The sequence below is a fragment of the Trachemys scripta genome, chromosome 2 (genome assembly GCF_013100865.1).
Source record: "Trachemys scripta elegans isolate TJP31775 chromosome 2, CAS_Tse_1.0, whole genome shotgun sequence".
Classification (NCBI taxonomy): domain Eukaryota; kingdom Metazoa; phylum Chordata; order Testudines; family Emydidae; genus Trachemys; species Trachemys scripta.
This window is the reverse complement of record NC_048299.1, coordinates 17,405,188-17,549,366: the sequence shown is the minus strand read 5'-3', so window position 1 is coordinate 17,549,366 and position 144,179 is coordinate 17,405,188. Positions and strand designations below refer to the sequence as shown.

Genomic DNA, 144,179 nt, shown 5'->3' with positions numbered 1-144,179 from the left:
TACCCTGACAGGAAGTTTTTCCTAATGGCCAACCTAAACCTCCCTTACTGTATTTTAAGCCCATTATTTCTTGTCCTGTCTTCAGTGGACAAGGAGAACACTTTATCACCCTCCTCTTTATTAACAGTTTACATACCTGAAGACTCTTATGTCCCCACCTCAGTCTTTTCTTCTCCAGACTAAGCAAACCCATTTTTTCAATCTTTCCTCGTAAGTCATATTAACAGAAGTATTGGGAGCATAAGCTTTCGTGCTCCCAATACTTCTGTTAGTCTTAAAGGTGCCACAGGACCCTCTGTTGCTTTTTACAGATTCAGACTAACACGGCTACCCCTCTGATACCTGAATTTTGTAGAAAAGCTACCATTTTCTATTATACTTTACAAAGGACTAGTCAGCGTGCATGAACACATACCAGCCAGAGTTTTGTCCTATGTGCACAATGGAATAGACAAATGAGTGAACGCAGACATAGGTGGTCTTCAAAAATTTATTGTTTACCTGCTAAAGCCACTCCAAATAAATAAGCAAACTCTACAATGTGCCTAAATGTACACAGGAAAATATATTTTTTGTGGGCACAATGATCAGCCCACACATTTAGAAAAATGTCACCACTCTAGATGGGTAATTTTCCTACAATATATACATTATATAATTAGGGTTGCCAGGTGTTCAGATTTCAACCAGAACACCTGGTTAAAAAGGTTTCCCATGCGGCTCTGGTCAGCACTGCTGACTGGGCTTTTAAAAGTCTGGTTGATGGCGTGCGGGGCTAAGGCAGACTCCCTGTCTGTCCTGGCCCCGTGTGGCTCCCATGAAGTGGCGACACATTCTTGTGGCCCCTAGACACAGAGGCGGCCAGAGAGGCTCCACATGCTGCCCCTGCCCTGAGCGCTGGCTCCGCCACGCCCATTGGCTGGGAACTGCAGCCAATGAGAGCTGTGGGGGCAGTGCCTGCAGGCAAGAGCAGCATGCAAAACTCCCGGGCCGCCCCTGTGCCTAGGGGCCAGAGGACATGTCGCTGCTTCTGGGAGCTGCCTCAGGTAAGCGCTGCCCAGAGCCCGCCCCACACCCTGAAGCCCCTCCCACACCCCAACTCCCTCACAGAGTCTGCACGCCACACCCTCTCCCATACCCCAACCCTCTGCCTCAGTCCTGAGCCCCGCCCTGCACTCCGAACTCCTCAGCCCCACCCCAGAGCCTGCACGCCTGCCGGAGCCCTCACCCCCTCCTGCACCCCAACGCCCTGCCCCAGCCATGGGAAAATGAGCAAGTGAGCAATGGTGGGGGAGAGCAAGCGATGGAGGAAGGGGGGAAGGAATGAGCGGAGACGGGGCCTTGGGGAAGGGGCAGGACAGTGGGTGGGGCAAAGGTATTCGGTTTTCTGCAATCAGAAAGTTGGCAACCCTATATATAATATACACCCACACCCACCTTCCTTTTCACACTGTGTCAACCATTTTAGCCTCTTCTGCCTGTAGACTACCTGTATTTTTTATGTGTGTGTGCAAAGAATGAAAATCTATTTAAATAAAAACTTAATTACAAAAGACTGCTTATAAAAAGAAAAACAAAACAAAACAAAAAAAACAAAGTTAAGGGGTTGCAAGTTCTTTGGAGCACAGGGTGAGAATTCAAAATGATCTTGACAAACTGGAGATAAATCATCTGAAATAAAGAGGATGAAATTCAGTAAGGCCAAATGCAAAGTACTATACTTAGGATGGAACAATCAATTGTACAAATACAAAATGGGAAATGGCTGCGTAAGAAGGAGTCCTGCAGAGGGGTTATAGTCGATCACAAGCTAAATATGAGACAACAATGTAAACAATGTACTGTGGGAAAAAAAAAAAAGCAAACGTCATTCTGGGATGTTGTGACCGGATATACCAGGCCTTTTATGTCCCCCTGCTGGAGGCCCATATGGTCCCACTACACTCTGCCCCAGCGAATGTGGGCCCTCCAGGCCTGCCAAGAGAAGCTGCACAGAAGCAGTCAGTCAGAGCTATAGGAGCCTGAGGGACAACTAGCGTTTGATTCTGGCTATAGTTGCATAAGCTCGGAGAGAGAGGCACTAAGAACTTTAACCCTAAGGTAAGGGGTGAAGATAAAGGGGCCAGGTAGGAAGAGCCCCAGGAAAATAGCAGCAATGAATTGAAGTGAGTGGTACTTGGCTGCTGTTTATAGGAGCCCTGAGTTGGAACCTGGCATAGTGGGTGAGCCTGGGTTCCCCCACTGGCCACTGTTGATGTGGCCTAAGCCCCGAGAAGGGGACAAGGCTCATTTAGAAGCCTGAGCAAAAAGGCTGAATTTAAAGGGCCCGGAGCTGGGGCTGAAGACCCTGGTGAACTCTTTGCTAGCCTGTAAGGGGTTCATTTTTGACTGTGTGACCTGGCAGGAGGAAGCTGACAACCTACTGGGAGTGTAGGAGCAGGAAAAGGACAGCAGTACCACATGCAACAGCAGGAAGTGCTCAAGAGCTCAGTGCCTCCTTGTTACAGAGGTATTAGCGGGAGTGTTGTAAGCAAGACATAAGTCATTCTTCCACTGCACTCAGCACTGAGAAGGCCTCAACTGGAGTACTGGGTCCAGTTCTGGGTACCACACTTCAGGAAAGATGTGGAGAAAGTCCAGAGAAGAGTAACAAAATGAGTAAAGGTCTAGAAAGGTCTTAAAAGTGCCACAGGACCCTCTGTTGCTTTTTACAAAATTCAGAGAATTATATCCCTGCCATAGAGCTTTATAAGATGGTTCAAAAATTCTTTTGAAAGGATACTGCCCTCTATTAAATTCTGTAGGGTTTTAAAATAATTTCTATAGGACCCTACTTTTCATACCTATTAAATGCTGTAGAACTTCCCCTCAGCCTTTCAGCTGAGCCCCATTGAATGGCTCTGTAGGGGACCTCATCTTTGTCCAAACTAGTCCTGGTTTAAGCATGGGAATGGGAGCCAGGAACTCTTGAGTTCTAATCCAAGTTTGGCCCCTCCCAAAATGTAGAGCACCCACAGGGAAAGCAGTAGGAGGAGAATCAAGGATCTGACCACCTGTTTCAGGCTCCCCCATCATCTGTGAAGTAAGGAATAATGCTGCTTGCTTGCCCACCGCGTAGGTGTTATTGTAGCTGTATAGGGCCATAGGTGCTTTACATCTTCAGAGTGCTGTGCAAACATGAGCACTTCTGAACACATGAATACAAAGTGTTAAGTGATCATTATTTTTCACTGTACCTTGAGATCTCACCTACTGAAATGTAATTATTAAACCCATGGAGTGTTTTGCTTCCTCTGCTTACATCATGAGCTATAAGTGCCTGGTTGCCTGTCAAGGCCGCAGCTAGAACAGGAAATAGATATTGTCCCCTCTTTCTAGCTCACGCTTAGGGTTGCCAACTTTCTACTCACACAAAACTAAACACCCTTTCCCCACCCTGGTCCTGCCCCTCCTCCAAGACCCCACCCATGCCCCACCCCTTCTCTGAGGCCCTGCTCCCTGCTCCCTCCATCTTCCCTTCCATCTGTCGCTTGCTCTCCCCACCCTCACTCACTCGCTTATTTTCACTGGGCTGGCTCAGGGGCCTGGGGTGCAGGAGGAGGTGAGGGCTCCGGCTGGGGATGCGGGTTCTGGGGTGGGGCCAGAAATGAGGGGTTCAAGGTGTGGGAGGGGGCTCCTGGCCAGGGCCAGCTCCAGGCACCAGGCACCCAAGCACATGCTTGGGGCAGCACCTGGTAAGGGGCGGCGGGGGGAGCGCGGCGCGGCATTCCGCGGGGGGGGGGCGCCCGGCCGGGGGGGGGGGGGGGGGGGGGGGGGGGGGCGGGGGGGGGGGGGGGCGGTGCTTTTTTTTGATGCTTGGGGCAGCAAAAAAGTTAGAGCCAGCCCTGCTCCTGATTGGGGCAGGGGGTTGGGGTGTGTGTGGAGGGTGAGAGCTCAACCTGGTGGTGCAGGCTCTGATGTGGGGATGGGAATGAGGGATTTGGGGTGCAGGAGGGGGGTCCGGGCTGGGGCAGAAGTGTGGGGGGGTGCAGGCTCAAGCTGGGGGTGCAGGCTCTGGGGTGGGGCTGGAGATGAAGGGTTTGGGGTGTAGGAGGGTGCTCTGGGCTGGGCCTGAGGGGTTCAGATTGCGGGAGGGGGGCAGGGTGTTGGGGTGTTGGGAGGGAGTGAGGGCTCCGGTGGGGATGCGGGCTCTGGGGTGAGGCTGGGGATCAGGGGATTAGGGTGCAGGAGGGTCTCCGGGCTGGGATCGAGGGACTCGGAGGGCAGAAGGGAGATATGGGTTGAGGTAGGGGGTTGGGGCCCGGCAGGGGGGCGCTTACCTCAAACAGCTTCCAGAAGCAGCAGCAGCAGCATGTCCCCCCTCCAGATCCTATGTAGTGGCACGGCCAGGTGGTTCTGCATGCTGCCCTGTCCGCAGGCACCGCCCCTGCAGCTCCCACTGGCCGCAGTTCTTGGCCAATGGGAGCTGCGGGGGAGGTGCTTGGGGCGGGGCAGCGTGTGGAGCCCCCTGGCTGCCCCTACACATAGGAGCCAGAGCGGGGACATGCCGGCTGCTCCCCGGGAGCTGTGCGGTGTGGAGGTTATCAGGGAGCCTGCCAGCCCTGCTGCGCGGCGCCACCAACTGGACAGTCAACGGCCTGGTCAACGATGCTGACTGGGGCCACCAGAATCCCTTTTCGACTGGGTGTTCTTGTTGAAAACTGGACACCTGGTCACCCTATTCCCACTGTGGGCTAATACAGGGAATTGAATTGTTACTGCTCTCATGCTGCCCTGTGCTTGGAGGAGCAATGGTACTGCCAGTGAGAATATCAGGGAGCACTCAGCCTTTGATTCACTTCCGGTACAAAAGACTCTCATACTGCACAAACAAGCAGAAAGATGAGCAGGCCTGACGAGGCTTTTGACCTAATCTCCTTCTCTGCAAAATGGTGGAGTCGTTTTGCTGTATGTCTGCTGCCAAAACCTGCTATTGCTTAACAGGACAGATGTGCTGTCTGTTACCTGCAGCTATTGCTTCCTCTGTTGCTGTGAGTAGTAACGTGGTCATCGATGGGTTAACAGGGTTATTCAGGGTATTATGGGTTCGAAGTTAAACCAGCCTGCAGTCCTGTAAGTAGACTTATTTTTGTTCCATTGAGTGGTCCCCTTTACAAAACTATGTGCTTTCATTGTGGTGTTCTGAGCCAAACCACTGAGTCTACAGTCCAACGTGAGACAGTAGCAGGGCATATATGTCTGCTTCTAGCAAAGGCCCCAGCCTCTGGCTCTTTTCTCTTACCTTTTCCGCCCTGCCTCCAGCACTCCCAGAGCTTCCGAGCTACTTGCATAGCCTTCAAGCTGCTGGCGCTCTCCCATGGCATATAAAGTTACCTCACATTATTAAGGTGACTTTAGATTAAAAGCAGAATATTATTTATCAAATATATTGTAATAGTGCTGAGAGACCTCCACTAAGCTGGGGGCCCATTTGTGCCAGGCATTGTTCAAACGCATAGCAAATGACCACCCCTGACCTGGAAATCTTACACGCTAAAAGAAACAAACCACATGTATCCTCACAAAGGAAGTGATGCATTGATAGGGGTGACTTGGTAATGAGCAGAGAACATGGCCTAGGCCTTGAGAAAGCAGTGCCACAGCTCCAGTGTATGAAGGGGATCTGCTGGCAGTTTGGAGAACAATATAACCTTCCCAGCAGGGGACCTGGATAAATCTGAGGTGAGCCCGGGGAAGCTTACATTTCCATAGGAAAGTGCCCTCTCAGCCCTCTAGAACTAACTGAGTGTGTGCACTTTCACATGTCCCAAACCTCCACTGGCATCCATTAATGAGAGGTTGATACAGGCACAACAAAGTTTTGTTATTTTACATTGTTATAATGTGCCTTACGGTTCTTTAGCCATTCAGCTCCCACCTTTTAGTAACCCCTGGTGACCAGGTCTGCCCCACGCCATGGCTGCTGTGCTGTCACTGTCTAATATTCTGCACAATGTGGTGGTGCATTGGGGGCGTTCAGAAGTACTGCAGGTGCACTTGGAAAGTTTGGCACCCAGTCAAGCAGCTGAGGAGAGAGAAACGTCATGGCCCTGCAAATCACAAACAACTGAGAGAGTGGCTCCATAGGCTCTGTTGCTCATTACTAGGATTGAAAGGTCGAAGTGTGGCACTGGACCAAATAGCTCTCCTCAGCTGCTAAAATGGGTCCATGTTGTCACTGGAAAGCAGTGTTAGGAGTGCACCACCTCTGTGTAGAACACCCCTGTATAGGTCTTCCTGCTAGGAGTGTAATTGATCTGTGGGGCAGTGCATAGGGCCACTGCCAGGTCAAGGAGGCAGATGTGCTAAAACAAAGTTCCCTGACTTTTTGACCGTGGCTTTTACTTCCTCTCCATGCCTCTGGTCCCACCAGGTCTCTGGAGTAACCTCTGAGAGCTGGAAAGGGAGCCAGATTTAGTTACGAAAAACGCTCTTGATCAGCATCTTTTCTGCATGTGCATGAGTACAAATGCCAGCCAGAACTTGGCCCATTGTCTTTATTACTGAGATATTGAAGGTCCTACAGTTGTGGGGATATTACTGTAAATGCGGTTCTGTAACTTTCCAGTAATTTCTTCATGCTAATATGTTTCTTACTCAGTGCTTGACCAACAAGAGAAATGTCCCTGGAGCAGGGGTCCCCAAATTGTGGGGGACATGTAGGAATGTTCAGGAGGGCAGGGGCTGGGCCTGGGAGCCTCACCCAGCCTCACTCTGCTCCCAGTCCCAGCCCAGGCCACAGCTCTGCTCCAGGCCCCAGCCCCACAGCCAATCTCGGCCCCTGGCTGCAGCTCTGCTCCCAGTATCAGCCCCAGACATAGGAAGGGACAAGGGTGCATCTAGCTTGGTAACCATCACACAGGCCCTGACATTGGATCATAAACTCTTTGAGATGGCTAGAACTTCCAGGATAAAATCCTGACCCTACTGAAGTCAATAGGGGGTTGGTGTAAGTGTTCTATATTTCTGACATAGGAGTATAACAAATACAACTTCCAATGATTAGAACTGATAATAGAGAACCTAGTCAGTGTATAATATTGTGCCTAATTGTAGAGATGCATAGCTCCCGAATCGCCAGTCCACAGGCGCAGCAAACTGCTCCCATGGCTACGAGGCAGGAGTGACCTTCAATCCAGCGTTTGTGTTTGGGAAACTTATTTGGCTGATTTGATTGTACCCTCGCAGCTGGTGTTCACGCGCTCAAGAGATGGGTTCGTTATCTTATGTGCATGTATACTGCCTGGCTTTTCTATGCGCAAGATTTGTACCAATGAGAAGCGTTGTAAGCAGGGAAGTGTAAAGAATAAAAGCCCCAGGAAAAGTTCCTGGAGGTAGAGGGGCTTTTCGGCTACCACAGACCTGGTGTTCTGTTTCCTTTCCTGCATCGTCACCACACCTAATTACAAAAAAACTTTTTGACTGGCTGCAAATGGAGTTCCCACCACTCTTAGATGTATGTAAAAATCACTCTAAGGCCTGGTCTACAGTAGGTAAATAGGTCACTCAGGGGTGTGAAAAATCCACATCCTTGAGCAATGCCGTAAAACTGACCTAACCCCTAGTGTAGACAGCTCTAAGTCAACAGGAACATTATCCCATTGACCTAGCTACTGCCTCTTGGGGAGGTGGATCAATGACAGACGTTGATGGAAGAAGCCCTCCCATTGGCGTAGGTAGTGTCTTCACTGAAGCACTTCAGAAATGGTGCAACTATGCTGCTGCAGCATTTTAAGCATAGACAAGCCCTACCGCATGGCCTGTTGTACCTCATTGCCTAGTCATGCTGATCACGATAGACAAGAGCAAATAATCATCAATGATCTATGTTAGCTAGAACTTCTTTAACCAGATAACACTTTGCCTACTCAAAATTGCCTACCTAAACTGCCTTCCACTTTCAAATTCTCAACCAGTTCCTTCCCATTTGTCAAAATCAAATCTAGAACAGCTTCTCCCCTAGTAGCTTTCTCCACTTTCTGAAATAAAAAATGGTCTTCAATACATTCCAAGAACTTGTGGGATAATCTATGCCCTGCTGTGTTATTTTCCCAACAGATGTCTAGGTAGTTGAAGTCCCCCATCACCACCAAGTCCTGTGCTTCAGATGATTTTGTTAGTTGTTAAGCCTTATCCTCTTCTTCCTGATTAGGCTGTCTGTAGTAGACCCCTAACATGACATCACCCTTGTTTTTTCCCCCTTTTATCCTTACCCAGAGACTTTCAACAAGTCTGTCTCCTGTTTCCATCTCAACCTCAGTCCAAATGTACACATTTTTAATATATAAGACAACACCTCCTCCCCTTTTTTCCCTGCCTGTCCTTCCTGAGCAAGCTTTACCCTTCTATATCAATATTCCAGTCATCCATATTATCCCACTAAGTCTCTGTGATGCCAACTATGTCATAGTTGTGCTTATTCACTAGCATTTCAAGTTCTTCCTGCTTATTCCCCATACTTCTCGCATTAGTATACAGATATCTAAGATACTGATTTGATTTCCCCCGTATGTTCTCTCTTGTCTCTCCCTTATGATTGCTAAATGACCAATGCTCCCTCCAGATTCCAATACTTCTCCCAAGTCTCCATGTTTTTGTTTTACCTGTGGGCTTTTGTAATCTGCCTCCATCGAACCACACATGCACTTGTCTAATCTCCCAGAGATCTGTGCCTGGAGAAAGATCTCTCCTCATACACAGCCCCCCGCCTTCCATGCAGAAGCAGGACAGAACCACCTCTGCAGCACTGTCCCCACAACGGGCCCTACTTATTTGCCCCCTTTGGGGGATCTGTGTAAAGGGGTGCTGGGGACATGAGGAGCAGCACAGGAGAGTGTACCATGGCACTAACCTCTGCTCTGCATCCAAAATTTCTGCAAAGAAATCCTGGTGGGTGCTAACACTTTGTATTATCTCCATTTAGGTCTTCTCCATAGCAGAACAGCTCCAGCAGAAATTGTGTTTCCAGGGGCCCACAAGGATGGCTCCGGGCTCAATGCAAAAGTGGGGATATCCTTCTTTGTGTATTCCTAAAATATGCAAGTTTGGGGGTTTGGGGCTGGCCTCCAAAATCCACGCGCTGTCCCCTTCCCACCAGATGGGATAGTGTGAAGAGAACCCTGTGATGGAAACCTTATGGAGTTTTCTTTCCCCCTACAGCTTTCCTGATTTGTTTTTTTAATGTGCGAGAAGGAAATGTCTCATAGTACTTACATACATAATATATGGAAAAAACACATCTTTATATGGACCTATTGATGGAATTTGTTGTAATTTACTGTCTATGGATGTGAGACACAGTCCTGCAAACTCTTACTTGTATAAGCAGTCCCTACTCACCAGTAGACCCAATTATTACTCAGTGTGAGAAAAAGTTTGCATGATCAGACCCTACAGTTTAATATGTTGTTAGCTTATGAATGACTGGTTTTAGTTGTATAAAGCTCCCAGTTGCTTTTGTGGTGGGCACTGATCTAAATGTCTAAATAAATAGCTTCACAAAATTTACCCAGGTATCACTTCACCCACTAATGAAATGCATCCATGAAGGTACTTCACCATGTCTCAGTACTATGATTTCAGAACACAGAGTGTTTAACTTACTCAAACGAACAGCAATTTGCACAATATCAAAAGGCTGCAACAGAAAAATCTACACGTCTGATGAGAACTGACAACCTCTACTTAAGAGTCAAGCAAGGAAGCACACATTCCATAGCTACAGGAAAAAATGTGAATGTGGTGCACCTCAGATCCATCTCCTGGATCTCAGATTATTCTCCTGAAAGCAATCCACAATGTGGGAAGGCAACACACTGATAAGTCGATTATGCCAACAGAAACACTTGGCAGGTAGACAAAGCAGTAGTGGAGTGGCTGTTCAGGAAATGGTATTGCCAAGTAACGAGAAAGCTTTCAATTGCATATCAAGAAACAAGGATTAAGGGACTAGAGATGGGGAAAAAATATCCCCTAGAAGACATCTACATTTTACTTCTGACGTCAATGGTTCTTTCATTACTATGCAGGTTTACGCTGCGTTATAATAACAAAACCAACTTGAGAGAGCACTGGGGAACCCCGAAGGCCAACACAGAAAACTATTTAGAATGATTTCTGTCTTCATCTTTCATAAAAGGGTAAAGAAATCAGACCTTCAGGATGATATCTTGACTGGTTAGAAAAGAGTCTTAAAATTTATATAATTTCTACTCTGGTGTTCTGCAGAACATTGCCACAGTCCGAAAGGATTTATATAAATATAGGTCATCAGATACCTGGGATGAAGCAGAATGACATTCAGGAGAACACACATCAAGAAGTCCATTTGCAGTCTAGTGACATCACAAACTTTCCCACAGTTTCAACAATTTACTAGCACCAATGCCTAAAGCTTGTGAGAAACAAATCTCTTCTACAACTTGCCATCAGGAAAAAGGGTCAGAATAACAACTGCATTTTACAGATCCATCCATTTCCTACCATCAGTGCTGTCTGTCTTCTTGGCAGATTCTTGATAGTTTGTACTGGAAACTTTGATTGTCAAAGCTCATGTATTAAGCTAAAGATACCTCATCTTCCTGCATACTTAATATTTCTCTCTGTGTCTATTATTCTAAAAAAGAGTGACACACGGTGGAATATACTTATGTTGATGGACCTCCAGCATGCTAGTTGCTCTCAAAAGCATAATTCATTTTAATAAAGCTATTTAAAAAATAAACTTTAAAAGGAATATGGACAACAAATTTCAGGTGTGATGTGTGCATTTGTGTATGCATCAGTGGTCTGCCTTTAGTTGGCTATCCTGCAGGAAATTTACAGAAGGATCATGAGACAAATATATCATAATTGCCTCTTATGGGCTCATCACAAACTGGTTGAGCATCACTGTGTGGTTGAGCATCACCTATGAGGTTAAAAATGTGTAGTACCAAATACTCATTTGATTTTTAGTTATGCTATTGCCTGTGGTAATGTGCAGTTGTGTATCTCTACAGAACTGCTACATCTTTATTTCCTCTCCTAAATCCAATGAAATTGCATTAAGGTCACAAATGTATTGATCACCTTTCCTCAATATTTATTTACTTATTTCCTTTCTCCCACCTGCTGTTTGTCTTATCCAGTTAGTTTGTAAGCTGATTAAGGTACTGACTGTCTCTCTGTGTGTCTGTACAGTGCCTAGCACAATGGGGCCCTGACTTCATTTGGAGCCTATAATCACTACTGTTACAGAAATAATAATTAAAAAAGTAAGTAAAATAATACAAAAATGTGTTGTAGTCAAAGAAGTGTTCTGTTTAGCTTTAATAAAAAGTTAATTAGTAGTTAAAAGTCTGGATATGCAAAAGGTGAGATTCTGAAAGAAACAGTCACTTGACCCCTTACATGTATTAGTTGGCTTGTTAGGTACATGCTGTACTGTGAGACACATTCAATGTGGGTATATTGACATTGCCAGGGATACACTAACTTTTGAGTTTTTAAAACATCTAGGTGTAATTCTTTTGAATTTTAAAATTATATTTCACAACAGGGGAAATTAAAGTCCATGAAAAAGCACAAATGAAGTGGGATGTTTTCATGATGGGTGCCCCAAACACTTAGCAGAAAAGCAGTACTGAAAAGGCTGAGTTGACTTACCTATAGCTAATCTCTAGATAAACATCTTTAAACTGAAATGACTAAGCATGATTTTGAAAAGCTCTTATTCTCCAGCTCCTTTTACCCATGCACTTGAAATCAGAGACCACTTTAATTTGTCTCTGCTTTGCTGAAGCCCACTGGAAATACTCTGTTTTCATATATGCACAGGTAACCCACCTGACCAGTTGGTTACATACATATGCACCTTCCGGGTAGAGCAGAGCTTTGATTAAAGTGCCTATAAACCTAAGCCATGGATACCTGCTCCCTTATAATGAAAGATGCATCCTTCACTGTAGATAACCCCCTTTCTTCGAGCAATCCAAATCGTTAGGCATGTAATAGTTTATTCATACGAGCAGGTGCAGAGCAGCACCCTATCTGAACAGGGTAAGAGGTGCATGAGATGAATAGGTGTGTAACAGCAGTGACAGCGCGTGAAGCACTAAGCTGAGCACAGAGAAGGGAATTCGGGGATCCATTTACCATCTGCTGGTGCAGTCCTCTGCAAAAAGCCTGGGCTGTTCTTGGAGACTTTCAGGGCGAGGAGCAGCAGGGCACTGAGCTAAGCAGCGGTAGCAGCAGGTGCCGAACCCAAGCGGACTCCTCCTCCACCTGGCAGCGAGCGAGCGAGGGAGGGAGGGAGGCAGGGACCGCCATCCGGCCGGGGAAGGCAGGCAGGCTCTCGCTGAACGAGGGGTGCGTTCGCCCGGGAGGACTGGAGGGAAGGGGGGTTGCCGTCAGCTGATGGGCCACGTTTTGACGTCGGAGTCATTCTCTTTGATAAAGCCCCGCCGCCGGCTCGGACTGCGCTCGTCGCCGTTCCCAGCCCTGCACCAGGGAGCGCGGCTCGGGCGCCCGGGCACGGCTGCCCCAGGCGGGGTGGCGGGGGGTTCCGCGGCAGGCCGGGGCCAGCAGGGCTCGCTCGCGGAGGTGCCGGGGCTCGCCCCGAGCGGGGCTGTTCTCCCGTCCCCTGGGCAGGCTGGGAGCCCGGCGCCGAGCCCGCGGTCACGCTCCCTCTCGCCGGCGCCCAGCGCCATGGCCGCGCGTCCCCCCAAACTTTGTCTCGGGCCGGGCACGGAGGCGCAGCCGGCTCCCAGCCCGCCGCCCGCGCCTTGAATCCCCCTGAGTCCCACGGGAGCTGGCGGCCGCTCTCCGCTCCCCTTCCCACGCGGCGGGCAGCATGGACGGGCCCCTGAACCTCTCCGCCACCCCGTGGGCAGCAGCGGCCAACCGGAGCGGCGGCGGGGGCCCCCCGGCGGCCCTGCCCGGCCGGGCCCCGCTGTCGGTGTTCGGCGTGCTGCTGCTCACCCTGCTGGCGCTGCTGGCCGCCGCCACCTTCCTGTGGAACGTGCTGGTGCTGGCCACCATCCTGCGGGTGCGCGCCTTCCACCGCGTGCCCCACAACCTGGTGGCCTCCATGGCCGTCTCGGACGTGATGGTGGCGGCGCTGGTCATGCCCCTCAGCCTGGTGCACGAGCTGGCCGGGCGGCGCTGGCAGCTGGGCCGGGCGCTGTGCCACGTGTGGATCGCCTTCGACGTGCTGTGCTGCACGGCCAGCATCTGGAACGTGACGGCCATCGCCCTGGACCGCTACTGGTCCCTCAGCCGCCACCTGGAGTACACCCTGCGCGCCCGCCGCTGCATCTCCAATGCCATGATCGCCCTCACCTGGGCCCTCTCCGCCGTCATTGCCCTGGCCCCGCTGCTCTTCGGCTGGGGCGAGACCTACTCCGAGGGCAACCAGGAGTGCCAGGTCAGCCAGGAACCTTCCTACACGGTCTTCTCCACCTTCGGCGCCTTCTACCTGCCGCTCTGCGTCGTGCTCTTTGTCTACTGGAAGATCTACAAGGCGGCCAAGTTTCGCATCGGATCCCGGAAGAGCAACTCCATCACCCCCATCGCCCCTGAAGGGCTAGAGGTGGGTCGAGCCTGGGGTTTACCAGCTGGCCTGGGCTGGGTGGCAGCTGTGATGATGTCCATGGCCCTGGGACCCCGCTCTGGCCCAGCCCTGCGGGAGAAACTTGCCCAAGGACTGTGGAGCACTGAGGTCTAGAAGGGAGACTTGGAGGCCAAGTGTGCAGTCATTGGGTGCTAGTGGAAATGTTGTGCAGGAACTTTGAGCCTGATGGTGAACCTCTGATTCAGGCTAGTGAGCAATGACTCACAGAAGTAGCCCCTTGAAATCCTGTGGGTCAGTGCTCACTTGTATGACTGAGGGTTTCACAGGTGAGTCTGGCCCCTTAGTAGTTAGGGGTGGAGGGTCAGTAGGCAACCACCCAGAATATGGAAAATAACCTGACATCGTCTTAGGGGAAATATTTGTCTGTGCAGGCACCTACACAACCTTGCAAATTGTTTCCTAATGGTGGCTAGATGCTTTGAACTCATGGTTTGCTGGTGTATTAATGAGCTATATGACTGTTTTTGGCAATGTATGTTGTACGCTCTCCTAGTGCATTTTTCTCCTTTTCCCCCATCATATGCCCCTCAGAGACTAGCATAGTCAGAAGAAGCAGGCAGGGCTGTGTGTGTGAGAGAGAGCTCTACTGCTCTGATTGTGCTAAATGTGTGAAATATACATGGTCAGATTGTGATAGTGGGAGTAATTGTGCATATGCAGTTTCCACTATCACTGCTATTTTTATAACCTCCATTATTCAAAACTCCTGTTTTCCCAAAACAGGGACATATACTTCACATCTCTTAAACAGAATAAAGTTGCACTGTTGACCCAAACTACTTCAGTGTGCCCTATCACATTCCTATAACTGCAATTGTACTGTAGATTGTTTGCTGACACATGCAGTATGCCTGGTGTGATGATGGGCAGCAGGCAGGGTGCATATGTTGACGCTTGTGCTCACATCTGGCAGGTGAAGGAGGCCTCCCAACAATCCCAGATGGTCTTCACAGTCCGCCACGCCACTGTTACCTTCCAGACCGATGGAGATACGTGGAGAGAACAGAAGGAGAAGAAAGCTGTCCTCATGGTGGGCATCCTTATTGGGGTCTTCGTACTATGCTGGATCCCCTTCTTCATCACTGAACTCATCAACCCTCTCTGCTCCTGTGACATCCCACCCATTTGGAAAAGTATTTTTCTATGGCTCGGCTATTCTAATTCCTTTTTTAATCCACTGATCTATACAGCTTTCAACAAAAACTACAACAATGCCTTCAGGAACCTGTTTTCCAGACAGCACTGAGCAGCAAGCAGGAAATGGGAGGAAACCCCCTCTTCTCCAGCAACCCTTCTAAAGAGCCATCACCTTCCCTACTTAGCACATCCTGTGCAGACCGGGGAACGCTGAAAGAAACTCTCCACTACAGAGATCACCAGAATGATTCATTGAGCTCATAAAAGATTGCCTCTGAAATTCAGCAGCCCTCAGAGACTCTGCCCACACTTCCTTTCCCACCCTCCAAGCCAGTCATTTTGTAAACAGCACACAAGGGCTTGCTGAGTCTCCAGCTGTGTCCTTTTCCAGCATGTGGCTGACTTCACCCTCTCTTCAGTGATGTCACTCAGGTGCAGTTTGCTTGCAAGAGCAGGGCAGAGAAGTCCATGTGACACAGAAGGGTTTTTGAAGCCCAGTGCCTGCTTAGCTCCTCTTTGCATGTCAGAACCGTTAATTTGCATATTCTCATATGCAAAGCCAAACTCCTTTAGCGGTAAGGTTTCTCATGACTGTGTGAAACATGCATCTGAAGAAGTGGGGTTTTTTACCCATGAAAGCTTATGCCCAAATAAATCTGTTAGCCTTTAAGATGCCACTGGACTCCTCATTGTTTTTGTGTGAAACCAGCTATTTTACTGAAAAAACTATTTTTCAGAGGTGAAGATGGAATCTGTGTTGCAATCAGAGATTCATTTTAACTCTAAAAATGAATCTTATTTCCCAAATATAACCGCTCGGTAAAGATATGAGAAAAGGCTTCTGCATTATGGATCTATCAACAGTGGGACGTTTACTATTGGATTCGGTGTAGCAAGTTTTTCTATATTTACTTGTTGTGGAAGCTTAATTTGGTATGTTCAATAGAGTGAGAGAAAGGGGTGCATCATTGAAAACATCTGTTTCATATGCCTGATTTAGTTATGAAATACACAGGTGTTCCTTGGCTGTGAATGTTTAAACTTAATATCTCTGTTACACAAAGGAAGCTACTCTAATTCATGGATGTATTTTAATCAACTTTGGGGCAAGTTTCCTGTAACCATTTGAGGATACGTGAAATGTATTTCAAAATGCACATGAGTTCAAAGCTGTGTTTTACTTTCTAGAGCGTGATACAATTCCCATTGAAGTCAAAGGAAAGACTCCAGCTGATTTCAGTGGGAGTTAATGACCAGTCTGAGTATATTTAGTGGCTAATGAAGTTTGACCCTGGGAGTCTAAGGTTTCCAGCAATTGGGGGGAGGCTGTGTTAAGAGCCAGCATGCTATGCTTCAAGCATAAACCAGCAACAGCCATGCCTTCTGTCTAGGTTAGGATCAACTCTATCCTTGTTGCCCCCTTTTTACCATAAGTGTGGGTCCTGGCTGCTGCTTACTGTTTTGCTTTCTTCCTGTGCCTCCACTTCACCAGCATGATTTTAGCAACTGCCATGTCACTTGCACCTACAAGTACAGATACATGCTTTCTGCCCTAGGACTGCTAGAATGACAAGTTTTCAGATGGCGAATAGCATTACCTCCAACTGTCAGTTCTTGAGGTGCAACGATTAAAATCAGACTGGAATTTAAAAGGTGGAGGAGAAGACAAGATGGGAATCAGAATTACATGATTTCAGGGTCTGATATCTTGAAGCAAAGATAAAGAAGAAAAAATGCTATAAATCACTGGAAAGCTTTCCAGTGATGGACAGGATTAGTTTCTAGCCACCATGTCTCATGAGACATCAGACCTTAAAACTGTCACTGGTCCTTCAAATCAAGCAAAAATCCTGGCCTAGATGGTAAGAGACCTTTAAGCATCCTGGCCAATCTGGCCCAATGCACTGCCTGGTGCAGGTGAAGATCATGGGAGCAGACTCCAGCTATCAGGAGGCAGTTTGTTTAGAAACAAAGGATGAACTCCTGGCCCTATTTAAGTCAATGGCAAAACTTTCTCGTTTACTTCAATGGGCTTGGATTTCACCCAAGACATCTTACCCAGTGAATTTTAAAAATATTCACTATATAACAGGAAAAACGAGTGAGACAGGCATAATCCCTCAAAAATCCACTTGAGCAGGTTCTCTGAATGAGGTGGTGTGCTAACCACGGACAAGCTACAGACATTAAATAAAGAGCCTTTTAGTACTTTTTGTTGTATGGTTTTAATCTATTTTCAGTGGAAGCTCTGACATGTTAGATAATCTAATAAACCCATGAGCCACATTTTTACTGATGATGATCAGCTTGTATGCTGTGTATGGATGTGATTGTTTCACTAGAGAAGATGCTACATTTATAAAAAAAAATGTTTGTGTGGAAAGCAGTGAAGCCAAGAATGACTAGGAGGAAACCAATACAATGTTTGTTATCCAGGCAGAGCTTGTGTTATACTCCACAGTGCTTGAAAATAGAAGGAAGAATATTTAACTGGTCTGAGCAGCTGTGCGCTGCAATATTCACAACACATGTTTCAAGGATTTATGATTTATTACAACAATATATAACCCACTAACAACCCTTCCCCACAACTACCTTCCCCCCGCCATCTTCTTACCCTCCCCCATGACTAGAGGGGTGTCAATGGGCCACTTCACCTTGAATGGTTCCTTGAAATATGTATTAACTACTTATCTTAAACAATCTGTTCCACCTTATATTTAGCTGTCGCACTGTGAGTCTGGCTTTGTCTACAAGAGCATTGTGTCAGTTGGGTGTGAAAAAAACACACCCCTGACTGACATAAGTTTCACCGACCATAATGCTGGTGTAGACAGTGCTATGGCGGCAGGAGAGGCTCTCCTGCTGCCATAATGACTACCGCTCGTTGGAGGTGGCTTAATTATGTCGACAGGAGAGCTCTCTTCCCTCCAGCAAAAAGTGGCTAAACGGGAGACCTTGCAGTGTAGACCTGGCCAAAAACTAGGTCTACACTGGCACCCCCCTGAATGACATAAGTGTTTTAGCAACGAAAAGCGCCAGTGTGGACTGTGCTTTGTTGGCGGGAGCCATGCTTCTGTCGACGAAGTTACCGCCCCTTGGGGTGGTTTTATTTTGTCCCTAGGAGAGCTCTCTCCCGGCGATAGAGCAGCTACACAGCGCACGTTACAATGGGACAGCCACCCAGTGTCAGGTGCGCTGTATAGACATAGCCGTAGTTTCACAGACCTGAAGAAGAGCCCTGTGTAGCTTGAAAGCTTGTCTCTCACCACCAGGAATTGGTCCAGTACAAGATATTACCTCGCCCACCTTTTCTCATTAATTTCCCCTTTGTTGTGTCATTTCTGTGCAACCAAAGGATATGAGAGGATTATAAAATGGTATTAGAAAATTCTGATTTGTCTATAGTTGTGCTTTAACAAACAACATCATATTAAAATCCACAGTACCCTTCTGCAAGTAATGGCTATCGACTAGCCCCAGTTATCTACACTATGGATCAAATCCTGGAGCTCTTACTCAGGACTTAGGACTGCAAGAGTTGATCTCAAATATCATCCTAGCCACGTAACATGGGTTTAATAAAGATTTCTATCCCAAAGATCATTCCAGAGATTCACACCTAAAATGAGACAGAGGAGTGATCTGAGCACAAAGTGGAGGAGCCAGGAACTCCTGAATTCTGATCCCAGCTCTGAGGCCTTGTACAAGTCATTTATTTTGGGGCAGGGCCCAGAGGCACAAATCAGGACCTTGATGTGCTAGGTGCTGTACTGAGACACACAGTTCCTTCCCCAAAAGAGCTTACTTTTCTGCTTCAATTTCCCATTCTGTAAAATGAAAATACTAATATGTACTTATCGGGGTGTTGTGAGGATTAATTAGTTCACATTTCTAAAGCACTTAGAATGTGGAACACTGTATAAATGCTAAGTGCTGCTATAAAACAGCTTCAATTTAATTTCTCTGAAGGCCATTATTATCCATTATTGCTCTTCCTGTGCTATTTAATGACAGTATAGTACCCCCAGAAAAGATTTAACTAACCTTTTCCAAATTTACAATTAATGCATTTTCCTCTCAGTGCTGTGACAGTTCAATGAACAGCCTAGAACACCTGTATTGAGACTCAATAACTAGATCAAATAAGCTGTATGTTAAATGCTGCCTGGTGGTGAGCCTTGCAGCACAGTGAATGCAATTATCAAGGCTCAGGGAACAGCAGCTTTTAAGACAATCTGTTACTTACATTAGTTGCCTTTATTCTGAGGAAGGAGAGAAGGTCACAGCTGACTGCCCTTCTATTCAAACAGAAAACAGGTTGGCTTATTTTTTTTTCTTTTCTGGAATGCTGTTGGACTTCCTTTTCAGTGTGGTCAGACAAAGCAGGCAGGAAACGTGCTAATGTAACACAGCCAGAGATGTGCCAGGTATGTCTTCATGTTCTGATAATTTGACTGGACTTTTCATTAAAATTGTTCCTGAGACACCTGGCAGCGGTAGTTAAAGGGGCAATTTTGAGTAGGCAAAGTTTAGGTGAAAGTGATCATGAAATGGTAGAGTTAATAATTTTAAGAAATGGTAGGAGGTAAAACAGTAGAATAAGATAATGGATTTCAAGAAGGCAGACTTTAGCAAACTCAGGGAGTTGACAGGCAAGATCCCATGGGAAGCAAGTCTAAGGAGAAGAACAGTTCAAGAGAGTTGGCAGTTTTTCAAAGAGACATTATTAAGGGCACATAAGCAAACTATCCCACTGCGTAGGAAAAATAAGTAGTATGGCAAGAGACCATACTGGCTTAACCAGGAGATCTTCAATTATCTGAAACCCAAAAAGAGTCCAACCAAAAGTGGAAACTAGGTCAAATTACAAAGGATGAATATAAACAAATAACACAAGCATGTAGGTACAAAATTAGAATGGCCAAGGCACAAAATGAGATTAAATTAGCTATAGGCATAAAGGATAACAAGAAAATGTTCTACAAATACATTAGAAGCAAAAGGAAGACCAAGGACAGGAAGGCCCACTACTCAATGGCGGCCGGGGGAGCAGGGGGAGGCAATAACAGAAAATGTGGAAATGGCAGAAGTGCTAAATGACTTTTTTTTGTTTCAGTTTTCACCAAAAAGGTTATCAGTGACTGGATGACTAACATAGTGAATGACAGTATTGTTTCAGGAGCTTTGCAAACTCAAGCAGATACCTCTGTATCGGTTATGCTCGCTTCACCGTTTTGAAGGTTTTCTTTGCAATCGTAACAGCTAGAGACTTATTTTTTTTAAATGAAAGCTGAAACTGGAGAACAATAAATCTGTGCTCCCAGATAGTCCTTAGCACCCTCTGGTGGCATGCCCCACAAACACTGCATTATAATAATGGCTTAATGGCAACAGTATTACAAGAGCATAATGGGTTGTGGAGAATCACAAAAAGATGCCTAAGGTGCATCTCACAGTTATTGATACATACAAAGCTGAACTGTTTTATGCAGGTCAGGTTTAATATCCAGGCTTTGGTTATGTATGTGAACCAACCTTAACCATCAATGTGTCTTGTTTTGTTTTATGGAAATGCAAGGTAGGTGTTCTCTGTGAATATCAATAAAATAATGAGGTTGAGATTTTCAAACAGAATAGGGGATTTGTACACGTATTCCATTAAAATCAATAATAGACTATTCTTTAAAAATTAATATAGGAACTCTTGTATTTATATAATCATATTTAATACCTAGTTTTTGTATGGCTCTTTTCATCAGCTGATCTAGATGTATAAATCCCCTCGACTGCTTTGAAGATCTCAACCTGCTATATTTGTGTGAATTAATTTTTGTTTCCTTTAGCGGAATTGTAGGCTTGTGGTGAAAAGACTACATTGCTTATATCCTTTATCCAATCAGATTTGCAAAGAGTCTCTAGGGTGACCAGATGTCCCGATTTTATAGGGACAGTCCCGATTTTTGGGTCTTTTTCTTATATGGGCTCCTATTACCCCCAACTCCCGTCCTGATTTTTCACATTTGCTGTCTGGTCACCCTAGCAGGGACTAGGCTGGATATCTACAATATGTTTGACCATCAGGTGCCAGGCACACTTTTCACAGTATTCGAGAGGCATGTGGAGGCTGGTCTTTTTCTAGGAAAGATGGATATTTTTGTATTCCATGATTAATCTGACCTATTTACACAGGTATTGATCCAAGTTGGGATTGTTATAATTTAATTTTGTGAGCTTTGTTTGTATGGCACAATATAAATCATGGTAGACCTCTTGGGACAGATGCATATGTTGCAAATAGAAATAAATGGATCAGTTTTTCTAAGGCCCCGATTCGGCAAAGCATCTTTATTCAGGACAGCACTGTGTTTAACTTTAAGCATGTGCTTAAGTCCCAATGAAGTCAACAGGGGTTAAGTAGATGTTTAAAGTTAAAAACATGCAGTGTTTTCCTGAATCAGGGACAAAGGTTAGGAAAATGATCATGCTATGTGGGAGGCAAAATCTTATATTGTAGGGAAAATGTGGACATGGAAATTTCCCTTCCCTTTTGGAGGAAAGAGTAGAAATGAATCCAATTCTCTAAGTACGTGGACAAGAAGCACTAAGAAATATACTTTACAACAAATTTAGAATGAGTTAAATCTATTGACAGCCCTGCAGCTGCAGAGAAAAAATATATAATTACAACTGTGAGCAGCAAAGTGGTTTAACCTAATCGTTAAACATTGATAAGCACCAGAGTGCCTAATAAATTGCAAATCTCATTATCTATTTGTTATGTGCATCGTGAGATAACTGTTGAGGTTGAAAAGTATAAAAATTTGATTTAATTCATTGACATTTTGGATACAACGGGGTCAGATGGCACGTAGCAGCTTGGGGCCTATGAAAAGGAGTGTAATTGAAGATAAGGCTATAGCAAGATGAGTGAAAATGTAAGAGAGTTCAAGGATACATTAAAGCAGATGTATCCTACCTTCACACTGTAATCACCTACATGGGCCATGAGGCAAATTGCAAATACGTTTGACACCCAGAAGGAAGATTATTACCGCAGTGGTACATTCTGCCAAATGTTACAATTTCTTCCATTCAGAACTCTTGAGAATCCAGTACCAAACTAGACAAGTCCTTGGGCCCTGAGGTTTCGAACCTCCCCAGAATAATTATTAATTTATTTATTTTTACATTTTTCAAATACAGCTATAGCTCTGCCCCTACTTTAAAAATTACCATATAAACCAAGGACTGCCCATAAATATGTCCACCTTGACCCACGCCCTCTTCAACAACCTTAACAAAGGGGTGGGGGGGGAAGATGGGTGTTGCAACATGCTCCTAAGGCAAAGAAATCCATCCAGGCTCTGGCAGACTGGAGGGGGGAGGGAATTCCAAAACTGATGCACCCTCACAGATGACTCCCTGCCAATAGCTCGTTCTTGCTTATATGGGCGAGCTCCTGCCCAAGTGCTTCTGCTGGTCTCAACTGCGGCAGTATATCACAAGGAGAGGCTGATCTCTCAGCTAACCACTGAGGGTTTTTTAGGTTAAATTCAATACACTGAATTCTACCCTGAAGACATTAGGGAGAAAAAAAGGTGATTTAAAGCCAACTTCCCCCTACATCCCTCTGTTTCTTTCTTAATTGCAAGGATGGAGGAACTGAGAATCAGGCCCCTATGTTTTTTCATTACATCTGTTGCCCACATATGTTTTGTAAAAATGTAAAATAATTGAAATCTTGGAAGTGAGAACTGCTTTCTGGGACTCGCTCTCTTGGTTAATACTATGAACTTGAGATCATTAAACAAGGCTTACTTTAGATACCAAATCAATAATTCAAATTTTTGCATTGAGAGGTAGCAGATAATTAGTGGCTAAGTGCCCAATATGCTAGTGCATAATGTGTTCTGCTTACAACATAATAAAAAGGCAGTTAGTTTTAGATCTCGGTCTAATTAATTAAGCTAAAATACAGCTCCTAAGTCAAGTTACATTTATTGATTTTGCTTGTGGTATATTTTAATCAGATACAATACTATATACTACTGTAAATATTTTGTAATAATGCTGAGATGTTCTTGGTTTAAAATCTTTGAGGTAAAGGAGAAACCCCCACAACAATGGAAATCCTGTTCTGCTCCGCTATAAATAATTTGTGGTAACATGAAACATTCTCGTTTGTGTAGTACAATAGTGTAAGTTCAGATATCCACTGTAGGCTTCAGACACTAGGGGGTGACAGATTTGAGCAGCTCTGACGTTCTGTCCAGAAGAGGACAGTTGTGCACATAATATTCTGAAGGAGGACAAATAGGTGTGCATGTGTGTGCATGAATATTCATCTATGTATGCATAGGCAACATTGCTAGTGTGTCACATTTTAGTTTCCTGACATACTGCAGGGGAAGCAAGACAAATGAAAGGCAAGAAGTAAAGTCTTTCAAGCACCCAGTAAGTGTCACTGCACCATCAATATTTGGGAGGGAGGTGAGGGAAGAGGAGTAGTGAATCTGTCATTGTGGCTATTTTAGAGGAACAATTTTACTCTTAGTTACGTTAATAGGAGGTCAGATCACATGATCATCATGGTCCCTTCTGGCCTTAGAATCTATGAAATCTAGAGAAACTGCATTGAAGATGATCGAGTTACTGCCTATTTACACTTGTGTAAATGAGAGCAGAATCTGGCCATCACAAACATCTTGTCAGAACTCTTTGACTCTAGTTGTAGCCCCAGCACTGTGAGTGGGGTGGCTGTCGCCCATTCCTTTACTGTGAGAAGAACAAAGAAAGTAGCCTGGATGATAAGGAAATCTCTGACAGAAAAAAAAAACGGATGCAAGAGACCGAGTGTGATATAAAGGTTTTATCAGCATGAGTTCAGCATGTTCACATGACTCACAAGAGGCAAAGCTGTGAATGAGTTATGCAGGTCATCCCAAATCACATCCACCCCACTCTACAATGTCTTCTGTAACTCCACCATCTTTAATTGAGTTTCTCTGGATTTACATACACAGAATTTCATAATAAGCAGAGATGTTAGTATCATCTGGATCACATAGTAAGTTACATGCACAAATGGAATGAAATTAGTTCTTTTCTCAATAAATCAGTTTTGTTGCTTCTAAGTTTTTATTTTATTTTTGTGGCCTATTTATGGGATGGCCTATATAAATGGCAGCCAAACTTAAAAGCAATCCTTCACTCTGTATTGTTTTGTGGATATTAATTGGTCCATCCGCAAAGTCTCTGAATCCATCTTAACATACCTGGAAAAAGAGAGGATTGTATGAAAAATTAGACATCTCCCTCCACTGAGAATTATCACTGAGAAACTTAAAGAATATACAGAAATTCATAATTGTATTATTAGTAGTAGTATTGTTAGAAAAAGGGAGCAAAATCGGTCTTGGTTGGGGGGAACTTATAAATGATGGCCTCAAATAGTGTGACAAGTTAATTTAGATGCATTGCGCCTCAGTTCTCAACTACAGCATTAGGAGAACTCCAAAAACCTTAATTATACTCCTCTCTTCCTCTGTACTCAAAACAGGGACAGAATTCATTTTAAATGTATTCTGACTTTCAAGGCCTCTGCATCTTACATAGGGCACTTAATTCATAACATAAAAATCAACTCACTAGTCCGCCCTAAAGTCCACAAACCAACCTTGTGCATAGTAGCATGATACATTTTGTTACACTTGGGAAGGGGGGAATGGGAGCAAGAATTATTTTGTAGGCCCACCCAAAACGGCTAAGGGTGATTCTGCTCAGATTTGTAATATTAGATGTGTTTATAAAAACATTTCCCCCCAACTATACATTGTTATATTAAGAGTACTCCTTGTTCTTTGAGATATCACAAGTAATTTTGTATCATACTTTAAAAAAAAAGTCATAAGAACATAAGAATGACCATACTGACTCAGACCAATGGTCCATCTAACCTAGTATCCTGTCTTCCAACAGTGGCTGGTGCCAGATGCTTCAGAGGGAATGAACAGACCAGGGGCAATTTTGAGTGATCCATCCCATCTTGTCCAGTCCCAGATTCTGGCAGTCAGAGACGCATGAATTTATCTAATTCTTTTCTGTATAACTAGCTTCCTTATTTTTGTGTAGTTTTGTATTCATCTCTTGGTCCAGATGCTGTGGGCCAGTTAGTACTAAATCAAGAATTACCTCTCCTCTTGTGGGTTTCAGGTCTAGCTGCTCCAAGAAGCAGTCATTAATGATGTCCAGAAATGTTATCTCTGCATCCCATCCTGAGGTGACATGTTCCCAGTCAATATGGGATGGCTGAAATCCCCCATTATTATCGAGTATTCTATTTTTGTAGCCTCTCTAATCTCAAACCCGTGACAAACCATTCTCACTGCAGCTCTGAAGCTGACAAACAATTGAGGGTGAAAGCAACTGTTTCACATGCGTTTCAGTGTTATAGCACAAATGAAAGACAGTTTTAAATTTTATATCATGTTTGCCTGTGTATTGAAGACAATCAAAATGTGCATGTACATCTCAAGCCAGAGTTTAGTCCTGTATATACATGTTTTTATAGATTTAAGTTCAAATGATTAGAAAAGATTCTTATCAATATTAACTCACACTAAAAAAAATTAGCTTGCTGACAATATAGCAAGCATGCCTATTTTGACAACAGCTCAACAGTTTGAAACTTACGAACGTCTTGGATAATATATCATTTTGTGAAAATACAGTTTATTGGGAAAGAGACATCCATCATTTGTGAACACAGATAATTTACTCAAGCAAAGCCATTTGCACATACGAAGTGCATGCAAGTGTTGTTTATGCAAATCCTGTCAATCACATGTACAAATGCTAGTGTGCGCACGTACATGCAAGTGTCAGGGCTGGGACATTGGCACTCAGGCCCAGTGGTTAGCCTAAGGTAGGGGGCTGGGTTTCCACACCTGCCAGGATTCAGAACCAGAAGCTGAGTTGGTAATTAAGAGTCAGATACCAGGAATCAGATTGAGTCAGGGAACCAGGAAGTCAGGATCAGGATACAAGTCAAAGATCAGGAGCCAGGTCAGGTCAGAGACAGGAGTAGATAGCACTGGATGAGCAGGGCAAAGCAGGGTAGGGCCCAGATTATTTCCTGCTCCTCCTTTAGGCTAAAGTAGGGGGAGCAGACCAATCAGCGCTTCAGTGTGTCACCAATCAGGGCCTGTGGGTGGAGCAGTCTATTGCAACTGGACTTCATGAAGTCTCAGTTCTAGTTGATGCCAGTAAGCTGTCAAGGGGAGGGATAGTTCAGTGATTTGAGTATTGGCCTGCTAAACCCAGCGTTATGAGTTCAATCCTTGAGGGAGCCATTTAGGGATATGGGACAAAAATCTGTTGGATGGATTGGTCCTGCTTTGAGCAGGGGGTTGGACTAGATGATCTCCTGAGGGCCCTTCCAACCCTGGTATTCTATGATTCTAAATGGATGGGTGAAGTGTAATGACCTGCAGCCCTGGTTTGGGAGCTGTAGGTCATGACAAAGTGATGCTAAAGCAGTGGTGTTCAACCTTTTATTCATTTGTGGATCCCTAAAAAATCTCAAATGGAAGTGCCAACCCCTTTGGAAATGTTAGCCATAGTCTGTGGACCCCCAGGGGTCTGCAGACCACATGTTGAAAACCACTGTGCTAAAAGGAAGGTCCTTTAAAAATGTGGTCATAAATGTATTCATACTTTACATTGGGATTTGATATGTTTCTCATGCAGCAAGTTTGCTATTCAGGGCACATGTGGATTTTGGAAATTTGTACAGTTTTTACTACATTGATGCAGGTATATTGGTGCAAACCCCTAATGTAGACACACCGCCCCAGTGCAAAACAGGACTTGCACAGGTGTCACTTACTCTAGTAATTTATGAGGGCATATTACACCATCAGTGCAAAAACCTCACTATAGGGAGGGCCTAAGTCTCATATTTTTCTTGAACAGAGTAAGGTCACAATTCTGCAAGGTGCTGAGCACCTCCATGGGAGTTGAGGAAGCTCAGTACCTCACAAGGAGCCATTTAGCATTACCAACAGTTATGATGTTTGCTTCAGCCCTTCTTAACAAGCCCCAGCCGGAGTCATGCAATGATACGAGAATTTAAGTTCTCATATAAATAAAACTAAGTTTCTAGCCCTCATGGTTGAGGAAAAAAGCTGGAAAATATAAATCCTAAAGGCTCAAAAACCCAAAGGCAAATAACCCCCTTCTCCCAAAATGTATTACTTTTTAACAAACTCATTATTTTTAAACCAATTTTATGATTTGGGGCGGGAGGGAGGGGAGGGCTGAGTCCAGGGGCGGCGAGTTGTATGGGCCCATGGTGCCCAGGCTCCAGGAATATTCAGGGCTGGTGGCCCTGCTCTACCAATGTTTGGAACTGGGTCTCTCCCCCAGCCATGCCTGGAGCATCCCCCCAGCCCCGGAGCATCCCCCTGGGGTCCTGGAGTGTCCCTGCCTGACTGAAAGCAGCGCGCGGCTCTCCCTCGCCTGCCTGCACTGCCGGCTGCTGCTGCTGCACCTGAGGAGAGGGAGGAGGCACACACGTGCCTGGCAGACCCCCACCTTGCACCGGGAGGAGACGCAGAGGGGGCTTCCTGCGGGAGACATCTGGAGTGGACCTCACTCACCTGAGCAGCTGCTGGGGCTTCAGTGAGTGCTTGACCATGTGATCCGCCCCCCAGCAGCCACCACTCCTGCCCCACACTGGGCAAGGGGCAGCCCCATCCCCCATGAGGCTACAGTGAGGGGCAGCAGGCTGCAGCAGGGGAGGAAGGAAACCACGTGATGGCAGTCCCCTCCCCCCCAGCACCCACCCACCCCATAGAGGAGACGGGTTGGGGGGCTTCTTGGACCTAAGCAGCTGGTGCTTGGGTGAATTTTGTGACACCCTGCCCTCGCCCTCCCCGCCCACCGCAGCCACCATTCCTGCCCCACACTGGGCAAGGGGCAGCCCCATCCCCCACCCCCAGTGAGGCTACGGTGAGGGGCAGCAGCAGGGGAGGCCACACGTGATGGCAGGCCCCCCCCCGTACCTAGCGTAGAGGAGGTGAGGGGGCTTCCTGGACCTGAGAGGGTCCCTAGGAGCATGTGCAGTGACAGTGGTGCAGCGTGAGTGTGCTGCTGGGGCTGGGGCTGGGGCTGGGGGGGGGGGAAGAGTCCTCTTTGGCCCTAGCCCTGGGGCAGCCTGTTTGCACCCCAAGTTCCTCATCCCCGGCCTGGCCCCACCCCAGAGCCTGCACCCCTAGCACCCCAAGCCTGAGCCCCAGCCCTCAGCCCCAGCCCAACCCCAGAGCCCTCAGCTGAAGGGAAAAAATGCAACTTAAATTTGGCAGTCAGTTTGGGATATGATCGTGTTTAGCACAATACTTGATTATTTTACACCCTTTAAAGTATATAATTGGTTTTATACAGGTGTTACAAAGTGGGAATGTTCTTAATATTTTCTCTGAATACTGTGTGGGTGCCTCAGTTTCCCCTATGCATTTCTTAAGGATCTAGGTGGTGGGATAAAGGTACGTGATTGTTGCAGAACCCTAGAGGGCCAGTGTGATGCTGTCTGTACAGAGAATGGCCGAACCCTGTCTCCTGGCAACTGATGGCCTGGGCTTCTCCCCTGCAAGGGGCCAACTGAAGGTGTTGGAGAACAAAGAGATCAGGTGGCCTCCTTGCCTGGAAAAGGAACAAAGGGCAGAAGAGGGGCTGGAGGGAGTGTCAGTGCCTGTGTGGACTCATTGCGGGAAGCGCACGGTGTGGAAGGGGATGCTGGGATGCTCTGGAACTACTCCATATGAAGCCAGTCAGGACTCTGGGGGAGCCTCCTCTCTCTGAACATACTGTCTCCAGGACAAGAAGCTTACACCTTCCTGCGTCTGACCTCGGAGCACTCAGCAGCCCCTTCCACACCGTGCGCTTTCCGCAATGAGTCCACACAGGCAGGGCTCCTGGGGAAATCAGAGGGCCCTGCACCCTAACTCCGCAGTCAGACGTGACTGTCAGCCAGCCGGTAAAACAGAAGGTTTATTAGATGACAGGAACACAGTCTAAAACAGAGCTTGTAGGTACAGAAAACAGGACCCCTCAGTCAGGTCCATCTTAAGGAGTGGGGAGCCCAGACCCAAGTTCTCGGCCTCTCCCCATCTCCCCAGCCAGCTCCAAACTGACACTCCCTCCAGCCCCTTCTCTGGCCTTTGTCTCTTTTCTGGACAAGGAGGCCACCTGATCTCTTTGTTCTCCAACACCTTCCAGAGGAAACTGAGGCACCACACAGTATTCAGAGAAAACATTAAGAACATTCCCACAACAGGTACAACAAAATATAATATATTGAAGCAGGCAAGTGCTGCTTCTGACTTTCCACTTTTAATTGGCCCTTGTAATCTTGTGGCACCAGCCCATTGTAGCTTCATTTTATCCCAGCAACAAATTCTGGATCATCGCAAAAGAAGGGGCTATATTTGTTTTAATTTTAGAAAGTATTTGCTTTTGAGGGTTATTGATCAAAGAGTGCTTGGTTGTTTCTGTATTCAAAAGATTATTAATAACATTGATATTCTTAGTTAAATATTTTTTTCTTACAATAGTGATATTGTGCAATAAAGTTTCCAGTCCATTTTTACATTATTTAATAAAATATATATTGGCTTACAAGGCAGACGGGGAGGTGGGGAGACTTAGACCCATTCTGGGCACCACCAAAAATTATACAAACCTGCCACTCCTGGCTGAGTCTTGAACATTGGGATTGGCAATACAGACAAACACCTTGAAGGATCAAAGTCTACAAATAGAAATTTAGTACAGCACAGGAATACTGGAAAGCCATACTTATTGTCAAATAATCAGATTTAAAGCATATAATGTACGAAAGGACTTTTTCACATAAATGTTCCTTAAGTCCATATATATGAAGCTTGTGTGAAATCCTGGTTTCATTGACATCAATGGCAAAACTCCCATTGATTTCAATGGACCTGGATTTCACCCCTGGCATTCATATAGAAGTGATGGGTGAAGTGAGTCAGGGTAGAGATATGAAAATTGGTGTTATTACATGAACAGTTTCTTGTTATGGTGTATGTTTATTTGCTTATAATATATAATACATATGCAAAATATTATATACAATATATAGTGTATATTCTATTGCATGTGTAACTATATATTATTAATATAAAATTCAACAATATGATTTATTTAATCTGTAAAGAAATAATTACTACAACTGATGAACCTGTTCCTGGGGAAGAAGGAAATCAGTATGGGATTTGTTTGTAGATAAAAAATAAAACAGAACAAAAACCTTTTGACTTGATACATGTGTGTAACTTTTTCTCTCCAGATTTGTATGCTTTGTCCACCCAGTCCTGTGTGTACGTTAGCAGCAGACACCAGTAGACAGGAGTGAACGGGCACTCACGCCCAGAGTTGTTCCTCTAGATTAGGATTTAACAATGATTTCACTGAATCCTCTTATTGTGAAACTGCCCCTATTCCAGCTGAAGAAACTTGTAACTAACAGTGCTGGAAAGAATATATTTGTTACTAACTGTTATTGACATCATGCTAGGGACACAGATTGGATATGGTTCCATGTGTTGGCCTGTAAACAGAGTTTGAAAGTAATATGTGGTAGGACTTGGACACTGACCATGGCGGAGGCAGTATACCTAAAATTCGTTTTTGGGCTCCCCTATGGGGCAGACACTCCTGTGTCCCCCAAAAGGGAAAGAGACCCTGATCCAGCTGTAGGCTCACAGCTACCAGCTATGAGAGACCTTTAGCTGGGCAGCAAAATCCCCCCCTTTTCACTCAGGTTGGGCTTACTTCCAGCTAGAGTCCTTGGGGTTCCCACCGCAGCAGTCACCAGGACCCCAACTTCCAGCTCCAGGATACATGTCTCTGTGCACCTCTTCCACTCCATTACAGCCAGGTCATGCTTCTGGGTCTTACTTGCTTTGTCTCTTAAGTCCAGGCTGGTGGGCAGCCTTTTCTTTTTCCAGGTCAGCCTTTTCCCAGGCAAATTGTACATCAAATTTCCATTTGTCTTCCCTTGAGACCATCACTTGATGAGCTGGGATACCACAGAGAACCGTCTCCTGGCAGAACCTCTACACTCCTGTCTTGCTAAATTAGACACTCCAGTCATCTTCAGCATAGACAGAGGTTGGGCCACACCCATCTGCAGTTCACTGAAACTGAGATGCACTCAGCTCAGGGGCTTCTTAGTTAACAGAGACTTTCCCAGGATCCAGTGTTCAGTCTATTTGGGCAATTTGCAACTTGTGTAGTTTTAGCTTCTTTTGATCTTCATTCTTACTTATTTTGCTACCTTTTCTGTCCCTACTTCCCTTTCCCGAAATAAGCAAACAGAAAATAACAAACCAGTAACCACTTTGTCTGTTCTCCAGCCACCACACTTAAAACTCACTTAAAATCACTACCAGTATCTCAAAGCAATCAGCTGTGCACAGACCCTGCTCGACTACGCCACTGTGACGGGTTGGATCACAGAAACCCCCCAGGGAGCTGCCACCCGACGTGCAAAGACTACCTCTACTCCTGTTTTCCCTGCCAGCTCAGGACTCCAGCACCCTGTCTTGCTGAGCCAGACACTCCCGTCTGCCCCAACACAGACCCAGGGTCTGAATCACTTGTCCCAAAGCTGCAAATTTACCTGAAAACAGTTCACAGAAGTTTGCTTGTCTTTAGCACTCAGATGCCCAACTCCCAATGGGGTCTAAACCCAAATAAATCCATTTTACCCTGTATATGCAGAGTAAACTCATAAATTGTTCGCCCTCTATAACACTGATAGAGAGATATGCACAGTTGTTTGCTCCCCCAGGTATTAATATATACTCTGAGTAAATTACTAAATAAAAAGTGATTTTATTAAATACAGAAAATAGGATTTAAGTGCTTCCAAGTAGTAACAGACAGAACAAAGTAAGTCTCCAAGCAAAATAAAATAAAATGCGCAAATCTATGCCTAATCAAACTGAATACAGATAATCTCACCCTCAGAGATGCTTCAGTAAATTTTTTCTCAGACTGGACACCTTCCAGGCCTGGGCATAATTCTTTCCCCTGGTACAGCTCTTGTTCCAGCTCAGGTTATAGCTAGGAGATTCTTCATGATGACTCCTCTCCCCTTTGTGTTCTCTTCCACCCCTTTATATATCTTTTGCATAAGGTGGGAACCCTTTGTCCCTCTGGGTTTCCACCCCCCCCCCTCACTGGAAAAGCACCAGGTTAAAGATGGATTCCAGTTCAGGTGACATGGTCACATGTCACTGCAAGACTTCATTGCCCACTTGCCAGCACACATATACAGGAAGACTAACAGGTAAACACAGCTATCTGCAGACAATGGTCCTGGTTAATGGGAGTCATCAAGATTCCAAACCATCATTAATGGCCCACACTTTACATAATGACAATAGGCCTTCAGAGTTATATTTCATATTTCTAGTTTTAGATAGAAGAGTGGTACATTTATACAAATAGCATGATCACACTCAGTAGATTATAAACTTTGTAACAAGAACAGGAGTACTTGTGGCACCTTAGAGACTAACAAATTTATTAGAGCATAAGCTTTCGTGGACTACAGCCCACTTCTTTGGATGCATATAGAATGGAACATATATTGAGGAGATATATATACACACATACAGAGAGCATAAACAGGTGGGAGTTGTCTTACCAACTCTGAGAGGCCAATTAATTAAGAGAAAAAAAACTTTTGAAGTGATAATCAAGCTAGCCCAGTACAGACAGTTTGATAAGAAGTGTGAGAATACTTACAAGGGGAGATAGATTCAATGTTTGTAATGGCTCAGCCATTCCCAGTCCTTATTCAAACCGGAGTTAATTGTGTCTAGTTTGCATATCAATTCCAGCTCAGCAGTCTCTCCTTGGAGTCTGTTTTTGAAGTTTTTCTGTTGTAATATAGCCACCTGCAGGTCTGTCACTGAATGACCAGACAGGTTAAAGTGTTCTCCCACTGGTTTTTGAGTATTTTGATTCCTGATGTCAGATTTGTGTCCATTAATTCTTTTGCGTAGAGACTGTCTTCTGGTATAATCTTTGGGCCCAATCCTGCTCCATGCCAATGGTGATTTTGTCATGAATCTCAGGATCAAGGACCTGAGTTTTAGTCTTCCGATTTTAGAACTTAATATTTTAGGGACAAAAGCTTTATCTATATTTAGTTTTTATAACCTGATGGGGGGGTGGGGGTGGGAAGTGTTCCTCATTCTAAATATCCAGTAGTTTGGGTTTTTTCAAATGTACCACTCCATCAGGGAGATATTTTGAAAGAAAAAGGCAGTAGAGAAACTGTAAATTACATATTGGGAAAAACTTTACAACTGTAAGGTGTTTTTATTTAAATGCACCCTTTTTAGAGACTAAAGATTATAAAATGGATTTCTATCTGTGGTGCAGTTTTATGGACTCTTTCCCCCTTTTTATTCACATTGCATTAAACATCCATGCCCAGATGGAATTAAACTTCATCCTGAGATCTTTATCATAATTGGCCAGGAAAAACAGTTTGGTTAAGACTGACACCTTATTAATGGGCATTAAGTGATAGGTCTCAATGATTTAAACATGTGCAGTGCTCTGACCTTGCATAGTTAACATCTGATATTTTAAAGAGGCTGTCAGGTTGATGGGATTTTAAATATCAGGTGGATCTCTTATGCTCCTGATTTGTCTTGCTGAATAAATACAGTAAAACTTCAGCGTTACGAACAGCTTGGGAATGGAGGTTGTTAGTAACTCTGAAATGTTCGTAACTCTGAACAAAACATGGTTGTTTTTTCAAAAGTTTACAACTGAATATTGACTTAACACAGCATTGAAACTTTACTATGCAGAAGAAAAATGCTGCTTTCCCTTTATTTTTTTAGTAGTTTATGTTTAACACAGGACTGTACTGTTCCCCCTCCCCCCGCTTTTTTTTTTGTCTCTGCTGCTGCCTGATTGCATACTTCTGGTTCCAAATGAGGTGTATGGTTGATTGGTCAGTTTGTAACTCTGGTGTTCGTAACTCTGAGATTTTACTGTAGTGGAAAATCAAAGTGGCCCAGCTTGCCTCTGCCTAGCACTACTGAAGCAGAGGCCTGGGCAAGGGTATTTATTATTCAAAATCATGTACACAGTGCTGTCTATTTGCAATGTGCTTTCTAAACAGCGTAAAACATAGTGTCTGATTTGAAGAGTTTGCAATCTAAAGGTTTAGTATATTAGGAAAATCCAAGTCATAATGATTTCTTCCATGAGTAATGAAAATCATGGAATATCAGGGCTGGAAGGGACCTCAGGAGGTCATCTAGTCCAACCGCCTGCTCAAAGCAGGACCAATCCCCAGACAGATTTTTACCCCAGATCCCTAAATGGCCCCCTCAAGCATTGCACTCCCAACCCTGGGTTTAGCAGGCCAATGCACAAACCACTGAGCTATCCCCCCATCTGAGTAAGACTTTGTAGAATTGAGCCCTAAGATACCCAAAAAGAAACAAATGCAAGACCTAGATCAACAGTTCAGGAAAGGGAGTATGATAAGAGATTGCTGAAGAGAAGTTGGAAGGAAGGATTCCTGGAACAAGTAGATTTTAAGGAGGAATTTGAAAAAGAGAGAGGGGTCTTGATGGATGTGGTGGTAAACTGTGTCAACTTTGAGGGACAGGATATAGGAAGCACAAAAACGAGTGAAAAAGACATATAGGGAGTGATAAAGTGAATTGATTGGGAGAAGAACAAGGGGCAAAGGCAGGAATAGGAAGGAATGAGAGCAGGGAACAAGGTTGTGTAAGGTCTTGAAAGAGGGGACAAGGAATTTCCATTTAATCCAGTAAGAGGCAAAGTCAGCAAACAGATTCATAGAATGAAGTGTGTGATGGAGGGATAGCAGGGGGAGAGAAATTTGACTTTAGCAGTTACAAAGGGAGAGGAGAGGTTTCAGCAATCAAGGTGTGGACCATATAGTGTGGCTAGTGAGGATAGGATGGATTTTGATGACACTACAAGGAGGACAGGGCTTAGAGAGTGGCTATGTAGGAAGAGGAGAGAGAGGAGTCAAAGATGACACCAAGATTGTGAGCCTGAGAGATGGGAAGGACAAGGGGAACTGTTAATAGTGATAGAGAAGGTAGGTAGAGGAGGGGAATCAGGAGGAAAGATAAGAAATTCGGGTGGGGGTGATGGCAGTGAAACATTCAGTACAAGATACTTGGAGATATAAGACTGGATGACAGGGGAGGAGTCATGGGTAAAGAGACAAATTTGGCAATCAGATTTGAGAGACAGCATATGAAGCCATGGGAGTGAGTGAGGTCACTAAGAGAAGAGTATACAGAGGGAAAAAATGATGGAACTAAGGACAGAAATCTGAGGGATACAGACATTTGGGGAAGAGGGAAGAATGAGGATCCACTGAAGATGCTGAGCGACCCATCAGGAAGGTAGGAGGAGATGCTGTAGAGCACAGAAACTCATAAGCCAACAATGTAGAGAAAGCTTAAGAAGAGAGAACAATAAATGGTGTTGATGATAAATAAATGTTCAGATTTAGCCATGAGAAGACTGTTACTGAGTTTGGTCAGAGCAATTCTAAAAGAGTGGAGAGGACACAACTGCTAAAATTCTTATTCTTTAATAAGGTTTGTTTTAAATGATATTTAAAAGGACTTACACCATTATAGCCATAAACCACATGTGATTGCTAATTCTGAAGTAGTTAAAATATTGCGTGGAAAATGTGAATTTTAAGAAGAAAAATGCATCAGGAAGTTAAATAATCATTTTAATATAAATATTTGGGGGTGACCTGTATACAAATAGCAATTAAACAACTTGGGACATAACAGCAAGTAAGCATATGAGCATATCTAAGCAATAATTATTTAGGACCCAATTCTGCCTCACTTACTCAAATTGAGTTGTAGCTTATTCTGAGAGAATATTCTTCGATGGGGCTACTCCCAGAGTAAGATACTTTTCAATGTGAGTGAGGGCAGAATTGTGCCTTCAATATTTAATGATAATTTAAAAAATTCTCCCTGTAACTGTCCTATGAAATGTCTTACTTCCTTGTATGTTGCCCTTACATTGTATACTGTATATTATGCCTGGTGTATTTTTTAGTGTCTTGTATGTTGTATTCAGTATGTGTTTAATAAATCAATCACTATCTGCAGTAAATTTGTTGTTTTGTTTTAAATTAGTATGCATTTGATATTTCCTACATAGTCTGTAATTTTTGTTCATGTATTCAATAACCTAATAAAATGTAGTGACTGAGTAATAATACTAGCATTATGTCCAACTTTTCATCCAAGATTCTCAAAGCACCTTACAATCATTAGCAGCCAGCTTCTGCCACCACTAACTCTCATTGAGCAGCATCTTAATTCACAAGTAGCTTTTTCAATTAAACTACTCAGAGTGAAGTACGGAATGTCAGGGTAGCAGAATCTGGCCTTAAATACTTAACTGTCATAATACCCCTGTGAGGTAGAAATTTATTATCCACATTTTACAACTGAGGAAACTGAGGTCCCAGTTCAGCAAAGCACTTACAAGTTTAAAGTCCCATTGACATCAAAGGGAGTTAAGCAAGTGCTGAAATGCTTTACTGAATCAGGGCTTGAAGCTGAGGAACAGAGCGTAGCAGATCAGTAGCAGACCTGGGAAAAGAACCCAGGAGGGAATACTCTGTTCCCTGAGGCATTTACTAATGGATTGCTTGACATATGTAAAATGGTACAAATATTAATACTCATTAAGACATCATCTATAGTACCTGGACTATCACAGCAGGCAATGATTTGTCACTGAATATTGATTAGGTCCCCATGGACAGAGAATGGAGCCTCAAGTAATGAAGAAGCCAAAGGTAACCTAGGAATTGAATCTTCACATGCACCGGTGTTTTAAAATTGAGTAGAGCAGCTCCAGTCTCATGTTTACAGGTTTCAGAGTGGTAGCCATGTTAGTCTGTATCCTGAGTTAGGCCATGTCTACATTAGTACTTAGAGGGGTAGCCGTGTTAGTCGGAATCTGTAAAAAGCAACAGAGGGTCCTGTGGCACCTTTAAGACTAAAAAGTATTGGAGCATAAGCTTTCGTGGGTGAATGCATGAAGTGGGCATTCACCCACGAAAGTTTATGCTCCAATACTTTTTAGTCTTAAAGGTGCCACAGGACCCTCTGTTGATTAGTATTTATGTTGGCAAAACTTTTGTGTCTCAGGTGTGTGGGGGAAAAAAATGGTCATGCCCCAAGTGACATAAATTATGCTGGCATAAGCACTTGTGTGCCCAACTCTATGTCAGCGGAAGATGCTCAGTGGAATGGTTTTATTATGCGGACGGGAGAGCTCTCTCCCGTGGACAAAATGCAGCTACACAAGCGCTCTTACCGCAGCACAGCTGTATCGGTACAGGTGTGCCACTGCAAGCTTGTTAGTGCAGACATGGACCCAGTGCACTCACAGAGTACACTAATTATTCTGGAACAAAGTGACATTTATGCCAGAGTAGAGTGTCCACAGGGGGACCTGTTCCGGCATAGTTACTGCCCAACCCGCTTACTCCGCAGTAACTATTCTGGTCCATTTCCCTAGGTGGCCAAGCCCTGAGTGGGTCAATCTCACTGCAGGGAATCTCAACCTCTGACTACACAGCGGGGAGGGAGGCTGTGGGACAGAGCCAGACATCTCCCCCGCCCCCCGAGCAGGCAGTGTCTGTGTGAGCCGGAGCAATCCCCGGCCTGGGCCTGTGTGTGTGTGGGGGGGGAAGGGGTGCGCACATGTGCCCAGGGAGGAGGAGGAGGAGCGGGGGGAGCTGAAGGGAGGGGTTTGGGAGAAAGCTGGCGGCCTGGGCCTGGGCCTGGGCCAGGAATGGGGTGGGGGAGGGGACTGGGGCGGGGAGCAGGGGGAGATACGGGGCGGACGGGGGCTGGGAGGGAAGGGGGGGGGTCGGGGGACACAGGGAGGGAGGGCATGAGGGAGGGGCGGGGCCTGCGAGGGGAGCGGCTTCCCTCCTCCCTGTTGTTTGTTAATGGGCGGGACCAGCCATCCCCGCCGCCTGCCCCGTTCGTTGGGGAGAGTCCATTGAACGCGGCGAGAAGGGGGGAGCAGCAGGCTCCGCGGTGTAGTTGAACGCAGGCGCTCGGCCCTGGTTCCGGGAGAGCCCGTGCCCGGAGGCGCAGCCGGCGGAGTCCGTGGCAGCCGGGGACGCTGATCGGACCGCTCGGCTCAGTCTCCCCCCGGTTCCCGGCGGGGGATGGTGCCTTCCGCAGCGCGCGCCTTGCTCCCGCGGTTCGGCTGCTCTGACGGGGGAGGGGACGTGAGCGCCGGGCTGGCCCCAGGGAGCGCGGGCCGCGGCTCCGCACGGACGGGACCATGTCGGCGGGCGGGGAGGAGCTGAAAGTGCCCGAGGAGATGTTCAAAGATGTCAAGTTCTTCGCTGTGGGAGACATCGACCCCAAGGTACCGGGTTACCCCCCCCCCCCGGGTACTGTGGGTTCTTCCACCGCTTCCCCGCGCGGCTCGCGCCGGTGACAGCCGTGGAAGCTCGCGCCGCTTTAAAGCTCGCGCCGCGCAAAGGTGGGGGGTGGGGAGGCACTCGCGCTCTCTCTGAGGGGGGTGCGGGCGAACGGGCTGCAGCCTCTGTGCACCCCGCGCCGCAGAACCGGCCGCCCTGGTGCGCAGGCCCCACGGCAGCCTGCGCGGAGCTGCCGGGCCCGGGGAGAGGGACTTCCTGCGGAACAGGGAGGCGGGCCGGGAGCTAGTGCCCCAAGTAGCTGGGACAGCGCTGACCCCGGCCCAGGCCCCTTCCGACGGCGCCAGCCCGCGGGCTCGGCCTCCCCGTCAGCCCCCTCCCCACTCTCCGTGGGTACAGACTCCCCCACAGCCCTCCCCTCCCTGGGGCCAGCCTGCAGCCACGGCCCCCCTGACAGCCTCCTTTCCCTCTGCCCCTCCCCGGGCCAGCTCGTGGGCACTGACCCCGCTGACAGGCAGCCTCCCCCTGGCCCATCACCAGGCAGGCGGCCAATGCAGATCCTACTGAGGGACCCGTCCTCCCCGTGCCCGGTTCCAGGTCACAGCCACTGACCTCTCCCTATATGCTTAGCGCCAACCTGCAGGCACTGACCCCCTTGACAGACCCAAGCCATGGGCACTGACTGCTCCGTCTCTTCCATGCCCAACTCCAGGTTGCAGGCATTGACCCCACTGACATACCCCCTTCACCACCCCTATGCCAAATTCCAAGCTATGGGCACTGACTCCACTGATAATCCCCCTGCCCCCCAAGCACCTGACCATGGGCACTGACCCCAGTGACAGCTCTCTCCCCAGCCCCGGAGCATACTGGTCATATTTGCTTTTATGCATAAAGTTAGCTTGTGGGGGGGATGGAGAACATACTGAGAACATTGTCATTGTGTTCTTGGATTTATAATTAATACACTTAAAAATGTGTGGACTAGGCATGTGATCAACCTACTTAGTTACTATGTTTGTACATAACTTTGTTAAAACAGGCAGTTATTACTTTTTTTGCATGGGGAAAATGTGTTTTGGGGGCTTTTTAGGACTTGTTATAGTTTCATATGATAAACTTGAAGCATTCATCTCTGAAAGTATTAAAATTGTATAAAAAAACTATTGTAACTAACTGCTGGTGTTGATTAAAAGAACTTTTCTCTACTTTTTAAAGTAAATCAGAATATTCTTGCAGTCTAACTTCTTCACAAAGTTTTGGCTGATTGTCAGTAAGTAGTACACAAGGCCCCAATCAGACCATTCTAAGAAATCACAAACATTCCAGGATTGAAAATAAAACAGAACTTGAAGTGCCACCTGCAGGGATACATGCTGAGGGATGGTGGGGAAGGGGTGTTTCTTAATGGTAGGGTGCATTGCATCAGAGACAGAATAAAAAAATGGCAGAGTTTTCAGAGACAGTTTACCTAGATTTGTTCTGTTTTTGTAGTTATACTATTAAACACAAAAAAGTGTTTTTATTATTAAAGTAGCAAACTAAAGTACTCAAAAGATAGGAAATGCCAGAATTAATGTTGTCTGTGCAACCTTAATTCAGCCCCCTTGTGCATATGCATTATGAGACGTTTTTAATTATATGATTATGTATTATTTTTCCCATGAGAAAACCCTGTCTCATTCCTTGCAAATATGGATGTTGCTTACTTAATGAAAACAACGAGGAGTCCGGTGGCACTTTAAAGACTAACAGATTTATTTGGGTATAAGCTTTCATGGGTAAAAATCTCACTTCTTCAGATGCACTTAATGAGCGGCTATTCAGTATTTTGTTTTATCCTCATTGTTCAATGTGTGTGACCCCATGCCTTATTTACTGCACACTATTCAAACTCCACTGCGGAGACAGAATTATTAATTTTCTCAAGGGTATTTCTGTGGTGCCTCTCACTATAGTATTAAAGTGCTTCACAAACATATATTAATTAAATCTTCACAACGCTGCTGTGAGGTGAAGGGCGGATTTATTCCCATTTTACAAATGCAGTCTTAATTTTGTCTTTTCCTAACTTTTGAGTGCTTGAATTTGCAATCTTAATAATGGTATTTCAATATAGCTTTTTATGTAACTTTTTAGGTTTTTAAAAAAGCAAACTAAAAAATAGAAATTCCAATATGTGGTATTATATTGACACCCACAGTGGTCATCAGCAGGGTTGGAACCTTTTAGATCCAGTGAAGAGATCTCTGCTGTGTTTGTCATCCTCTGTGTGGACCAACACCTTTGCCAGTTGGTTTCATAGATATTTGCTGACAACAGAGGAATGGTTAGCCTCAGCAATCATGAGTTCTAGTCCAGCCTATGGAGGGGAATGTACCCTACCAGGCATAGACTCTCTGGCAATTTGTCCCAAGCATGAGTCCTTCTACCCTGTCCCTCTTTCAGTCTTGTCTCTTCCCCACCCCTACTTCCTTGTCCCATTCCCATTTTCCTTGCCTTTTCAGTCCCAATCTTCCTTTTTCAGGCTTCTCCTCACAGTCTCTCCCCATTCCCACACCTTGTTCCCATTCCCCTCTTCCAGCTCCTCATCTGATCTGTCTTTCCCATCTTCCCACTCCTGCTCCTTGTCCCAGTCTCTTTACCCAGCCAGTCATAGTTCTCCCCTCACATCCTAGCTCCTTGTCAGATCTGTCTCCTCGTCCCATTCTTGTACACACTGGTCCTACTCTGCTCTCAGCTCCTTGTCCAATCTCAGTGAACACCCCACTTCCACCAGCAATGTGGCTCTCTGTCCCAGTCCTCCTCCAACATATCCCTTACCAGCTCTCCACCTCAGTCTGCTTGCCCAACCAGTTTCAGCCTTCTCTTCCCCTCCAGCTCCCAGTCTCAGCAGACTCCTTGTCCCAGTGTATTCATTTCCATCTCCCCTGGTTCAGCTTTTGTCTCCCCTGCATTTGAATCAGACAGCTTCCCTCTCTGTGTTGCCTGGATGCCAGCAGAGGGATGTTACTGAGAGCACAAGAGAGACAGGCTCCCTGCTTTCTAACTTCTGGTGCTCTGCCCTACTCCAGCCCAGAGTCACAGGGAGCAGCAAGTACAGGGAAAGTTTGCTTTGCCCCTGTAGTCCTGGTCTGGAGCATGTTCAGTTGTTCTGTGGGGATGGCATATGTGCAGTCCGGTCAAATGTAAGAGCTGGGATGGGCTCGAGCATGCTTAGTGAGGAAAAAGTTTTCAAAGATTTTAGCTGCCAAACTCTTAACAAGTCTCTACTTAGCGTATGCCAACTGACATATGCCAAAGGTTTATAGCAGACATATTTGAGTGGATTTTTATGAAAATGGCAAAAAACTGATACAGAGGCCACCCCGTCCCAAATTTCAAGTCCTTGCTCCAAAGCATCGGGACACTAGAGTGGTTCAAATAAAAGGTTGCCAGAATTTTTTAACATGAACAAAGAATGTATTAGTTACTAGTCTGGTTCTTGTAAACAGCTAAATTGTTTTGGGACCATTGCTGTTCAACATTCATAAACGATCTGGAAAAGGGGATAAAAGGTGAAGTGTCAAAGTTTTCAGATGATGGAAAATTACTCAAGATAGTTAACTCCAGTGGTTCTCAAATTGTGGGTTGGGACCCCAAAGTGGGCAATGACCCCATTTTAATGGGGGCGCCAGGGCTGGCTTAGACTTGCTGGGACCCAGGACCAAAGCCCGAGGGCTTCAGCCCTGGGCATCGGGACTCAGGTTACAGGCCCCCTATCTGAGGCTGAAGTCCTTGGGCTTCGGCTTTGCCCCCCTCACCCCCCTCCCAGGGGCTTGGGCTGGCTCAGGCTTCAGTCCCCCCTCCTGGGGTTGCGTAGTAATTTTTATTGTCCAAAGGGAGTTGCGGTGCAATGAAATTTGAGAACCCCTGGTTAAGTCCAAAGCACACTGTGAAGAGTTACAAAGGGATCTCACAAAACTGGGTGACTGGGCAACAAAATGGCAGATGAATTTCATTGGTGATAAATGCGAAGTAATGCATATTGGAAAACATCCCAACTATACATACAAAATGATGGGGTCTCACTATTACCACTCAAGAAAGAGAGCTTGGAGTCATTGTAGATAGTTCTCTGAAGACATCCACTCAGTGTGCCAAGGAAGTCAGAAAAGTTAACAGAATGTTAGGAACCAGGCAGGGGTAGATAATAAGACAAAATATTATAGTGCCATTATATAAATCCATGGTACACCCACACCTTGAATACTGTGTGCAGTTCTGGTTACCCCATCTCAGAAAAGGGTGAGGGTACAGAGAAAGCCAACAAAAATGATTAGGGGTATGGAACAGCTCCCATATGAAGAGAGATGAAAAAGACTGGGACTGTTCAGTTTGAAAAAGAGATTAATAAAGGGGGATATGATAGAGGTCTCTAAAATTATGAATGGTGTGGAGAAATTGAACAGGGAAGAATTAGGGATCACCCAATTAAATTAATAGGCAGCAGATTTAAAACATACATAAGGAAGTACTACTTTCACATGATGCACAATTTACCTGTGGAACTCATTGCCAGGGGATGTTGTGAAGGCCAAAAGTATAACTGGGCTAAAAAAAAAGTTAGAAAAGTTCATGTAGGATAGTTCCAAGTGGTTATAAGCCAAGATGATCAGGGATGCAACCCCATGCTCTGGGTATCCCTATGCCTCTGCCTGCCAGAAGCTGGAACTAGACAACAGGGCCTGTTCTTTCTGTTCATTCCCTTAGAAACATCCGGCATTGGCCGCTGTCAGAAGACAGGATACTCGACTAGATGGACCATTAGTCTGACCCAGTATGGTCATTCTTATGTTCTTATGAAATTTTCCAAAATGATTCAGCATGAGGCAGAAACTCAGCATGTAAAATTTCAGCCAAATGGCTAAAGTTTGGCAAAGTTATAAACAACTGAAAACAAGGTCTTTTAACGGGCAGTATTGGGCAAACTTAATGTTAGGCAGTGCTACCAGCCTTGCCTACAACGTAATTATGTTTTCTATAAGAAAACAAGAGAACTAAGTGAAATATTACTTCTCCAACTCCCAAGGGTTGCTACATTAAAATTTTTCTGAAACCAAAAATTATCACATGACCTTTGAATTTGTCTTGCTCTTTGGTTTTTAGGTTATTCAGCTTCTAAAAGCTGGGAAAGCGAAGGAGGTTTCTTATAATGCACTGGCTTCCCACATTATTTCGGAAGATGGGGACAATCCCGAGGTTGGAGAATCTCGTGAGGTCTTCGATCTCCCTGTGGTAAAGGTGAGTACCTACTGTATAACATGGTAGAAGTGTTAATATAATTGTTTTCCACTGTAATGAGTTGTATTTTGGGTTTTAAAGTACCATTCATGTTCATCTGATGTGTGAAGAAAATGGGGGAGGGGTGTCTAACCTGCTTCTAAATTTGGTGCCCACCTTATTTTCTGAATGACAGTTATATAGGATTCCAAAGCGTAGTATAACCCTTTTACCACAACTGTGCTCTCCCCCCCCCTCCCCCCCCCCCCTTTTTTTTTGGTTACTAGTTGCCTGTTTGTTCTCATTGTCCTTCCCAATTTCTTTTATCACCATCACCTTTCTTCTTCTTCCTCGGTTATCTAGGGTGATGTGGTCCTAGTCACTTTACAATTATTTTGCCTGGGAAAGTCTGTCTGCAGCTGCTGGCAATAAAATACATCCGTTTCTATTATAAAAAGTAGTCTGCATATGCATTTCTTCTTCACATGCACATTTTGAGACCTGTTTTTTTAAAAAGTAAAGCGTAGGTAGATTCCATATAAATCTCAGTGTTGCCAGTTTTTGTGATATCGTGAGTCTTTTGGTGTTTTTTCTTAAAGTGCTGGAGTCTTGTGAATAAACCAGAATCTCAGCTTTCATTTAAAAGGAAAAAAAAAAAAAGTATGTTTCTTGATTTCATGTTTGTGGAAATAAGCTTGAAAATGTGAACCTAATTGTTTAAGAGCCAGAAAGACAATATAAAGATCTTAGAATATATTATTTTAAAAATCTCATGGTTTGGGGATGAGAGGTCATGACTCTCATGATTTTTTTTTAATTTATTTATTTATTTTAATGCTAGAAGTTGGCAATACTGAATTCTGGTGGCTCATAATATATTGTACAGTAGAACTGCAGAGTTACGAACACCAGAGTTACAAACTGACCAGTCAACCACACACCTCATTTGGAACTGGAAGTATTCAGTCAGGCAGCAGCAGAGACCCGCTTCCCCCCCCCCCCCCAGGCAAATACAGTAACTCCTCGCTTAACGTTGTAGTTATATTCCTGAAAAATGCGAGTTGAAGCGAAACGATGTTAAGCGAATCCAATTTCCCCATAAGAATTAATGTAAAGGGGGGGGGGGGTTAGGTTCCAGGGAAATTTTTTTCACCAGACCAAAAACTATATTATATAGAGATATACACACAGTATACGTTTTAAACAAACAATTTAATACTGTACACAGCTATAATGATTGTGAAGCGTGGCTGAGGTGGTGAAGTTAGAGGGTGGAAGAGGGAGGGATATGTCCCAGGGAATGCCTTGCTGCTAAATGATGAACTAGCACTCGGCCGAGCCTTCAAGGATTAACACATTGTTGTTAATGTACCCTCTCACACAAGGCAGCACGAACATGAGGGAGAGGAGACAGCATAGCAGACAGAGACACAAGTCCATTTTCTAAGATGTTTTTGGCTCTTTAGTTTAATAATAGTGATTATAATACTTAGCTCTCTTACAGTGCTTTTAATCTGTGAGATCGGTGGAAGGGGAGTATCATTTCTCCCTATCACATTCTGGGGTGCAATTCACCTCACTATGCTTTGCTGCTGTAGCTCCCAACCTGGGCCCCCCCTAACAAACAGAATGCCGGTCACACCCTGAGCGTCTGTATAGCTGCAGCCTGCCAGCCACGCTCCAGTCACACTCTGGCTTCCACCAGCCTCGGTTACCACTTGCAGGATGACCCCAACCCACTTCCAGTCCCAAAATTTCCCCAAAACTTGAGTTCTTCACTGTCCAGCTCTCTCCTGGACGGTTCAGATGTTAGAGGTCTCTTGCCCCTATAAGGGATCAGTATCCAACAGTTTGCTTTTTAACTGGAGATACCCAAAAGTTCAACTTAAATACAACACTGGATTAGTTTTGATCAAAGGTTAAAATAATTTTCTTTAACTACAAAGAGAGATTTTAAGTGACTACAAGTATAAGGCATTAAAGTCAGAAATGGTTAAAGAGAAATAAAGATAAAATGTTTTCTAGTAACTAAAACTTAACAAACAAGACTTAGTTCAAGGTAAAATCCTTACACATGTTCCCAGCAATGGGGCTGACCAAATTCTCAGGTCAGAACCCTTCCAAAGTCCAGAGTCTGGTTCCTTTGTTGTCTTAGGTGAAAGAGAGCGAGAGAGAGATAGGGAGAGAAAGAAAGTTAGAATACCTGGGGTTTTTTGCCCCTCACTTTTATAGTCTAGTCACCCTTTGAAATGCATCTTCCTGAGGATGGAGACATGGAGTCTCATGGTGAGAGGTTCCATGTTATTTGTTAAAATGCAGATTGATCTGTTCGTGCTCCCCTCCGGTGCCAGAGAATGGCCACTTGACCAGTGATGGCCAATCTGCTTTGATGATACCTGGCTAGAGGTGTTAGCTTGTCCTTTGTCTTTGAGGAACAAGTTTACTCCTCCCAGATTTGTCTGGTAAACACATTTCAGTCATAGTTTCAGCTTATGTTCATAACTTTACATGTAATGTTGCTACTCACATTTCACCATGATATTATTGACCAGTGAGTTGTTATATTCCTTGTGATATATCATTTGAAATCTGTTATTCATGATTATTACACTAATGCATTGGGTGTAAATACAGGGTTGCATTTGGTCACACGCCCCACTTCATAGATGGGGAAACTGGCACAAAATTGTGTGACTTTGAGACACTTCCCTGCCAGGCACAGACAGCTGGGAAACAGACCCAGGGTTTCCAGATTCTTACCCATTCCGGTGCCAAGAGGCGGATTAGGGGTTTGTGGGGCCCCCTGCTCCCCTTCCAATGCCAGGGAGCTGAGTTTGGGTGCGGGGGCTTCCCCCGCCCACCCAATGCTCCTGCCCCACCTGGTACTCCTGCTAGGGAGCGGGGTCAGGGCACGTGGGCTTCCCCCGCTCCCCGGCAGGAGCGCCAAGCAGGTTGGGGCACGGGGGCACCCATTTTTCTGGGGGCCCCCCCAATTGGCCGGGGACCCTGGGCACTGATTTCGTTGGCCCAGTGGCTAATCCACCACTGCCGGTGCCCTATCCACCAGACAATGCTGCATCTCTAAGTTCTATCTCTTCTGGTAACTCCGTGCCCCAGCTTTTGTATACAGTAGATATGGATCTGTTCAGCTGGGGCACTTGCAGATACATTGTATGCTATGGCTGATTGTTTGCATGGAATGCTCTGTGGCTTACTTCTGTATTCACAAACAAGGAGATTGCTGTCAGTCTTAGGTACAGAGGAAGGGCTTAGAAGCATTAACAGTGTTTTCCACTTCCTAATGGCTTTAATTTAAATAATTTAATTTCATGTAGTAGTACCAACTTTTTTTTTTTTTTTAAACATTTGTCAAGTAGAAGGGCAGGACTTTCAGCTAAACTGTTTAATCTGATCTGATAACATCATAGTGTGAGCTTGTAAATCAAGAAGATAAACCTAAGTATGAAGAGAGAGGGAAATCAAAGGGAGTAAAAGTAGTTATAGTGTGTGGCTAAAATAGGGAAAAGAAATAGAGAAAATGGAAAAGGTAAAGCTGAAAAAGTTTAAGGAAAAACAAAATAAATCTTTGGGGGGGAGGAGGAGAGGATTAAATCCTCAAAATAAATACATATATCTTTATCTTTAAGGGAGTCTAAATATATGGTGTTTAAAGCAGGGGACTGGAAGTCAGGAAACCTGGGTTCTATTCCAATCTTTGCTGCTGCCTTGCTCAGTTGAGCTGTGTTTAAAAGCTAATAATATCATGTGGAGTGTTGTGAGGATTAAGTAAATTGTTTATAAAGCACTTGGTATTCCTAAGATGAAAGGTATAGAACTGAAGAGTGGTTTTAAAATGAATACAAACAGAAATCAAACTATTATTTGTGTGTTTTGCTGCAGAAACTTCACTAAAAATATACTTCATTAATTTTGTCTTGCAGCCTTCCTGGGTGATTTTGTCTGTCCAGTGTGGCGCTCTTCTGCCGTATCCTTCCTATTGAGTTGTTCAAATTGTAACATACGGTATGAAAAAATGTCAAAATTAAAGTGTATATTCTGCATATTAAATGCTAAAATCTGTTGCCACAATATGGGTGCACCGTTAAAGCCAAAAAATCAGGAAATACAGAAGATAAGGCCCTGATACTGCAAGCTTTTACACATGTGGTTAACCTTACTAATGCAGGTAGTTCCACTGTTACTACCTGTGGTAGTAAATGTAAACCACATGCGTACACATTTGCAGTATCAAGGCCTAAAGGTCTAATAATAGTGTCATCGCAATGCAAATAATAAATAGTAACTCAGTTACACTGCATATGTCTAGTATTATCTATACCTGTTCCTTCTGATTAAGAATGTAGCTTTATTAGTGTTTATGCTGTAAAATCTGCATCAGAAGACACTGTTTGTGCAGGTTGGCTGAGTCAATATTGCTGTATAACCATAACTTAGCGCTTCCTTGACTTTTATTTTAGTTTTGCAACCTTATCTGACCTAAGTGTTGTATTTTACAATGTATTGTATTTCCATTTAATAAAAAATGAAGAAGTGTGGGGGTGGGAGTCTCATGGATGACTTGCAAAGACAACTTCAGCATTATCCGCATTCAGTGGTTCCAGTCAGGCTTTGAAGTTAAACCTTCAGTAAAGGTGAATAAAGTGGCAAGTTCTCCAGCCTTTGGTTCTACTGCTGCCTTGAGACAGTTTTCTGCAAGTCTGGGTTAACTCAGTAGCAGCATGTCTCTTTATGTTGTGATGGTTGTATCTTTTGTATAAAGGGGCCAGAATTATTTCTTTTTAATGAAAGTTTTGAATTTGCAGTATATTGGCCTATGGAGCAGCCATTTCACAGATGCTCTAAATTGTTTATCCCTTTATTTATTTTTTTTAATGCCCTCAATTTGTGGCAATTCTTTTGCAGTAACTTGTTTTTGTTTCAATGAGATATGTACAGTATCTCTGCAGCAAGTTTTCCGAACAGCAGCCGATGAGTAGCTACCCCTGTGCATGTCAGATTGGATGGGGAGAACATGCAGTGTTAATGTAACAAAGAGCGATAGGCCTTAATTAGGCATTGCAGAAATGGTTAGCAGATGCTTGATTTAGTATGTCCAAGAGTGATTTTTTTTTTTTTTAAATCCCTTTATTTTGCCAAGTTTTTAAAAACTTGTTCAAGGACATACTTGCTTGTGAAGGCTATTAGCATGGCAAGTTTCAAAACGGAGCCATTTGTGAATTATTTGTGAGGAAGGGAAAAGTAGTACATTCTTTTAAAATGGGGGGAAAAGTGAGGATTTTTTTCACTTTTTCAGAGTTTACACTTTCAAAACAAATAATCTTTCAGCAGAGGCAAAGTATGGAAATTTCAGCCAAATAAGTGAATTTCTAAAGATATGAACATATAAAAATGGTGGTATAATTTATCTGTAATGATTATTGCCAGGCCTCCCCAAACAGCCAGGCGTGGCCCTGCCTATGCTCCACCCCCAAACCCCTCCTGCCAATTCCCCTGACTCTGTACCGTGGCCCGGGCTGGGGCTGGCGCTGGGGCCGCACTGCCCGCCCGGTGCTCCAGGGCTGGGGCTGTGCCATCCGCCCTCCCGGCACTCTGGGGCGGGGTTTTGGGTGGAAAGGGCAGGACTAGGCGCTAGGCTCCCACAGCCAGTGGTTTCATGTGCTGCCCATGTTGCCAGGTGATTTCTTTAATAGCATTCATAACACTGGAACATGTGGTAGTGCATTCCCCATGCTATATTACTTCTATGTACTATTTATTTAAGGTGTAGTTTTTTAAAATTTTAGTGTATTTTTAAGTTTGTAGCGATGCCATCCTTAGATGTTATTTTAGTGGAAGGCCACAGACTACTTAACATTTTGGCTTTTCTGCTAAGCCAAAGATTGAATGGACATGGATGCTAAGGCCTTGTCTACACTACGGGGGGAGATCGATCTAAGGCCGTGGCTACACTCGAAACTTCAAAGCGCTGCCGCGGGTAATCGCTTTGTGAAAAGGAAGGATTTGCATATTGGCAGGGCAGTGTGGGAAAGCCATGCAGCTCCTGCCGATACAGCACAGTCTTTAGGACATCAATTCAGAATTTTTTACAATCTGTACATTAAATAAAACAAAAACTGCAAGCTGTGGAGACACAAGTAACCAGAAAAATACCATGTTATCTGGATGTTGGTGGCCAAATTTTCAGACTGGTCTCTACTCTTGTGCATAAGCAGTCTGCATTTGCACAGAGAAACCAGGTAGTTGCCTACCTCACCAGTTTGTTTGTGCATAGCTTGTTTGTGTCCAGGGATGCAGATTGGGTAATGAAGCAACCTTATTGCAAGGGTGAAGTTTGAAGCTTGTTTGAAAATTTGGTCCTAGGAGACACTTTATAACAGACAATGATTCAGGCTGATGCTTCCCTTCTGTGAGAATTGCCTGGCAGATGAGCTCAGAATCTTGTGTTACCTCTTCTTCCCTTTGTACCAGATTCAGGTATAAAAGGATAGAGTTCTTTTTGACTGCCAAAGATGCAGTGAGCTTTTTCTGCCCTTTGAATGTTTAAAAGGGCTTGAAATACTTACCAGATAGCTGCTAGAAAACTACTAGCCAGTAGACTATAGCTACTTGCCAGAAGCTGATAAGAAAGTTGAGAGCTGTTGAGGGTGCACCCCTTATGGGTCCAGGGGAAGCTGCTAGAAAGCGTGAGGAGGGATAATCTGAAAACATCCTATGATAGGATTTTTAGAAGTGCTCAGCATTGGCCTTACTACTTCCACGACTTCACTGGCAGCAGAATTAGGCCAACACTTAATCACTTTTGAAATTCCACTTTCAATGCTCTATTGCAGAGTTTGTTTACTTATTCAGAGACAGCAAGAGCATGTCCTGTATGGGGAGTATCATGTCCTGTATCTGTCCCTGCGGGGCCCTATATTTTATGTCATTCTTGACTTGTCTGATAAGTTCTTTTGGAGCTTGTCGTCTTCATGCTGAGGTCCACAGCTCCATTACAATTGGTATTTCAGTCTGTTTGCAGAGTAGGGGCAGAACAGACTTATCAGAGACTGGTAGCAGGGAAATGCCCTGCCTTCTGAAGTTCCTTCCATTTTCTTTTTTGCCTCCCCAGCAACAGGTGGCTCAACCAGATCCCCTGGCTGCAGAGCTTTTCTGAGGAAAATTACAGAATTAATTTCAAATTTTCAGACTAACAGTTTAGTTCATTATACTAGATTAGTGTGCCAGGGCTGCATTTTACTTTTTGGGAGCTTCCCCTGAACTCCCCTTACCCTTCTGAGGTTTTTCCAGCATTTATAGGAATATGTATAGCTTTCATCAAATGTGGTCACATGACACTGTCCAGAGGGCAGACCCTATGGAGCTACGCAAGAATTACAGGAACAATTTTATCTGGTTCCCAGTCTCAGCAACCCATGCAAAGGCCATCGCATGAATTCAGTCATCAGTCATGCGCATTTGGTGATGGATTGCAGCCTGCTCCTCATCCTAATTTTAGTTTCAGCGAACCAGGGAGAAGCAGAGCAGGGCCCTGTCTGAGGCATCTAAAGGAGGTTTGTCTTCAGAGCATTCCCATTTTACCATCTTCAGACAATTCTTTATGTTTTGCAGATGAACCACAGCCTTTTTCTTTTCCCAACTTTGATCATTTTCATTTGATGTTACAATGTGCTCCCTACGGACTCTCTCCAGGATCCTGGTATCAGTAATACTGGATTTAGGGAAGAAGGAAATTTGCTTACCTTTTTCTAGACAATTTTTCTGATCAGGGATCTGTACAAAGAGAAAGCTGAAGCAAAGACACTGAGTGATACGGTTCCTGGAGTTCAGGACAAACACACGCATATGGTAGCAAGGAAGTCAGTCATTGTCTGGGGATGAGGATAAATACTATCAAGTACAAGGTTTCATCTTAGAAGAATAACAGAAGATGAAGATGGCCATAATGGAAAGCAAGTAGTATCAGAAACAAAAATCGAATTCTTATTGGAGCTTATTATGAATTCTGAACTCATTCACAGACATGCTTCTGTGATCTAAAGTGTATATGATACCTGGAAATACTGGATAGATATCTCCTCTGCCTCTTACCCAATCTTATCTGTTTTCAGAGATCTAGTGCCAGTTATATATTCTCTGCCCCCCCCCCCTTTTTTTTGTGTGGCAGTTCTCCTGTTTCTTTTCAGGGAAGATTCGAGAAAGAGAATACAGCATCCACCAGCTAGAACACAGTGATTAATTGAGGTCTCAGAGCACTGTTCCTTCCATAGATAACAGACTTGTCCTGTTAAATATCGAAGTCCAGGCCTTAGGAGCACTGACAGTCTCAGGGCAGAGTAGTCACGTCTCCTATACAATATCGAGATCTGCTAGACTGCCACATAGCCGTCAATACGTAACTTCACCAAATTCTGCATATTGGTCATCCAGTCTTAATGAATGCCATTTCCTTAGTTTTAGCAGGAGTCTTTTCCATGCTTACTGCCCAGTGGAAGATGGAGGATATAATATATGCACTACCTCATTTTGGATATCCTTATTAAAAGGATTGCCCTGCTTCTCACCCTGGAGGCACACTGCTATAAAAATCCCATTGTAACAGTTCTGTGGACCTTGGAATGAAGAATAGAAAAATTATCTGTGATTACATGGAAAATTATTTTCTTAGAGTGACGAGGTCTGCAGATCCGGCCCATCCTGCACACAAATGGATCATACAGAATAGAGATGGCTATGGACACCCAGAGATTTGGGTTTGTTGTTGTTAAGTACAATTTACCATGCTTTGTAGTAGGAGAAACCCTTATGCTTTTTCCTGACAATATAGTTAACACAACCTACTATTAAGGAAGGTAGATTTACATAAGAACAACCATATTGGGTCAGACCAATGGTCCCATCTATCCCAGCATCCTGTCATCTGACAGTGGCCAATGCCAGGAGCTTCAAAGGGAACGAACAGGACAGGCAATCTTGAGTTATCCATTCCATCATCCAGTCCCAGCTCCTGGCAATCGGAGGCTAGGGACACCCAGAGCATGGGGTTGCATCCCTGACCATCTTGGCTAATAGCCATTGATGGACCCATCCTCCATGAACGTACCTAGAACAGTGTTCTAGTTTTGGCCTTCACTACATTCCCTCGCAACGAGTTCCACAGGTTGATTGTGCGTTGTGTGAAGAAATATTTCCTTTTATTTTAAACCTGCTGCCACTTAATTTCATTGGGGGGAGATGGGGGGGGGGGAATGGACGGGACAGGTTATTGTGTTATGTGGAGTAGATAATACTTCCTTATTCACTTTCTCCACACCAGTCATGATATTCTAGCCTTCTATCCTATCCCCCCTTAGTCATCTCTTTTCCAAGCTGAAAAGTCCCAGTCTTTTTAATCACTCTTCATACAGAAGCTTTTCCATACCCTTAATCATTGTTGTTGCCCTTCTCTGTACCTTTTCCAATTCTAATGCATCTCTTTTGAGATGGAGTGACTAGAACTGAAATTGAATTATCCTGGCTGTAGAAGTTATCTCAGCGGTAGGGAATTTAAAGGAGAATCTGACAAATCTGGTTCTGTCCCCAACCTGCAAGCAGGCTAACATACACATTGTAATGGATCTGCTGTTCTTATTACTCAAAGAAAAGAAATATTCAGGTAAGCACAGATCATTTTCCCTATTTTACCATCCTGAAAAGAGGGTCAATTATACTTCCTCCCTATTAGCAACCGAAGAGGCAGTGGGAGGAGTTTCTCTCTTTTTCTTATTGCTCTGACAGAGGGGAGGAGGCAGTCTGCACTCTTCTTCTTTGCTGCTGGAAAATAACAGCTTTACATTTCCCATTCTTTCTTTTTTGTCTTCCACTCCCACTTTTCACACCTTTGTTCTGCTTCTTGTAATTTTTCTTAGAGGCAGAATGAAAAGGATCGGTTTCACTCTTGCTCTGTATACAAGTGAGATCTCCACTGAAACTCGGAAATTGCTTCTGAGTATGCTATGAGCAGCTGCTAATGCAGGGAATAGGCCTCCACCAAGTAGCAGAGGATTGAACCTCTGCCTTATATTATGTTTCTAAGCAGTATTAAAGTGAAACATATAAGACCTTTTCATTAGTCTTATTGCTGTTTGAACACTATATGTAACAGCAGTAAAACTGGTTATATTCTTGTAAATTTTAGTGTGCTGTGGCAGTCATTGACTGCTTTCCACTTGCTATGTACAGTCTTTCTTCAGTCCTTGTGGTTTAGTTATTATTTACAAGGTGCCGTATGTGTTCCTGGCACTCTATGGTAATGTAGGAATTAAAGGTGTAATCATAGAAGTTTTTGCATTTTGTGATGGCAGTTACAGTATAAGTGTGTGTATATTTATATCTATATCATCTGTATAAAATAATGTCTCAACAATGTGTTTTTTTTTAAACATGCATGTTGTGGTTAAAATTTGCATAGTGTTGTTAATATGTTTATGTCCTGTGTATTCTGTGGCACTGACTTAATTTGAAGAATTTTCCTTCTGTTGCCTGGCAGTTTCCAGCATTCTCTAATCAGTGTTTTCAAACAGAAACCAAGGCCAGGCAAAAGCTCTAGTGTGTGTATTAAAGGGGGGAAAAAGTGAAACCATGGAGGCATATGAGAGTACTACATAAAATGACTGTAAATGTTTGTTATCCTCAAAGTTCTGCTGAACGTTGTAAACATTTGAAAAAGAGCTCTTCCAGACAACCTGTTCTACATTTCTATTGGCTAAATGTGGGCATGTTATTGCCATCTTTGAATATGTTTTTTTTTTTTAGTATAGTACTATTAAGCTGTCTGAAAGTTCTTATAAGTTTCATTTTGATACCGCTAAAAAGGAAAAAAGAGCTAAGGCAGAATCCTCTGCTGCTTGGATGAGGTGGGGTGGTCCAGTCCCTGCCTTAGCAGCTGCTCATAGCATATTGAGCAGCAGTAGCTCAGTAAATAACTTCCAAGTGTCTCATTAGTTTCACTGGTGCCCTCAACGGTACAGAGAACAGGAGCATATCGGCAAGAAGTATACACATACTTTCTATAGAAATTGTGAAGTCTAAATCGATTTTTTTAATTAGATTTTGTTGAACTTTTTACAAAAAGCACCATTTCACTGCTGTGTTTCAACTGCTCTGAAAAGACTATGGAAATCCAAAAAACGAAATCTTAGTATTGTTTATAATATTTATGATTCCCTTGCCCTTCCAAAGCACATGGTGGGGTCGGGGGAACAAAACTAAGTCAAAATTAAGGTCCTTATTCTGTATATGCTTAACTTGACGCATACAAGTGGTCCCAATGAGTGTGTTAATGTTTGTAGGTTCAGGAGCTAAATCGTAAGAAAAACAGGAATAAAATATCAAGAAGTCAGGCAGAGTTATGTGATTGTGATCCTCCTACATGGAGGGTCCATGGTTATAAAGACAAGATACATGTCTGAAAAATAAGTTGGTGGTTTCATGTCTTCGTTGTTTTTCTTTTTTTCTTTTAGTGGGATAGAATGTGCTGAAAAGGCTGTCCAGGAGGAGCCAGTTCACAGTGCCATTTAAGGCCCCTCCAGTCGTTCGAAGTAATCGGGATCAGTTTGACTAGAAACTTTTAAATTTTTACTGAAACTTGCAACTTGAAGGAAAAAACCTCTCACTTTGCAGGACTAGCGTTTGTTTGTTTGTTTTTGTTTGATTGATTTGGCTTTTTTAATGGTCAAATCTATGCGAAGTGCTGTGCATAACCTTATTAATTCTCTTCCAAAACCCCTCAAGAAATTTCCATTTTGGTTTTGTTATGTCCTTGACATCTGTTTCCCAGGGTGAATGGTTTCTCTCCAGAATCATGTCAGATCTTTTTTGGAGTCACTGCTTGTCTCTCTCAGGTGAGCATATAACCATTTTAAAGAAATATAACTTAGAATAATTACAATATATTTGTATACTTTTGTATTCTGATTCTTGTTTTCCTTATCTTTCTACATGTACCATGACTTTTCTTCTTTGGTGTACCACTACCTGAGCAGCAAATGACTAAATACTGTATTGGATATCACACATGGGGATCCACAGAATCATTCAACACTTAGCAGAAAAGGGGAATGATTTATATGGCATTCAGCAATAAAGAGATACTATAGTATGCAGAGAGCAGCATGTAGGAACTATGTGCCTATTACTTTTAAATTATTTGCAACTTATTTTTGGGATTTTTTTTTTGGTTTTGTTTTGCTTGTTATCCATGCACTAAGCAGGAAAACTTTGCAGAATACCTGATCAGTATGTTTATACCTATTCTTCTGTGCACTAACACTTTACCGGAGGTACCACATCTAAAATTTGAGACCGGCTAGGCTAGAGCCCTGGGAAGATGTATGCACTTACTTAACTCTGAACACGGTGAGCATTCCTATTGAAATCAGTGTGTGAACAGGTGCATTCACCTTTACAGGTTGGTGCCCTATGGTTTTAAATTGCTGCTATTGCTGGTGCTATAAGGAAAAATGTTAATTTTCTGTTGCATATGAATGATTGTCCAGGTTTACCTGGCATGTCAGGCAGAATAGAACGTAATCTGTTAAAGGCAACAAGCACTTCTGATTGTCTTCATGTGTTGTTAAATGTGGTCTCCTGGTTTTAATTCTGTTTTACTTTTTTAGTGCCTTTCTCCCTAACAGACACGAATACTTCAGATTTTTAAGGATGAGGATAAATTCATTTGAAGAATATTGAAGCTGTTTTTTTTTTTTTTTTTTTAAGGCTGCGGGTGTCTTGATCATTACAATTACATACAATGCCTACGAATTAGGTAGCCATTGCCTTGGATAACCAACAGATTTTTGGTTGTAATTCAATAATGACATTCCCTAGGTTGGAGAATGTTGATGCAAGTAAAGTCCATAAAGCAGTCCTTTTTATTGTAAGAGGGTTTTTTTCGACTAGCCAGTTTTGTAAGGTAATGGTTGAAGCTAAATAAATAGTCTTTCATGAATGAATCTACAAAACTTGATATTGGCATTTTGGGTCTATAGTTGTTACTTGCTCCTCTTGCTCCTCCCACTCTTCCCCCCCCCCCCCCCAAAATACCTTATTTTCAGGTTAGCAAAAGTGAAGAACATCTCTAAGGTTTCTTTTCATTGTATGGGTTAAAGAATTGTCCTTCAGTGTTTTTTTGTAAACTTTCATACTAATCCTTTATTTAAAAATGGTGGGAAGTAGAACATTAGTCAGATTGCTAAACAATATTTTACAAGCTATAATAATGCTCTTCAAGCAAAAGAAGTGTTGTTGCATAGATCTAAAAGGTTTATTTTTAACTTCCTATTAGATTTCATCTGAAGATCGAAGTGTGCTGTGGGCTTTGATTACTTTTTATGGAGGGGATTGCCAGCTGAGCCTCAATAATAAGTGTACTCATTTGATTGTGCCTGAGCCAAAGGGGGTAAGAGTTTATTACATGTACAGTCTTTCCTGGTTTAGTTCTCATTTGCTTCTGAATAATCAAACAATTTTCACCTTTCCTGAAGTTCTTTAGAGTCTCAAATTGCTTGCTGGATTTGAACAGCTGAACTGATCATGTTAATGCATTGCAGCTAATTGTCTCATATTTATTTTCCCTAAAGCTTTGAGTTTCATTAATTCAAAAGGTATCCCAGCTTCAATTTATGTATTTCTAATCTGATTTGTAGCTGCATAATAACTATTTGATGTCTAAAGTTTTTTGATAAATAACTGGCTTTAAAGTTGCCTTCCTAGTTACTCATATACACTAGTCAGTAGTGCATGTGCATTAGTATATGTCCTTTATAATTACTTAGTGGCATTCCTGAAGAAAAATTACAAGGCTAGAGTAGAAATACTGTAAAAGCACATATTGACTCTCTAATCTTATTACTAGACTATCACTGAAAAAAGATTTGCAGTGCCTTCCATTTTGTTGACATTTTAGGGGTGTATGTGTATGGGGAGAAGAATCCAAAAGGCAACCCTAAATAACAAAATTCCCAAAGGATTTTCCTCTTGGAGGAAGATGAAGGGTTATTTTGTCCCACTAGTTACTGCACCATATTGATGAAAAATACTGAGCATTTATACAGAATTTTTAATATTCAGAGCTCTTCACAAACCCTAGCTAACCTTCAGATTAATTAAGTGGTATTGCCTTTATACAAGTGGGGAAACTGAATAACAGGCTAAGGGATTTGCCAAAGATGGCACACGAAGAAAACACCGGAACCGAATCTTATAGTGTCCTATTAGTAATGCTCTAATTCTAGCAGTTCCAGTATAAGTACTTATTTCAGGTACTTACTTTTCTGGGGGAAAAAAGTCCTAGTGTGTTTGTTCTCAAACCATAATTAAATATTAAAAAAAATAAAAATAAAAAAACCCAAACCACAACAAATTTTACTTAGACGTTTCTAGCTATCTTATCCGTGGATACAGCAAGGTTTTCTTTGGTTTTTGTTTTGTGCTTTGGTAACTTAGGCACTGATCCTGCAAGTACTTTAACAAATGCTTGACATTATGGATGTGAATAGTCTAAAAAAATTGTGAAGTTAAGCATGCGTCTGAAGGCTTGCTGAATTGGGGGTATAAAATGTATATTTTAAACTTGTTGTGTAGATCTTTGTCAAGTTTGGAAATTTTTGATTGAGAAATAATTTTTTTATACATGTGTCAGGGTTCCCTCCCCACTCTGAACTCTGGGGTACAGATGTGGGGACCTGCATGAGGTGTCTCACAATCCTGGTTACCCCCAGGAAGTATCACATCTACACTGTAATATCTAAGCACCAGAAACTGAGTAGAAGATTTGATATATTTGCATTTACTTGCAAATAAACTGTATTGTATTAAAAATGTTAGGTGTGTTTAACAGTTTTATTTTAGATTAAGCAAAATAAGTATTCCCTTCAGTGCCTAATATAAATATTTGTTGAACAGTTCATTTGAGAATCATCGGTGCAATAGTGAATGAAATTAATTTTTCCCATTATGTTTTCTTCAGTGTTCAGATATAACTACATTATTTTTAGTTATCAGTTTTACAGGTTACCTGATTTTTGCTCAGATTCAAAAATCTCCAGGTTCCTGCCACAGACTGTCAAAGTAGGCTTCTAAAATTTGTCCACAATCTTATTAGTGTGGCATTTTATCCCATTTGTGTTTGTAAAGGGAGCTCCCTCCAGTAGATCATCTGAATAGTCAGAGGAATGATAGTACACCTCTACCCCGATATAACACCGTCCTCGGGAGCCAAAAAATCTTACTGCATTATAGGTGAAACCGCGTTATATCGAACTTGCTTTGATCCGCCGGAGTGCGCAGCGCCCCCCCCCCATAAATCATCAATCAACTTTGCTCCCATAAATCATCAATATTATAACTTTGACAAAATTATAAATATTGGGCCAGATTCTCATTTACACCCTTAAATTGGGTGTAAATTAAATTTAGGCCCATGTTAGGTCTCCTGTACACTACCAGAGGGGAGTAAAAGAGGCATTAGTGTAAATAAGGCCAATTTATATTTCTACACTTACATGCTATTTTTAAAAGTGTGTGTGTGTATGTGTGTGTTTTTTTATATATATATATATATATATAATATTAGTATGTATGTTTTAAAAAAAATAACTTTTACCGTTTTAACTAACACCATTCCCATACCTCCCTCATTCCTCTGTTCTGTTATGCCTTTCTGTGTTATAGCATGTGTTGTTTTGAACTTTAAGCTTATTGGAGCAAGTATCTGCAAGCTCTGCAAGATGTACCTCTACTAGAGCTATGTAGGGCAGCTACCTGGAGTTCCTTACACACCTTCACAAGACATTACGTTTTGTTCCAGTCTTCTACTACAGATACAGCTGTAGGGACAGCAGTATTACAGTCAGTCATCACTTCTGCATCCTTGCACCCACCTCTTGTTTGACTACTGCTTGCTAATCTCCCAGGTGTGGAATACACATAGGGCCCATGGCTCAAAGAAGAAATTGAGGCTACTTACTTGTAACTGGAGGTTCTTCAAGAGGTGTGGTCCCTATCTGTATTCCACTACCTGCCCTCTGACCCCTCTGCTGAGGCTCATAACTGGATTTGTGGTAGGAGAAGGAACTGGGGACAACTGGTCCGCATCCCACCTTAAACCTTTGGTTCAGAGCATGAGTAGAACAACTGGGTATGTGTGGATCAATGGACACTGCTTACTAAAAGTCTCCAGACTCAGGCGCATGGTGCTCATACGTCCCCAGGTGTGGAACACAGATAAGGACCACACATCTCAAAGAACCTCCAGTTACAGGTAACTAACCTCCTTTTCTGAAGGCCTTCTCAGATCCAAGCCAGTTGGTCTCGCCTATAATTGGTGTGTGGTCTTTGAAAGCTTTGGTGGCTGAGTTGTCTGAAGACTCAGATCATTGTCTTTTGAAATCTAGAGTTCTCCCTTTGGATCTGCTCTTTCAGGGACCATCACTTCTAAAATCAGAGATTATTGTTCAGGTCCATTGAAATCTCAGTTCTTGGTAGTTGACTCAGGGAATATTAATTATTCCAGTTGGTCTTGGGAAATGTCCTACTGAGCTCTATACCATTGATCTCTCTGTGGTCAGCACCTCCTGGTCAGTCTTAGTCAGGCTTTTCTATTTTGTGTTTACTGCATGCTATGAAGTTCTGGCCTTGCAGCCTTCTCCATAGGTTTCCATGGCTAAGGAACTTTCAATTAAATACTTAAGAGAACAGACGGAGAATAACTGTGGATCTTCTTTCCCAGCCAAATCTAAATATAGACTGGGCTTTTGGCTACAGTCACTTATTCACCTTCACAGATCGCTCTTGTTTCTGTACTTTAAGAAAAATCAAGTTCCTTATGCTTTCTTAGGGAAGTATAATTCCTACCCAAAATTGACATGCTGCTGAAAGCAACAGGAGAGAGTGCTATCTATCAATCACTCGTAATCTGTGGTGTTTGCAGTTCCCACAGGGATGGGCACAAGAAGTATTGAATAAAAATCTCCAAACTTTTTAATTGAATTGTGCTTTTATATATAATGCCAAAACTCTGTCAGGCACTCCACAGAAACACAAAAAGTCATTTCTATTCCTTTATGTTCCATGTAAAGATAACATAACAAAAGGGAGACAAAGAAAAAGGTGGCAGGTAGGGGTTGTGGGGATAAGGCTTACAAATATAACATGAGTTTGAGGGTTCCACATTTACCTTTATTTTGGGCTTGTAGAGATCTTCCTGTCTCTATGTGGTCGGGGAGGAAAGTTTAAAATGAGGTGGCAGTTAGTGGGGAGAGGGGGGATGAAAGGAGGTAAGAAAGGGAAATAGAGACCAAGGAAGAAGTAGAAAGTTGGGACAGGGAGAAGGAAACCAAAGGGATGGAGAGAGAAGTTGATGGACGAAATAGGATTGTAGGATTGCCATACTGGATCAGACCAGTAGTGCATCTAGACTGGCATTTTATCTGTGACAGTGGCCAGAACAAAGTATTTCAGAGGAAGGGGTAAGAAACTCCATAGAGGACAGTTATGGATTAACTGATTTATACAAGCAGTATCTTCCAAATCCTTCTTAAGGTTAATTTAGGTCCTGGGCACTCACTACAGAAGCAGCTTTTCCTCTCCTGGAATTGACACCTCCTCATCTATTATTGGGAGTGGACTACATCCACCCTGATTGAATTGGCCCTGTCAACACTGGTTCTTCACTTGTGAAGTAACTCCCTGCTCTCCATGTGTCAGTATATAATGCCTGCATCTGTAGCTTTCACTCTATGCATCCGAAGAAATGAGGTTTTTACTCACGAAAGCTTATGCCCAAATAAATCTGTTAGTCTTTAAGGTGCCACCAGACTCCTTGTTGTTTTTGTAGATACAGACTAACACGGCTACCCCCTGATACTATACCCTTTCTGGTATTTAATTAATGTAAATGTAGTGGTCTTATTATCTGTACAATCCTTTTTTGAATCCTATTGAATGCTTGGCCTCTGATATCTTGTGGGAATGAGGCCTACAGATTGTTCTCTTATCAGTTTTAAATATATGCCATTCAATTTAATTGAACATCCTCTTATTCTTGTATTATGAAAGAGAGTAAATAGAATGGAAATAGGGAGAGCATGATGGAGAGGAGAATGGTGGGCAGGGAGGTTGAGATTTGCTTCAGGAGTAGAATAACTTGAGGAACTGGGGGAGGTTGGGATGCCATTTGTGTTACAGTAGCACCTAGAAGCCCTGGTTGTGCTGGGAGCTATACAAGATATTACCCCAAAATGTCTACAGAATAATTAATTAAAGGCAAGAGGCAGCAGGTTTGTGGGAATTGGGGTGAGGCAGGGATAATAGAAACAACAATGCATGATTATGTAGACAAGTAATGTGCACAATTTGGAATACAGAGCTTTTCATCTGTAAAGTGACCATAGATCTGTTTGTAAAAATCTGATGTCAGGAAGCTGGGGTGGGTGTGAAAGTCTGTTGTTGCTGGTGGAGGAAAAGGAGCTATAGCTTTTAGGCCAGCCCAGAATGTCTCCTGCTGGTCCTGAGCCCCAACATGAGCAATGTAAGAGGCGAAGCTGCTAAGTTAATATTTTAACAATGGCTCCCTTATATAGTGAGAATGGACCAGGACCATGACTCAACCATGCAATCTACCAATGTGCAATACAAGCAATAGAAATGTGAAACAGACTATTGAAATGCGAGGCGCCTGTATTTTGTTATGTGTTGTGTCATTATAGATTATAATGTATTTTTAACTATACATTAAGTTTTAAAGGAAGCTTTCTCACTGTGTGAATTAAATAAATCATTTTTTAAAAAGAGCTGGAAAAATCAGGTGCTATCATTTTCAGTCGTAAGGACTCTTCATGTGGACTGTAAACTGGATTTGAACTCTGGCCCTTCGGATCCCTAGCACAGACCTCTAATTCTTGAGTTATCCTCAGATTTGTCACATTGGGTTTGTAAGAAAGTATGACTGAGACTTGGGGCTGCTCTGTTAGAGACCTAAGTCCTGTTCTGACTTCTGTCTGAAGTGACCTTCTACAACTCCACAGTTAACTTATTTGTAAAATCAGTGTTGTTGGGGAGGACTGATACCTAAGGTAGGAGTACAGGCCTAATAGAAAGAAATATAAACAACGAGTAGAAGAGGTGAGTTTTGAATTTGTGGTCCTGGCTTCCAGCCTGATGCACTTTTCTCTAGCCTAAGGCATGTGTGCCTGTGCCAGTTGGCAAACATACTGTGCAGTAGGCAGGCTAATTCTGCTGAGGTGTGGAACTATGGCTATTAGCCAGAATGGGCAGCAATGGTGTCCCTAGCCTCTGTTTGCCAGAAGCTAGGAATGGACGACTGTGCATGGATCACTTGATTGCCTGTTCTGTTCATTCCCTCTGAAGCACCTGGCATTAGCCACTGTCAGAAGACAGGATATTGGGCTAGATGGATCTTTGGTCTGATCCAGTATGGCTGGTCTTAGGTTCTAATGACCAGCAAAATCTGGTACACTTGAAAATGACCTATCCCCCAGATAGAGCTGTTCTGGCTTCTGCTGGTGGAAGGGGAGATCTGAGAGGCTGAGGATAATACAATAGCATACTTACTAGCGTATTGTAAAATGTAACTTAGGTGCTTTAAGCAATAGGATGTTTCCACCACTTCCCTTGGAAAGCTATTCCACCGTCTAGATTTCATTTTGAGGAATGTGTGTGTCTGTCTCTCTCTCCTTCCTTTAGTTTCATCGATGTACTCCTTTTAGGGATCCTTCAAATACCCAGGATCTTATGTCCTCTCAGTCCTCACGACTAATTCAGCAAAATCAGAACCATGGAATGAATCTTTGGTGCATTGTGTCAAAAAGTGGCATTGTGATTGTTATTTTGTGGCCACTATTAGGTGCTTGAATATCTGAATGACTTAAATTTCTCCTGGAGTTATTTGCACCTGAGAGAGTTATTTGCGTGGTGAGATCCCATGAGGTTTGGAATGAAAATCATGTACTCTGTGTCCAATTTGTTTTTTGTACTTTGAGTCTTAAGTGAGAATGATCACAAAGGAAAAGAGGTGCCTAAATTCCTTTAATTAGCCTGCTGTTGCTTAAGCCTCCCATGGAACAGGTCACAGTGTGTCCATTAAAAGAACAGGAGTACTTGCAGCCCATCTTTGTTTTAGAAAGACTGGTAAGTATAATCTTGACAGTCTACACACCCCAGAGAATAAAGCAGACTAACTAATAGCAGCATTAAATCTGAATACGGCAACTTCCTGCACAAGTGTGACTGTCCTGCTGATTTGAACAGTTTTATTGGCCACAAACAATAGGATGTCTGTTGCTTAATTCTATGGTAGGAAGTGTGGTGTAGTTTAGAGACTCCTTATGGATTCGTCCAAAGGCTTTTATTACACATTTGGTCTCTTAGCAGTGTGGGCTTAGTTATTTTATAGGTTCACTGTGTTCTTAAAATACTTGCTAGTTTGTTTTCACATAGCAGCGCCACTTGCAGATATTGTGTCACATTATCAATATAGTCCTAATGTGAATCTTAAATTTATTTTGTATGATGCCTTTAAAATACTGAGGCTCACCAAACCAAATTGCACTTTGTTTGTTTTAAATAAAATACTCTTAAAAGCAACAACTTAATGAAGGATTGTGCATAGGAGGTTTAAGAGAGCCTGCAGCACATAACTGATTTTTGAATTTGTCTTTGTTTTCAGGTCCCACAAAATAATAGATTGTTGACTCCCTTTCCAAGTGATGCCCCAGCATTCCTTATGTTGGTGATGTCACAACTTCTACAGCATTGTGCTGGAGCATGGATCCAGCCTGTAGGAGGTCAGGTTTTGCGTACACACGCGCGTGCACACACACACACACACACACTAACTGTTTACACCTTTTGAGATTTAAAATAGTAAAATGAAAAGCTGCATCGTGTCATATGAGACGAATACTTGATCCTCTTAGGCTAGCTGTATGATCCACTAAGGTTCCTTAGTGGCTCTGATGTCAACAGTCTAGTGGTACAGGCATCATTTGGCATGGGAGTCTGCAATCTGTGATCTAATAAGTGAGGAAAATGTTTGAAATCAGTGTTGAGTGGGCCTCTTACTTCTGGTGTTTGGGGCAGTTGGCATATTAACCTTACAGTGAGTTGATTTTAAAAAAAAAAAAATCTTTCAGATTATGTTTAGGATTTTTAATATAGTTATTTTTATTTTATTTTGGTAGCATCCAAAGGTTCCAATCAGGATCATAATCTGAATGTGCCAGGTGCTTTAAAAATACATAGAAATAGAGAGTCCCTGTCTTGAAGTGATACAGTCTGAATATATAAGACCACCAAAGAATAGAGCAAAGAAATGCAAAATATACTTTTAGCCTGAGTTTTCAAAGGAGTATAAAAATGCTAGGGACCAAACTCCCACTAGTTGAATGCCTAACTTCATTTAGGTCCCTTTTGAAAATATCTATAATGTGATCAGGGGGAGGGATAGCTCAGTGGTTTGAGCATTGGCCTGCTAAACCTAGAGTTGTGAGTTCAATCCTTGAGGGGGCCATTTAGGGAACTGGGGTAAAAAAATCTGTCTGGGGATTGGTCCTGCTTTGAGCTGGGGGTTGGACTAGATGTTCTCCTGAGGTCCCTTCCAACCCTGATATTCTATGATTCTATGAAAGTGCTAAATCTTTATATGTGGACGTACACACACAGAGCAGTTACGTCAGTGCTGGATTGCTTTTAAAGCGTAATAACCCTTGTTATATATTGGTGATTCGTTTACCTGTCTTATTAAAATGTAATGTTTAAGTTCACAGTTTAATTTGCATGAACACGTTTATGCTTCAAATATTGGACTCAGCCATTAATAATAAAGTGAACATTGAGTAATTGGTATTTCCAACTCACAGACGTGCCAGATTTTGGTTTTCTTCAATGTTTTCTTATGGTGATACTGATGTTAATACTTTAAAATATCAAGAGGTACAGTCTGATCAGTGTTGATTTCACATATCTCATGGAGATCTAGGTTCAAATTACATTTATTTCAGTTATATGTGGTCTTTTTTGATGCGTTATAAATTAAACTTATTAAACTAGTTTCCAGATTTTGCACTGCACAGCTTTATAAAACATTATGGAAAACATAATGTGCTTGTCACAAGTTTGGTTTTTATCTGTTTTCCTCTTTTCCATTTAAAAGAGCCTAAACCTTCACTAGATACAGAGAAATCAAACTGTGAACAACAAAAGAAATTCTCCACTCCAAGAGAGGAGAAATATGTGTTTAACAGCTGATAGGAGTAGCTAATTAAGGAGCTGTTTTATATTATTGCAGTGCTCTGATTAAGCTTGAGAAGGCACTTTTGTGCTCTGAACCTGCAGTTACCCATAACTTTTTAAAAACATTTACCTTTGGCAGTTGAAAATTCTTACACTTTCTCTCAATCCAGAGGTGAAATACTTTATTTGAAAAATATCTTTTGCCAAGTTATGATTGGTCAAGAATGCAACTGTTTAAAAAATTGTTCAGATTATCATTGGGCTTTGAGAACTAAAAATGGTGCTAGTTTTTAAAATGTGGTTTTGAATTAGTTCTTAATGCAAGTCCCTTGTTTGAAGAAATTATATTGTAATTTGTTACACACTTTTATTGTGTGTGGCCATATGAAGTTTTAATTTACTGTCTTTTTTTATTTTAAGTTAGTATCAAAATCTGATGACTAATATATGCCACCAGTGACTGTTGAGTTTTAGGGCCTGTCTACACTTGAAACACTACAATGGCACAACTGGAACTGCGCCGCTGTAGCACTTCAGTGTAGATGCTGTCTACGTCAAAGGGAAGAGTTCTCCCATCAGCGTAGGTAGTCCATCTCTTCTATTGAGTTGGCTCTGTCTACACCAGGGTTAGATTGACTTAACTACGCCACTCAGGGTGTGGATTTTTCACACCCCTCAGTGACATAGCTTGGTCGACCTAATACTTTAGTGTAACACAGGCCACACTATGGTAAGAGAGGTTACTGGATGTTATCATCCAACAGCTGGGTATATCTTCTGAATAGTTTGGATCCTTTGGTTCTCATCCTGAGTAATTCAGCACCACTTCTCAGCAAGAATTATCTTTTATTTAAAAATGTCACTGTCACAATTATTGACAATATTTTTAAAGCTAGTGGCATAACAAACTAATGGCATGGCAGTTGTTATAGTGCATCCATAAGTGAATGAGTAATTTAGGAGTTGTAGTAGGTTGCAACTGAAAGGGTAAGAGTTGGTTGCTTGAAAGCAGTTGCCTTACTTGAGTTAATCTGTCTGATCACTTCTTTCTTGGTTCTTAGTTTGGGTTTTGTTAAAGTGTAATTTGTAAATGTTCAGTTGTTGCTGTTTTACGGATTCTGGTGTAGTCATGTGCACTGACACCAAGATAAAAGTTGATAGTAATGATGTCGGCTAAGTGTATATGAAATCATATTCGGAGCTAATCTTTATTCATATCACTAAAAATAATTCAGTCTTGTCTACTTATGTGTGGGAGGGGATATGTAATGCATTCTATTTATAGTCTTTTCTTATGTCTTGTCCACAGGAAAAATATGAATGCGCTTGTAAACGAGAGAGTATTAAAATTGTGACACCTGATTGGGTACTAGATTCTATATCTGATAAAGCTAAAAAAGAAGAGATATCCTATCATCCCCGCCTAATTATATATGAGGAGGAAGAGGAGGAGGAAGAAGAAGATGCAGAAAATGAAGAACAAGATTCTCAAAATGAAGCTAGTACCGATGAAAAATTATCAAGCCCAGCATCATCTCGAGAAGGATCGCCTTTGGGTGACCAGGCTTTTTCACCAAAATCTATTAGTGCTGATAAAACAAAAGGAGAACTGATGTTTGATGATTCCTCAGATTCCTCTCCTGAAAAGCAAGAAAGGAATTTGAACTGGACACCAGCTGAAGTCCCACAGACAGCTGCAGCAAAGCGCAGGTTGCCTCAAGGCAAGGACTCTGGGTTAATTAATTTATGTGCCAATGTCCCACCAGTACCAGGCAATATTTTGCCTCCGGAAATCAGAGGTAATATAATGGCTTCCGTTCAAGGTACCCAAGGCTCTGAACGACCAGAAATGATGACTACGTGGAGTCCAGCAGTACGGACATTAAGAAACATTACTAATAGTGCTGATATTCAGCAGATTAATAGGCCATCAAATGTAGCACATGTAAGTGTTGGATTTTTAATTTTCAATATTGGGCTAACATTTTAAAGAACTTTGTTTCCTTTCGAAATCCTCAAAATCTGAGAAGGGGGGTAAAATATTCCCAGGTTACATAGGGATTACATACAGCTAGATTAAACTTTGCCCCAGTAGTCAACCTATTCATTAGTATTTTAGCTTCACAAAAGGAAAAATTTGTGGACTGGTGGAATATAGTGATATTACAAAAATCAGGATTTAACTCCAGCATTTGATACCAAGATTCCTATTAGGCACTTTCAGTGTTGGCAGGAGCACAGAGTGATTCAGTCTTCAAGCTAGTTACCCTGTTTATTAAACCAAACTTTGTGTCCTTCAGTACTTTTATTTAGTGCAATAAATTACCATGTTCTATACTCAGAAAATTTTAAAGTTGATGGTTCTCTCAAACAGCTGCAATTTGATTCATATTGTGCGTTTGCAGTGTTTGGTACTACTGAGTAATGTTAAATTGCTATGCAGTACAGCCAAGGTACAGTTGCGAAAGTCCTAACTTATACATTCTATCTCCAGAGCAATCCACATAATTTTGGTGTAAAATAATTATGGTTAATTTATTTATTCTAGAAAAGAATATGAAATAAGTGATCACGCATTGAAATAAACACACTACTAGATTTCAGTGAATGCATGTTGAAAGGATGGGAGTGGGGAAAGGCAGGATGCTGGTGAATTTATTTGACTCTTATAGACAGTGCATTTTATTCAGATAATTGTACTTGAATGTGCAACAGTTAGATCATGGGTTAAACTTTCAAAAGTGCCTAAGGATATGTCTGCACTTCCGTGTAAGCCCAGGGTTAGTAGAACTCAAGTAAGCAGACCTGGATTTGTTACCTAGGGCCTTAGCGGCTACACTTATTTGTAATTCTCGTTCCAAAACTAGGGCTTCAGAGGCATTACACTGCATTATACAGGACTGAGTTCAATCATCCGTATCTCAGACTTCCTAGTCCCCTCCCAAAATGTGGCCGCTCTAGCCTTTTGCTCATGGGTGCAGTGTGGGAAAACTTGACTGTCCACCAAACTTGACTATTCAGAGCACAAAGAAAGTCAGCCCATGGGATCGTGGGATACTTTTGGCAGTCTTCCAGAGTACAAGTCCGGTGGAGCTGCATTGAAACTACGAAGTGATAGGGCTTGAACCAAGGATCCCGGTTTGACTCAGGCTTGAACCCTCCACCCCGGTGGGGTCCTGGGACCCTGGGTCTCACCTTTGGGTTGGCACAATTTATGTGTAGACAGATGTGTGCTTAGGCTTGAGCCTGAGTTTGAACCCTGGGCTTGCACTGCAGTGTAGACATACCCCAAGTGACATATGAGCGCACATCCCATATTCAGAAATGACTGACTGAGTCACTCAGGAATCGAAATCACATTGAAAGCTCCCGTGTGCCTAAGTCAATTTTGAAAATGGGACAAGGGCTCCTAGGTCACTTAGGCACTTCTGAGAGTTTTGCCCCACATCTTGAAGTATAACCTGTGTTTGCTGTGTGTCCTGCAGACTATGGGACCTTTTGGATTTTGGGAATCAATGTACAGATCTCCTTGCATACTGGGGATCCTTCCAAAGCTATCCTCTCTGTGTGTGCTTATTATTATTTAATGTTTATATTATAGCCTCTAGAGGCCTCCGTGAGGTCAGGACCTGTTGGTGTGAAGTGATGTACAAACATAGACCACATAACAGTCACTGCCCCAAGGAGCTTACAGTTTAAAAGATATGACATAACAGGTGTATAAGAGAAACAAATGGGAAGGGATTGAGTAACAAATGTAATATTTTTTTCTGTATGATAAATCCTACCCCAGTGGTTCTCAGTCTTTCCAGACTACGAATCCCTGAAGCCCAAGCCGCGCTGCATGGGGCTGAAGTCCGAGCCCTGCCGTCTTGGGCTGAAGCATGTAACTTAGCTTCGTGGGGCCCCCTGTGGTGTGGGGCCACAGGCAGTTGCCCTGCCTGCCATTGCCTAATGCCAGCCCTGCACTTGCCACCCACTTAAACCTGTCCCGCAACCCTCAGGAGGGTCGCAGTCCCCTGAGATTGAGAAACACTGATCTAGATGAGTTGATGTACCCCCTGGAAGACCTCTGCCTAGCCCCAGGGGTACAGGTACCCCTGGTTGAGGACCACTGTCCTACCCCATCCTCTTCTTTTAAGATGGGCTCAGAAGGGGCCTAGGGTGTCTGACAACCTTTCTGTTGGTGAGCAGAGCAGTGCATACCACATAGCATTGCCTACGCATTATCAGACAATCTGAAAAATGGAATGACCGTGCTAAATTCTCAATGGTTTTTATTTGCAAAGGTAAATTAGACCTTAGGGCAAGTTTTTGTGCGCGCTTAACTGTTGATTGAGTAAATAGACACACGTGTGTTTAGATTACTAGGTGTCTCCTTGGCTTCCTGCTTGTGCCAATACCTGGCTTTCAGTTGCACATGCAGACACAACAATGCATGTGCAAGCAGGTCTTTTTAATCATTTGGCTTTTGAAGATACTATGCAACTTTTAAAATAGATATTTTTCCTTCCTTTGTAGCAGTAGAACAACCAAATATAACTAATGCAAATTTCACTTAAGCTTTCGTTTTAACCTATTTGTCTGTCTATGTCAAATTTTAGCTGGTGTTGCTGTGTTTCACAACTGGGCCCAGTTATGCAGCCCTTATATCAATGGTAGTCTTTGTATTAATGGGGATCTTGTGTAAGAGATTTTCTGTGTTTTTCTGTTTGATTTGAAAGGGAAAATCTAATGCTGGCTGTGCTTTTAATTTCCCTTCCACTAGAATTCTTGTGTTCCCTCTTCCCCCTGCATTCTGTACAATCTCAGAGATTTTTTTAAAAAGTATTTATAGTAAAATTTACTGTAGTAAAGACTTTGTGCAGGAGGATATCTGAAAAGGATTTGCTTCTAGAAGAAAGGATGGTTATGTGCTTAAGACACCAAACTGGGGCTCAGGAGATTTAGGTTCAGGCACAAGCGTCCCATGCATCCGTGAAACAATTACTTAATTCCTCTGTTTCAGTTTCCCATCTGTAAAATGGGGTAATTGTGGTTTTGTACATAACCGGGAATTTGGGAGGACAAAATTCATTAATTTAATTCATTATCTGTTGATATGTTCAAAAACTACAAGTGGTGGGCCCACATAACCCTCTCTTATAGGCAGGTCTGCACTGCCTGTTGATCAGTCCTGACACCAAATAAAGTACCAGTCCTGAGTAGTGGCATCTCTTGTAACAAGGGATGTTTGCTTTTGGCTCGTGGGAACTGTGATGGTTGCTGGCCCTCATAAACTGTCCTGCATTGACTAAGATGGCTGGTGCCATCACAGAAGGAATTTGTCTACTATTGTATGGGAAGACTGAAGTCAGTGAAACTCCAAAAGTGAAAATGTATTAAACAAAAATGAAAGCGGGCTTCCTGACCTTCCTTTTATTTATTTACTTATTTATTTTTGGACACGTCATCAGGTTTTTTCAGATGCTAAAGAACTAAACAAGAAAGCTGGGGGAACGGGATAGTTTATCATTTTAATTTGCCATCTTTAAATACAATTTATTTTAGTCTTTTTTTATCAGTACATTGAGATTTTATGTAGTGAAATAGTCCAATAAACCAGTTTTGATTGTTTCAGAATAACTTTTAGATTCCTTTCCATGAATATTTCATGTTTTGAAAGACTTTTATGAAATTTGTAGATTAGTAGTTCATGGAGACTACTGTATCTTTCTGTGGCTTTTTTGAAGTTGTTTAATTTATTAATGTTAGAAAAGTATCTGCTGTTTTTATACACATTTTGGTATTATTGACAGTTTACATAGTTTTTCTGTTATCTAGTACCTTTTTTTAACAAAATTAAATATATATGGTATCTGAGCTTCTGTTAAGTGTGAAGCAATCTTTTCTTAATTGTGAACTGCAAAGTAAAAAATGAAAATTAAGCCCCAGAAGTATGACTGTTGCCATTAACATAGACAGACTAAATAAAAAAAAAACCTCATATTTTAGCAACTTTTAGACTTTTTTGTGAAGGACATATCGGAATAGGTAGTTTCATGACATCACAACTTCCTTTGATTGTAATGCGACTGCTAGTGTTTGTGCTGTTACAGCATGATCTATTTTGGGATGCCCACAAAAAATCTTACCATATGCCATGTAGATTTTTGGAGGGAAAAAGGTGCTGAATTCCCCTTCCCAAACAGCCTAGACAGTTGGGACTTTCTGCACAGATTTTTGGAGTTATTTCCACTTTCATGTTTTCTTTAGAGTTTAGCTATGCCATTTATAGTGCAATTATTCCTTTAAATATGCTCTTTCCATTTTTGAATGCTGTTGTAGTGATGATATAATAACATATAAATGAAGGATTTTGTTTACTTCGGAAGGTATGTAAAACGTAGGCATATTATATTCACTCATTTTTTTAAAAGCTAAATATTTTTCAATTTTGTTATTTATATTTTTATATCTTAAAGGTCACAACATTAATCTTTGTTTTCTAGATCTTGCAATCCCTTTCAGCACCTACAAAAAGTTTAGAACAACAAGTAAATCATAGCCAACAGGGACATACAAACGCTGTGTTGTTTAGCCAAGTGAAATTAACTCCAGAGACACATTTATTACAACAACAACAACAACATCAAACACAGCAGCAACAGCACCACCCTCTTTTACACCTTCAACCTCAACAACTTATGCAGTTGCAGCAGCAGCAGCAACAGCAACAACCACAGATTCCTCAACAACCTTTCCCACAGCAACAGTCTCATCAGTTTTCACAACAGCAGCAGCAAGTTCATCAGCAACACCAGTTTGCACAGCAGCTACAGTTTCCACAGCAACAACTACATCCTCAACAACAACTCCACCGGCCTCAGCAACAGCTGCAGTTCCAACAGCAGCATGCCTTGCAACAGCAGTTGCATCAGTTACAACAACAACAGTTGCAGCAGCAACAATTACAGCAAATACAGCAGCAGAACCTTCAACAGCAACAACTACAGCAGCAACAGCAGCAAATTCAGCAACAGCAGTTGCAACAGCAGCATTTACAGCGATTACATCAGCAACATCAACAGCAGCAAATGCAAACTCAAGCACCGCAACATTTGACTCAAACATCTCAGCCGCTACAACATCAGGTGCCAGCCCAGCAACTGCAACATCACCAGCAGCCACAGCTGCAACAACATCAGCTGTTTGGACATGATCCAGCCATAGAGAGTTAGTAATGATTGATTTATAATCCTGAAAGTGATGGCCAATCATATGAAATGTTTGTTGGGTTAAAATTTGTTCTTGATCAAAAATATAATATACTATAAACTAGGGACTATCCAGTACTTGATGGAAGGTGAAAGCATTGAGATCGTCCTAGTTTCTGGTTTGTGTTTTTCGCCACTACCATCTAGTCTATATGTACTGTACATATAAAAGCAAAACACAACTTTACTTTTTGAGGTAGAGTGGGAAATTTTCAAGAAGAGAGAGGTTGGGGAAGAATATTCCAAAGGCTGGGAAACTAGATGGGTCATGAGAGAAATTGATATTGTTACCATTCACATCTAGATTTCTGTTTCAGCTCCTGCCCATCCTGGTATCAGCTGGAAAGTTTTTTCCATTTCACTGGTGGTGGTTTATATGAAATGAATAGCATATAATTCTTGGTTGACCTAGTTTTCATTTCACACTGGGGGGAAACACTTCTTGAGCTGTATTCTAGAGAAGCAGGACTTCAGTGTCCAGGGTGTCCAATTCTAGAGCCTTTGAGCATTAAATTCTTTAAAAAGAAAGAAAGAGAAAAAATTCAAATTTCATTTATTCCATAGCTGATAGTGGGAAATTTTTAATATAACAAATGTGGTCTGAAATGGTAGCCTCCAAACTGCTTTAGTTAACAATTTTCTATTCTTTCATCTGCAAACTGTTCTAGTTCCAGAAGAATATTTCCTGTTGGGCTGTGTTTTTGCAATTGCTGATTACCCAGAACAGATGTCTGACAAACAGCTGTTAGCGACCTGGAAACGGGTAAGGTTCACCTTATTCAAAATGTAATATGATTGCTTTCTAATTATTTTACTTATCAAAGATTGCAAGTATTGTGGTTTTAAAACCACTACAAACTTTGTGCTACACGTTCCAGATGTTTTGTTATCTATCTTATGACATAAACAATAATATTAAGCTACAGAGTTAACGAGACAAAACAGGAATAGAAAATGCAACATATGCAATATTGCTCAGTTAATGCTGCTATTGGCAGCATGATTTAGCATTTCCTGGCCTTTTGTGTTTTTAAACTTTGCAATCTTAATGTTGCATTATCATATTTTTTTTGCATTTTACATCACTATTTAAAAAAATAAAGTTGTGCACATGTAATAACTTCAGCAGTTAAATGGGCCTAAGTAGGTTGTGAAGCACACATCTGATAGAGGTGAATGAAATGGGAGAGGAGTGTACACCTCTACCTCGATATAACGCTGTCCTCGGGAGCCAAAAAATCTTACTGTGTTATAGGTGAAACTGCGTTATATTGAACTTGCTTTGATCCACCGGAGTGTGCAGCCCCGCCCCCCCTCATCGGCGCACTGCTTTACCGCGTTATATCCGAATTGGTGTTATATCGAGTTGCATTATATCGGGGTAGAGGTGTATTTTCACCTATGCTGATGAATAAATATTAGAAAAGAACAGGGTGGGGTTTTGCCAATTGAGAGGAGGCTGATCTTCTCGGAGCCTCTGCTGGACAGGTTGTAGTCAAAGTTACCACATAACTGTATTTTATTATGCTAAATTCTAACAGTGAATGTTCTGTAGAGACTTTGTGTTTACTATCCAGGCTGAATTGCATGATTTTGTAAGCTAATTTTATAGCTAAGCGCGCACACACACACACACACACACACACACACACTGCTCAATTTTCTAAAGAGTACTAATAGTTATTACATATTTGTTTTTCTAATACTTCTAAAGATGAGAATGCATCTTTCATGGTTCAGCGAAAAAGTGTAAACTACAGTCTGTTTCTTCCCCTTCATTCAAATACTAATAGTTCTTCGAGTGCTTGCTCATGTTCATTCCATATTAGCTGTGTGTGCTCGCCGCATGCACCGGTGCTGGAAGTTTTTCCCTCAGTGGTATCTGTAGGGGACCGGCTCTGGCACCCTCTGGAGCGGTGCGCACATGGTGCGGTACAAGGGATGCCGCCGGCTTCCCTGCACCCTCAGTTCCTTCTTGCCACCAGTGCTGTTCTGTAACATCTGCTGCTTCAGCTAGCTTTTTTCACTTTGTTCAGTGTTTCAAACTTTTCTTGTAAAATAGTTGTACATAGTTCAGTTTCCCTTACTGTGTTAGGGTTAGAGTGATTTATTTGGTTGGTCCCAAATGGGACTTAGTCTAGGTTCGGTCCTCAGGCTTTAAGCCCTGCGTTTGCTGCAAGAAATGGATGCCCATCAGCGATCCGCATAATAGTTGTTTAAGGTGTCTCAGCGAATTGCATATCAGTGACAAGAGCCGTATCTGCAAGTCCTTCAAACCTCAGACTAAGAAGAAGAGAGACATCTGTCTCAAAGTGCTCCTTAATGGAGTCAGCTCTAACTCCGACACTGGAGCAGTCGAGGTCCGACTCTGCCCCGAGCACCACAGCATCAGTGCGGAGAGCCCCACTGGCGCCGTCGATGGACTGGTGCCGATCCCCCTCCCCAGCACCTGCCAAATGGCAAGAGAAGACCAGGAGAGGAACATCCCGCAAGGGGAAGGAGAGGGTAGGAGGGGAGCCAAGGCCCGAGGAGGGCAGCTCGATACCTCCTACCGGGAGTCGGGCCCCAGCTCAGGTCGAGCAGTCCAGCCCACCCAACCCATGCCTGCCACGCTGGACAATGACGAGGGCCTTCGTCAGTTAGAGGTCCTGCAGGCAGTGCAGGATATCCTGGTGCTACCGGTGCCGTCCACACCAGCTACGGCGGTACCCTGGTCTGAGGGTAAACCCACCTTTGGTCCTTTCTACAGGTCACCATCTCAGCGGCACTGCTCCCCATCGTGGGGGATGTCCCACCAGTGCTTGCCCACGCGGGGCCACCAGGCATTGAAGGCAGAGAGGCAGGCTTGGCAAAGCCCTCACCAATGTCCGGACTCACGGCACCGCCTGCAGGACTCAAGGCTCACCTCGCCGGTGACCTGGCACAGGCCTATAAAAGTCCGCCCTTCCCAGCATCAGTAGCACCAAGACCCAGTCCATTGCTTCACCCATGGCTCATCACTGGTTGTGGGCCCAAGACAGTTGGTCTCAGGAGCAGAGTCACCAGTTGTCGGCTCGCTGGTACGTGTCATCGCAACACGGATCCCCTAGGTCGGGAGGAAGGTCTTCCCAGAGACTGACCCACTGCAGCTCCCATTCCCACTCCAGATCCTGGTACTGGTTGAACAGCATGAGGTGTAGATCATTGGAACGCCGTCGCCAATCCGCCGAACACTGTCGGTCTCCAAGGACCCGCGGAAGGCACTCGTCCCGAGTGGAGAGTTCCCCTTCCAAGCACAATGATTGGCACTGCAGCGACTAGGATCGCCAATCTACTTGCTCATGGTCACCTAAGAGCAACCACTCGGCCTCGACCTCTGGCACCGGACAGGAATCGTTGCTAGTGTGCCAAAACCCGGCACCGGTGGTCCCCTTGATGTCGGCAGTACCACCAACTGCCCCAGGGCCAGTGGCCAGCTGCCTGGTACCCATGTAACCCACGGGGCTTTACCCAGCCATCCCAAGGGCTCAGGGCAGTGGCAGGGGCCTTGGACAAACTATCGGCCTCAGTATCCCGCCCTCCCCCAGAGCCAGCCGTTCCTGAAACAGGAACCCCTCAGGCTCATGCGGACCACGGGGATCAGCCAGCTGGACCACTAATGGACGTGTCAGAACCCATGGCACCAGCTTCTTCCTCATTTTCGCCTGATGAGGCAATTTTGGGGGCCCCTCACCCAGTTCCTCAAGATGATGCTAAGGCTCATCAGGAACTGTTGAAAAGAGTTGCCTCTATCTTGGAGCTCCAGGCAGAGGAGCTGGAGGAACCGTTGAACTCCCTATTCAATGTCCTCTGATCAACAACACCATCCAGGCTCTGCCCCTCCATGAAGGGTTGTCTAAGATCACAAATGCCCTGTGGCAGACACCCTCATTCCTGCCCCCCATCTCCAAGAGGACAGAAAGAAAGTACTTTGTGCTGGCTAAGGGTCATAAGTCCTTATATACCCACCTGGCCCCAAGCTCCCTAGTAGTAGTGACGGTTAATGAGTGGGAGAGACAAGGCCAACCAAGAGCTACTTCTAAGAATAAAGACTCAAAGAGGCTGGATTTGCTCGGACACAAAGTTTATTCATCCTCCAGTTGAGGATGGCCAAGAACCAAGCCCTCTTTGGCTGCTATGGCTTCAATATGTGGAAAGCCATGGCCAAGTTTGAGGATTCGCTTCCCGAGGAGACCACGAAGGAGTTCTGGGTGATCCTCGATGAGGGCAAGGCTGCAGTCAGAGCAGCCCTGCAAGCAGCCTCGGACACAGCAGACTCTGCGGCATGCACCATGTCCTCAGCCATCTCAATGCAGAGAGTGTCCTGGCTCCTTCTCTCGGGCTTGTTGACAGAAACCCAGCCATCGATACAGGACCTTCCCTTTGATAGCCAAGTGCTGTTTGATGAGCAAACAGACAATAAATTAAACGGGTTGAAGGACTCCTGTACTACATTGAAAACCCTAGGGCTCTACATCCCTGGTCTGGCCCGTAGGCAGTTCAAGCTGCAATAGCCCCAGGGTCAAGGGAGCCAACCCAGGCAGGAGATGAGCAAAGGTTACAAATGTCGCTAGAGCCACCAACCTCCGCCCTCTACCCAATCGGGCGCCTCCCGCAATAGGCAGGGTGGCTAGCAGGCGTTTTGAGGGTGCAGCTGAGGGCGACCAACCAGACTGTACCCGGCTCCATCCCCCCTATGTTTCTCAAAGCGCCTTTCTTTTTTTCTCCCTGCATGGACCACAATAAACTTCGGACCGCTGGATCCTCAACTCAGTGGCCCGGGGCTATTCCCTCCAGTTTCTTTCTACCTCCCCTCCCACTCCTCTTCCTTGTTCCTCTTCAGGGACCCTTCTCATGAAAGTCTCCTCACACAGGAGGTGAAGGTAGCAGTGCAAGTTCCTCGCAAGTACAGGAACAAGGGGTTCTATTCCACATACTTTCTAATCCCAAAGGCCAAAGGTGCTCTAAGACCCATCCTGGATCTGTGAAACCTCAACAAATACCTAAAGAAGTTAAAGTTCCGCATGGTCTCCCTGGCCCCCGTCATCCCCTCCCTGGATCCAGGAGACTGGTGTGCTGCCCTCAACTTGGATGTGTACTTTCATATAGCGATCTTCCAAGGACTCAGAAGCTTCCTGTGCTTCACAGTGGGATCGGACCACTACCTGTTTGCGGTTCTCCCTTTTGGCCTAGTGACAGCACCGAGTGTGTTTACCAAGTGCATGTCGGTGGTAGCAGTTTACCTCCGGCATCGGGGTATTCAAATATACCCGTATCTGGACGACTGGCTGGTCAAAGGCCGCTCCAGGTCTCAAGTCCAAAGGGAAATCGCGGTGCTACAGGTCATGTGCTGGTCCCTGTGCCTGTTGGTGAACGACAAGAAGTCAACATTAGTTCCAATGCAAAGGATAGAGTTCATTGGAGCGGTGCTCAACTCCACCTGCACCAGAGCTTTCCTGCTGCAGGAGAATTTCCAGACGATGATGGACCTCATCGCAGGGGTCTCTGCATTCCCTCTAACCATGTCCTGGGTATGTCTGCATCTGCTGGGCCACATGGCAGCATGTATGTATGTCATCCACCATGTAAGGCTCAGAATGCGACCCTGGCAGCAGAGGCTGGCAACTGTATATTTCCAGCCCAAAGATCACCTGGACAAGATCATTACCATCCCACCGGTGATACTTACCTCCCTGCAATAATGGACCGATCCCAAGGCTGTCCTGGAAGGAGTTCCGTTTGACAGCCCACACCACTCAGTTGAACTGATATCGGACGCTTCGGACGTCGGCTGGGGAGTGCATCTAAGCGAGCTACAGACCCAAGGGACGTGGTCCGTGGAGGAGATGATGTTGCATATAAACGTCATGGAGCTCAGAGTGGTACGTTTGGCCTGTGGGATCTTTCTACCGCAAGGGTCGGCAACGTTTGGCACGTGGCTCGCCAGGGTAAGCACCCTAGCGGGCCGGGTCAGTTTATTTACCTGCTGACTGGGTAGGTTCGGCCGATCGCGGCCTCCGCTGGCCGTGGTTCGCCGTCCCGGGCCAATGGGAGCAGCAGGAAGCGGCGCGGGTGAGGGATGTGCTGGCCGCGGCTTCCCGCCGCCCCCATTGGCCCGGTACGGCGAACTGCGGCAGTGGGGGCCGCGATCAGCCGAACCTGCTGCGTCAGCAGGTAAATAAACTGGCCCGGCCCGCTAGGGTGCTTACCCTGGCGAGCTGCGTGCCAAACGTTGCTGACCCCTGTTCTACCGCATCTGTCAGGCAATGTGGTGAGAGTGGTGACGCACAATACAGCCTCGATGTTTTACATCAATAGACAAGGGGGAGCACGCTCGTCAGCACTCTGTCAAGAGGCTTCTCCAATTGTGGGATTTCTGCATCAAGCATGTGATGCACCTGGAGGCCTGCCACCTCCCCGGCGTGACCAGATCGCCTCAGCAGGTCTTTTTTTCTCTCACCACAAATGGTCGCTGCATCCGGAGGTAGCCCAAATGCTCTTCCAGAGGTGGCGAACTCCCCAAGTGGACCTGTTTGCCACAAGACAGGACAGAAAATGTCATCAATTCTGTTCCCTCCAGGGTCTGGGCAAGGACTCTCTCTCCGATGCCTTCCTCCTGTCATGGTCAGGGGGTCTGATATACGCATTCCCAATGATCCCACTCATCAGCAGAGTCTTGTCAAATATAAAGAGAGACAAGGCCCAAGTCATGATGATCACCCCAGTGTGGCTGTGCCAACATTGGTTCAGCACGCTGATGAACCCAGCGGTGACCACTCCCTGGCCCCTTCCAAGATCACGGGCACCTCCTCCACCGCAACCTCGCCTCCCTCCACTTCACGGCTTGGATGCTGCATGGTTGAACCCAGAAGAGCGGGTTGATGACCTGCTCTGATGAGGTCCAGCAAGTCCTCCTGGAAAGCAAGAAGCCTTTCACCAGAGTAACCTACCTGGCAAAGTGGACAAGGTTCTCCTATTGGGCGTCTTAAGCGTAACATCTCTTTGTCATGCTCCTCCTTACAATCTATCTTAGATTACCTGCTTCATTTTAAGAACCAGGGACTGGCCTCTTTCCATCACAGTGTACCTTGTGGCCATCTCTGCTTTCCACCCACTGATCCAAGGTCAGATGGTGTTCTCGCATGACATGTCAATCAGATTCCTGAGAGGCTCTTCCTGCCAGTCTCGGCTCCTCTGCCACAGTGGGACCTTAACTTGGTTCTTTCTAGGCTCATGGGTCTGCTCTTTGAGCCTATGGGCTCCTGCTCCCTTTCCCACCTGTCATGGAAAGTCGCTTTCCTTGTAGCGATAACATCAGTGAGACGAGTGTCGGAGATTAAAGCCCTGACATCGGAGCTGCCATGTATGGTGTTCTACAAGGACAAAGTTCAACTGTGACCCCATCCGGCCTTTCTGCCGAAAGTGGAGTCTTCCTTCCATGTCAACTAGGAGATCTTCTTCCTGGTGTTTTTGTCCCAAGCCACGCACCAGTAGTGAGGAAAGGAGGCTGCATGCCCTGGACGTCAGACATGCCTGGCTGTTGTACCTGGAGTGTACCAAGCCCTTCCGGAGGTCAACCCAGCTCTTCATCGCGACAGCGGACAGGATGAAGGGCCTTTCGGTGCCCTCCCAGAGGATTTCCAACTGGATCATCTCCTGCATCCGGAGCTGTTATGACAGTGGTGGGCAACCTGCGGCCCAATGGCCGCACGTGGCTCATCAGGGTAATCCGTTGGCGGGCCGCGAGACAGTTTATTTACATTGACCGTCCGCAGGCACGGCCACACGAAGTTCCCAGTGGCTGCGGTTCACTGTTCCTGGCCAATCGGAGCTGCGGGAAACGGTGGCCAGCCCGCGCCTCTTCCCGCAGTTCCTGTTGGCCAGGAACGTTGAAATGCGGCCACTGGGAACTGCGGATGGCCGTGCCTGTGGACAGTCAATGTAAATGAACAGTCTTGCGGCCTGCCAACGGATTACCCTGATGAGCTGCGTGCGGCCTGTGGGTTGCCGGTAGCCCACCACTGTGTTACGAGCTGGCACAAGTCCCACCGCCACCAATCATGAGGGCCCATTCGACCAGAGACCAGGCGTCCTTGATGGCCTTCCTGGCGCATATTCCCATCCAGGACATTTGCAAAGCCGCAAAGTGGTCTTCGGTTCACACATTCATGGCGCACTCAGCAGGCCATAGATGACGCTGGGTTTGGCAGAGCTGTGTTGAAATCTACACGTCCATGAACTCCTACCTGCCTCTGTTTGGTACTGCTTGGGAGTCACCTAATATGGAACGGACATGAGCAAGCACTCAAAGAAGAAAAGACAGTTACCTGTTCTGTAACTGGTGTTCTTCGAGATGTTGCTCATGTCCAATTCCATGACCCGCCCTCCTTCCCCGCTGTCGGAGATTCCGGCAAGAAGGAATTGAGTGTGGGGGGAGCCGGCAGTGCCCCTTATACCATGGATGTGCGCGCCACTCCAGAGGGTGCCAGAGCCAGTCCCGTATGGATACCACTGAGGGAAAAACTTCCGTCACCAGTGCATGTGGCAAGCACACACACCTATTATGGAATGGACATGAGCAATGCATCTTGAAGAACACCAGTTATGGAACAGGTAACACTGTCTTTTTTAAACTCATACAAAGAGAAGCTGTTCCCAAGTAATGCATTTTTAAATCATTATGAATGAATGCGTTTTTAAAGATGAATAAGCAAGAGAACACACTTGTCATATTGATGTATGAAAGAACTTGGCTTTGTTTGCAAAACTTACTTGCTTCTTGCAAGTATGCCATTGTTTGTTTTTTAACTGAGGCCAGCACTTAAGGTGTAAAAACACTCCACTGACATTGTCTGTTAAGCAGATGACTCCATTTGAAACTGGGGGCTGGTTAGGTTAACAAACATTTTAATTAAAAATTTGGTTTTAATGCTTTACCAGATCATTCAAGCACATGGCGGCACTGTGGACCCCACGCTTACAAGCAGATGTACGCATCTTCTCTGTGAAAGCCAAGTCAGTAATATGTATGCTCAGGTAAGCAAAATAATAACATAAGTTGGCATATGCTCATGTACTGAAGTATGTCAGTGTTCGCAGGTTTTATTGTAAAGAATAAATAACACACTGTAGGTCAAGTTCTTCAGTTTTCACTAACATAAAACTTCCATTGCTGTTTATGGGAATTTGTCTCAGTAAAGACTGCAAGATTTGTCACTCTATTAATAACTTCATAGCTCCAATGGGGAAAGAAGTTGACAGCATATGTGAAACTGTAACAGTTATTAGATTCACAGTGTGGAGTCGCAATACAAAGAATTGGAGAAAATATGAGATCCTGCAATTTAAGACTAGAAAGTTGATTTTTAGAGTAGTTTTACATTAAATATTTACATTTTTTTCATTATTTCTTTTTTAACCTGCTGTGTGCTTGTCTTTCTGACAACTTGTGATCTGATCCCATTAATTCACCATTTTCCTTTTAAGTGGAAGTTGTTTTATAAGTAAGTATTTCAGCAGATACGTGATTTGTACATACAACTGAAAATAAGTGATAAAGTGGAACCACACAGTATAAAACTTATATTCATTTTTGGAACTCCATTACTGTAAAAAAAAAAAAAAATCTACCAGCTAGACTGTACTTGTACAGAAAATCCAGACCAATTTATCCTGAAATATACATACATGTTTAAATTATATAAATTGCAACTAATTTTATACCATTAAATCCTTTATAGGCTTCATTGGGTATTTGCCAGGAGACATGGGCTGCACCTAATGTGCATTGAAACACATACATTTTACATTCTATTTTTAATCAAAAATAAATGCACACAATCCTAATACGTGCTTCAGTGGCTCCAAGAGAAAATCAGACTGTAGACTGGCACTGTTTCTCTCAATCCAGCTTTTAATAGGCTTTATAAGAAATGGTCCTACTATTATTTTATTAATTAATGTGTGGGGGGGGGTAATCAAAATTAATAAATAATTTTTAAACAACTAGTTCTGGCACCCTAAATGAAGGAAAAGCATGAATAAAGTGTAACATGCCTTTAAAATTAGTTTAATCTAGGACCGCAAACAGTAAAATGCTTACATATGGTTATTGTGTGGTGCCTGTACAAGATATGGTTGAGCGCTTCAGTTGTGCTTTTCTTATCTTAACATGTTTTGGATTTCTTTTAAGTGTAACCTCCACTCTGAATTTCCTGGGTTTATAATTTTCAGTTTTGGGATAATTATAACTTGTAATATTTGTTACCCTTAGATTACTCTTAGCCGTAACTGCATCTTACCATAGTTTTTTGTCTAGGAACAGAATCCATGAATAAGATTTCAATTAATTTTTCTTATGTGGAAAGTTTGAAGAGTCTGTGTTCCGTTATTAAAATCACATGGGACAAGGAAAAGACTGATACAAATGGTAAATTTTCAAGGGACCTGATTTTTAATTAATATTTTAACTCATAAGCTACTAATAGATTTACCTGTACTTTCTCAGAAAATTCATTCTCTACTCAAATAGTAAGTGCTGTAAGTTTGGCGAGGGTATGCTCTATTTTTCATAGATTGTCTCTTTAAGTGAAGAATGGAACACACACCTTAACTACAGAGTTCTTCAAGTAGATGCAGCCACATATTCCATTTAGGTGTGCACGCAACCAGCTCACCAGAGCCGGAAAACTTTGCCTAGCAGTACCCATAGAGGGGTGGTACTGACCTCTCAGTTCATCACCTGGGGGTTGTGTTGGTTTCACATCACAATCCCCTCTCAGTTACTGAGAGCTTTCTCTGTATATGGTTGTATAGTTAGTACCCTACTTAGTGTTAGTAAGTTAGTGTAGTTAGTTGCCTTGGATGATGCCCTCACCAGGGTTCAAACACTGCTCATTGTTTGGGGGGAGGGGTAATCGCCATCAGTGATCCCCACACAAGGTGCTTGTTCCTGTTTGGGTGAGGGTCATGCCAAGGAGCGGTGTTCAGTTTGTAAATTGTTCACTGAAAGGACTCAGGTGGCTAGAGACCTTCCCCTTTAAGCATCACTTCCTTGAGCAGGCCTTGAGGCCTGTTTCAGCACTGAAGGCCATGTGGGATCAGAGGTCACCCTTTGGCTTGGTGAGTAATGCCCCTCGCTGCTTTAGGGCTGGCATCTCTCCCAAGAGATGAAGAAGCCGTTTGCCCTCCTTGAGTTCGCCGAGGAAAAGGTCTCATAAGACCAGTCGGGACTGTTCCAGATTTATAGAGATTCTTCCTCTTTGTCTAAGAAGAGTATGGACTGGCACTGTGCCACTTCCGGCATATGGGATGGAGCAGTTCCTTCAAACTGCTCACTGGTTCTGCGTAGAGGCTTGCAAGAGTTGACTCTGGTTCTGGCCCTGGGGTGTTCGTTGAGTTTGATATCAATGACATTAGTGCCGGCACCAGCTGTTTCCCCACCAATGGCATACCAGGCAGCAGCCAATCGGTTTCAGACTCCCCACTCTGCCTATCAGTTCTGGACTCCCCATTTATCCAGGACTTTGCTGGGATTACAGCATCCGTGGCCTCACTGGCACCTTTTGGGAGTGTTGCAGAATCTCAGGGTCCATCAGCAATGCAGCGTGATCTCTCCCTGCCACAGACTCAGAGTTGAGGCCATTGCCAGGCCCGGCACCAAGGACCTCCTTGGCACCTGTGTACCCCATAGCATTGCCATTCTCTTGGCAGCAGATCCCGTCTTCCACCTTATCACAGCTCCTGGCACCACATGCAACCGTGATGCATTTGGCATCGGCTGTGCCAGTTCCATCATTGGCAACTGAACCTCTTTCCTACAGGGTAGCAAATGAGTTGGACTGACTCCTTGCACCATTGGGACTAGCTCCACCAGTGTCCCCAGAGACCCAGGTCTCCTTGGGATCCAGGTTGGAGTTCTCCTGCTCTCCATCGCTTGATCTGTGCCATAGACAGTTCTCGGAGCAGCATCATACGGAGACAGGCCCTGGCCCAGAGCCTACTGGCCATCATCGCCCCAAGTGTATCCCCAGTGGCCTCCCTGAAATCTATGGGATGCTCCTTGGTCTCAGAGGTTGCACTCCTCATCCCATTCCAGAGCAAGATCACCAGATATGTCGGTTCTACCAGAGGTTCTGGCATCAGTTGACCTGTCCTCCTTGGGGCCTCCAGAGTTGTCCCATCCAGGTCTGACAGTTTTGGGGGTGGGACTCATCCCTAGTGCAGCTGACTGTTTCATCGTCATCCCCCGACGATTCAGCATTACCAGGCTGTTCTTCTTCCTCCTTAAAAGCCTACCAGAACTTTTTGCATCATGTGACTGTTACCTTGGGCATCCAGGCAGACCTCTGGCCGGAGAATACTCACAAACTACTGGATATTCTCCAGCCATCTGCCCTGGGGAGGTTAGCCTTCCCTATTAACAATGCACTCCTGGAGCCTTCAAAGGTTCTTTGGAGTACTCTGTTTCAGTGCCACCTGCGGTGAAGTGTTCAGAGAAGTATTATTTGTACCTATGCAGGGTTTTGAGGGCTTCTGTTCCTATCCGGTCTCTAATTCCCTGGTTGTGACTGAAGTGAATGATAGGACCCGGCAGCGCAGATAAAACTCTGTTCCCAAGGACAAGGAGTCCAAGAGGCTGGACTTACTGGGTAGAAAAATCTATACCTCTTCTTCCCTGCAAACACGTATTGCAAAGCAGCAGGCATTGCTGTCCAAGTGTGATTTTATTAATTAGACTGCTATGTCTAAATTTGTAGACCAAGAAGCCTCCAGGGAGGATTTTCGAGCATTGATAGCTGAGGGCTCTTCGGTGGGCAAGACATCCTTGCAGGTGGCTTTGGACGTGGCAGATATATCAGTCAGAGTTATGGCCTCAGCGGTAACCAGGAGAAGGGCATCCTGGCTGAAAAATTTGGGCATTGCTACTGATGTGCTGCAGATACTGAGGACCTGCCTTTCATGGTCGAGTGCTTTTTTCGGATATGACTGATGAAACCTTGCATTCGTTTAAAGACTCCAGGACTACCCTGTGCATTCTGGGGATCTGTACTCCAGTGGGGCAGCGATGCCATTTTTACAGTCAGCAGCAGCATCAACAGTGTTCGTGGTGCTCATTTGGGCAGTCTTTCCCTCCCCCAGGGGAAATGGTCATAGGTACAAGAGGCAGAGGTCTTCGGGTACTGGGTTCAGTCAGTTGACTTGTCCTACCCCGGTGTCTACCAAGCTTGTGTTTTGACTTTTTTGTCCAGGGTAGCAATCCACTTGTGACCTCTATGTCCCTGTCTCCCCAATTTGGAGACAGGTTGACTCATTTTCTTTGTTTGGGGCTCGATTACCACCGACAGCTGGGTCCTCAGCACCATCAGATCAGGTTACGCCACCGAGTTCTTTCCATCCCTTCTCTCTGGCCTTCTATCCCATCCCTCTTCAGGGACCCCTCTCATGAGACACTGCTCCTCGAGAAGATTCAGTCTTTGGTCGCAGTGGGAGTTGTAGAGGCAGCCCCTCTGCAACACCAGAGGCAAGGGTTTTATTTCCGTAACATTCTGGTTCCCACATTCAAAGGAGGGGTGAGACTGATTCTCAATCTTTGCAACCTCAACAGATATATCAGATATGTGAGATTCCGGATGGTCACTCTATCAACTATCCTCCTGTGTTAAATCAGAATGACTGGTTTGCTGCTTTGGATAGGGTGACCATATTTCCCTATGCTGTATACGGGATACCTGGTAAAATTATTTGTATGCAAGCGAGTTCAGTGGCAATCAGAACGATGCAGTACAAACATTCAAATTAACATACATTCGACTGAGCCTCCATTAAAAAGAAATACTGCATAGTTGGATTCTTTTTATTTATCTTCTTTTCTTTTAGGCTTTAGGGCTCACACAGGGAGGACACACACACTCTCACACACACACACACACACACACTCTTTTTTCCACACCTCTCTCACATGTGGGGGGGGGGGGTTATCTCACCACCCTGACCCCCCCCCCCCAGTACTCTCCACCCTCCATGCCTGGCTGGGCTCCCCGGACGGACCCGCCTCTCCTGGAATCTGGTGCTACGTCTTCCGGAGGCAACACGTTGGGGGGGGAGGGGGGCACACAGGGTCACATTGCTGGTCAGAACAGTAGGTTAGGTTTCCTGTCAACATTCTGGAGTTTTGGGTCATTTACAATGCATGCCATGCCTTTCCAGATCATATCAGGAGCTCAGTGGTTCACATTGCAATGGTGTTGTTTGTAACAATGTATTATGTGAACAGACAAGGAGGAGCTTGCTTGACAGTGCTGTGTCAAAAAGCAATCAGGCTGGCGGTTTGCATCAAAGAGAACATTACTCTGGTGGCTGATTGGTTACCTGCGTCTCAGATTCAACTCGCAGATCACCTTAGCAGGAATTTCTCCCTGAGTCACAAGTGGTTCTGAAGCCCAGAGTCCTGTGTTCTATCTTTGCATTTTGGGACATCTCTATGATCAATCTGTTCGCTGTGGGAGACAACTAGAAATACCATCTGTTCTCCATGGGGCCTCAGTGCGGGCTTGCTGACCGATGCCTTTCACCTGGGCTGAGATTCGGAATTCCTGTATACTTTCCCTCTGATACTAATCATCCTGCAGGTAATCCTCAAACTTAAGTTGGACCATGCCAAGATCACCCTCATTGCTCTAGCATGGCTGAGGCAATGTTGGTTCTCCAACCTTCTGGTGTTGTCAGTTTGGCCTCCTGTATCTCTCCCTCTTCATTCTGACCCAGCATCATGGTCAGACTTTGTGTCCCACGCTCAGCTCTCTACTCCTCACTGTATAGTTGATCAGTGGTTAGACGAGGAGGAGAAAGAGAAGGAACACATTTTGGAGGCTGTTCAACAGATCTAACTTAATAGCAGGAAACCCTCCAGCAGATTGGCCTGTTTGACCAAATGAAAACTTTTTTGGTGTGATCATTGGCTGTCTAGGTTCAGCTGATGTTGAGTGGGATTCAGGAAGCCTTGGAGTACTTGTTACATCTTCAGCTCTTGCACTCAGTTTGTTGAAGGTGATTTCAGCATTTGATCTGCCCATCCAGGGGAGGTTGGTGTTTTTGAATGCCATGGTTCTTGAAAGGAGTCCTTCATCTCCATCTGCCAGTGAGAGAACCAGTTTCTTTGTGGGACCAGAATATGGTCTTAGCAGCTCTGATGGGACCTTCATTTGAGCCTGTGGCATCTTTTTTTCCTCTTCCGTGTCAAAAGACTGCATTCCTGGTGGCTATAACATCCACGAGGAGAGTGTGTGAGTTGCAGGCTTTGATGGCAGAGCTTCCTTACATGCAGTTCTCTAAAGACAAAGTGACCTTGTGGCCACACCTACACTGGTGCAAGTGAAACTGAGACACCACTTTATTTACCTGTCTTCTGTCCCAAGCTGCATTCAATCTTGGAGGACCAGTGTCTTCATTTGCTGGATGTTAGGTGCTGTCTCTCCTTTTACCTGGAGAGGCCTAAACCCTTTCATACTTCGCCCTTTCAGTTCATGTCATATGCAGACTGGATGAAGGGACAAGCAGTCTCTTCACAGGCAATGTGCAGGTGGAGAACTTCCTGCATGAAGACTGCATATGAAATAACATGAGCTATGCCCTCTCAAAGGGTGCAAGCTCACTCTACGAGGGCACAGGCTATGTCAATGGTGTTTTTTAAGTGACGTTTCAGTATTGGATGTTTGCAGGTTTGCCACTTGGTCTTCTGTGCATACATTTACCAACCATTATGTCATTACTGCGGCATCCAGAGCAAATGCAAACTTTGTTAGAGCAGTCTTGCAGTCCTTGTTTAAGTGCACCTACTGCAGGTACTGCTTGTGAGTCACCTAAGTGGAATACACGTCTGAATCTACTCAAAGAAGAAACAGTTACTTATTGTAACTGTGGTTCTTCGAGATGTGATGCAGATGTGTATTTCACAACACACCCTCCATCCCTTCTGCATCGGAGTCTATACTCTTGATTTTTGGTGCAAAGGAACTGAGGAGTGTCACGGCGGTGCTGCCTAGTGGAGCCAGGGGAGGGGTTACACCCATGAGGTGCAAGCGCTGCTCCCCCTTAGTAGTGCTAGGCAAAATTCTCTGGCTCTGGTGCTCTGGGCGTGTACACACCTAAGTAGAATACACATCTGCATCACATCTCGAAGAGCTGTCATTACAATAAGTAACAGTTTCCTTTGACCAGTTCCTCCATAATAATACATCTTTAATATTAAAAGAGAAATAAAATGTATCTTCCGGAACACCCAGGTCTAGTGTTCATAGTATGTCTGAAGGAGTTGTAATGTGAAAGAGGGCACCTAAGGGGCTGGGGGAAAGAATTATATCCTCTGGGAGCTCAAAAGAGCAAAACCTGTCTTTTTAATGGGTTAAGTGGGTGTCCTAGCATGCTGTTTTTAATATAAATTAAAGTTAGAGTAACAACTTCTAACTGTATATACATGTGTTGGTAGGCTGTGAGAGAAAGGAAGAGGTGCATCACAGCACACTGGCTGAACTCCATCTTGAAGAAGAAGAAAATGATACCACCACATCGAGCCCTTCATTTTCCAGTGGCATTCCCACCAGGAGGAAAACCATGCTCTCAGCACGTAAGAAAACCCGACGTTAAAACAACTAGCATTTTCTTTAAAAGCTTTAATTGCACCGAGTATTGAATATTTGTTGTATTGGGACAGCATGTCAGTATCCAGTGCATATCCAGAAAATACCTAATTGACTTTTCCCAGTGGTGGAATTGGCTTCAGATACATGTAAATAAAGGATTTTCTCTTGTTTTTACAAGTGGTAGTTAGAACTTTCCACTTTCCACTTCTATGGTGTGTACCATCCATTGATCTCAAAGTGTTTTATGCGTTAATGAGTTTTAAGCCTCACAATACCCTTTAATAGTTCTTCCTCTTACACATGAAGAAATTAAGGCACAAAGATTAAGCAAATTGTCCAAGATTGGACAGCAAGAATCGAGATTAGAATCTAGATCCCCTGTTCTTTAACCACTAGACTGTGATCATTTTTCTCTAACTTCATAGATGATGTTCTTGCAACTGTAGCAGTTTGTATGTTTTGGTTTTTAATGCTCAGTATTGGGAAATCCCAATTTGCAGGACCAAAAAGAATAATGAAACCTGTTCTTAGACTGATAACTAACCATTCACAAACTCAAGAGATTGGATTTTGATACTTAAGGTTGAGAAATGATATTTTTTTTGAGTGCAGTAGATGGCATCTTAGTTGCACCACTTTCATTAACACTAATGGCAAAACCCGCTATGAGACATTGGACTTTCCCCATACAGGGCCTGATCCTTCAAACATTTGTGTATGAAATCAGTGAGTAATGTTTGCATGATTGGGGCCAAAGCCAGTAGTTTCAGTTCCTGAAACTTTTAGGAGAAGATTTTGAATTCAAGTAAGGAGGGACATGTAGCATAGGAGATAGGTATATTAGGATGCTTTCTGCTAACTGGGCAATGAAAGCTGGACATTTTTTCAATGAGCAGAATTTAGTGTTTGCATTGATGCCTGAAGCAGGCTTTGTAAAGGCATAAAGCAAGCTATTAATTTGGATGTTAAAGTATAACTTTAATCTTGAGTGCATTCTCAGTGAAGAAAACTTGATGAGGACTTCCTAGAGGTCAGACAGCAAGAAATCAAGTAGTCAGTCGGCACTGTGCAGTTCTTTGCAGTATAGAAACAGATCTCATTGGTCCCAGGTCTCAATTACTGTGGTCCTGCACTTGAGCCGGGAGTATATTGGGGAGCAAAATTAGCTTGAAGTTACCTTTTGTGCTCCCCATATTCTGATGCAGCTAGAGTCCTGCTGTGTTCCTGGTGTAAATTAGTCTAGCTTCAGGGCCCTAGGAAGGAGAGAACAGTTTAGTGCCACAGCATGTGGGGGTGGGAGAAATGCTGATGTAGAGCCCTTATACCTGCTGAAGAGACGCCCTAAGCATGGGCATTCTCAGGAGTCTGTTTCCAGTCCTCTGAGACTCCTTTTACTGCTAGAGCTGCAGAAAAGGACTTTAGGTATCTGAGAATTGGGCCCATATATTCTAATATGCATAAATAGCAATTTTAATAATTATACAGGTACAGAAATTCAGGTTTGCTGTAGCCCAAACAAACACCGCGGTTGAAATAAGTTATGTTTCCTAGGAATCCTGGCAATCCTTTCTTAGTTCAGCAATAGCTTTCTTTGGTAGTTTGGATAGTTGTCATTTGTCACTATTGGTATGTTGACACTGCATTTTAAAACCTGTGGCAGCAAGTCTCAGAACTCAGGTTAACAGAGTTGGTCTTGCGCTACGTGGTAAATACAGCTTTGTTGATGTTCAGGCCCAGGGTGGGCTTCAGAGCCTGAGCTGCAATGTCTACATTGCTGTTTTTAGCATCATAGCAGAAGCCCAAGTCTGTAGACGTGGGCTCTGCGACTCAGTACCAGGGGTTTTAAAACACAATGTAGACATAACCTTAGATGACTAAGTTACCAGTTCTCAGAATTAATGGCCTGATTTCAAGAGGCCTGGTAGTTTCCTCATTTTGTAACTTGGTTCTTCCACACACTCAAACTTTACCCATGTTGAGTTGGGGGTAGTTGGAGAGGTTTTATTTCTTTGCTTTATGGTTTCTTAATTTCTGCTTGACATTAATTAATTAACACTCTCAATCTTTAATTCTTTTTTGTGCTTGTAAATTTGATATGTTTTGTGGATTCTTAAAATTACCCCTCTGTCCCCTCCCCTCGTCAGATGTGTACTAGACAGCTAATAAAGACATGGACATGGACCCTGCTCCAAATTCAGACATGATGCAACATATGAGGCTCAAAGATAGACAAATGAGGACTTGGGAGAGAAATACCAAGGATTGCAATAAGATACAGTTACAAAACAAGGCTTGCATACATCTTGGCAATTTACTGTTCCAGGGCTTCATTATCACAATTATAATGATGTGGCTTTCTTTCAAAAGCGACCAAGAACAAAAATTATTTCCCAGAAAAATATATAATTCCCAAGAAGGAACTGAATTGATAGTTCAGTAGATTTAGCACAAAAGTGAGATCGGAATCCCATAGCTATAGTACTAACTCTGACACTGAGTCCTCCTGTGGCCTTTGGCAAGTCATTCCACTGTTTGGCCCTAGTTTTCCCCACCTATAAAGCGGGACTAATTTGTATATTCTTCTTTCAGTGCTGGTCCTAGGTGTATTCCACATGTGGGTATGCATGCGCACCATGCTCCTGAGTCCAAAGATTTTAACAAGGAGTGTCCATCAGCCCACACATATGCAGTAGGTCTCCTTGTGCTCCTGAGCAAGCATGTAACAGGCAGTTTGATTGATGCCCTCTTGGTTCTTTCTTACTGCCACATGGCCTCACTCAGATTCTAGTGTTCTCTTTTTCTTCAGTTTTTAGGAGAACCCGTAAATAAAATTGTAAATAGTCTTAGATTTGTTATAGTCATAGTTTTAGTGCAGTAAGTGTAGTTTGCTTCCCTGGAGAAAGCCAAGTCTGAACAGGTGATTTACACATATAGACACAACCTCCCCAGGGACCGATGTTACTCTGTCCCCTGGGGTTCCCCACAAATGGCTCCTCCTTCTGGCACCATCGGGGACTGTGGGATCCCTATAACAGATGCCCAGGATCCACCCCGGAGTTTTTCCACTCGTCTCTTTCTTGCCAACCTCTGGATCCTTTCGTGTACGAGGAGGATATTGAACCAGAACCACAGGTACCGACAGTTCTGACAGGAATCTCCTCCTCCTCCCCAGGTGAGGCGGGGTCTCCTTTTTCTCCAACCCCACTGAACAACCGTAGGGAATACCAAGAATTGCTGCAAAGAGTGGCTAACAATCCCCGAATACCTCTAGAGGAAGTTCAAGACCCACACCCCTGACGGCTGAACATTAACCCTCCTGGTTAATAAGGCTATATTGGAACCAGTGAGGTTGGTCTGGCATACCCCAGTATCCTGTGCCCCCACACCTAACAGGGCCAAGAGGGGCTATTTTGTCCAGGCAAAGGGAGCCAAATTTATGTTCTCCCACGCCGCTCCCAATTCCCTGGTGCTATAGGCTGCTGCAGAAAGGACGAGGTCACAATACTTTTGGACCATACCATCAAACAAGGACTCCAAAAGACTCTACCTTTTGGGAAGAAAGTACCTTCTCTTCTGTGGCTTGCAATTTTGCATTGTCAATTCCCACGCCTGCTAGCTAAGTACAACTTCAGCAACTATTCTAAGCTGGTAGCCTCTCAGGACAAACTTTCACCTGAAGACAGACCCCAATTCCTCTCCCTTCTAAAGCAGGCAAGTTAGTGGCAAAAACAGCCCTTCAGGCTGCAGTTGATGTAGTGGATACAGCATCGGGAAATTTAGCCACTGGTATTATTATGAGAATGGATTCTTGTTTGCAGTCCTTGGGCTTTCCCAGGGAAGTGCAGAATACTATCCAGGACCTTCCCTTTGACAAGTCAAACCACTTTAATGAGAAAACTGATGACTTTCTGCATTCGTTAAAGGACTTGAGGTCGACCTTCCACTTCCTGGGGATCTACATACCAGCTCAAAGGAGGAGGCACCAGAGTCAGACCGATAAACCAAGACCAACTCCCCCTCCTCATGCTTTCTACTACCAATGTCCTGCCAAGTCTCCATGCAAACAGAAGACTCAGAGGCTCTGCTTTTCAGCCCTCTGTACCACCATGATTGTGACCCCTTCTCAGCCCCCTCCTAGGATTCACACTTACCATCACTGGTGCCACATACCCCTTTTCGTGCCACTTCTGCGGGCCATCTTACTCTTTTTGCCCACAGTTGAGAGCTAATCATGACAGACAGTTGGGTCTTGAAGCTCATCCCTCAGGCATACCCTATAAAGTTCTTCTCTTTCCCTCTTTACGGTCCCCCTTCAAGGACCCCTCTCACAAGGTGATTCTTCAACAGGAAGTGAAATCCCTACTACACCAAAGGGCAATAGAACAGGTCCCACCTCAGAATCAAGGAAGAGGGTTCTATTCTCTGTATTTCCTCATTCCCAAAAAAGACAGAGGTTAGAGACCCCGTCTGGATCTTTGGCAACTCAACATCTTCATTCAGAAGTTGAGATTCAGGATGATAACATTGGCAGCAATAATTCCCTATCTTCAGGAGATGCGGTTTGCGGCTGTCGACATGAGGAAGGCATATTTTCATATAGACATTCATCCCTCCCACAGGAGGTTCCTATTGTTTATGGTGAGTCAAGAGCACTTCCAATTCCAAGTCCTCCCTTTCGGACTAGTGACAGCCTCCAAAGTGTTTACGAAAATGTTCTCTGTGGTGACGGCCCAGATGACACCTCAGGGCCGTACAGTTTTTCCATATCTGGACGACTGGCTCCTGGTAGGATGCTCTCAATGGGAGGTCAGGTCAGCTACACAATTCCTCATTCAGCTTCTTGCATCCCTGGGGATCTGTCTGAACAGAGAAAAGTCCATTTTATCCCTCACGAGAATGCTAAACTTCATTGGGGCTACATTGGATTCTGTTTCTACAAGTGCCTTCCTTCCTCCCTGCAGAAAGATTCCAAATGATGTGCAACCTGGTTTCTTTGATATCCTCCAGACCAAGAACTAAAGTGAGAATGTGCCTATCCTGGCGAGGCCACTCAAGTGACACCCTTTGTCAGGCTTCATCTATGATGCCTATAAGCCTGGCTCAATTCAGTCTACTTGCCCAACAAGGACCACATCAACGCCAAGGTGACCATTTCTGCCAAGATCATCGCTTCCTTCATATGGCAGTCGAACCTAGAAAAGGTTCTCTACTCCCACTTCTGTTGACACCATTGTAACAGATGCTTCCCTTCTGGAGTAGGACACCCTCCTGAACAATCACACTGACAGGACAGATGGACCCCACAGGAGGCCAGACTACACATCAACATAACTGCAACTGTGGGCAGTCCGCCTCGTATGCAAGGCCTTCCCCCCGCTCATATGGGCCTTCCATATCCAAGTGATGTCAGACAGTATCATTGCCATTGTCTACATAAACGAACGGAGAAGCAAGATCTTTCCCACTGTATCTGTAAGCAGTCAGGCTTGGAACTGGTCCATCAGGCACAACATTCCTATCCAGGCAGCATACCTCCCAGGTGTTTGCAGCTCCTTAGCAGACAACCTCAGCAGGCACTTCTAGGCAGACTGCAAGTGGGAAATCCACAGCCCGTTCTGAAAATGGGGCACATCTCCTGGGACCTCTTTGCATCCCAAACAAACAAACAAAGATTCCCCTTCCCCTGTATTCCTTCAGGGGAACCATAGGCCATGACTTACAAGGTTTCAAGTAGGCCTTTCCTCCCATTCCTCTGCTTCCACAGGTCCTGAGAAAGATACGTGCCACAAGCCCAGTGTCATTCTCCTAGCACTCTGCTGGCACAGACAGTTTTGGTTCCCAGAGCTGTCAATGTCAGCCCACCCTCCAGTCAAGATCCACCCTTCTCAGAACTCCTGATGCAGGACAGGGGCAGAATCAAAGACCCCAGCTTGGCCTCGCTCCACTTCAAGGCCTTGTGTTTGGATGTGCGTTGGAAGTAGAACACTCTTGTTATTCCCCTGGTGCAAGCTATGCTTATCTAGAGTAGAAAAGATTTGACTAGGACTTGCTCTTTAGCTAAATGGAAGCATTTCTCCACCTTTGCACAGCACAATCAGTCTTACCCAGTCACTTCAAGCATCTGGATTGTTTTAGATTACCTCCTTTCTCTAAAGAAGTTTGGTCTTTTGATTAGCTTGTTATAAGCCCACCTTGCAGCCATTAGTGCCTTCTTCCCTCCTGTAGATGGACACTCTATTTTTACCCGCCCAACTATGACACAATTCATGAAGGGTCTCATGGAGGCCTTCCTGCCAGTTACTAAACCTATATTGCTACAGCAAAAAAACTTCAGGACCAGACTCCAAAGAGAAACTGCTGAGCTCCAGGATTAAACAAAGACTGTGAATGGCTATCCAACTACAGAAGCAGTTTCTCCTCCCTTGGTGTTCACACCTCAACTGCTAGCAGAGCACCTCACCCTCCCTGATTGAACTAACCTCATTATCTCCACACTGATTTATACCTGCCTTTGGAGATTTCCATTACTTGCATCTGAAGAAGTGAGGTTCTTATCCACGAAAGCTTATGCTCCCTATACTTCTGTTAGTCTCAAAGGTGCCACAGGACCTTCTGTTGCTTTTTGCAGATTCAGACTAACACGGCTACCCCTCTGATACTATATTGCTATGGGATCTTAACCCCGTGCTGTCAAAATTCTCCAGACCACCATTTGAACCTTCAGTGACATGCTTCATGTCCCACCTGTTCATGAAAGTGGTGTTTCTAGTGGCCCTCACTTTGGCCAGAAGGGTCAGCAAAATGGGAACCATCATGGCATATCCTCCCTAGAGGTCTTTCAGAAGGAAAAGGTATCGATTCGCCTCCACCCTAAATTTCTCCCCATCGTCCTCTCTCAATTTCACATCAACCAGTGTATTCACTTATCTGTCTTTTCTTCTAAAAACCCCACGCTTCTCCTGAAGAGAAGAGACTTTACTCTCTTGGCATCCCACATGCTCTGGCTTTTTACCTGCAAAGAACCAAAGCTATCAGAAAGTCACCAAAACACTCTATTGCAATTGCAGAGCGATCCCGAGGTCAGGCCATATCCAAGTGGGTCATCTGTGCAGGAACTCCCAATTCAGGACATAGGTACAGCAGCCACCTGAACTCCATACACATGTTTCCTAGACACCATGCACAAGTCCAGGCCTCTGTTGCAGATGTAGCAGTGGGATCTGCCATACTGAAAACATCTTTGTTTCTGGCTTCCTCACACCCCCTTCCAGCCTGAGCACTACTTGCCACTCACTTTTATGTGTGGAATATACATAGGGACCAGCACTCAAAGAAATGGAGGTTACTTACTGTACCTGGAAGTTCTTTGAGATGTGTGGTCCCTGTCGGTATTCCACTACCCGTCCTCCGTCCCCTGTGCTTTGGATCTGGTTAGAGTTGTGGTAAGAAGAGGAACCGGGTCGGGGGCATCCACCTCACTGCCTCTTATACCCTCACTCAGGAGCACAAGGAGACTTACTGTACTGGTGCAGTCCAACGGATACTGCTTGTTAAAATCTCCGGACTCAGGTGCATGGTGTGCATGTGTATCCACGTGTGGAATACAGATAGGGACTATGCATCTCAAAGAACTTCCAGTTACAATAAGTAACCTCCATTTCATTGAGATACATTGACAAGTTCACCAGGCTAGAGAAGAATAATCTGCTATTTATTTACAACCTGTGTGGGCATCTGTGTAAATACTACCTAGTTTTTTTATTATTATTATTAATTGTAAATCTCGTTCTTTTCTACACTAGATTATCTCAGTGACAGGATTTGTTGATAGTGACCGAGATGATCTCAAACTAATGGCTTACCTAGCAGGGGCCAAATACACTGGCTATCTGTGTCGCAGCAACACAGTTCTCATCTGTAAAGAGTAAGTGGTTTATCTCAACAGCATTCATATCTTCAATAACCTATTTCCAGTCTAGCTACAAAATGATCCTTGATTACGTTAGTGACTTTGTCGCTATATGTTATTCATTTATAGCTATTTTATGATAAAGGCACTTATGTTTTAGTTATTGTTTTTCTGGAGTGATCTAGACAACTGCAGTATGGATGTCCAGGTTTATTAATTATATTACTAAGTCCTGTTATATTCCAGTAATTACAATTTTTTACTTCTGAGTTTAGAAAGCTAACTTTTGAGCTATTAAGTGTAAAATTATTTCTCTTTAAGAGAGGATACAGTTATTAGGCCATTTATAAGTAAATGATTAATACTGATTGGTTAAAAGGTCTTCAACTAGAGGCATTTTAGATCTTCTGTTCTGGGCAGAAATTCTAGCTCACCAACCATTCACATGTATAGCAAAAATACCTCTTAGGAAAAGCACTTACTTGGCTGCAACTGCCAATAAAAAAAATCCATAGGGTAGGCTGAGGAGAGAATGTTGGTATTCTAGAACTTACTGAAGGAAGTACCTTTTTATTAATGTGTATATTTTCTTTCCCCCCCCCTGCACAAAAAGGCCTACTGGGTTAAAGTATGAGAAAGCCAAAGAATGGAGGATACCATGTGTAAACGCGCAGTGGATTTGCGATATATTGCTTGGAAATTTTGAAGCATTACGGCAGATTCAGCATAACCGATATACAGTGTTCAATCTTCAGGACCCCCTTTCTCCTACTCAGCAGCTAGTTCTAAACCTCCTGGGTAAGTGGGAATTTCCATTCACAATATCCTGTATACCACAAAGATTAGTCTACTGGATACAATTATAATTATACTCAGTCATGTTGGACTGTGTCATGTCATTTTTGTAACAAATTACTCACACGGTCCTATATGTTTTTTTTTTTTCTTCACCTCTTGTAGATGCTTGGAGAGTGCCGTTGAAGGTATCATCAGAGCTTCTAATGGTATGTTGACTTATTCTTCCAGTTGTGTTTTCAAATAGTTATTGCTAGGGCTTTGTTGTATCCATGAATGAGAGAGTAGATGAAAATCAGGATGGGCATAAATGTATATTTTAAAAAAAAGCCTCCTTGCTGTATTTGATGATGTTCTCCATGTTAATTTATTTTCATGCTTCAGGTCAGTAGAAAAAGAAAAGAAATCATTTTGCAAAATCCAAGCAATTTTGGGGGCCCACTTGAAACCTCTTAAAGGGTTCTGGTTTTCAGAGGATCAGTATTCAGCACTTTCTGAAACTGAGGCCCCTTCTAAGACTTTTCAGGCTGGACAACCAAAATCATTAGTTACCTTTGAAAATTTTGGCCTTAATGCATAATATTTATACTGTGCAAAATTAAGGCAGAATTGTTCCATTCATATGGTTTCAAGTATTGTTATGAGTACACAATATCAAGTCCCAAAACCATGGACTTGGTACCAAGTGAAAGGCATTTGTAATCTTATTTAAGAATATTATGTTTTAAAAAGTTATATTGATAAACAGTGTAGTAAGACTGTAATGTAAACTGACAAAAGCAAGGAAATTGTTTTTGTCAATGTATAATAACATTAACCTATTTTATGATCTTGAAAATTTTTAGACTAGGATTTCCCTATCCATGTCAGGGTCATTCTTTTAACAATTTCACAATGTTTGAGTTGCTTTTATGGATAATTCTAGTTTGCACCAATGAATATACAGTTCAGTTGTACAACAGATGGCATTTAGATAAAATTTCACATTGCACACACAATACTTGCCTTATCTTTTCTGTTCTGGATTATTTGTTATCTTAGTCTTATTACCATACTCTTTAGTAAGCAAGAGCTGAATAACTTTCTAATTCATTTGAACTTTTTTTTGGCTGTCAAAATATTTTAAATAATTCCAATTTTTCAAGCATTCAGCAGTTGACAAAACCAGTTCTAAAGTATCCCGGACACCTGGCCTTAAGCCTGATGCCATCTTCCAGTTTTTGAATTGAAGTTTAGACACTTAGGAATATGGTCTTGTGTGCCTGCACTATTTGGTACTTACCACAATATTTATGGAGGGACTGATTGACTAAGTAGGCAGCAATAGGATATGCAGCCTTCCATTTCTAGGTGCCAGTTGAAATGTAGCTTGTGCTAGCACATTTTTCATCCCCGTGTAGATTTAGTTGTCTTCATATATTTTAAAATAAGTGTTCTCAACCTTTCTCTTTCTGATGCCCCCCAACACGCTATAAAAACTCCACGGCCTGCCTGTACCAGGGCTGGGGCTATGGGGTCGCAAGCAGGGCAATTGCCTGAGGCCCCATGCCACAGGGGACCCCGCAAGGCTGATTTGCTCAAGCTTCAGCTTCAGCCCCAGTGGCAGGGCTCTGAGCCTCAGACTTCAACACCGCACTGCACAGATTTGGCTTTCTGCCCTAGGCCCCAGCAAGTCTAATGACGGCCCTGCTTGGCAGACCCCATGAAACCTGCTCGTGGCCTCCCAGGGGTCCCCGGAGCCCTGGCTGAGAACCGCTGCTTTAAAATATAGTAGTTAAATGATTTATTGTGAAACAGAAAAACTAGGATGGCTAATCAGAAAGTTTGTGCTTACTTCAGACACAAATGTATGGTGGTCTAATTGCAGGGTGTGAGATTGCCCCTGAAACCAAAGCAAAATGAATCAAGTCTTCAGCCTTCTTCTAAACGGGCAAGGTAAGAATAACGGACTACCAGTGACAAAAGCTCATTAACTTCCTTTTGCACAGGGTTCTGTTTCCTTTGTTATAAAAAAACATAAGAGAATGTCCACAAAACTGTCCATTAGCTGTCAGCCTGGAACCATCGAATCCCTTACTTATTAAGATGGTTGTATCTGGCAAAAATGGCTACATGTTGCCAATAGGGCTGTCGATTAATCACAGTTAACTCTCACGATTAACTAAAAAAAAAAAAAATCGCAATAAAAAAAATTAATTGCGAGTAATTGCACTGTTAAACAATAGAATACCAATTGAAATTTATTAAATATTTTTGGATGTTTTCCTACATTTTCAAATATATCAATTTCAATTACAACACAGAATACAAAGTGTATAGTGCTCACTTTATATTATTTTTATTACAAATATTTGCACTGTAAAAATGATAAACAAAAGAAATAGTATTTTTCAGTTCACCTCATGCAAGTACTGTAGTGTAATTTCTTTATCGTGAAAGTGCAACTTACAAATGTAGGTTTTTTTTGTTACAAAACTGCACTCAAAAACGGAACAATATAAAACTTCAGAGCCTACAAGTCCACTCAGTCTTACTTCTTGTTCAGCCAATAGCTAAGAGAAACAAGTTTGTTTACATTTACAGGAGATAATGCTGCCCACTTCTTAATTACAATGTCACCTGAAACAGATGAACAGCTGTTGCATGGCACTGTTGTAGCCGGCATCGCAATATATTTATATGCCAAATGCACTAAAGATTCATGTGCCTCTTCATGCTTCGGTCATCATTCCAGAGGACATGCGTCCATGCTGATGACGCTCGTTAAAAAAATAATGCATTAATTACATTTTGACTGAACTCCTTGGGGGAGAGTTGTTTGTCCTCTGCTCCATTTTACCCACATTCTGCCATATATTTCGTGTTATAGCAGTCTCGGATGATGACCCAGCACGTGTTCATTTTAACAACACTTTTCACTGCAAATTTGACAAAATACAAAGAAGATACCAATGTGAAATTTCTAAAGATAGCACGCAACCCAAGATTTAAAAATCTGAAGTGCCTTCTAAAATCTGAGAGGGATGAGATGTGGAGCATGCTTTTAAAAATCTTAGAGGAACACTGGTGCGGAAACTACAGACACCAAACCACCAAAAAAGAAATCCACCTTCTGCTGGTGGCATTCGACTCAGATGATGAAAATGAACATGCATCGGTCCACACTGCTTTGGATCATTATCGAGCAGAACCCATCAGCATGGACGCATGTCTCCTGGAAGAGTGGTTGAAGCATGAAGGGACATATGAATCTTTAGCGCATCTGGCACCTAAATATCTTGTGACGCTGGCTACAACAGTGCCATGTGTTTCCTTTGTTATAAAAAAACATAAGAGAATGTCCACAAAACTGTCCATTAGCTGTCAGCCTGGAACCAGTGAGAATCAGTCTGTTCTCACTTTTAGGTAACATTGTAAAGAAGAAGCAGGCAGCATTATCTTCTGCAAATGTAAATAAACTTGTTTGTCTGAGCAATTGGCTGAAAAAGAAGTAAGACTGATTGGACTTGTAGGCTCTAAAGTTTTTGAGTGCAGGCTTTTTGTACATAATTCTACATTTGTAAATTCAGCTTTCATGATAAAGAGATTGAACTACAGTACTTGTATTAGGTGAATTGAAAAATACTATTTCTTTTGTTTTTTATAAAGTGAGCACTGTACACTTTGTATTCTGTGTTGTAATTGAAATCAATATATTTGAAAATGTAGAAGACATCCAAAAATAAAAAATAGAAAGCAAAACTGAAAAAAGGATTTAAAAAGTCAATGGAACATAGAAAAGGTTGAGAGGAGAAGAGAGAATGGACAAGAGAAAGTGAAATGGAAACAACATATTCACATAAAAACATAATAATTGCAAAGGCATCTTTTTAAATAAACTAAAAAGTGAGCTTATGAGTCTTTTATGAATCAGAGACTACAACATCTTGTGAGAGATTTCTTCACCTTGTCTCCAAAACTGGGCCCAGCAGTTGAGCAGAGATTTCTAAAGGGTTAGCATTCATGGCACAAACAATATGTTGCCTGTTAAGCATTTATATTAACTCTAAGATTAAAATCATGCTGGATGATTGGTTTGACATTGGTGATTTTTCTCTAGGGAATCATTCTGCATTCACTGTGTAAAGTCTACAGTCCTTTATAATGGTGAAAGTGTAAATAAGAAAAGTGGCCAGGGTATCGGATATGTTTCTGGAAAAGCACTGCAGCTTAAGAAGCCTTTTGTGGAGATAGTTTGACCTCCACTGGGTCAGGACTGTGCTCATTCTGTCCCTTGTACCAACTTAAACACATCTTGTTCTCAGGTTGGCAACCTTTTATCATAAAGCCATAAATCCTGCAAACCATTACTTGTGCGAGTAATTCCATGAGTAAAAGTTTGCAAGATTGTGCTTCAGTGGTTTTAAAATAAAAACATTGGTCCCAGTTATCATGATGTCCTGTATTTTTCTATTTTGTAGAATTGAGGACATACCACCACCTACTAAAAAGCTCTCACCAGAATTGACCCCAATGGTGCTCTTCACAGGATTTGAGCCAACACAAGTCCAGCAGTATATCAAGGTGACTTTCATATTTGTCACTTATGCACAATGTTTTGGAACATTTAGCAACTTTAGATTATTTTCCCTAATACATCAAGTTTAATTTGGGGCTACAAGCCTTTATCAGAATAGGCCTAATAGATATAAAGAGAGAAAATTGTAGGGAATGGTTTTAAAACAGTAGAGAGTATAGTTTTCGGTAAATTGAGTTTTATTTGCTAGTTATATCCAAGTTAGCATTACTCAGGTACTTCATGCTTGTGTCTTATTTTTTCTTTCCTAATGTTCATTGTCAAAGAGGGGAGGATACCTTCAGTACCTCCAATAGCAAACCAAATGACGAAGTTCAGGCGAGGAACGTATGAATTACCATATTGAATCAGACCCAAGGTCAATCTAGTGCAGTATCTTGTCTCTGACTCTGTGCAGCAGCAGATGCTTCAGAGGAAGGTGCGAGATTACCCCATATCTGCCTACTCTGTGTTGTCTATCTCCCATGAATGTTTAATCCTGCTTCTTCACAGACATTGTTTTAAATTTTAAAGCATGAGGCTTTATATCCCTTCCAAAACTTATTAACTATTAAAACTCTGGATATTCTTGTTACCCATATAAAAGTCCAGTCCCTCTTTGAACCTTGCTACATACTTGGAGCTAGATTCAGAAATGAATTTAGGTGTGGCGATGTTCAGCCTCAACATGCCTAACCATGCCTAGAAAATACCTGGGATTCCCAAAGCCTGAATTAGATGCTCAGGCTCTTTATACAATGCATGGGGAGAGATAGGCTCCTCAGAATGGGAGTCAGAAAAGCAAACACATTAAATGGCTCCCTGTCTAAGCCAGCCAATGGGAGATGCCTCTGAGAGGGGTGTGTCCTAAGCCCCACCCCTCTCAGAGAGGAGGACCTCCCTCATAAGTTTTAGCCCAGTGAGGTGTATTCCACATATGGGTACACACATGTCTGAGTCCAACTTCCAATGTGACCAGGGAAACACTGGATCCGACAGGCCCACCAGCTGATTCTCCCCATACCCCAAGATGGTCCGAGACCTATGTCTCTCTGGAGGACATTTTTGCTCTCCCATATCCTCACTCCCCACTACTCTGAGGTTTGCCTTTATTCACAGACATAATTGATGCAGAAGAGCTTCCTCTTCTGCGGTCATGGGGTCTCTCTCCTCTCCCACCCTTGAACCTGGGTACCGTATCACTGGTTCTGCCAGAAGTTCAGGATCCAGCATTTTCATCTGATGAGTTAGAGGTTTCAGAAGAGCCCCTACCCTGTCATGCAGAAACGGGCCTAAAGAGAGCAGTTCCATCCTACAATCAAAATAGGCCTTTCTGAGAAACAGGTGGTACCCAGTGCTATGGGGTTCTCCTCAGCCGGTTTAGCCTTCATACTGGCATTACCCAGAATCAGTACATGAACCTTACTTGCCATTTCTTGGCCAACACCAGCTGGCTCCATTGGAATATGTAGAAGACTGAGCTGAACTGAATCCAACAGTTCTGATGGTTTTGGGAGCAATTTCATTGTCTTTCCCAGATGAGGCAGCTATGCCATCTTCACCATCTCTGCCTGATGACTAGAGGCAATATCAGTAGCTCCTACAAAGGGTGGTGTCCAAGCTCCAGATACAGCTTGAAGAGGTTCAGGGGTCGCAACATAGATTTGCCCACAAATGGAGGGCTTTCGCAACAGACAAATGGGTGCTGGAAATTATTCACTATGGCTATCTGATCACATTTCTATCAATCCCTACCCCCAAACTTCCTTCCTGGCTCCTTTGCTGGGACTAGTCACACGAGGAAATTCTGCATAAGAAGTGGACTCCCTTCTACAGTAGGGAGCCATAGAAAGAGTTCCTTCTCAGCATCAAGGGAAAGGATTCTACTCCCCATACTTGTTAGTCCCCAAAATGAATGGGAGATGGAGTCTGATTCTCGACCTAGGCCAACTAAATATATTATTCATCCAAAAAATTAAAATTCTGCATGGTCACACTGGCATCAATAATTCCCTCTCTGTAAGAGGGCAAACTGTTTGTTAAATAGTTTGCCTTCTTCAATGCAGGGAATTATTGATGCCAGTGTGACCATGCTGAATTTTAATTTTCACACAGACATTCTTTCATATAGACATTTACCCATCCCACAGAAGGTTCCTCTTTGGTGAAGACAATTACCAATGCAGAGCCCAGTTTGGCCTAGCTACGGAACCCCAGGTCTTTGCAAAAGTCTTTTCAGTGGTGGCAGCTTGGATAAGAGGAAGTTGGTTTTCCATCTTCCTGTAACTTAACAACTGGCTTATGACAGTGTGGCGGGGCAATGACTCACTGGTGCAGCGCCTCCTGCTGGTCATCTCAGGAATTAGCTCTTTCCAACCCAGAGCGCCTTCTGCAGGCCAGTAACTTGCACGCCACTGGCCCCGGTGTCCCTCTACTTCAGGGTTCTGCCCCCAGCAGCAACCCACTTTCTCTGGGTCTCCCCTCCCAGGGGAACCCCCAACCCTCTATCCCTACCTTGCCTCAGTGGCTACTGCCAGTTATCATCTAGCCCCTGCTCACTGGGGCAGACTGCAGTCTGTAAACCACTCTTCATCAGCATGGGGGTTAGGATCTGCTGCCTTTGCCTATCTCTGGGCTGCCTTTTGTAGGCCCTTTACCAAGGCCTGCAGCCTGGGGTTTTTCTAGGCTGGAGTTCCCCATCTCCCACTGCCCTTCCCCAGCACTGCTCCACCCTAGGTACCCTTCTCAGCTCCCAGGCAGCCAGGTCCTTCTGTCTCAAAAAGCTAGAGAGAGAGTGTCTTCCAGTCTCTGGCCCTCAGCCCTCTTATAGGGCCAGCCATGGCCTGATTGGGGCGTAGCCCCACCTGTGGCTGCTTTCCCCCAATCAGCCTAGCTTTTCCCCCACCCCAGCCCTCTCCCAGGGCTGTTTTAAGCCCTTCAGGTCATGAGCGGGGTGACCACCCCGCTACAGACAGGCAGATCATAAAGGAAGTCCAATTGGCTACCCAATTCCTGCTCCATTTACTATCTTCCTTGGGAATTTGTGTCACCCAAGAAAAGTCCACTTTGACCACCACAAGGTCCATAGATTTCATGGGAGCGACCTTGGACATAACTACAGCAAGAGCCTATTTACTTACCAAGATATTCCATGCGATGGAAGAGCTCATAAAACAGGTCATTCTCTGACCTCTGACTTCAGTCAGAACTTGGCTTTCCCTTTTTGGTCACATGCACACATATGACACCATTTGCCAGGCTTCATCTTTGTTGCCTGCAAAATCAGTCCATCTTCTCACCAGAAAAAGTCCATCTCAATGCCAGAATAACTGGTCCATCCAAGTTTCTGGCCTCTCTCGTCTGGTGGACGAAGCTGGAGAAAGTTTGAGTGGGGACTCCTTTGCTCACACCTACAACTGAGGCAACGATTGCTACTGATGCCTCGCTCTTAGTTTGGGGAGCTCATATGGACAAACATACTGCATAAGGCATCTGAACCCCTGGGGGAGTCCAGGGTGTCTATCCATTTACTGGAACTAAGAGCAGTCCACCTGCGGGCAATGCTTTCCTCCCAATCATCTGGTCCCAGGATATCCAGATAGTGTGGTTGTCCTATTGTCTAACATTATCTTCCCTCCTCCCATGACGACTAAATTCCTGAAAGGACTTCTTAGATCCTTCCCACTGCTGGTGAAGCCAGTTCTTCATTGGGACCTCAACCTCATTCTTTCTTCTCTCTCCAAACCTTCTTTTGAACCTTTAGCCACATGTTCTATGTCCCATCTGTCAATGAAAGTTGCCTTCCTAGGCACCATCACATCAGCCAAGAGAGTCAGCGAGCTGGGAACAATGATGGCAGATCCACCATATACTGCCTTCTATAAAGAAAAGGTCTCTCTTTGGCCCCACCTAAAATGCATCACCAAAATAATTCCAGAGTTTCCCATGAATCAAATCATCCAACTTACGGATACTTTTTCCCAAAACTGCATGCCTCTGATGAGGAGAGAGAAAGCTTCAATCTCTGTACATCCTAAGAGCACAGGCATTTATCTGCAAAGAAAAACGGTGATTAGAAAGACACCTAGACTTTTTGTTTACTATAGCAGAGAGATTGGGTGGTTAAGCTATATCTGCACAGAGACTTTCTAAATGGATCTCTGATTGCATTATCCTTTGTTACCAGCTAGCTCACATCCCTGCCCCAGAGAGGGTGAGGGCCCATTCCCCCAGAGTACAAGCAACCTCTACTGCATGTACATGAGACTAGACTACTGCATCTCTACAAGAGAGATATAGGGCAGCTATCTGGAGTGCCTTTCACACCTTCACAAAACATTACGCTTTGGTCCAGTCTTCTACTACAGATGCAACTATGAGGACAGAAGTATTACAGTCAGCCATCATTTCTGCATCCTTGCACCCATCTCCTGTTTGACTACTGCTTGCTAATCTCCCACATGTGGAATACACATAGGAACTATCACTGGAAGAAGAAAAGGAGGGTACTTTCCTGTAACTAAAGTCTCTTTGAGATGTGCGGTTCCTATCTGTATTCCACTACCTCTCCTCCATCCCCTCTGCTGTAGATCATAACTGGATTTGTGGTAGGAGAAGGAACTGGAGAGGCGCCAGTCTGCACCGCCTCCCATATATACCCTAGGTTCAGAGCATGAGGAGAACTGTGCATGTGTGGAACAATGTACTCTGCTTAGTGAAAATCTCCAGACTCAGGCGCATGGTGTGTATGCATACCCATGTGTGGAATACAGATAGGGACCACACTTCTAGAAGAACCTCCAGTTACAGATAAACATTATACAGTATAAATGGAGGTTACTTATCTAAACAAAAGCTCCCTGTTGTTACAGTTGTTTTGTCTTTGATATTTACATGGCATAGATTTGTAAACATTGAAACTTCCTACATAAAATAAATAGGTGTTTTTTAAAGTGTGTGCACTTCATAGATGTACCAATTTAACGTTTATAGGATTCATATATGTGCCCTATAGGAGGTGAATATTGGGGTGTTCAATTGGTTTGGAATGAAACTTTCACATCTTCCCTCAGGCCCAGATAGTTTTGCCTGAACATCGTCCAAGTAAGCATGATATGAGGAGGATTTTCTGGGGTGTCACAGAGTCTGCCTTCCTTAGTACCACCACCACTAGCAATCAACAGAGCATCGCTATAGAACTCCATAGCAGCTAATGCAGCCTCTGGGATGCAATAGTTTGATAACTGCTTTATGCTTCCCACTTTATCCTTTTTAATGTTTTTATTAATGTAATCTTAAAAAAGAAAAGATAAAAGGTTTAGTCTTGAGAAAAGAAGACTTGGTTGGTGGGGGGGAGGGAGCAGTCCTAATAGTCTTCAAATATATTAAGAGCTGTTATGAAGGGGTCAATTGTACTGCATCTCCACTGAAGATAGGACAAGAAGTAATGGGCTTAATCTGCAGCAAGGGAGATGTAGGTTAAATAGTAGGAAAAGCTTTCCAACTATAAGGATAATTAAGCACTGGAATAGTTTTCCAAGGGTGGCTGTGTAATCCCCATCATTGGAGGTCTTTAAGAACAGATTAGGTAATCTAGAGGATCTAGGTTTATTTGGTCCTGCCTCAACAGAGAGGACTGGATTAGATGACTTCTGAAGATCCCTTCTAGCCCTACATTTCTATAATTCTATGATTCTGACTTTCAGAAACTCTACATTCTTGGGGGTGAAGTAGCAGAGTCTGCACAGAAATGCACCCATCTAGTTGCCAGCAAAGTGACCCGTACTGTAAAGTTCCTGACAGCAATTTCAGTAGTCAAGCACATAGTAACTCCGGAGTGGTTAGAAGAGTGTTTCAAATGCCAGAAATTTGTTGGTAAGTGAATACTAGAGTCACTCCTATAGATAAACTGAACAATATTTTTTAAAAAAGTATGCAAGGGTGGTAATTCTATTTGAACAAAACATATTTTTTTGTGATTGACTTTGTTTAGACCACTATTGTGGAATGTGATATTAGGCATTCAGTTATGGTCTGAATAAATTGTACGTAAAAATTCAAACATAATTCTCTTCAGACATAGTTGACAGCTAAGACCTTAGCAGTCTGTTTTGTATTTTAGAACCGACAAAATGTTTAATTTTTAAAAAATATTTCATGGTTGAAGAAGGGTTCTGCTATCAGTGTAGTGGTATCATAGGAACAAAATTCACTTTGGTTTTCTATTAACTTTTTCTCTTTCAATTAAAGCCCTTTGCCTTCAGCTCTCCGCATGGTTTAATACCAATTACTTCACCCAAAGGAAAGAAAACTAGTTCCTTTTTTCTTAACTTTTAATAACATTATTCCTTTGTTTTAAATGTTCTGAATTATCAAATAGCATAGTATGCACTAATATTACTTAAAGCCTTCCTAAGCCTCCCTCCCTTTTCTTTATTTCTGTTCTCGGCATACCAACCATAATTTTAACTAGTGCTTCATCCGCTTGCACTTCTGCTGCTTTTTAGATGTCTAGGTTGGTTGGTTTGTTTGGGGTTTTCTGGGGGGAGGGGGAGATGGTTTAAAAAAAAAAGGTGCCACAAGTTCTTTTTGCGGATACAGACTAACACGGCTGCTACTCTGAAACCTGTCAATTTTTGTGTAATTAAATGCTTTTCCCCTTTTTGAAATTAAATGCTACCATGTTGGGCTGCTGTGATGTTTTCCCTGCCACAGGGATGTTAAATTTAATTATATTGTGGTCATATTATCAGGCGGTCCAGCTATATTCACCTATTTAATCATATCCTGTGCTCCACTTAGAAACTTTATCTCTGCATCCTGTCCTGAGGTGATATGTATCCAGTCAATATGGGGATAGTTGAAATCCCCCGTTGTTATTGAGTTTATTTTTATAGTCTCTAATCTCCCTGAGCATTTGACAGTCACTATCACCACCCTGGTCAGGTGGTCGGTAGTATATCCCTCCTGCTATATTCTTATTATTCGAGCATGAAATTACTATCCATAGAGATTCTGTGGTACAGTTTGGTTCACTTAAGATTTTTACTTCATTTCATTCTACCCTTTCTTTCACATACAGTGCCACTTCCCCATCAGCACGACCTGTTTTGTCCTTCTGATATATTTTGTACACTGGTATTACTGTGTCCCATTGATTATCCTCATTCCACCAAGTTTCTGTGATGCCTGTTTTATAGCAATATAAAAACTTGTCACTTTTTAGCTGTTTGCCATTACATGATGTAATTGAATGGGATTTTTTTTTCATGTAACTGTTTCTCATCATATCCTCTGCATATTTTATCATCTTCCATCCTCTCCTCCTTACTAGGACATAGAGAATCTCCATTTATAGATCCTCCCCTAGGGATGTCTCTGTCCAAACCATGTGCTTCTCCACCCCTGTCAGCTTTCCTCCAGCCCTTCGTTTAAAAACTGCTCTACAACCTTTTCATAAATGGGGATAAATGCATTAATGTGGCTTGAAGCTCTCCAATACAGAAGTTATGGGGCCCATATAGGATAGAAAATGCTGTGAAATCTACAAAGTAAACACAGCAAAAATACAGAAATATATTAAGAATTTTTGTCAGTCAGTAATTTTGGTTGATCCTCAATAATAGTAAAATTAAATTATAATTAAAACACATTTTATACAGGGGTCGTGACTTTTAAATGGACAACATTGTTTAGTAGCTTGACTTCAATAAAAGGCAGTTTTTTATTAAAAGCAATGAGATTATGCTCATGTTACACCAAAACAAGTGAGGTTTTTACCAAATTGTTATCAAAAATGAATGGTACAAAATTTGAAATAAGGTTTGAATCTGGGTAAAGGGTTATGTTGACATCTTTTATTCCTTTGTCACATTTGTAACGTGTATATTTTCTTTTCCAGATGAGCAGAACTTCATGCTCCGAGATGCAGAAGCTGAGGTGCTTTTCTGCTTCAGTTTAGAGGAGTCTCTAAAGAGAGCACAAGTGGCTCCACTTTTTAAGGTACACACTTTTTAATAACATGCGTAAATACATATATTTTTTTCATTGCTACAATAAAAGACAAAACATGCTTGGTCACTCATTTGATCAATCTTAAATGTATTTTTCTGATAATTATCAATGCTTTTCCCAAACATGTGCTTAAGTAATAAGACAGCTTTCCTGGTAGGCATGCGTATAGGCAAGAAGGCAGAGTAACACAAAAGGCTAAAAACTTAGGTGTCTAAAACCAAATGAAAGAACTCCCTGGAGTGTGTTATTGCTATTAGCTGAAATTTATACATGTACTTATAGGGGAAACAATCTTGCATATATGTTTTCTGCACAATGCTGATACATGTGACATTTTTATTGTTAGCATTGAATTAGAATTCCACTTGGAACCAAAGTTTTAATGCAGTTTCATAATCTTTTAAAGCAGTTTGACTTCTTAATAGAAAACATATATGCAAGCTAGTTTCATCTGTATAATCACTTTACTTTCAGACTCCTGTTAAGAGCAGAATGATGTGATTCTTCTAAGAATATTTGTATAGGTAGATTTCTAAATATTTCATGTAAAACTTACAATGAAATAACCTGACAATTACTAAAATCATATGTCAGATAGTGTTGCTATTGGAATACACTGCATCTATATCACTATTGGTTTTATTCTTATACGTAAAGAAAAAGAAAAAGTTGGCCTTTCTGTGCTATGTTTTCACAGCAAACAAGGAAACCATTCACCTTTGTCCTGAGAGCAATACATAATGAGACATACTTCATCTAAAAGATGACTTTCCTGAACTTTGTCCCAGGATTGTGCATTATAAGAAACAATTTTAAATTTGGAGTGGAAGTGTTGTTTTAACAGAGACCAATTTACTTAGGCATGTCAAAATAACTCTTTAGGGATTGAGCATAAAACCTTTTGCACCTGGCATAATTCAGTCAGAAATTCGGAAGCCAAAAATAATGTAAAATTTCAATTTTTTTCTGGAAGTAAAGTTGGCTGGAGGATCAAAGAAGTTAAAATAGCATCTCTTTACCAGTTCAGATGGCAAGCAAGTAGGAACAGATAAAATACACTTTATATAATCACCTTTATTAACAGTCTGAAGCAGGCAGAAAACTAGTTGTAGTTTTGTTGGCAGACCATAGAAATTTGTGGTTATAAACTGGACAGTAAGAAATTGACAGTGAAACTAGATAGCTAGATAGAAATTAGATAGAAATAGAAATATAGTGGTTATAAATTGGAAAATAAGACTCACCTTTTCTTTGTAGAAGTCCTTTTGCTAGCCATTGGGCAACCACACGGTTGAAATAGGGGTGTTTCTTTTTGCATCCTTACCTAACTGCTGTTTAATATTCATTAAGAAAATATTTACCATTTGAAGGTTTTATGGTCATTATTGTAAGCGTCACAGAAAGATTTGAGGTAAATAGGGGCAGATATTCAGTTAGTGTAAGTTATCATAGCTCTTAATGGAGCTATGACAGTTTACACCAGCAGAAGATCTGCTTCATAATTTTTAAAATGACCCTTGCATTATAGTGGATGTCAGCACTATACACATATCAGATGCTAAAGGATCAAAAGTTGTACTCTTCACTTTCCCCTTTTTTACATTTTATTTATATATGTGTATGTATATATTTTAAAAAAAAGATTTTTGTTTTTAGGGGAAATATTTTTACATTACACCTGGAATTTGTCCTAGCCTTTCCACCATGAAGGCAATTGTGGAATGTGCAGGAGGAAAAGTATTATCCAAACAACCTTCTTTTCGAAAACTTATGGAACACAAACAAAACAAAGTGAGTACAGTATCACTTGGCTTTCTAAAAATGATGTATAAAATATATTGTTCTCTTATTTGAACTCATATTTAGTTTTTTTTTTTTTTTTTTAATTTAGAGTTTGTCAGCGATAATCTTGATATCCTGTGAAAATGATCTTCACTTATGTCGAGAATATTTTGCCAGAGGCATAGGTACGTATGAACTGCTAATAGAATTCCAATTCATAATTTGCTTACTGTATTTATTTTTCATTGTATAAGTACATACACCCATTACTGGGAACAGTCATAGATTAAAATACAGTTAAAGGAGTACTGTCTATTTTAAAAAAAAAAAAAACCCCACATGTGATGAAGCACCTTTTTAATAGTATGTCCTTGGTTTTAAAATAAAATACATAGGGCTTTTCTGCTTACCTGCTGATGTTTGAGCAGACCTGTTACTGTCACCCACTAGTTCAGACCCCTATCTTATCCTTCCTGCCATTTTGTTGTGCAAATTTTCTGCTGCTTTTCAGTTTCAGCTCTGCTACTGCAGAATAGTCTTCCAGGACCAAAAAGACTGCATGTTAGTCATCATACCAATTCATAAGACAGGAAATGCAGTTGACTAGCAACAAATGCACAAACTGCATATCTTTCTCTGTTTTAGGTTTATTTTCTGATCTTTGTATATCTCATAAAATCATTATAATTTAAATAGTAAGTACAGCATTTTCAGATGGAAATGTGATTTTGAAGTTGTCAGTGTCTCCAAGGCAGAGTAATCACACAATTTTTCTTCAAGTAGTGTCCCTATGGGTGCTTCATTCTAGGTGCGCTTGCTCCTTTTGCGCCTTTAATTGGAGATTTCACATAAGTGTCCATTTGGCCTGTGCATGTGTTACCCAGTCTCATGCTCCACACCGTGGTTATATGGTGCTCTGTGGGCGAACCATCCTCAGTTCCTTCTCAACCACCTCAGTCTGAGAGAGAACCTTAGCAGTCATCCGTATTGATTTTTACCTCAACTGTGACCCCCTAGCTACTCAAACGAGAAGAAATGGTTACTCAGTGCAGGAACTGGTTCTTTGAGAGGTGTTTCCCTATGGGTGCTTCACTATTCGCCCTCCTTCCCCTCTGCTTTGGAGTTGTGTGCTATGGAGCTTCACAGTAGAGAAGGAACTGAGGGCAATTCTGCACAGCGCTATACGCAGCGTTTGGTGTGGAGCATGAAACTACGTAGCATATGTGCAGGCCAAACAGACACTGCTATGTGAAATCTCTGAACAAAGGCACAAGGGGCGCAAGTACACCGAGAGTGGAGCACCCATTGAGATGTGTCCCCCTAAGAACCACAGGCTGAGAAACCATTTCATAGACCCACCTATGACCTGATATGAGGCCATCATTGAAGGGCAGGGTTTAAACACTTGGGGCTGTGTTTACTGTGAGGTAGGGGAATTGCCTTGGTACCAATCCTGAAAGATCTGAAGAAAATAAATTTGTCAACAGGACAGAAGAACACTTCAAACACTAATACTAATCCTGCACTAGAGAGGGGATAAACAGAGAAGTTCTAAATCTGCTGCGTGTAGCAGGGAGGACTGTATACAGTTCCAACTCGCTGCCATAGGCAGTCAGAGAGAACTGAGTGGCAGTTGGGGCTGCACCCCCTTTTATGCCCTCGGGTTTGGGGAACTGGGACATGCAAGGTGCATGTGCGGACCCAGTTGACACTGCTGGCCAAGCTTTCTGAACCTGCATGCATGAGATGCCCAAACACCAATAGCAGGATCCACACAGACAATACTTGCACATCTACATACAGTAGCCACAAATATGGACCCAGTGTAATAACCAACAGTAATCACACTTCAGACAAAAAAAACACAACACTTTCCTAACCAAAGCTTTGATCCTGTGGAGAGACCCCTCTCCCCCTGCACTCCTGTAGTGCTTCAGTGACTGAACTGCACTCTCATGGTGCTTCAGTGATTTACAGGGTTCTTCTCGAACAGAACTTTGTGCAGGATCAGGGCCCATTTCAGGCAAGTGGTCAAGCAGATAGGCCAAGTCAGTATACTTGAGCTGTGTCACACTGATAGAGGAAATAGGGTCAAAGTAAAACAATCCCACAGAGAATGCCCGTCTTCCAGTTCTTCAGTGTTCAATTCTAGGTCTGTCAGTGGACGTATCTCAGCTAATCCCCCATGCTCCTTGCGATGTAGAGTGAAGAAGGCTCTCTGTAGTATATTAATCTTGTATATTTTTAAAATATTTCTAGATGTCCATAATGCGGAGTTTGTTCTGACTGGAGTACTTACTCAAACACTGGATTATGAATCATATCCTTTTTATATGAAAACCAAGAAATGTGATTGTTGGGAAAGGTTTTACTAAATGTATTTATATACTAGGAGACAAGGTAAGTTAATACGTTAGTCTGTTGTTTCTGGAGACGTAGGTTCAATTTAAAGTAGAACGAATTTGGTGACTTTTTTTCCAATCACTCATGTGTAGTCTCCTCTATGTTATATTCATCCTCCTCCCTTTTTGCACAGTTGGACCTATCTAGACACAGACTGCTTTGTCTTGAATTTCAGACTTGGGTGGATTTGTGGAAAACATACTTGCTGTTTTCCCAGTACTTGACAGATTACTTCAGATTCCCCTGAAGCAGAGAACCCTATGGGGTAGATGAGTTGGGGAATGGTCTGAATAATTAATTTTAAAATGACAAATTTTATCCTGATTACTGAAACTAAACATTTTTGGATTGCAATAATGTATCAAAGATGGATAAAGAAGGTACTACATAAATATGATGTAATTGATTGGGGGGGGGCTTAAAATGTTTTGGCTTGTTTGAAGTATATTCTAGAAAAGATTATTCTGAACACACAAAAAAGTAGATTGAACAATAGCAACATTTTAAGCAAAAGTATAAATTCTATCTGTCAGTGGTTTCTAGAAGTAGCAAATAGCTCGTTAGTCCAAAATATTGTAAACCCTGTAGATATCCGTAATATTCACCTAAGAAAAGCAAGCATTATACTTCTTTGAGTTAATGTTTTTATGTAAATTTTTTCTGCACTGATTTTTCAAAGTTGTTTTCCCTTAACAAACTTACATATAAATTTACTTGATGGATAGTAAAATGCCTTATTGCTTCGGAGTCCTTGGAGCATTAAATCTAGCTGTTCCAGCCACCGTGTAAAGTAACTAATACTTCCTGTGAGTGCTGTTTTCCAGCTGTGTTCCTTGGGATGATGAGCAGTTCAAAGCAGGAAAGCAAAAAAAAAACTGCATCTTTTTTAGGATGTGTAATTTTATTATGAGGAAACATAATTTACTATGTTTTGTATTATACTACCGTTTTAAAAGATCCCGTTTTAGATATCATAATTAATTAGTTTGCTAGTTTTTAAATATTTTAACTATGGTACTTCAATCTAAAGGAAAATTTGGATGTGAAAATAAAAATAAAAAGGGCTTGCTGTCTCTTAAGTTATGGATTTGAAGATTGAAAATGTTTTGTACTTTATTTTTATTTCTTACACTCTATTTTCTTTTATATTGGTATTTTGCCCAAGTTTTAAATAAATGTACTATAAATGTTTTACTCTAAATTTTAGTGGTGTTTTTTTAAATATTGTGCAGTTATGGCACTCTGGTAAAAGAAAGCGAATCATTTTTCCAAGTGGTGTGAGATTTTAAGTTTATTTTTTGGGGTATGTTAATATATAAAAGCCAGGTAAATTAAAAGGAAATTCTTGTAAGTGTATAAATGTGTTCCTTCCGACACATTTATAAACTTGGAGGGAGTGACTACAGCCCACACACTCGTAATACTGTTGTGATAACTTTCTTCTGTGTAATCAATTTTATGAAATAAATATTTTTAAAAATCTCTCAAAATTATTTTTAACTTGTATTTTATCAAAAGTGAACTGTTCTTGCAATACACATGCCATTACATCTACTTTATCGCTTTAGATTCTTAATCCTGTTCAACAAATAGATAAAAAACCCAATCTGAGAGCATCTACATTTTGCTTAATCAGCAAGCAGTTATGTCAGGGGAGAGGCATTCTGTTTGCTTGTGAAGCACCATGCATGCTGCTGACCCAGTGTAACTCTTGCATTTAAGTGTGCTCTGAATTGCTCAGAAGTATTTTGAACAGTATCTAACCATGTGTTTTAGCAGGCACTATGTTCATATTTAGACACACTTGTTGAGAAGATTTTGCAAAGGTAGTAATATCAAAAAGTGAGCAAAGCTGATCTTCAGTTTGTCCATAGAAAGCTCGGTTTATATCATACTATTTAATTTATATAAGTATTTAAAACTACGTGTTTTGTGTTTTAGAGAATGCATAAAATCTCTGTGGTAATTGACCTCTTTCTCTGTTGCTTCCCTTCTGGGAATGTTTAAAGTTAAGCATATGGTTAAGTACCTTGCTGAATTGAAGTCCTGCACTCTCTGATGTGATTTCTTAAGCATTTTTTGCTCCTCCTTGGGGTTACTATAATACATGAAATCTTCAAACTATACAGTCTGTTTACTGCTGATCTTAGAGCTGGATAAAATGTTGAGTTCAAAATTTTGCTAAAAATTTTGAATGACTTTTTTTTTTTTGCCAGTTCTAGTGATATCTATTGGATTTTTTTGTTGTTGAAACATGTATCATTCAAAATAAATATTGATTCTTCATTGAGAATTGCCTCTGCAGATTCTCACTCTTGAGCATGTGCACATTGTCAATAAGAGCTTTGAAACTGTTTAAAAAGCAGTGAATGTTGGTACGCCGTGTACGTTTCTAGAATCTGAGAATTAAGTGTGAGGATATTTAAGAAAACAGCCCGGTTGTCCTATGTTGTTTTCTTACCACCCTGGGCAATAGGCCCCTGAACTATCACTTCAGTTTTCTTTAGCATTGTAGTTTTCACTTCATATCTTTTTACTCTGAGTAGTGATTTTTATGTGTGGGGGTACAGAAAATACACGATGGTGACAATAGTGAGAAAGGTTTGATCGGCATGAGTTTTGGTATGGCTGCCCTATCACAAGTGACAAAGCCACGAGAAATAAGTTGTCTCTTGCTTCAAGGCAGGTGGAGATGATGAAAGGGAGCAGAAGTTAGCCAGGATCAGAACAGGAAATGTTCCACCTCCTTGTGACACCAAAATGGGATGCCATTCAGCAAGTTGTGCAACCCTTCATAATATGATCTCTTTCTTGCAGGGTGTCATAACTATAAAGGGAAGGGTAACAACCCTCCTGTGTACAATACTATAAAATCCCTCCTGGCCAGAGACACTAAAATCCTTTTACCTGTAAAGGGTTAAGAAGCTCAGGTAACCTGGCTGACACCTGACCCAAAGGACCAATAAGGGAACAAGATACTTTCAAATCTTGGGGAGGGGGAAGGCTTTTGTTTGTGCTCTTTGTTTCGGGGGTTATTCGCTCTTGGGACTAAGAGGGACCAGACATCAATCCATGCTCTCCAAATCTTTCTAAACAAGTTTCTCATATTTCAAACTTGTAAGTAACAGCCAGGCAAGGAATGTTAGTTTTATCTTTGTTTTCTCAACTTGTAAATGTTCCTTTTGCTAGAGGGTTTACCTCTGTTTGCTGTAACTTTGAACCTAAGGCTAGAGTGGGTTCCTCTGGGCTCTTTGAATCTGATTACCCTGTAAAGTTATTTTCCATCCTGATTTTACAGAGATGATTTTTACCTTTCTTTCTTTAATTAAAAGCCTTCTTTTTAAGAACCTGCTTGATTTTTTCTTGTTTTAAGATCCAAGGGGGTTGGATCTGGACTCACCAGGAAATTGGTGGAGAAAAGGAGGGGGAATGGTTAATTTTTCATTGTTTTAAGATCCAAGGGTTTGGATCGGTGTTCACCAGGAAATTGGTGGAGAAGTCTCTCTCAAGGCTACGCAGGGAAGGGTTATAGTACTTGGCAGGGAGATATTCTGGGGGGGAGGTAGACAGAGTTTCCCAAATGACTCATAAATAATTTGGGTAGTGGCAGCAAAACCAGATCTAAGCTGGTAGTTAAGCTTAGAGGTTCTCATACAGGTCCCCACATCTGTACCCTAGAGTTCAGAGTGGGGAAGGAACCTTGTCACAGGGTTTGATCAGCAGTGAAATAATTCTCATTGTTGACGTTTAAATTATCAACCTTCACAGTATTTTTTTTTTTTTTTTAATTTTAAGACTTCTGGGAGTCAAGGAAACGGATGGAAAAATGCAGCAGGAGTCAACTGGCTGGTATTTCCTGATGGGTTATTGTTTTCATTCAAGCAGTAAGGAACTTCTACTGTGTATTGGCAGTTTTTCAGAGAGATATTATAAGGGCACAAGAGCAAACTATCCCACTGTGTAGGAAAGATAGGAAGTATGGCAAGAAATCACAGTGGCTTAACCAGGAGATTGTCAATGATCTGAAACTCAAAAAAAGAGTCCTACATAAAGTAGAAACTTGGACAAACTACAAAAAATGAATATAAACAAGCATGTAGGGACAAAATTAGAAAGGCGAAGGCACATAATGGCCTGGTCTACACTGGGGGGGTAAGAAATCGATCTAAGTTACGCAACTTCAGCTATGTGAATAACGTAGCTGAAGTAGACATACTTAGATCGACTTACCGCGGTGTCTTCACCGCGGTGAGTCGAGAGCTGCCGCTCCCCCCGTCGTCTCTGCCTGTGCCTCTCGACAAGCTCGAGTTCAGGGGTCGACGGGAGAGCGCTCGGGGGTCGATTTATCGCATCTAGACTAGACGCGATAAATCGTTCCCCACTGGATCGATCGCTGCCCACCGATCTGGCCGGTAGTGAAGACCTACCCAATGAGACTAAACTAGCTAGAGACATAAAGGGTAACAAGAAAACATTCTACAAATATATTGGAAGCAAGAGGAAGACCAAGGATAGGATAGGCCCATTACTCAATCACGGAGGAGTTGAGGAGGCAATACCAGAAAATGTGGAAATAGCAGAATTACGAAACAACTTTTGTTTCCAGTTTTTACCAAAAGTTAGCAGCAATCGGATGTCTGACATAGTGAACCGCAGTGAAAATGAGATATGATCTGAGGCTAAATTAGGGAAAGAACAAGCTATAAATTGCTTAGACAAGCTAAATGTCTTCAAGTCACCAAGGCCTGATGAAATGCATCCTAGAATACTCAAGGAGCTGACTGAGGAGGTATCTGAGCCATTAGTGATTATCTTCGAAAACTCAGGGAAAATGGGAAAGATTCCAGAGGACCAGAAGAGGGCAAATGTAGTGCCAATCTATAAAAAGGGGAATAAGGACAACCTGTGGACTTACAGACCAATCAGCTTAAACTTCAGTACCCAGAAAGATAATGGAGGAAATAATCAAGCAATCAGTTTGCAAACACCTAGAAAATAATAAGGTGATAAGTAATAGTCAACATAGATTTGTCAAGAATAAATCACGTCAAACCAACTTAATAGCTTTTTTCACAGGGTAACAAGCCTTGTGGATGGGGGAAGCGGTAGATGTGGTATATCGTGACTTTAGTAAGGATATGTCTATATATACAGTGCTTCAGCAGTGCAGCTGTACCAATGGGAGGGAGCTCTCCTGTGAGCATAAAAAACCTCACCTCCATGAGCGGTGTAAGTTATGTCGGTGGGAGCAGTTCTCTTGCCGACATTGTGTGGACAGCGCTAATGCTTATGTCGGTGTAACTTATGTCTCTGAGGGGGGTGGAATATTCACACCCTGAGCAACATACATTTTGCCGACATAGGCTGTAGTGTAGACAGCCTAAGACTTTTGATAATGTCTCGCATGACCTTCTCATAAACAAACTAGGAAATAAAGCCTAGATGGAGCTACTCTAAGGTGGGTGCATAACTGGTGGGAAAACTGTTCCCAGAGACTAGTTATCAGTGATTCACAGTCAACCTGGAAGGGCATATTGAGTGGAGTCCTGCAGGAATCTGTCCTGGTTACAGTTCTGTTCAATATCTTCATCAATGATTCAGATAATGGCACAGCGAGTACACTTGTAAATTTTGTGGACAACATCAAGATGGGAGGGGTTGCACGTGCTTTGGAGGCTAGAATTATAATTCAAAATGATCTGGACAAACTAGAGAAATGGTCTGAAGTAAATAGAGTGAAATTCAGTAAGGACAAATGCAGAGTACTCCACTTAGGAAGGAACAATCAATTGCAAACATACAAAACGGGAAATGACTGCCTAGGAAGGAGTACTGCGGAAAGGGATCTGGGATTAATAGTGGGTCACAAGTTAAATTTGAGTCAATAGTGTAACACTCTTGCCAAAAAAAAAAAAAAAAAAAAAGTAGGAGTGTTATAAGCAAGACAAGAAATAATTCTTCCCTTCCACTCCATTCCACGCTGATAAGGCCTCAGCTGAAGTATTGTGTCCAGTTCTGGGCGCCACATTTCAGGAAATTTATGGACAAATTGGAGAAAGTCCAGAGGAAAGCAACAAAAATGATTTAAAAACGTGATCTCTGAGGAAAGATTGAAGAAAAAAAATAACTGGGTTTATTTAGTCTGGAGAAGAGAAGATTGAGGGGGAACTTGGTAGTTTTCATGTACATAAAAAGTTGTTACAAGAAGGAGGGAGAAAAATTGTTCCTAACTTCTGAGGGTAGGACAAGCAGCAATGGGCTGAAAGCTTCCCAATTGTCAGGGTAGTTAGGCACTGGAACAAATTGCCCAGAGATAATGTGGCATCTCTGTCACTGGAGGTTTTTAAGATTAAACACCACTCAAATAGTCTAGTTTTTACATAGTCCTGCCTTGAGTGTAGGGGACTAAACTAGATGATCTACTGAGGTCCCTTCCAGTCCTACACTTCTATTATTCTATGGTTGTATACAAACTGTTTTAAATTGAATGGGGTAATATTCCCTTTTGGTATAGTGAATGTATTGTTCCTGAAATGTTTATGAATTTCACAGATTGGGATATAAAAATTAAATCTGATGGATTAGCTGTTGTATGCTGTTTAAAAAGCATTTTCTCTGTGCTGTGCATCAGTTTGTGGGGATTAAGATGCTTTTTGTTATACAAAAAAACTGCTTTTGTTGCTCCTGGCCTCGCATTTAAATCAATTGTTCTGAAGCAGAAATATGTTCAGTGTAAAATCATTTATGCCAGTCTGAGCTCTAGTACTTAGCACAGTTATAGAATTTCATGTCTTCACAGTACACTACAAAGATTAATCCTCTAACAAACTTAGGCCCTGATCCTGCAATTCATAGTTCATAAGCAAGAAGGGACCACTATGATCCTCTTCTAGCCTGAGCTCCTGTATAATACAGGTCATAGAACTCCCCCCCGAACAAAAAAAATTGCTAGAACAGATCTTTCAGGGAAAAAAATCCACTCTTTATTTAAAAATTGTTGGTGATGGGGAATCCACCATGACCTTTGGTAAACTGTTCCAATGGTTAATTAGAATTTACACCTTATTTCCAGTTTGAATTTGTTTAGCTTCAATTTCCAGCCATTGGATTGTGTTATATTTTTCTCTGCTAGACTGAAGAACCCATTATTAAATATTTGTCCCCCATTGTGACAGAGTGCTGAGGGCTAGCATTTAAGGCAGCACTCCTAGTCACTATTAGTATTAATTAGGTTCCCCTGGAGAAGGCCTAATTGGACAGAGGTGTACTTGATTACCAGGCCAGATTGGGGCTAATGAGCCAATTAGCCCATTAAAAGGGAAGCCGTATAAAAGGGCACAGGAAAGAGTGCTTGGGGGAAGAGAAGGCGAGAAATAGAAGGCTAGGAGAGCCAGTGACACCTTACCACACACCCCTTTTGGAGAAGGGGTTAGAAAGTTGAGATACAGTGTGTAAAGGTGTGAGACACCACTATGTATGAGAGGAGGGATTAGAACACTAAATAAACTACACAGTGGTGTTTACAAACAAGAAGGTCTCAGTGCAGTCTGTGCTTTTAGTAGAGGCAGGGCTGCAGCCCACAGCCCCATCACACCCATGTCGGTAATGATAGACTACTCAAGTCACCCCTTAACCTACTGATCTAACTACTGTTATATCTCTTTATACCAGATATTGATCCACTTAACAATGACAGGCTGGTTTTCACCTGGGTCAGTTATATACTGGGCAGCTTCTGAATTCGACAATATATCAAAGATGGCTATGAAAAAGGATTGATTACAGAAACGGCGTTGTTTGGTTTCTCAGCCACCTACGATACAGTCAGTCATCACTGGCTCCTTGCCAAGGTATCAATGGTAATGAAGAGCCACCACTTCACAAAGCTAATACAGACCATACTGGAGAACAGAAGATTCTTCATGAACCTTTGTGGCAAACGGAGCCAATAGCAATGACAGAAGAATGGACCCCCCACAAGGTAGTGTCTTAGCACCTGCGTTTTTCAACATCTACACAAATGACCAATCAAGCTATCCTGCACAAGATGCCTTATCTAGGCAGATGATCTGTGTGACACACAGCCTAAGAAGTTTGACATATTAGAGAGAACTCTGGTGAACGCACTTAACACCCTAGACAAATACTATACTGGGTTTGCATGCAGTTGGTTGGCTGTAAAGTCACAAGTCAGTGCATTCTGTCTCAAAAACTGAGCACAAACTCAATGAAATTTACTCATTCCATAAATCTTTTATACCTCAGTGTTGCTCTCAACTGCACACTCTCCTGTAGAGTCCACATTGAGAAAACTAAAGTCTAGGTTGCCATCCGAAACAACATCAGCAAGCTGGTTGCATCGAAGTGGGATGCTGACCTGTCCATTTTCCAACCAACAGCACTGGCCCTTTTCTACTTCTCTGCTGAATAAATCTGTGCAGTGTGGGCCCAATCCCCTCACACTGCGTGCCGCTATATTGCAGGATGCCTTATGCCTACTCACTTCAACAGCCTCTACATCCTTGCAGATATTGCTCCTTCTTGTATATGCCACGAAGTCGCTAAGAGTCAAACGCACAAGGCAATGCACAGATCGAAGACATCCATTATATTATATATCAGGATGCTGAGGCGACTGAAGTCACAAAGTTTTCTTGCCACCATTAAACACCTAACATTGTCACCCAGAGGAGGGTTCAGTTATGGCAAACAAGAGTAGAGATGACCCTGTAGCCTGTGCTCCAGCTCCCAACAGTTGAGCACCTTCCATTTGGTACAGATCAGTCCAGGACTATATGGTGTTACCTTAATCAATTCCGCACTGGAGCTGGCCAGACTAGAGATGCGATGATCAAGTAGTGCTACACCATTGGCCTCAATACCCGGACTGTGGCAGAGAGCTTCAAAATATAAAGCATCTCCTGCAGTGCCATCTGCTTGAGCATGAATGCTCTTCCAATGACCTGGTGAAGTGCACTGATTGGGCAATCATATGTGCACAGATATAGCAAGAGGCAGTATGAGGACACAACAAGAAGATCCTTAACCTCTTTGTTAAGCTAAATAGATTTGAGCTTCTAGAGTCTATCACCATAAGGCATTTCTTCTAATCCTTTAATCATTCTCATGGCTCTTTTCTGAACCCCCTTCAGTTTATCAACATCCTTCTTGAATTGTGGGCACCAGAAGTGGACGCAGTATTGCAGCAGCGATCGCACCACTGCCAAATACTTGCTCCTGGTGGTTATGAACTGTCAGGCTTCCTGTCTGACTCCCTCTCTCACCGATTTTTTCTTTGCAGCCAACTCAATTCTTCCTTCCTGGTGTTTCCTGAACTTGGTTGTCTTGGAGCTCTTCAACCGTGTCTTAACTTGTCTTCCAGTTCAAGAATCTTTTCCTCCAGCACAGCCACCAGTTTGTGCTTCAGGCACAGGAAACTCCTTCTGGTTTCAGGCAGGAAAGAGAATGACAGGGCTGGCACCTTGCAGCCTTAGTAAGGCACTGATCAAAGCCCCATGGTCTTATTCAGGCCCACGCCCCAGCTACACAGCCTGTATACAGAGAACAACAGCCCACAGACAGACCATTCACCAAGTCCCTCTACCTCCGAGCACAGAATTTACTGCTGGATCTACTCCCTCTGAAACTCTCCCGTTAGCTGCCTCTGTTCATGTGTGCGTAACTACTCATGGCAAAATCAGTGGGACTACTCACTGTGCATAAAATTAAGCACATGCATATGCCTTCGCAGGACTGGCATCTTACCGCTAAAATTGTTAGAGCTACTTACTGTAGCACAAATCCTGTCATCTTTACTCAGGCAAATGTAGCATTGAATGTGATAGAAATTTTGCCTAGAGATTGAAATAGAACTGCTGGATTTGGCCCTACTTGTGTCTCCTTTTATAACTATTCTCACCTTTAGGATTAATTTTTTCTATCTTCAGCAGCCATGCTGTTGATGTATTACTATTTGACAGAAATATAGAACAGTGAAAAGAGGTGACTGTCGTAGCCTCTTAAAGGTAACACAATTTCATTTCATGAAAACTATCCAAAATACTGTCAGGTATTGCACAGAGTAGCTTGAAGAAAAGTGAACGCAATGATGGAACAAATGAACCCCCTGGGAAATGTGAGCTGTAAAGCATCTGTTTCATCATCAGTGGAGACAGTGTTTATGTAGCTAACACACAATATGAAGGATTTTGATTAACCTTTCAATTAGAGTAAAAAAAAACAATTATCTGCCAAGAAATAGTCCTTCAAGAACCACAGGAGCTGTCCAGAGCCAACTGGCTTGCACAGATGTTGTGTATACGATTGGTGGTCAAGGGAGGGTTTGACGCAGGATTCTAATATTAGATTTCTAGAGAGTATTTTCAAAGAATGGTGCATTTTATGGAGGTATAGTTACTTGGGGGATGTATATACCGCAGTGTAAGCCCAGCTTTTGAAGTCAGGCTCAAACCTAACCCCCCTTCCATCTATACACAAATCATGCTAGTCTAGAGCTTGGACCCAGGACCCCAAGGGGGTGGAAGCTCTGAGCCTGAGTCAAGTTGGGTCCCAGGGTTCAATCCCTATTGCTTTGCAGTGTAGACACAGCCCCACTGGACTCATGCTCTGGGTATTCCACAATCCTACAGAATGACTTTTTGTCCTCTGGACAGTCAAGTTTAGTAGGCAGTCCAGTTTTCCCACCCTACACCAAAAAATGAAGGGCTAGAGTAACCATATTTTGGGATGGCACTAGGAAGTCTGGGATATGGGTGGTTAGACTCAAGCCTGCATAATGCAGTGTAGTCACTGGATCCCCAGGTTGAGGCCCAGGCTTGAACAAGTCCTAATCTAGGGTTACAAATGGAGTGTAGACACACTCAAGCCCTGGGTTAACAAACTAGGGTCTGCTAACTCAAGTTCTACTAACCCTGGGCTTGCATTGCAGTGCCCACATACACTTAGTGTCTGACTTGAGCTTAATGGCTCTTCCCCTTCTGAAGACAAAATGAGCTTGTTCCCTTCCAGAACAATGTAAACAGCAACATGAAGCAGACATTTTTAGCTCATAACATTCCTGTGTATTCTTTGTAGAAAGTCCTCATTCTAACTGTACTAATACTAACTTTTTGGTTTTGAGAATCCATTTATTCATCACATATGTTGAGAATCCAGTTTCCTCTCTCTCTTTTAGGTATTTATATGTCCCCCATCACTGTAGTATCCGAGTGCCTCGCAATCTTTAATGGTTTTATCCTCAACACCCAAGATCACAAGTCTGGCGGAACTGGGAGTTGAATATAGGTTTCCCATGTCTTAGGCTAGAGCCCTACCACTGGAAAATCCTTCCTCACACAAACTTCAAATACAAAGTATATGCGCAGAAAGACTAAAGAAATCCCAACCCAATTGGGCTAAAGGAATAACAGAGTAATCATTAGATACAATACATAAGAAGCACATGTGGATGAATGAAGAAGAAAACATACATGCTAAAAGGGAAATTTACTGTACATCTCAAATAAAGAAAAACTTGGAGTGCTGATCCGGATGTGTATTCCACATGTGGGTACGCATCTGCTCCATGAGACCAGAGATTTGTTGCAAGTAGTGTCTGTTGGTCCATATATGCACAGTTAGTTGCTCTCCTCATGTTCCAAACCAAAGTAATAAAAGGCAGTACAGATTGACTCCTCTCCAGTTCCTTCTTACTGCCACATGGCCTGGGTCAGAATTCTGTGTCCACTAAAATTTTTCTATACTTCAATTCCTGTAAATACATATTATAAATAGGTTAGTGGTTTTTATAATTAGTGTAGTCTTCTTACCTCTGGGAACTTCTCCCCAGACTATGCCAAGAGTCCTAGGGTTTATGAATTATATCTCCTACTCCAGCTCCTTCACCGGTGACAAACACAAGTGCTGCCTTTACTGCCTCGGAGAGGCTCATGTTGCCACCAACTGCAGTATCTGCTGTCCCTTCCCCCCACCCCCTCAAATGCATAAGGGACAAAATCTCTATCTGCAGAAATACTTCATAGAGAAAGCTATGAGGTCCCTGATGGATCAAGGCTGGGGAGACACCCCATCCCCATAAAATAACCTCAGACTATGAGCAGCACCATTCCATGTACAGGCCCCAACAAGCCTAAGAAAACCTCTCACAAGAGTAGGGGACATTACCATTGTCATAAGGACAGATCCCTGTCGAAATCTGCCTCTAAGAAAAAGGATCCCTCCCCTTGTCACTCCAAATCGGGTGAGTACTAAGGAATTAAGTCTGCACAAACTTTCCATCCAAGAAGTGTCCTCATTGCCACAAGTTAACTGCTAGATCAAGAAAGGCTAGAGACTTACAACTAAAATTCCTTCTCATGGAGAAGTCTCTCAGTCTGGTGTCTGAGCCTGAAGCCCGCACCCCACCTGTACAAGCCTTGCAAACCATGGCAAGGGTCCCTCCTCACCCAGAAGCCATCACCCAGGCTTCTGGTCAAAAGTGTCCAAAAAGCAGGCAACCATGTCCTCAACGCAGGAATCGGCCAAGAAATGCCATTCCACCAATGGGCGGATAGTCTCGGCACCAACCGCACTGGCCATTCTGAGACAGGACCATCCGGCACCGCCTGTACCACAAGAACGAAGGACTCTAAAAGAGCCAGCTCAGACCCAGGCACTGAGGAGGAAATCAACATCCCATGCCTCAGCATCTACGCAGCCACAGCGATGTGGCACCAATGCAGACTGTGGCTCACTTTTCAACCTCCACTGCACACTTGGTACACACACCGGCACAGCCTATGGTACCAACAAATACACTGTGGCTCCCGGCACCAACGACCATGCAGTCTCCAGTGTAGATCATGCAGACACCGCAGCAGTTCCTACGGCACAAAGATCTCTTAGTTTGATCTATGCCTGAGTCTCCCATTCTCAGCACGGATGCAACCCTGGCATGTTCGGCACCAAATCTCCTTGCGACTCCATCGCACTCAGCTCCACCCCTTTTGAGCGATGATGAGGAGGATGAAGAAGGGCAAATAGACTCTCCTCCACAATCTCCTGCCTACCATGAGCTGCCCAAACTGGGACCCCCCCTCCAGGGAGCATATTATATAGATTCCAGACATCTAACAGTGGTACGGCCAACCCTGGGGCCCAGCCGTGACCTTTCCACCCCAGTGGGCATACTGGAATCAGTGGGTGACATACCCAACACAACAGGGACTGCCTACCACATCCAGACTAAGCACACAGCAATCACTTGCACCTTCTGTACCTCGACCGTCGGAACTGGCAGGGAAGGAGATGAAGAGGAGGAAGAACCCTCAGACCCTGGCACCACCTCTCATCATCCTTCCCAGATGACATTTTCATGCCTTCTCCCCCTAATGTGGGGGATGATTTCAAACAATTCCAGGACCTATTTAAAAGGGTGGTGAGTTCTCTGGACATCTCTCTGGCAGAGGTCCAGGTGACCTAGCACAAACTAGTGGACATTTTGAATATATTCTCTTCTTCCAAAATTGCGTTACCTATGAACCATGTGATAATGGAACCTGTCAAGACCATTTGGCAGACCCCTGCAACTGCTTCTCCAACCTGCAAGAGGTCTGACAAATAATATGTGCCAGCGGAGGGCACAGAGTTCCTCTTCTTCCCATCCAGCACCCAATTCACTGGTGGTCGATGCAGTCCATGAACGTGGTAGACAACAGCAGCCCAAAAACACACCTTCTGATAAGGACTGGAAAAGGCTCAACCTTTTCGGCCACAAGGCTTACTCCTTGGCCACACTACATCTCTGGATAGCCAATTATGAGGCCTTGCTGGTAAAGTAGGATTACAACTAAACAAAGTTTTCTGAATTCATTGACGTTATTACTGAGGACAAAAAAGAACAATTTACAGCACTTGTATCAGAGGGACAACTCATATCTAGAACAGGCCCTCCAAGCTGCACTGGACTCTGCAGACACAGCTGCAAGATCAGTAGCGACGGCAGTGGTTATGAGAGAGGCCTCATGGCTCCATCTCTCTGGCTTCCCTAGAGAACTGCAATCCATGGTTGAAGACTTACCATTTGAGGGACCCAAACTCTTTGCCATAAAGGCTGATGACTCTCTCCATACACTCAAAGATTCATGGGCAACATTCCAATCTCTGGGGATTTATACACCTAGACCCAAGAAAAGACAAAGGACTATGTCCCTCAGCACTACCACCACACTCCGTATCTACAACAACAATGGCAATACGAGTCACAGGGTCGCAAACAGACCATTGAGGAGTCAACAGCCTACTCCTCCAGCAGCTGCGTTGCAGCCATGGATATCCAGGCAACAAATTTAAAGCCTTGCGAGGGCCCAAGAACCAGTAGTGTAGCTAGGGGAGTAGCGGGGGAATGGCCGCTCCCCCACCGAACACAGGTGGCGCCTTTTTAATTTTACTCACCCGGGAGCAGAAAAAAAGGCACCACCCGCTGAGGCGCTTTTACTGACGGGGCGGCACTCCGGGTCTTCGGCAGCACTTTGGTGGCGGGACCTTCACTCAGCTTCAGGTGTCTTCAGCGGCACTGAAACTTCATTGCCGAAATGCTGCTGAAGACTGGAGCGAGTGAAGGTCCCGCCGCTGAGGTGCGCCGAGGACCCAGAGCGCTGCCCCGTCAGTAAAAGTGCCGCAGCGGGTGGTGCCTTTTTATTTTTTCCCGCTCCCCCTCTTCCCTCCACCTGGCTACGCCACTGCTGAGCACCCCGTGTCTTTTTATGCTGAAGACATCTACTCTCTCCCAACCACTCAGAGATCCCTTTAGTTCCGTTTTATCCAATCTGGAAAACCATCACATCTGAGAGATGGGTTCTAGAAATCATACAAACTGGTTACTCCACCCCCTTTCTTATCAAGCCCGCTATCCACGCTCCCTCCCCGTCCCTCCTCAGGGAGGCTCTCATTAGCATCTACTGCAGCAGGAGGTAATGCACCTCCTACATCTAGGAGCAGTGGAACCTGTTCCAACAAGACACAGAGGGAAGGGATTTTATTCCAACTATTTCTCAAAAAGAAAAAGTCGGGCGGGTGGAGACCCATACTCTATCTATGGCGACTCAACAAGTTGGTGAAGACGCAGCACGTCAAAATGGTTACACTAGGCACCATAATTCCAGCACTAGAAAGAGGGGATTGGTTCTCAGCCCTTGACCTCCAGGATGCATATTTTCATATAATGATCCATCCCTCACATCGGAGGTTTCTCTGATTTACTATAGGATAGGAACATTTACAATACAAGACCCTTTCTTTCGGCCTATCCACTGCCCCCTTGAGGTTTTTGTTTTGTTTTGTTTTGTTTTTTAAAAGGTACTAGCAGTGGTTGCGGCCTACCTCTGCAGAAATGGAATCATGATATTCCCGTACTTGGACAACTGCCTGTTGAAAGTACCAACATGGAAAGCAGCATTACTAGCCACCAAAGGGATGGTGGCCCTATTCACAAGATTAGGTCTCCAAATAAGTACACAAAAGTCCACTCGAACACCAGTACAAGAGCTGAAGTTCATTGAAGCCCATCTCAATTTTCCTGAGGCCAAAGCCTCTCTACCAAAGCAACACTCTCACTCTGATCAACCTGATATCCATGACACAAAACAGTCCACAGGTATCTGCCAGGACCCGCTTGCAACTTCTCGGCCACATAGCTGCCACGACATTCATTGTCAGACACATGAGATTACACGTGCGTTGCCTGCAAGCATGGCTCCATATAAACTATGTCCCACACCGACACAGCATAAACAAACACCTCACGATGCCAGACAAAATAAAAAACTCCCTACTCTGGTGGACACAGCTAGGCAACATCTACACTGGGGTGCCCTTTGTTCAGAAGACACCAACACTGACCATCACTACAGATGCTTCGCTCTTTGGCTGGGGGGCACACCTGCATCTGCATTCCATCCAGGGCCACTGGTCCCCTGCAGAATCCCTTCTCCACATAAATCTGTTAGAACTGCGAGCCGTTCACAACGCCTGCTCCCACTTCTTGCCGAACATCAAAGGCAAGGCCATTCAGATCCTTACAGACAACGTGGCTTGTATGTTTTACATAAACAGACAAGGGGGAGCATGATCACACTCCCTTTGTGTGGAAGCCATGAGACTCTCACAATGGTGCATCAGGCACAATATCCACATCACAGCATCATACCTACCTGGATGCCAGAACGCCACGGCAGATACCCTAAAGCAGGCACTTTTCTCAGGCCCACGCGTGGGATCTCGACAATCACGTGCTCCTACGGATTCCTAACGATAGACCTCTTTGCAACCATGCAAAATACCAAATGCCCCTGGTTTGCTCCAGGGCAGATCTCACCACACAGCCTCTAGGCAATGCCTTTCTCAGTGAGTGGAATGCTCCCCCCCCCCCATATGCCTTCCCTCCCACCCTCCTCCTGGTGGGAGTGATCCACAAGGTCAGATAGGACAGAGCCACAGTAATCCTAATAGCCCACACATGTTCCTGACAAATCTGGTATCTTTACCTTCTCCGGATGGCTGTGCGTCCACCCCACATGCTCCCGCTTCTGCCTCATCAGCTGTCCAGGACACAGGTTGCATCCTGCATCCAGATCCACAAAGACTCCATCTCAAAGCTTGGCTCCTCCATGGCTCAAGGGATCTGAGATGACCTGCTCAGAAGTTGTACGAAACATACTGTTAAGTAGTCATAGAGCAGCTACCCGCTACACATACCTACACAAATGGCAGCGATTTGATGCCTGGTGCCAGCAAAAACAGATAGCATACATCTCAGCCTCCTTACCCTTAATATTAGACTACCTCTTAGATCATAAAATGTCAGGCCTTTCCATGAGTTCAGTAAGAGTACACCGCTCTGCTATCAGTGTTTCATCACAAAGTAGATCAATTATCTATCTTTGCTCACCCGCTCACCAAACATTTCCTCAAAGGCCTCACCAACATCTACCCAGAACCACGCAATCCTACTACGCCATGGGACCTCAACCTAGTGCTTTGGGCCCTCACCAGTTCCCCATTTGAACCCAGAGGAGGTGTTGGTCGCACAGCATTAGTTAACCGCCTGAATCGTCACAAGACTGGTACTGCTCATGTGTGACCCAACCGGGCACTGCTACCAGAAATCCCCAATTATGAGTGCAGGGGCACACGAACACCTGAAGTGGATCACCCACAGGGACACACATTGTCTGCAAAGAACAAAATCAACTGGGGAAGCACTATTTGTTGCTATAGCAGATCAAATGTGAGGACAAGCATTATTGGTTCAGACACTCTTTAAGTGGATCTCTGGATGCATCGCTTTATGTTATCAGTTGGCACATATTCCTCCCCCAGATGGGGCAAGAGTCCACTCTACAAGAGCACAAACAACATCAATGGCATCTCTTCAGTAAGTACCAACACTAGACACTTGTAAGGCAGTTACCTGGAGCTCTGTGATACCCTGGGCCAGTCTTTCTTGGCAGAAGCAGCTGTGGGTACAGCAGTGTTACAGGCATCCATACCAACTGCATCCTCACACCCTCCTCCTATTTGAATATAGCTTACTAATCACCCACATGTGGAATACACATAAGGGACCAGCACTCGAAGAAGAAATTGGGGTTACTTACGTGTAACTGGAGGTTCTTTGAGATTTGTGGTCTCTATCTTTATTCCACTACCCTTCCTATCTGATTTGTGGTCAGAGAAGGAACTGGGGAGGTATCAGTGCACACTGCCCTTTATGACCTCTGTCATAACTATAAAGGGAAGGGTAACAGCTGTCCTGTGTACAGTACTATAAAATCCCTCCTGGCCAGAGACTCCGAAATCCTTTTCCCTGTAAAGGGTTAAGAAGCTCAGGTAACCTGGCTGGCATCTGACCCAAAGGACCAATAAGGGGACAAGATATTTTCAAATCTTGGGGTGGGGGGGGGAAGGTTTTTGTTTGGGCTCTTTGTTCGGGAGTTTGTTCGCTCTTGGGACTGAGAGGGACCAGACATTAATCCAGGTTTTCCACATCTTTCTAAACAAGTCTCTCCTATTTCAAACTTGTAAGTAAATAGCCAGGCAAGGTGTCTTAGTTTTACTTTGTTTTCTCAACTTGTAAATGTACCTTTTACTAGAGTGTTTATCTTTGTTTGCTGTACTTTGAACATAAGACTAGAGGGGAGTCCTCTGAGCTCTAAGTTTGATTACCCTGTAAGGTTAATTTCCATACTGATTTTACAGAGATGATTTTTACCTTTTTCTTTAATTAAAAGCCTTCTTTTTAAAAACCTGATTGATTTTTCCTTGTTTTTAGATCCACAGGGGTTGGATCTGTATTCACCAGGAGTTGGTGAGAGGAAGGAGGGGAATGGTTAATTTCTCCTTGTCTTAGATCCAAGGGGTTTGGATCTGTATTCACCAGGGAATTGGTGAAGGTCTCTCAAGGCTTCCCAGGGAAGGGAACTAGCCTTGGGATGGTGGCAGCGGACCAGAGCTAAGCTGGTAGTTAAGCTTAGAAGTTTTCATGCAGGCCCCCACATTGTACCCTAAAGTTCAAAGTGGGGATACAGCCTTGACAACCTCAGCTTGAGCATGAGGAGAGCAACTACACATGTGCAGACCAACAGTCAGTACTTGCTACAAATCTCCAGTCTCAGGCGCATGGAGTGCGTGCGTCTCCACATGTGGAATACAGATAGGAACTACTCCTCTTGAAGAGCCTCCAGTTACAGGTAAGCAACATCCATTTTTACAAATGAGACTAAGTTGTAGTAGCCTTAGAAGAAAAAATTATTCATATATTGTTCCATGGGAAAAAAATACAGAAAAAAAGCATTTGGTGACTTTCATTGCAACAAGAATGAATTTTCAAATATATGTTTTTACTTGCAGAGTACATGGGGCAGGTGAGGTAATAGCTATAATAATTTTGCATCTAGGATTCAGCCGCTTTGTAGTGGAGTGGTGTACTGGCATCTCTTTCATATTGCCGCCTTGTTCTCCATAACATAAGCTCTCATGTTAAAAAAAAAAAAAAAAAAAAAAGCTGCTATGGTTGCTTAACTACACTCAGATCACATTTTCAAAACCAGCTCCATTGTTCAGCCAGGGAACTCTCACCACTCCCTCCTTCAGGGGCATCCTGAATGGTTGGAAAACCATTCCCAGAGGGTAGTTAACAGTGGTTCAGTCAAGCTGGAAGGGCATATTGAGTGGGGTCCCACAGGAATCTGTCCTGGATGTCCAGTTCTGTTCAATATCGTCATAAATGATTTAGATAATGGTACAGGGAGTACACTTATAAAGTTTGCGGAAAATACCAACTTGGGAGGAGTTGCACATGCTTTGGAGGACAGGATTTAAATTCAAAATGGTCTGGACAAACTGGAGAAATGGTCTGAGGATGAAATTCAATAAGGACAAATGCAAAGTACTCCACTTAGGAAGGAACAATCAATTGCACACATACAAAATGGGAAATGACTGCATAGGAAGGAGTACTGTGGAAAGGGATCTGGGGGTCATACTGGATCACAAGCTAAATGTGAATCCACGGTATAACATTTGCAAAAAAAAAAAAAAAAAAAAAAAATCCAGCTGTTGCAAAACATTTTTTTTAAAACTACATTCTGGGATGTATTAGCGTGAATGTTGTGAGACAAGAAGTAATTCTTTCACTTTACTCCGCCCTGTTAAGGCCTCAACTGGAGTATCGTCTCCAGTTCTGGGCACCACATTTCAGGAAAGATGTAGACAAATTGGAGAAAATCCAGAGGAGAATAACAAAAATGATTAACGGTCTAGAAAACATGACCTAGGAGGGAAGATTGGGGGGGGAAAAAAAGGGGGTTTGTTTAGATCAGAGAGGAGAAGATTGAGGGGACAATATAATAAGTATATACAAGGTTGTTACAAGGAGGAGGAGGAGGGTAAAAATTGTTCTCGTTAACCTCGGAGATAGGACAAGAAACAATGGGCTTAAATTGCAGTAAGGGCGGTTTAGGTTGGACATTAGGAAAAACTTCCTAACTGTGAGGGTGGTTAAGCACTGGAACAAGCCTAGGGATGTTGCAGAATCTCCAACATTGGAGGTTTTTAAGAGCAGGTTAGACAAACACCTGGCAGGGATGGTCTAGATCAGTGGTCCCCATCCTTTTTCATCTGGTGGGCGCCAGACGAGCCACGGAGGACCGTGGCGGCCGACGAGCATCTGCCGAAATGCCGCCGACAAGCAGCATCATCCAGAGGCGTCACTCCCGAATTTCAGCGGCATTTCGGCAGCGACGCCTCTGGATGCTGCCGCTTGTCAGCGGCAATCGGCGTCATCCAGAGGTAGCACCGCTGAAATGCCGCCGAATTTCGGTGGCATTTCGGTGGATGCTCGTCCGCCAGCCAGTACGCAGGCGCACTTAGACGCCCCAGCAGGCGCCATGGCATCCGCGGGCACAGTGTTGGGGACCCCTGGTCTAGATAATACTTAGTCCTGCCATGAGTGCAGGGGACTGGACTAGATGACCTAGGGTGGTTATTTCCAGTCCTACATTTCTGTGATTCTATCCCCTCTGTAACGGGGCAGGACTCACCGGTGTGGCACCTTCTGCTGGTTGTCCAGGGAATTAGCATTTCCAGCCTCCGGAGTGCCCTCTGCAGGCCAGTGTCCCGCTTGCCGCTGGGCCCGAGTCCCTCCTGGACCCCGGTGCCCCTTTCAGGCCAGGGTGTTGCCGCCGGGCCATACCCCCACAGATCTGGGTCTCCCCTTCCCGGGGAGCCCCCACCCTCTATCCCCACCTCACCTCAGTCTATGGCCACTGCCAGTCATCAACTAGTCCCCGTTCCCCGGGAACGCCAGCAAGGGGGGTTTGGACCTGCTGCCTCTGCCTACCCTTGGACCTGCTGCCTCTGCAACCCCAGTATCTTTCTGTTGCCTTTAACAAGGCTTGCAGCCTGGGGGGTTTACAGGCCAGAGCTCCCCAGCTCCTCTAGCCTTCCCCCAGCCCTGCTCCACTCTCGGTATCCTGTTCAGCTCCCCAGCAGCCAGGCCCTTCTCTCTCTACAAGCAGAGAGAGACTAACTCTGTGTGCTCCTGGCCCACTGCCCTCTTATAAGGGTCAGCTGGGCCCTGATTGGGGTGTGGCCGCATCTGTGGCTGGTTCCCCAATCAGCCAAGGCTTGCTGCTTTTCCTAGCAGCAGCCCTCTCGCAGCCGCAGCCCTGTCCTAAGGCTGATTTCAAGCCCTTCAGGGCAGGAGCCGGTGACCCACCCCACTACACCCTCCCTGAAGCTCTCAGCCTAGCTCTGCCCTTCTTCTGAGCTTATACACGCTCTTTCTTTCTTCTCCCCATTCCCTGCTCTGGGTTCTGAGCTCTTCCTGGCCTTTGGGCTGTCATTCAGTTATTAACCCATGGGCAGCCCCACTCTCCTCTTTGCACTACACTAGGGCACACTGGAACAGGAGAGCTGAGCCTGGTTTCATCTGAGGGCAGCTACCTGTTATAAGGACACAAGCCCTAATTCCTGGACTGTTTCATGGATTACCACTGATAATATTAAACTTTAAGTAGATCTTTTAAAAAAGAACTTACCCCTTAGGGCTTGCAGAAATCTTTTTATTCATAATGTTCTGCATTCATATAGCACCTTTAATCTGACAATCTCAAAGCCCCTTTCCAGTATTAACTGTGCCTTACACATCCCTGTAAAATAGGCAAAAACTATACATGTTATGGGTTCAGGAGTGTGGCTGGGTCAGGAAGTCTCTGGGTTCTAGGGGTTAAGGTGAGGCAAGGGTTAACCAGCAGGGCCTAAAAACACCTGCAGCCCATTAGCATCCTAGGAAATCAGCCTGGAGCAGAGAAAAGGAAGAGGAAGTTGGCCAGGGGAGTGCTTGGCTGCACAAGCAGCTGCACTGAGGGAAGTCAACCCTCCATAGAAGGGGATATTTGAAAGCACATGTGTGTTGGTTGGTTTTAAATCTATTAGGAATTCATGTGTTGCTCCCTCTTTCTGAAGTAAGATGTAATTCAAGGGCTTCTGTTGGTTTAAATGCTGAGGAGAAAAGCGCTGAAGTTTGATCTTTCTTGGGGAGGGGGAAAGAGACACGAGGATTTGCTTAACTTTTAAGCTGAGCGAATTTCAGACTTCTGGCTTGTCTGAGCTCCAGCAAGGTAACCCAATGACATAATTTTGGGGGCTAGGTTCAGAATCTTTTATTTTCCTTATGGATTTACCTGAGGGGCCAGTTGCCCAGTGTGCAATTCACAGATGAATAAGCTGAGGTAAAGAGAGCTGGCTGGCCTGATTCTGACAAAAACCAAGCCCACCACAGCTCCAAGTTGGGCCATCAGTGAATTTCCCAGGCTCCCTGCATAGCCCTCACTTCTTCAACCTGTTCTGTGGGGAGGGGGCACACTTGCACACCTACAACTGCACACCTACAACTGAACAAGTAGAGAGAGCTTCTAGTGAGTAACTTGGCCTAGGTTTCCTCCCCTGTGCCCGCTTTTCCTCCTCAAAATTTTCCCCCAGTCAGAACTGATCAGATCCTCAATTTCTTCAAGTGAGGGATTTTTAAGGAGTCAATAGAAATATGCCTAGATGTTTAATGACAAATTGGATGCCTTTGAGTAGGGCAGCATATAGTCTGTCTGCTCCCCCGTTCTCCCTGCTACAGCCATGGGGATAAGGCCGTGTTGAGTGAAGCTAGCCAGTGGAAGTAACGCAAGTGGGACCTCTGCAATCACAAATGTTTTGTTCCTTTGACACTCATGCTGTCCCTGCTTCATGGCTCTTCTTTCCTTTCATCCGTACTCTACAGTGTGCTGCAATGACTCAGGCACATTACTGAACTTAAGTCAGCCATTTCAAGGACATAGCTCTTAACCATTGTTTATGCTTTGCCTTACCCTCCTCCTTACCCATAAACTAGCTTCTGAGAGTCTCTCCACAACCCTTGGCTGTGCAGGAACAAAGTGTCTACATCAGCCCTCGTTGGCTAGTGAAGTGAGTCATCTTTCTGGTAGAGGAACAAAATATATCAAATCAGAAAATGAGCTCTCACATGCATAGCTCTGTGTGCATGGGCCTCGGTGCTCTGGGGAAGCAGGCTATGTGCTGACTGTGAAGACACTTGTGCCAAAGAGTGTTAAGGATAGGATGGAAAAGGCACTGCTGAATCTGTGGCTACCGTACCCAAGAAATCTCCCAATGGGGTCGCTGAGGCATAACAAATGCTACTCTAGCCCATCTGCTGGGGTAGCACTCACATAGAACCAGCAAGAGGCTGCTGTTGAAGCATTCTCCTGGTCTGAATACTGTGGATTTGAGTCCCAACCCCACCCCTTGTGTTAGACACCCACCTAAAGTCTGGCTACCCCTTGCATCATTTGAGGTTTGCGTGAGTAGAACAGAATGGCCCTAGAATTAGTTACATTCTTGGCCCCATGGAAACCCCCATACAGCTGTTTCCTGATACCATATGGCTTTGTGGAAAGGGGAGTAAACTGACTGAAAAATAAAAGGCAACACCCAATTATCCAGATGCCTCTAGACTCAGGAAACTAATGTGGGTGAAACTTTTTTTTTTACCATACTGAAAGGGTGAGTCCAGAACAATCAAGTTTTGATGGAGTTTGAATCACTTCTATGGTATTCATCTGGTTTCCTTTAGACTCAGTGGAGATATGAATTGATTCTGATTTGTTGTTGTTACTTTTGGCTCCTGGATAAATTTAATTGGATCCAGGAGAATTTCTCATTGAGTGGGAATGAAAAGGAATAAAGTAATGACCCGCAAGTGTTTGGAGACTGACTTGAGAGATGAATACTTTAGTCAGGATGTATAGATATTATGGGTGAGGGGTGGTCTGTAAGGAGCTGAGATGGAAAGTGAAGGCAACAAAGCAGGGCTAATAAATATTGTAACAAACCTATGGGTTCAAAGGACGTCCAGGTTGTTGCTGTGCTGCACACTTGGATTACCTGGCGATTATCAGTTGCACAGGGGTAGAACTCTGATTCTCCAGCTGCACAGTGAGCTAAAGGAGAACCTACCGACTGGAAGAAATAAAGGGCTTGTGTCACACAGTTGACCAGCTGTGATTCCATCCACTAGAGGGTAGTGGACAGAACTTGTTCCCTACAATATCCTTATCTAGGTTGTTCACGTGTGTCATGGAGCTGCCATTTTGAATCATAACAAAAAGAACATAATCTAGGTTAATTTATTACCAGAATTACAGCAGCAGGTTCTCACAGGAGTTCTTGGGCCAATCTCTGACTTTTCTACTTGTGGCACCTTAGAGACTAAAAAATGTATTTAGGCATACGCTTTTGTGGGCTAAAACCCACTTCATCGGATGCATGCAGTGAAAAATACAGTAGGAAGATATATATACATAAAGAACATGAAAAAATCGGTGTCTCCAGCCAATGTCTCATCCCACACACATGTTCTCCCACTGGTAGGATTTGGGTGACTTGCTCCACAATGATCTTCTCTGCCACCTGGACCCCACTCCACCCCTCTGGCTGGAGTCACTGCCAGCAGTGTTCCTTCAGGCTTTGAGCGACTGCTCATGGAGTGCACTGCAGGGAATTTCTCAAGGTATAACTGTTGTTGATAGGTTTGTTGAAGGAGTCTGCTTAGCTGTGTAGTTCAGGGCAGTCATCTTGCTGAGACCCCAATAGGTGGTCTGGGCCAGTCTGGTCAAGTAAGAAGCCAATAGGAAGGCTTCCTCTGGGCCATTGGGCCATGACAGCCACCTGCTTGAAAGCCACCAGGAATGCATCGAGGTCATCCGTGGGCTTCATTTTGGTCAGCTTCACTGGGATGGGCAAAGTTGGATTGGTGTTCCCTCCTCCAGTGGTTAGGCTTGAGTTTGCCCCGGGTGCTTGTAGGAGTGTTACCATCTGCTAGATGAGTGGCTTTTTTATTCTTGCTGTTGGGCAGCCATCTCATGAGTATGAGTGCATGAGTATGATTTATGTTTTCTTCCTTTGAATATACTGGCTCATAAAGTTTAGCGATTAAAGGTCTTTCTCTGAGAGAGCAATTTGTATCCTAAGTAGAGGGAAAAACCAGTTTACAGAGGACTTTTGCTGTGTAAACTGCTAAATTTTTTGCCTTACAGTAGAAAACACATTAAAGGAGAACTGGTCAGAAGTGAAGTCCGTTTTATTCCTCAAATATCCATTTGTTGATATTTACAGGGAATGTGCAGAGTGCAATGTTGGCCTGGTCCGGCCAAGTCCAAATAATATCCTCAGCTAGCGATGGAAAAACTGCTTTCCTTGCAACCCTTTTTGTGTTGTTTTAAAATTACCTGTAAAACTTATTTAAATGAAAATCCCCCTCAGCAGCAAAATAGCCTCCTGTCCAGCCATACCTCTCCTTTAGCTCTCCAAGTCAAATGGCATTATCTGTTGCTGTTTATTATTTATATACTTGGAGGTCTCCATGGTGACCGAATCACAACTGTGCTAGGTGCTGTACAAATGAATAGTATGACAGTCCTTTCCCTAAAGAGTTTACAGTCTAAAGAGACAAGTTAGGCAAATATCAGAGGGGTAGCCGTGTTAGTCTGAATCTGTAAAAAGCAACAGAGGGTCCTGTGGCACCTTTAAGACTATCAGAAGTATTGGGAGCATAAGCTTTCGTGGGTAAGAACCTCACTTCTTCAGATGCAAGTAATGGAAATCTCCAGAGGCAGGTATAAATCAGTATGGAGATAACGAGGTTAATTCAATCAGGGCAGTTTCTCCTCCCTTGGTGTTCACACCTCAACTGCTAGCAGAGCACCTCACCCTCCCTGATTGAACTAACCTCGTTATCTCCATACTGATTTATACCTGCCTCTGGAGATTTCCATTACTTGCATCTGAAGAAGTGAGGTTCTTACCCACGAAAGCTTATGCTCCCAATACTTCTGTTAGTCTTAAAGATGCCACAGGACCCTCTGTTACTTCAAGTTAGGCAAAGGGTGGGAAGGAAACAGAGGGACAATGAGGTACAGTGTCTTGAGCAAAGTCATACAACAGGTCATAGCAGTGCCCTATCCAGTTGATCACCACATCTCTAGTTTCTAAAACAGGATTTAAAAAGAAAAAAGTGCTGTATTTGGGAGGTCGAAGAATGGGATAATTATTCGGTTTTGATTGGGGAGGGGGAGGGTTGTCCCTGTCTAATAAACACGTGATAGGATTGAAAGTGACATTATCCAATCCAAACTTTACTGGTGTGAGTAGTCTTCACTTGCTCTCGTGAAGAGTTCCATTGCTTTCAGCCACAAGTAGAGTTGACTGACTGGGCCCCCCAAAGAGGGCCCCAGTGTATGGGTGTGCTGATGGCTGCCAGTAGAAAAACCTAGATGAAGACTGAGGAGAGCGTCTTTCAAGTGGCAGAGAATTGTAACCAAATCCTGTTGTGAATAAAATAGACTTCATTGGTATTTGTGTGGCATTTTTATCCTTTCCTGGCGTAACGAGTAGTCAGCAACAACAGTTGTTAATCGCTCTCTTGTCACTGACCCAACCATATGCCCCCCAGGTTTTGACCTACCAAGGCACCTGTGGTCATCCCTGAAACCGTTTTGAACAGGACAGGGCAATTGTGCGGTCAGTCTCTTCAAATGAGGTTTCTCTAATGACCCACGATGTAGATGCAGTCAACTTCAGGCTATGTCGCATATCCTTGATGAGTGTCTGCTGCCTGACTTCGACAGTGGGCTACCGGCTCTTCACCTGGCTGATGATGATGCAATTCAATGGCTGGGCACGTTGCGCATCTGTTGAGAAAGAGAGAGAGAGAGAGAATCCTTTCCTCCCTTCGAAAACATATAGGTGCTGGCTCTGTAGGTGCTCTAGGGCTCAAGCACCCACCAAAAAAAATTGGGGGTGCTCAGCACCTGCAGGGCCATATTAATCTTTTGTGGGCCCCGGTGCTCAGACTGTAACCCTGCACCACACTCCGCCCATGCTCTGCCCTCAGGCCCTGCCCCTGCTTGGTCTCTTCCCCCTGAGCCCCACCCACTGCTCGTGTGGGGAGGGACAGGGAGAAGCACCCACCAACAAAAACAAAAGTCAGTGCCTGTGCAAGCACATGTTTAATTTTAAGCTGAATCAGGGCCCAGAATCATAAGCATTGTGGCTTTAAAGAGCGATCTCTATCCTCCCTTAGTCAAAATAAGCATTTTCAGTCCATTGAAACCTCTGACTTAATGCACCATGAATCCTCTGAGCAAAACCCTTCTCTGCAATCCACACAGCAGATAATCCTGTATTATTTGCAAGAGGGGAATTGCACTCATTTTCAAGCATATGTGTCTAATAGTCTAACCAGACATTCTTCCAAAATGTTAATTAGCAAAGCTGTGGATTTTTCCCCAATTAAAAGCTTGTTTTTAATAGCATTCCACTTCTTCCCCTTGTAGGGTGTTTTTGGTCTCTTTCATCAAGAAGATCATGGGCAAATATCTTCTTCCATTTTTCAAATGTTCTGTAAATAGTATTCGTTAAATTATATTCTATTGGAATTGTGCCTTTTCATCTTGAGTCCCAAAACTGTTTTCCAAGGATACAGGTGGTTGAAATGTTTTTGATCATTTTCCATCACAAAATGCAGTTCTGTCAAAATTTAAACATTTTGCAGGAATATGTTGATTTCAATGAAACTGCATTTTTTGCAAGGAAATAGTCCAAATGTTTCATTTTGACTTTTATATTATATTAAAATATTATCTACATGGTCAAAATTATAAACTAGAAGGAAAACATTTTGACACAGTTGAAATGACATTTTCATTTTGTGGGAAATTTTGAAAATTTGGCTTTTTGTTCTGATTCAATCTTCCCTCCTCCCCCTCCACAAAAGTCAGAATTTCTTAACGAATGGAAATTCCAGATCCTGATGAGCTCTGCACAAGGATCATTAATCACCTGCTGAAATACAGTTACTGCTGGGGGTGAAATGCAGCAGCTATGTAACAGCTCACCAAAATCATAAATGGTTTAAGAAAAGAGGTGATGGATACCGTATAGCAGTGAAACACTGAGGATCTGATCCAAAGTCTATTGAAGTCAATGGAAAGGCTCCTCTTGATTTCAATAGGAATCAGACCCTTCGATGGAACAAAATTATTGGAGTTGGTATTTTGCCAGGACACCCTTACTCTTAATAAGGGTGATCATCACATGTGTTCAGATCATACATTTCATTTAAAAATGGCAACTCTAGTAGCCCAGAGCTCCCTCAACATATTTAAGCCATGTCTCATTAGTTAGAGAATTGACTGACATCTCCTGAGTAACCAACACCACTTCCTGCATCACCCTGGTGATGTATTTTAAAGACATCTCCCAGTCAGTTCTAACCAAACCTATCTGTCCTTGCTTTGCTCGGACAGGATCACAGCACAGAGTAGCAGGGCTGCAGGCCACATTCAAAATGCATTTTTAATTTATGATGATTAATTCTGCAATATTTAGAATTGTCTCAAACCTGAGACATCGTCCGTCATGGAGTCAGAGAAATGTAGGGCTGGACGAGACCTCAGGAAGTCATCTAGTCTATTCCCCCAGCATGGAGACAGGGCCAAGTACACCTTAACTATCCCTGACAGGTTTTTGTCTAATCTGTTTTTAAAAACCTCCAGTGATGGGGATTCCACAACCTACCAAGGTAACGGGTTCTAGCACTTAACTATTCTTATAATTAGAAAGTTTGACCTAATATCTACCCTAACTTTCCCATGCTGCAAACTAAGCCGATTACTTTTTGTCCTGCTCTTGGTGAACATGAGAGCAATTGGATGACTCTTTTCTTTCTAACAACCCTCTACATATTTGAAGACTCTCATCATATCTCCCCTCAGCCTTTTCTTCTCTAAACTAACC

At 43.5% G+C, this 144,179-nt stretch overlaps 2 protein-coding genes across 2 annotated transcripts; both read left to right on the top strand.

Annotated features, from left to right (window-relative positions):
- Positions 1–12,734: 12,734 nt before the first annotated feature.
- Positions 12,735–17,115, top strand: HTR5A (5-hydroxytryptamine receptor 5A). The gene is made up of 2 exons (XM_034759989.1): positions 12,735–13,609; positions 14,565–17,115. The coding sequence occupies exons 1-2, from the start codon at positions 12,872–12,874 to the stop codon at positions 14,895–14,897; spliced, it is 1,071 nt and encodes a 356-aa protein (XP_034615880.1). The 5' UTR covers positions 12,735–12,871; the 3' UTR covers positions 14,898–17,115.
- A 20,826-nt stretch (positions 17,116–37,941) lies between these two features.
- PAXIP1 (PAX interacting protein 1) lies at positions 37,942–116,770 on the top strand. Its single transcript, XM_034759988.1, has 21 exons — positions 37,942–38,323; positions 43,485–43,619; positions 47,540–47,583; positions 55,435–55,498; positions 56,941–57,054; positions 67,216–67,851; positions 72,398–73,121; positions 73,831–73,925; positions 82,121–82,216; positions 89,667–89,804; positions 97,623–97,744; positions 98,343–98,527; positions 98,690–98,733; positions 100,392–100,459; positions 102,985–103,087; positions 108,785–108,953; positions 110,980–111,080; positions 112,749–112,883; positions 112,984–113,059; positions 115,134–115,194; positions 115,980–116,770. The coding sequence occupies exons 1-21, from the start codon at positions 38,237–38,239 to the stop codon at positions 115,993–115,995; spliced, it is 3,213 nt and encodes a 1,070-aa protein (XP_034615879.1). The 5' UTR covers positions 37,942–38,236; the 3' UTR covers positions 115,996–116,770.
- Positions 116,771–144,179: the final 27,409 nt, after the last annotated feature.

Bases quoted from the DNA above. Each gene is read 5' to 3' on its own strand.
- HTR5A (XM_034759989.1), top strand. From the start codon at position 12,872: ATGGACGGGCCCCTGAACCTCTCCGCCACCCCGTGGGCAGCAGCGGCC. The intron at 13,610-14,564 runs GTGGGTCGAGCC...CACATCTGGCAG, and splicing joins TCGCCCCTGAAGGGCTAGAG to GTGAAGGAGGCCTCCCAACA.
- PAXIP1 (XM_034759988.1), top strand. From the start codon at position 38,237: ATGTCGGCGGGCGGGGAGGAGCTGAAAGTGCCCGAGGAGATGTTCAAA. The intron at 73,122-73,830 runs GTTAGTAATGAT...AAACTGTTCTAG, and splicing joins ACATGATCCAGCCATAGAGA to TTCCAGAAGAATATTTCCTG. The intron at 82,217-89,666 runs GTAAGCAAAATA...ATGTGTTGGTAG, and splicing joins TCAGTAATATGTATGCTCAG to GCTGTGAGAGAAAGGAAGAG.